A 124,134-nucleotide genomic window follows, 5' to 3' on the forward strand; every position below is an offset into this window, starting at 1 on the left:
TCCAATTAATTAAATGATTAAATCGCGGCAAATGTTGCTCGCATTATGAGCACAAAGAGCTTGTTTGGCCTATAAAAAGCCTGTACACTGGTTAAAGAACGGCAAGGTTATGCACAAAATACACTACAACAATTTCTAGGATAAGAAAAGGAAATGTAAATATAATAGTGAAAAAAAAAGAATATTTTTAATGTATTTTAAATGGTTTCAATTGATAAAATGAATTTCCAAGCAGTTTAATTTAATTATTTTATAAATATTATATAGGTATTTAATGGGATTTACTAGTTTCGTTGATTTTTTCCAGTGCAGGCGAGGCGTACTGCCCGTTGGTCAGTACATGTAATCCCTTCATCAGCATTTCCCACACAGTAGCCGGAAAACATTTGTACATCCAACCAGCCTTATCGCAGCTGGCACTCGTCGCCGGATTACACTCCTGACCATTCGAGGTTGATTCTCCGGCCAGAATGTTCCGCCCCAGCGGAAGTGGCTTCCGCCAGAAGTTGACGGGCCTCACATTGAAGGGCGCCCTGTATGGCTCATGGATTCTGGGCGTGTTTCCTTTCACCTACGACAGCTGGACGAGGAGATTGCATCGTTCCAAGTGGTTAATTGCGTATGGCCTTGTCCTGAATGCCGGATTTATTCTGCTGGTGGTCACAAATGACACGGAGAGTGAGACGCCGATGAAAATGGAGGTGTTCCATAGGAACGCGCTGGCCGAGCAGATTAACAGCATTCACGATATTCAGTTCCTCTCGATGGTTTCCATGATGCTGCTAAGAGGATTCTGGAAGAGTGGGCATATAGAAAAGATCCTTAATGAACTGCAGGATCTGCAATATCGCCACTTTCGCCATTATTCTTCGGAGGAATGCCGCAGTTTCGATAGGTTTGTCCTTTACAAAGGTGCCTCTGTGGTTTTGGAAATTATATCCATGCTGGTTTTGGAACTGGGAATGTCACCGATTTTAAGTAACCAGTTCTTCATTGGATTAACCAGTTTGTGCCTCATGATATTGGCTGTCCTTCTGGGAGCCTCTCATTTTCACCTGGCAGTGGTTTTCATCTACCGATATGTGTGGACTGTAAATAGGGAACTACTCAGACTGGTTAACCAACTGGCGAATGGAGAAACGGTGGAGTCTGAAAGGATAGACTATCTACTCAATTTGTACCATCATCTTTTGGAGCTCAGCAATCAGTTGGCCTCCATCTATGATTACCAAATGGTTCTGGTAATGGCCAGTTTTCAGATTGCCAACATTTTAGCCATCTATTTCTTCATTATCTACACTATCAGCCTGAATAATAAGCTGGATTTTAATGTACTGATATTTCTTCAAGCAGTGGTAATTAATATTTTTGATTTTTGGCTCAACATTGAAGTCTGTGATTTGGCGGAGAGAACAGGAAGGCAAACGTCCAGCATACTGAAGTTATTTGATGATATCGAACATCTTGATAAGAAAATAGAGAGAAGTGTAAGTTTAGTTTTCTTTTTAAAATATTAACATATATGTAAATATGTATATCCCATAGATTGCCGACTTTGCCTTATTCTGCAGCCATCGCAGGTTGAGATTCCACCATTGTGGTCTGTTCTACGTAAACTACGAGATGGGGTTTCGCATGGCCATCACCAGTTTCCTGTACCTGCTGTTCCTTCTTCAGTTTGATTTTTGGAACCTGTGAAGAAAGCATATTAAAAGCGCCCCTGGAAGTGTCCTCTAATTGGTTCGCACTTCTATGTGCCGTCTGGAGTCGAGGGTTCTCGAAAGGGGGAACCCCGGAGGACTACCAAGTGACAGCTCAAGAAGTTGGGGGGATTTTAAAAGGGGGATGCCAGAACAAGTGGGATGTGTCCCCGAGCTTACACGAAGACGTGTCTAAGTGAAAGCCTTGTTGACTTTTCAACTGGGGGAACGGAACATCAGGCCGCAGGACATCAGCAGGAAAAAAAAATGCAGCAATAAAGGGAGAAATGTGCCATGCAAAAGCCAAAAGGATTCGGAGAAATGGAGTAGCTGTGAAAAGCGGCGCAATTAAGGCCAACAAATGAACGGGTTTTTGTATTTTTTTGGCTGGCTAAGAATGCAGCTGGATTTTCCGGCGAACAATGGCTGCAGAGAAAACAGAGAAAAGCCGAAAGCAGCTTTGGTGCATTTTCTTTGTTCGCCCCTTGTGTGATTCACATGGTGTGCTCTGCTAATTTCCCTGACTGCGATTTTCCAGCTGTTTCCGCACTTTCCGTACTGACTGGCTGCTTGTTTTTCCTGATTTATTGTGCTCTGCGTTCGGCTTTTGTTGCCGGTTTCCATTGAAATAAATGCGTGTATTTTTTGTTTTAAGCAGCAGGGGTTAATCTTTTAAATTAGAGCACTTCCTAAAAATCCTATTAACTTTCCATGCTAGCTTTAAGTTTATAAAATTTCATAAAAACACACAAAAAGCTTAGGTAACCTTATCTACACTATCTACAAAACCTATCTAAAATGATAAAAAAACCAATAGCAAAAGTAAACATCTGCATATTGAATTTATAACTTCTTAGTAAAAATTTAAATTAGACCAGAGAAATTCACGATTTAAATTAAAAGTACTTAAATCAAGTTAGAAAGCATTCAATTCAATGATCGTCATATTTACTTTAAATATTTTATGTTATAAAAAGAAATTATATCTCTTATTAAAATCATCTTTAAAATAAATAAAATTGTTAAATTAAAAATTGAATGTACTGTGCTTTTTTTTTATCAGTGTAGAGTAAAATTAAGTCCCTCTGTAAAGCTTCTATTACAGAGCTGAGTGCTGGGATGAAATCCTGTTAAAAAATCAACACTTGAGGCTGCGGATAATCTGACCCTTAGCCACTTATTGTCAGGGGCCAACCGCTGTCAAGGCCAGGCCAAGACCATCCACCCACCACTTTCTCCCACTCTAATCCCTGGAATCACCGCCATTAGCCTCGATTAGAAGTCAGGAAGAGGAAGACAATGCCTGGGGGGAGGGTACATCCACAGGATCGACAGGAGCAGGGCAGGAGCTATAAAAACAACTACAAAGGACACGTCGCTCACAGCAAAAGTGCGTAAATTGATTTTTATTATCCTGAGTCCTTGGCCCCTACTTTCCCCCTTGGCCACTTACTCGATTCCCATATCCATTCAACTTGGCTCAGCAAAAAGTTTCGGGCCACATTTCCTCTCTTTCGCATTGGCCAATATATTTGATTTATTGGCTTTATCCGGAATGCGCGCAAATTGTTCATTGCTTTGTTTACACCATAAAAATCCTGATGGACACATTAGTTCGCCAAAATGTTCCATCGCCTGCCTCGTAAATTTCGTCGATAATTTCCGCTCTTATTCTGTTTTTGTCTGGCGGAATATTTATATGTTCAGCCATTATTTTATGAGAGCATAAAAATCACTAGGGGTAAGGAACATATATTTTATTGCGCACCTACATTAAATTGTGTGTAATAGCTTTCAAATTATCCAAATGACTGAGTATCAGTCGTAAAATTATTGTATACCTTTGGGCATATTACAAAAAAGCATGCTTTTAAAAGGGACTCCGCATCTTTTACTAAACCAGATAAAAATTGCCTCCAACCTTTCACACTTTTCTGCCATCAAGTTTACCTCAATTTATAACTTGTTCAGTAAATTAATTAAAATTTGCCGCCAGGCTTTCCACAAAATTGAGCTGACTGACCATTTATTGTAATTAGGGAAGGGCGAAACTTTTTTTTTTCATTTCTCTGAGGTAAAGGACGTTCAATGGCCCAAAAGGATTGCCGAAGGCTGAAAATGAAAGGTCAAAGTTTATCAGCAGATTTTTAATTTAAATTTATATGTTTTCCAGCAGCCGCAAATTGGGGAATGTATTTGATAGAGTGTGGAGGGAGTTAACCGAAGGGGACTTTGAACTTCAAGGGAAGCAGTTAATGAAGGGCCAACCCTCAGCCCTTTTCCTAATTACGATAAATACCCGCCAATTGTTCCATTGATTCGAGTCGGCTGCCTTAATTAGTTTGCCAATGCGTTATAATTTTGGCCTCCAGCCCTCAATTTATTTAAGCCGATCGATGGGGAGCAGCTCTCCCCGAAACTTTGGCTCAGAGAAGTTTGCGAAATTAAATAATTGCCAATTTGCTGCAAGTTGCCGGCAGTTTAAACAACAATTCAGCGACGAGCAAAGCCGATTTGTGTCTCCAGCTAAAATGAAACTAGCGGAAGGAGGAAAATGCGATGGAAGGAAGCCGAGAAAAGCCGGGCAATTAGTGGAAAGTCTGACTAAATATTGTAGCTATAGAACATTTTGTTTGGCAAAACTTTAATTAGAAGAGAGAGAACGAAGTCCGGAATGATAATGGAAACAGCAGAAGAAGCTGACAGAAAGACGAATGGGAACTTTGAATTATTTTGAAATTCCAATTATTTAGCCCTATAGCTATAATAAATACTTAGCTAAGAAACTGAGTAATTTACAAGGAATTTATAAGGTTCTTTTTTGTATTTGGACAAATGTTTCCATTTCCGATTCTTTGTGTTATTCCAGTACATAAAAACCAATACCATAAACAATGTGATATCATAATGGAGACAAAAATAAGGGCGAGATAACCGAACTTATCACTATAAAGGAAATCCATTTTGAGCCTATTTCTGCTGACAGGGCGAATCATCATAAAACGGAAATATTTTTATGAATTTTTCTGCCTCCGTGAAAATGGTGAAAATTTGCTTCACTCAGCACTGGCAAAGGCGATAACCAGATGCTGTCGTTTTAATAAAAATATATTGAAAGCTGGCACAAATCGAGATGAGCGAATCGAATTATACGTAAACGTTGACGAGTCGCCCCAATGGCAAGCATGTTGACCTAATGCTGACTTCACTGCTGGAATTTTATTGTGTAAACAAAGGATCCCAAGGATCCGGGGGCCGCCACGTGGCCCAAACAATTGGCGGATGTCCTGGGCCAGGGCAATAAATCAAATGCTTGTGTACACTCGAGTTTATATTTGTTTGGCCAACGTGCAGATGAGCAGGAAATTTGCCAGAAGCTCGAGGATGCCGTGCTGAAGGAGGGGAGTCCCCGGCACAGGATAATAAAAATCAATTTGCGCGATTGTGTCGAGTGTGGCTGCTGTGGGCCCTGTTATCGCTGCTGGCTTTGTGCTCTCGATAATCGAAGATAATGGGGCTCTCCCTCGGCGCGGACGAAAAAGGACCGGAGGCCTGTATCTGCTCCTGACAGCCAAGGATGCCGAGGATGCCAAGGACGAAGGCCCCAGTGTGTGGGCATCCTTTGTCTGACTTTTTCCCCAGCCCCACATTGTCGGCCTAATTGTTGCCTGTCAGTTGTAGTTTTCTGGCCTAAATGTTGCCGATATGTGAACAAACGAATAATAGATAAAATGTGTGGCAGTACAGGCATAAATCAAGTTCAGATGCTTGCCAAGATAAATTTAATAAACCATGTAAGTCAGAAGTCATTGCAATGATATCCTAGCTTTAATGGCACTAAACATTTTATAAAAATGTAATTTACAATAATCCAACGAAATTGCATTTTTTTAAGTGTTTCAATCGCTTTTAAATTTAACTATAGGTGTCTAAAAGTATGCCGTAAATACGGAATATAAATAGTCTTTTCTTTGGTTTTGCAATCACTTTTTAATTTATTTTCAGGTGTCTAAAAGTATGCAGTAATTAAAGTATGTTCTTCCTTTTGTAAGAATACATTTTATTTCTGAGCCTAAAATATAGTGTTGCATACTTTTAGATACCTAAATGGCATTTAAGTGATTTCAAACTCCAGTGTTTTGTGTGGCACCCCCGAATAGCCTTTATTATTCTACCTAAAAATGTGTGTGAACAAAAGTTACCAGTCTCCCAAACTGCTCATGAAGGCAAGCTCCATTGTTTGTAGAGAATAGTAAAAGGGGAATCCCTGCATTTTAGCCAGCTGCAAAGGACAAAACCCGTTCATTTGCTGGCCTTAATTGCACTTCTTTTTACATCCACTCCATTCTCCAGACGCTATTCACTTGTGTGTGTTTCTGTGGGCTTTACTTTTGCCTTTTTGCATAGCCTCGTTTAAGACAGAGAGAATGGCAAAGGAGTTTGGGTTTTATTGCTGCAGCTTATACCCTGCGGCCCTGTTCCGATTTTCCTCACATTTCCCAACTGCAAGTCATTCACTTAGTTCGCTCGACATCAACAGTTTGTAGGGAAAGTGATTCAGCCTTTATTGCCATAATGTCACCTGCTTAATAGTGCATCTCATGTCTGTCTGGAAAACTAAGTGACAGCTTTAAAGGGAAATTCAGACTAATTGAAAGCCTGGGGAATCACAAGTTCATAAAGTCAAATTGCACCAGGAAAAGCAAGTACAAAACGCTTGTGACAATCACTTGAAAGCCCATCTCCCGATTTATGTGAAATAATCCACAGTGAAGGAATTTCAGTCCCCGATGGCTGCAGTATTAGGAAAATGCTGAGATCTGCAAGATAATTAAACAAATTAATAGTAAAAGGGTATACTAGATTCGTCGGAAAGTATGTAACAGGCAGAAAGAAGCGTTTCCAACCCCATAAAGTATATATATTCTTGATCAGGATCACTTGCCGAGTCGATCTAGCCATGTCCGTCTGTCTGTCTGTCTGACCGTCCGGATGAACGCTGAGATCTCGGAAACTATAAAAGCTAGACTATTGGGATTTGGCATTCCAGAGCTTCTTACGCAGCGCAAATTTGTTTCAGCAGCGTGCCACGCCCACTCTAACGCCCAAAAACCGGATGGCGCCAAGCAACAGCGGAGAGGGCGAGAATACGACGTTTAGTTTTAAGACTGGAAAGAAGGAGGGACACGAACCGAAGGAGAAGCGATGTAAGCCTCCGCAACCAGCTGACGAGGTCAAAAACTCCAGCGAAAGACAAACAATAAAGTTTTCTGACTTATCCCAATCGGAAATCTGACATTTTCTTGGGTCACGGGCTGTTACGCAACATAAATTTGTTGATACGAACCTTAAATATCTCTGCGCTAGTCTCGTCGTTTAAGTAGCAAGTAGAACGGTCAAAAACAGTTTTGAAACTGTTATGGGAGTTATTTTTATCTGAAAGGTTGTCAAAATTAATAATTAACGAGAATATTTTTCTGTTTTTACTCCATGAAATTTTAAGTTATACATAAACTTAAAAAAAATAGGCATCGCCATATCTATGCTTCTGTCGAATGGATTTATTTATTTTATTTTTTTATAAATCGTATATAAATGGTATAATATCGTGATAAAAATGTGTAATCGTGTTGAGACCATAAAGAAAATCTCAATACTTTTCACAAAGAATCACTCATATATTCTTGATCAGGATCACTCACCCCATAAATGGGGAAATGTGTGTCGTGGGGGTTTTTTAGCGAAGGCGATCTTCATATCCAATTTAAGCAGGAAGTAGAACGGTCAAAAACAGTTTTGAAACTGTTATGGGAGTTATTTTTATCTGAAAGGTAAATCTTACACATTTAATGGCCCCCGCGTTCGTGTATGGTGTTAAATTGATAGTCGAGGTACTCGACTATAGCGTTCTTCCTTGTTTTTAAGTTATGTTGTAACGAACTGGAACCCATAAGTACAGGCTTAACTATTCAATTAGATATGCCAAAGAGCGTTTTGAAATATTGGCAAATAATGAAGAACTTAACACCATACACGAACGCGGGGCCATTAAATTTGTAAGATTTAATGGCATATGGCATAATGGCAGATGCGGCTATAGAAATTACTATATAAGCGGAAACTGAAGCTCACTTACTCAGTCTCTTGAGCAATACTGACGAGAACACAAAACACATTTTACAATGCTACTTAACCGACTTTCCTGTCCAAAGATCCTGTTTTTCATCGTCTGGATGTGTCTGGCATTGAACATGAAGACCGCCGAGGCCAAAAGATGCAAAGCAGGGGGATACTGTCCATAACTATTTCGTTAAAACTTAACCGATTTCGTTGCTTTTTTTTGCCAAATCCGCTTTATCTCTATATCTGAAGTGGTATAATGCTAAATTAGTATCATAAAATCGAGTTAGTACCTTAAATAACAATAAAAATGGTTATATAAAAAAAAAAATACCGTTATCTCTGCGAAAAATAATAATTTATTTTCAGGATCAGAGTCAGTTGTATACTTACATTTGTGAACGGGTGCCCTGAAGTCAACTTTATCGTTGGGAGCCTTTTCTGGCGTTCTAAGGGACTCTAACCATGCAAAAATGCATGGCTCATAGGACGATACAAAGCTTGAGTGGCCAGTGAAGCGAAAGAATCCCATAATAGGATAATGAGAATTCTCAGATCTACTCAGCACTGATCTAAGTTTTGGGTAGAAAGGTCTTTGGCAAAGATATTTACCCAGTAGCCTTCCGAAAGGCCATGTCACATGCTAAGTACAAGTTTTTATACCCGTTACTCGTAAAAGGGTGTACTAGATTCGTCGGAAAGTATGTAACAGGCAGAAGGAAGCGATTCCGACCCCATAAAGTATATATATTCTTGATCAGGATCACTAGCCGAGACGATCTAGCCATGTCGGTCTGTCCGTCTGTCTGTCCGGATGAACGCTGAGATCTCGGAAACTATGAGAGCTAGGCTATTGAGATTTGGCGTGCAGATTCCTGAGCTTCTTACGCAGCGCTAGTTTATTTCAGCAGAGTGCCACGCCCACTCTAACGCCCACTAGCCGCCCAAAACTGTGGCTCCTGCAGTTTTGATGCTAGAATAAAAATTTTAACTGAAATGTAATGTTCTCATCAATACCTATCGATTGACCCAAACGTAGCAAACTTTTTTGGATCAATCGATAGGTATTGACGAGACCAATACATTTCAGTTAAAATTTTTATTCTACCATCAAAACTGTGGAAGCCACAGTTTTGTGCGGTTTGTGGGCGTTAGAGTGGGCGTGGCACTCTGCTGAAAAAAACTTGCGCTGCGCAGGAACCTTAGGAATCTGCATGCATAATCCCAGTATTGTAGCTTGTATAGTTTCCGAGATCTCAGCGTTCATACGGACAGACGGACAGACAGACAGACGGACAGACGGACATGGCTAGATCGACTCGGCTAGTGATCCTGATCAAGAATATATATACTTTATGGGGTCGAAAACACTTCCTTCTGTCTGTTACATACTTTCCGACGAATATAGTATACCCTTTTACTCCACGAGTAACTGGTATAAAAACTTGTACTTAGCATGTGACATGGCCTTTCGGAAGGCTACTGGGTAAATATCTTTGCCAAAGACCTTTCTACCCAAAACTTAGATCAGTGCTGAGTAGATCTGAGAATTGTCATTATCCTATTATGGGATTCTTTCGCCTCACTGGCCACTCAAGCTTTGTATCGTCCTATGAGCCATGCATTTTTGCATGGTTAGAGTTCCTTAGAACGCCAGAAAAGGTTCCCAACGATAAAGTCGACTTCAGGGCACCCATTCACAAATGTAAGTATACAACTGACCCTGATCCTGAAAATAAATTATTATTTTTCGCAGAGATAAAGGTATTTTTTTTTTTATATAACCATTTTTATTGTTATTTAAGGTACTAACTCGATTTTATGATACTAATTTAGCATTATACCACTTCAGATATAGACATAAAGCGGATTTGGCAAAAAAAATCAGCGAAATCGGTTAAGTTTTAACGAAATAGTTATCGACAGCTTCCCCCTATTTTGCATTTTAAGGCCTCGGCGGTCTTCATGTTCAATGCCAGACAAATCCAGACGATGAAAAACAGGATCTTTGGACAGGAAAGTCGGTTAAGTAGCATTGTAAAATGGGTTCTGTGTTCTCGTCAGTATTGCTCAAGAGACTGAGTAACTGAGCTTCAGTTTCCGTTTATATAGTAGTTTCTATAGCCGCATCTAGTATTCTATAACACGAAGTGTATTATACCAATAAATCTTACACATTTAATGGCCCCGCGTTCGTGTATGGTGTTAAATTGATAGTCGAGGTACTCGACTATAGCGTTCTTCCTTGTTTTTATGTTATGTTGTAACGAACTGGAACCCAAAAGTACAGGCTTAACTATTCAATTATATATGCCAAAGAGCGTTTTGAAATATTGGAAAATTAAAAAGAACTTAACACCATACACGAACGCGGGGCCATTAAATTTGTAAGATTTAATGGTATAATACACTTCGTGTTACTGAATACCAGATGCGGCTATAGAAATTACTATATAAGCGGAAACTGAAGCTCAGTTACTCAGTCTCTTGAGCAATACTGACGAGAACACAAAACACATTTTACAATGCTACTTAACCGACTTTCCTGTCCAAAGATCCTGTTTTTCATCGTCTGGATTTGTCTGGCATTGAACATGAAGACCGCCGAGGCCTTAAAATGCAAAATAGGGGGAAGCTGTCGATAACTATTTCGTTAAAACTTAACCGATTTCGCTGATTTTTTTTGCCAAATCCGCTTTATGTCTATATCTGAAGTGGTATAATGCTAAATTAGTATCATAAAATCGAGTTAGTACCTTAAATAACAATAAAAATGGTTATATAAAAAAAAAAAATACCTTTATCTCTGCGAAAAATAATAATTTATTTTCAGGATCAGGGTCAGTTGTATACTTACATTTGTGAATGGGTGCCCTGAAGTCGACTTTATCGTTGGGAACCTTTTCTGGCGTTCTAAGGAACTCTAACCATGCAAAAATGCATGGCTCATAGGACGATACAAAGCTTGAGTGGCCTGTGAGGCGAAAGAATCCCATAATAGGATAATGACAATTCTCAGATCTACTCAGCACTGATCTAAGTTTTGGGTAGAAAGGTCTTTGGCAAAGATATTTACCCAGTAGCCTTCCGAAAGGCCATGTCACATGCTAAGTACAAGTTGTTATACCGGTTACTCGTAGAGTAAAAGGGTATACTAGATTCGTCGGAAAGTATGTAACAGGCAGAAGGAAGCGTTTCCGACCCCATAAAGTATATATATTCTTGATCAGGATCACTAGCCGAGTCGATCTAGCCATGTCCGTCTGTCCGTCTGTCCGTATGAACGCTGAGATCTCGGAAACTATACAAGCTACAATACTGGGATTATGCATGCAGATTCCAAAGATTCCTGCGCAGCGCAAGTTTTTTTCAGCAGAGTGCCACGCCCACTCTAACGCCCACAAACCGCCCAAAACTGTGGCTTCCACAGTTTTGATGGTAGAATAAAAATCTATCCTATGAGCCATGCATTTTTGCATGGTTAGAGTCCCTTAGAACGCCAGAAAAGGCTCCCAACGATAAAGTCGACTTCAGGGCACCCATTCACAAATGTTAGTATACAACTGACCGTGATCCTGAAAATAAATTATTATTTTTCGCAGAGATAGAGTTTTTTTTTTTTTAAATAACCATTTTTATTGTTATTTAAGGTACTAACTCGATTTTATGATACTAATTTAGCATTATACCACTTCAGATATAGAGATAAAGCGGATTTGGCAAAAAAAAAGCATCGAAATCGGTTAAGTTTTAACGAAATAGTTATCAACAGTATGATAAGAATTTAGAGCATTTTGTGGGTTTTCTAGCGACGGCGGTCTTCATATCCAATGCCAGACACATCCAGACGATGAAAAACAGGAGCTTTGGACAGGAAAGTCGGTTAAGTAGCATTGTAAAATGGGTTCTGTGTTCTCGTCAGTATTGCTCAAGAGACTGAGTAACTGAGCTTCAGTTTCCGTTTATATAGTAGTTTCTATAGCCGCATCTAGTATTCTATAACACGAAGTGTATTATACCAATAAATCTTACACATTTAATGGCCCCGCGTTCGTGTATGGTGTTAAATTGATAGTCGAGGTACTCGACTATAGCGTTCTTCCTTGTTTTTATGTTATGTTGTAACGAACTGGAACCCAAAAGTACAGGCTTAACTATTCAATTATATATGCCAAAGAGCGTTTTGAAATATTGGAAAATTAAAAAGAACTTAACACCATACACGAACGCGGGGCCATTAAATTTGTAAGATTTAATGGTATAATACACTTCGTGTTACTGAATACCAGATGCGGCTATAGAAATTACTATATAAGCGGAAACTGAAGCTCAGTTACTCAGTCTCTTGAGCAATACTGACGAGAACACAAAACACATTTTACAATGCTACTTAACCGACTTTCCTGTCCAAAGATCCTGTTTTTCATCGTCTGGATTTGTCTGGCATTGAACATGAAGACCGCCGAGGCCTTAAAATGCAAAATAGGGGGAAGCTGTCGATAACTATTTCGTTAAAACTTAACCGATTTCGCTGATTTTTTTTGCCAAATCCGCTTTATGTCTATATCTGAAGTGGTATAATGCTAAATTAGTATCATAAAATCGAGTTAGTACCTTAAATAACAATAAAAATGGTTATATAAAAAAAAAAATACCTTTATCTCTGCGAAAAATAATAATTTATTTTCAGGATCAGGGTCAGTTGTATACTTACATTTGTGAATGGGTGCCCTGAAGTCGACTTTATCGTTGGGAACCTTTTCTGGCGTTCTAAGGAACTCTAACCATGCAAAAATGCATGGCTCATAGGACGATACAAAGCTTGAGTGGCCAGTGAGGCGAAAGAATCCCATAATAGGATAATGAGAATTCTCAGATCTACTCAGCACTGATCTAAGTTTTGGGTAGAAAGGTCTTTGGCAAAGATATTTACCCAGTAGCCTTCCGAAAGGCCATGTCACATGCTAAGTACAAGTTGTTATACCGGTTACTCGTAGAGTAAAAGGGTATACTAGATTCGTCGGAAAGTATGTAACAGGCAGAAGGAAGCGTTTCCGACCCCATAAAGTATATATATTCTTGATCAGGATCACTAGCCGAGTCGATCTAGCCATGTCCGTCTGTCCGTCTGTCCGTATGAACGCTGAGATCTCGGAAACTATACAAGCTACAATACTGGGATTATGCATGCAGATTCCAAAGATTCCTGCGCAGCGCAAGTTTTTTTCAGCAGAGTGCCACGCCCACTCTAACGCCCACAAACCGCCCAAAACTGTGGCTTCCACAGTTTTGATGGTAGAATAAAAATCTATCCTATGAGCCATGCATTTTTGCATGGTTAGAGTCCCTTAGAACTCCAGAAAAGGCTCCCAACGATAAAGTCGACTTCAGGGCACCCATTCACAAATGTTAGTATACAACTGACCGTGATCCTGAAAATAAATTATTATTTTTCGCAGAGATAGAGTTTTTTTTTTTTTAAATAACCATTTTTATTGTTATTTAAGGTACTAACTCGATTTTATGATACTAATTTAGCATTATACCACTTCAGATATAGAGATAAAGCGGATTTGGCAAAAAAAAAGCATCGAAATCGGTTAAGTTTTAACGAAATAGTTATCAACAGTATGATAAGAATTTAGAGCATTTTGTGGGTTTTCTAGCGACGGCGGTCTTCATATCCAATGCCAGACACATCCAGACGATGAAAAACAGGAGCTTTGGACAGGAAAGTCGGTTAAGTAGCATTGTAAAATGGGTTCTGTGTTCTCGTCAGTATTGCTCAAGAGACTGAGTAACTGAGCTTCAGTTTCCGTTTATATAGTAGTTTCTATAGCCGCATCTAGTATTCTATAACACGAAGTGTATTATACCAATAAATCTTACACATTTAATGGCCCCGCGTTCGTGTATGGTGTTAAATTGATAGTCGAGGTACTCGACTATAGCGTTCTTCCTTGTTTTTATGTTATGTTGTAACGAACTGGAACCCAAAAGTACAGGCTTAACTATTCAATTATATATGCCAAAGAGCGTTTTGAAATATTGGAAAATTAAAAAGAACTTAACACCATACACGAACGCGGGGCCATTAAATTTGTAAGATTTAATGGTATAATACACTTCGTGTTACTGAATACCAGATGCGGCTATAGAAATTACTATATAAGCGGAAACTGAAGCTCAGTTACTCAGTCTCTTGAGCAATACTGACGAGAACACAAAACACATTTTACAATGCTACTTAACCGACTTTCCTGTCCAAAGATCCTGTTTTTCATCGTCTGGATTTGTCTGGCATTGAACATGAAGACCGCCGAGGCCTTAAAATGCAAAATAGGGGGAAGCTGTCGATAACTATTTCGTTAAAACTTAACCGATTTCGCTGATTTTTTTTGCCAAATCCGCTTTATGTCTATATCTGAAGTCGTATAATGCTAAATTAGTATCATAAAATCGAGTTAGTACCTTAAATAACAATAAAAATGGTTATGTAAAAAAAAAACCCCTATCTCTGCGAAAAATAATAATTTATTTTCAGGATCAGGGTCAGTTGTATACTTACATTTGTGAATGGGTGCCCTGAAGTCGACTTTATCGTTGGGAACCTTTTCTGGCGTTCTAAGGAACTCTAACCATGCAAAAATGCATGGCTCATAGGACGATACAAAGCTTGAGTGGCCAGTGAGGCGAAAGAATCCCATAATAGGATAATGAGAATTCTCAGATCTACTCAGCACTGATCTAAGTTTTGGGTAGAAAGGTCTTTGGCAAAGATATTTACCCAGTAGCCTTCCGAAAGGCCATGTCACATGCTAAGTAAAAGTTGTTATACCGGTTACTCGTAGAGTAAAAGGGTATACTAGATTCGTCGGAAAGTATGTAACAGGCAGAAGGAAGCGTTTTCGACCCCATAAAGTATACATACTCTTGATCAGGATCACTAGCCATGTCCGTCTGTCCGTCTGTCTGTCTGTCCGGATGAACGCTGAGATCTCAGAAACTATAAGAGCTAGGCTATTGAGATTTGGCGTGCAGATTCCTGAGCTTCTTACGCAGCGCAAGTTTTTTTCAGCAGAGTGCCACACCCACTCTAACGCCCACTAGCCGCCCAAAACTGTGGCTCCTACAGTTTTGATGCTAGAATAAAAATTTTAACTGAAATGTATTGTTCTCATCAATACCTATCGATAGACCTAAAAAAGTTTGCCACGCCCACTTTAACGCCCACAAATCGCACAAACGTGGTCGGAAAGTTGGTGGGAAAATAATATGAAAGAAATTATAGCTTCGGTGTTTTCTGACATATATACTATTGGGAATACCATTTTTTGTATTTTTAAATTTAATAAATATAACTGCAAGGGTATACAAGCTTCGGCTTGCCGAAGTTAACTTCCTTTCTTGTTTTCTAGTTGAAAACAAGGAAGAACGCTATAGTGGAGTACCTCGACTATCAGATACCCGTTACTCAGCTAATGGGACCAAAGGGAAATGGAGATATGCAAGCAGCAAAGCGAGAAAGCGGAAGACAGATTTAAGTTTTATGGACGCTAGAGTGGGCGTAGCAAACTTTTTTGACTCAATCGATAGGTATTGACGAGACCAATACATTTCAGTTAACATTTTGTATCTAGCATAAAAATTGTGCGCGCCACAGGTTTGGGAGGTTTGTGGGCGTTAGAGTGGGCGTGGCAAACTTTATTTTTGGTCAATCGATAGGTATTGACGAGAACAATACATTTCAGTTAAAATTTTTATTCCAGCATCAAAACTGTAGGAGCCACAGTTTTGGGCGGTTTGTGGGCGTTAGAGTGGGCGTGTCACTCTGCTGAAACAAACTTGCGCTGCGCAGGAATCTCAGGAATCCGCATGCCTAATCCCAGTATTGTAGCTTGTATAGTTTCCGAGATCTCAGCGTTCATACGGACAGACGGACGGACGGACAGACGGACAGACGGACATGGCTAGATCGACTCGACTAGTGATCCTGATCAAGATTATATATGGGGTCGGAAACGCTTCTTTCTGCCTGTTACATACTTTCCGACGAATCTAGTACACCCTTTTACTCTACGTGTAACGGGTATAAACAGTCCTACGACTACTAGGAAACCCTTCTGGATTACATAACTATCGAATGTGGGACTCTCCACGGCAGCAGAGCAAAAGTACAAAAGTACCCTCCAGATTCCTGCTCCTCCAGAAGGTTCGCAAATGCATCGTATATATGGTCATCACTCCGAGTATTCCCAATAGCAGCACACAATTTCTCTGGAAGACCACGTTTTCCTGGCTCTATCCGTTCAGTAAAAATCCGTAAAGGATAAACCACTTCGAGCGATGCAATCTCCTCTGCTTCCGTTCATACTTATGGTAAATGGAAATAATCCAAGCAGCCAGGAGCTGTACAAAATGGAAATTAGGATAATGTATACCAACTTTTGTCTGAAACCACTACGAGCTCGGAACATCGCTAAACGACTGACCAACCAATAACACCAATCACCCTCAAATAATTGAAATCGATTAATGTTAACGTCATTAATGTAGAGAAAGGCTTCCATTGCTTCCGTAAATTTATTTATTGATTATTAATAGTTTATACTTCGATTGATACACTTCATTGATACAGATTATATACTTAAGTTGACACATTAATTATTACTGAGACACACGCGACCTTCCTCTGCTGATGCTCAATCTCTACTCTCTTGCGCATTTTTCACGCTTTTTAACACTACCGAAAAATGTTACGGAACAGAACAACTGATCTGTTATTAATACAGCGGTCCGTTGACTCAACAAGATTTTTTCACCAAAAATTTTAATATTTACCCTATTTAATCATTTGGTTATTTTCTAAGCTAAAACGTTTTCCTTACAAGTTCATATAATCAAACTGAACTAAATATAGCAAATATAAAATACTGTTTATGATCATGCGGAAACCCATTTTGTAGTTTACAGAAAAAAGTCCACACAGTTTAAACTGAAACTTGCGATGACTGCACAGCCATGCGAACTCATTCACCTGTTGGAAATAGTATTAATTATATATAACAATACATTTCAATATAAGTACTCACACTTCTTTCTAGCTGATCATCCTTATAATCAAGATCACTAAAAAGTTGCAGAAGGTTTGAGGTTTTTTGACCAGCTTTTTCTGTGAGATTACATATGGTAATAGTCAACCAGAAGTCCCAACTATTTATGAGCAAAGATTGCGGAAATGCTATCAAAAAGAACGAGTATTTACGCATACTTATTCCATACACTATTAAGAAATAGATGACCACAATATTGCCAGCTAACCAAGATGTTAGAATTAGGATCATATGGAGTTCGTAGGCAGCTATCAATTTCTTATTTAGCTCCAAAAGACGATTGTACAAGAAGAGAAGCCCTTTAATCCTAGATGATGTTGCAGTGGGATTGAGTTTCATTCGGTTCACTTGTTCCTTAAGTTGTTCGTTAATCATCCAAACGTAACGATAGATTAACAAGATTCCGACATAATAGTGCATGATGTTTAAATTGAGGGAAACTTGGAAAACACAGCTCAGGAGAACCAACCAAAAATGGGGTTCGTTTCCAGGCATTCCGTAGTTGATCGTCAAGAAACATATAAGCTGACCCATTATAGTAAAACATTTTTGAATCACAAAACAATTAAATGTTTGACAGCTGGTTTTATTTAGCTCCTTAAATTCTTTATGCTCCAGGTCTAACAGTTCTTTGAAAATTCTCTGCACTTTCTTGCTTTTCCAAAAATTCATAAAATGTATAAGAACAGCTGAAAAAGTGCTCATCAATGCAATTACAATGTTTATGCTCTCCAGCACAGGATTTCGCTCGAAGGCTTCTAGTTTTTTTCTCTGCTGATGTTGAGTTCCAATAATTACCAGGAGAAACATAAGGAAATAATTGATGATCAAGCCATAGCAAATAAGCCATCTAGAGCGTCTTAGTTGAAATCTTCCGGAGTCAAAAGTGAAGGGAAATAAGCCAAGTAGCCAGGATCCATATAAAACTGTCTTAAGGATGAGACTTGCCAAATAAGGGCGAAATTCGCGCCGTGAACCAAACATTTCCGAACACGAAAGGGAAATGAATTAGTTAAATGGAAGAAATAGCTGGAAAAAGTGTGGGAGAGTCACTAAACGATGTACTGATGGCTGTCAAAGCTAACAATCTATATAATTGCTATTAGCTTTATTAATACAGCGATGAAGTATCGATTTGGGGCGAGCAAGCAATGTCAGAATTGAAGTCAACTTACAATACACATTTGAATTTCTTGAAATCCAGAAAGATAAAATTGTTTTAATTTATAAAAAGCTTTTACAAGTTCATATAATCAAACTGAACTAAATAAATCAAATATAGAAAATTGGTTGTGATCATTTGAAAACCCATCTCATAATTTATCGACAAAAATCCGCACAGCTGAAATCGGAATTTTCGGTGACTTCCCAGCCAGGCGAATTCATTTAACTGCAGAAAAAATACTTGTTTATTTATTTATGGAGCAATACTCTAAATACATACATTTCTTTCTAGTTCGACATCTTTTTGCTTAAGATCAGTAAAACGTTTTAGGACAGTTGAGGTGTTTCTACCAGCTTCCTCCGTGAGTTCGCATACAACTATGTTCAACCAAAAATCCCAAATATTTATTAGCACACAGTACGAGAGAACCATAAAAGTACTATCCATGCTGGTTCCAAACACAATAAGGAAATATATGATCACAATATTTCCTGCTAAACCAACTGTTAGCGTCATAGTCATCTGTAACTCGTAGGTCGCTACTAGTTTCTTACTTAGCATCAAAAGCCGTTGGTACAACGAGAGAAGTTCGCGAATTCTTGAGGAGTTTGTCAAGGGATTTTTATTAAGTTGGTCGGCTAGTTCTTCGAGTTGACCATTGATTGTCCAAACATAGCGATAGATAAAAAGGACTATAGTATAATATTGTATGCTGATAAGACTCATGCCCAACTGTATCAAACAAGTGATGATTATTTGGATTGTGTATGGTCTATTTCCAGGCAATCCGTAATTCAATATAAACAGGGATACTAATTGCCCCATCAAAGTTATAGACTTTTGTATTACATAACGGTTAAATTTTGGGCAGTTACTTTTCGTCAGACCATCAAAGTCCTGGTACTCAAGAGTTAAAAGTTCATTGGCAATCTCCTGAACTTTTTTTGCTTCCCCAAAAATTCATAAAATACATCACGACGGTTGAGAAGATGTCCATTATTCCAGTACACTCGTATATCATGTTTAGGACAGGACTTTGTTCAAGGACTTCCAGGGACTTTCTCTGACTTTCGTAGAAAACCATCACGCTCAGGAGAAAACAATTCACTGCTATGCCATAGAATAGCAGCCATCGAGACCGCTTTAACTGAAATTTTCGTGAAAGTAAAGTGAAGGGTAAAAGTCCAAATAGTACGGATCCATATAGAACTGCCTTCAAGATTAACCAAGCCAAACGGCGAAAAAATTCGCGACGTAAACCCGACATTTCAAACTCCGAGTGAAAAGCAAAATGGTGAAATCAATTGAGCAAATGTAAACAAACGCATACAAACTAATTAGTCACTAAATGAAGTGCTGATAGACAATGTAGTCAACCATCTATATAAACCTTTTTAGAGTAATTAATACGCTGATGAAATATCGATTTAAAACCAAACAATAATGTCGGAAATATCCTTACAAATTACAAATGGGGTACCAATAATTTGTAAGGGTGAATAAGTAGGATTGCTGTGCCAACAATCAAATTAATAACCCTAACAAGGAAATGAAAACGACATTTTAAATAAGGTATATTTAATATCCGTTAAAAGAAAATATTCATAGCTTTGTTCAAAATTAGGTCCTGTCAATCTCTTCAATCAATCTGATTTGAATTTTAAATTCATGTAATCGAATTGCACCAAGAAATGTACATATAAAATGTTGGTGATAATCATGTGGAAGCCCATCTCGTAGTTAATGTCGAATAAACCAAGGTGGCGAATTCTCAGCCTACGGTGACTGCAGAAAAATGTGAACTCAGCTATCTGAGGGAAAATAAAAGATTAGAATATTATTCTGAAAGATATACCCACTTACTCTTTTTTCTAGTTCCTTGTCCATACCTTCAATGTCGTTGAATAACTTCAAGATCATGGAGGTTTTTTGTCCCGTACTCTCGGCCAAATCACAAGAGGCGATGCCCAGCCAAAGATCCCAAAAGTTGATGATGAGGGCTTGAGGAAAAAGCAGAATCATCACTACCAGCGAGAATCTTTTGATGTTGATCCAACAAATGACCAGGACATGTCCCACAATAATGTTGGCCGACAACAGGGTGGCCATAAAAAATGTAACCTGGATGTCGTAAATGGCGGCCAGGCGGGAGTTTATATCCAAAAGGCGACCATAAAGCCAAAGGAGCTTTTGGATTCGCTCAGGATCCACTATTTCACCTCTCTTCAGTTTACTGGCCATATCCAAGAGTTGTCCATTGATAATCCATACAAATCGATAAATATATATCACTGCCAGGTGAAAGTGCATTATCACCATTAAAACCTCCAGCTGAACAATGTAGATGCACACTGCCTCATGAAAAACCACTTTGCTATCCGGTATTCCAAAGTAAATCACCAAAGAGGAACCAATCTCCATGATTACCACCAGACCCTTTTCGATCACATACCTATCGAATTGACGACATTCTCCGAGGATGAGCTTACTAAAGTGACGGTCCTCTAGCATCAGGAGTTCATTCAGAGCAGCAAGTAATTCCTTTGAATTCCAGAAGGTTTGCCAATGAGTTATTATTGTGGTTATTAAGCTTATAACCTCCACGAGTTCCTCGACCTCTTTTACCAAGGGATTCCGCTCAAAGACTTCCACTTTAACGGAATTGTGATCATCAGTAGATGGCAGCAAGGCCAAAACCATCAGACTTATGTTTAAAACCAAACCATAAGCCAAAAGCCACTTGGAACGATGCAGTTTCCTTTTCCTCAAGTCAAATGTGAATGGAAATAGTCCGAGGACCCAGGATACGTACAACGTTGCTTTCAGGGTGAAATGGGCCAACCTCTGGCGAATGCGATGGACGCGTTTCGGTTGTAACATTATTGAAGTTCAACTGGGAGTAGTTTGTGAAACGGAAATTACCCACCGGAGCCAAAGGAACATTGGGTGGCGAAGGGTTGATAGGAAAATGATGGTCAACCAGATAAGCAAATTAATTATTCGAAACTATTGGTCAAGGGATTGGACTTTGCCTTTTTAGGCGTGAGCAGTAGGACACATTAATTAGAATTAATACGATAAATCTGTAGATTTACTAGAGCATTTTCAGACATTTAGAATTTAATTAAATTAAATTAAGCTATGACTAAATGAATTATTGCTGGCGAAAATGGATAACTGGCTAATCGTCAACGATGAATACCTGTTTGACATTTTGCTAACCGGACATCCTCTTTTTACTGTTCCTTATTGGCTGCAACAAACTTTCGAATGGTTAAACTTGTTTTCCCAATCCGCCTGCAGTTTCTGACACTGTTGCAAAGTTAACGCTTTTCCAACTACCTTTTACTTTGGCAGTTATGTTAGCTAGAAAACTTTTAGCAGCTGTCACCTGAACTTCCATTATTTTCCCTTTTCATTACTGGTGTTTTTTGGCACCTTTTAAAAACTTTTTCAGGCAGAATGCAAGTGACAATAGCCTCTGGCCATTTTATAAGAAGATCAGAGTGCTTAATTCGAGTAATCCGAGAAGATGAATAAAGTCAAAAATTAATCTCTGCGCAATCATATTTCAATTAATTTGAAAGCACATTTCCATCGAAATAACTTGTACATTTTTAAGCAGATTTATTCCATTATCAAACCGCATTTTCATAACAATTGAGAGCAGCTGAGCAGCCTTACTGGGTTGTCCTTTGTGGGTCCTTTGGGGACCTTCGCTACACAGCTTGCAATTAGAATTAGTTAGGCATTTCTCGACACAACTCTAGTTTGAATTTTTAATTGCTGACCACAGCAAACAGTCGGGTAGTAAATAGAGGGCAACAATGCCGAGGGACGAGGATCCTTTCAGGTGTTTGGACATCCTGCAGCTCATCCAATTTGCATGGCTAAACGAGTCTGCTTTGTTTTCGTAAGGGAGAGCGACTTTAACCATTTGCAGTTCGAGCTTAATTAAACACAAAATGGTCCGCAATTGTGGAATGTCGTTTCCCTTGAATGAACTCCTCATCCTTTCGGATGGCTGTGAGAAACCGCAGAACGATTGCAGTAGGATAGGAGGCAAGGACATCATTGTGGTGAAAGCTTACTGCAGAACCCCATCTGAATTCTAGGACAGCTACTTGCTTACCCGTCTATTCTTCAGCGCTGATTAAACGCGGAATTAAAGCATCAAAGGCACGATTCTGTTCCCTTTCTTGGCTCAACTCATGACCTTCCCACTTTCCCGGAAATGTGCGTGATTTCATTAAAAATAAGGCGCCAGGGAACAACACCTCCAAAGGCGAAAACGGAAAAGTTATCCGACGTTGCGCATACGCCACGTGAGCCGCCTTCGAGGTTGTCGCCTGCAATTAGGCAACGCCACTCGCATTTTTAGCCAACTGGCATAATTAGAGGCCTAAAGGATTCCCTTTGCCAAGTTCAAACGGAGCTTAAATATATCCTGCCAAAAGGGGCTTTCTAAAGTAAACAGGAAGGGGCAGTTGAAGAATAAACCAGAATGAGTTAATTAGACAAATTACATTAGAAGTGGTTGAGAGAGGATAAAAAGTGGACGTGACGGGGTAGAATCCCTGTTTTAACACGATTCTTTCTTCTTTCTTTACCATCCAATTTTCCATTTTTGGTTTTGGTAAGACATTAGCTAAGTGATTCGGAGCTTATAATGCGCCATGACCCTGGATCTTTTACATTTATTTGTAATGCCTTAAAACGAAGGAAAACGTTATGAAAATGTCGTTCCTTTAACCTTTTCTTGGGATTATTGGAAATGTTTTCTCCCATTGCTGTCGTGTCTTGTTTGGCCATTATCCTGACTGCCTTTCGTGTCTGCTGATATCCTTGGCCATGTTGTTGTTATCCTTATTTCTCTGATGGGGCAAAGTTTAATGTTTCACTTGGAAAAGGATTCGCGTTGCCTGCGGGAAAACTTTGCTCGCAAGTCGTTAAAATCAAATGGATATTGTCCCGAAGGGGAGAAGGGAATAAAAATCTCAGTTCCGAGAGTTAGGTATGCAAACTAAGGGCTCCCTCCACCCTCTCTCAATTCTCCATAACCCCCAGTTAACTTCTCATGATTTCAAGGCGATCAAATCTCATTTCGAATGCAATCGGTGCACCAATTTAGCACATCAAAGGAAAACAAACAGCCACGCCCTCTCGGACACGCCCACATTGCAAATGAAGTGCAAAAATGGTGGAAAATATTTGCACTACAAAGTAGCAGGAGAAAAACAAACGAATTGCGGAAAAATATTTTCACAGTTGCAAATGTTCGCAGTGCGATAAGATGTAAACGCAGAAAAAGAGTTTAAAATCCGGAAAAAATGCTGGGTAAATATTTATTAAATATTTTCGCAGAGTCTGCAAATCAAATCAAATTGCTGAGGGAAAATGCCGTGATTTGCGGGAAAAAACGGAGGGCGAACTTTTGCAGTTGTTTACTCGTCAAAGGACTGGAGGGGAATCCCGCCATGTGTTTACCTTTATTTTGCTTATCTAATAAAGTGCAATCTTTGGGCAGACAATGCAATTTGCCATCGTATTTGTGACCTTCGATAAACCCCTCTTAGCTTGTTTGGAAAACTGCTGGAAAAACTTGCCGTCCACCTTGGATAGCTCTCACAAAGGAGCAAAGTGGTGGAAGAGCGGGGAAATTAGCTTTGCAGTGAAATAAATTGCAAATTTCAAGACGGAAATTGAAAATTTATTGGCACACAAAAAGTTGCTGCTTGGGGTTTCTTCTTCAACATACATTATATTTCTTAAGTTCTTCCGAGGGATCCTTTGGAGACAGGGAAAAAGAGAGCAGCGATTGATGATCCTGGCTGTCAGGAAACAAAGTGACAACATTTTGCATCGCAATCGGAGGAAGAAACTTATCCTACTGTTCCCTTTCCTATGAGGGACATTAAAAATTAGTTTTTTCCGTTTACTTGGGGCTGAAATTTCACAATGTTTTCCTTTTCCCTTCGCTCGTTTTTCATGCTTTCTTTGCAGCGCCACAAAGTATCCAACACATGCAGCTGAAGTTTCGCGGAAAGTTTTCTTTTCCCTTCTTTCTCCTCCTCCCTCCATCTTTCGTAATAAGTTACGCTTAGCATTTTCCGTTTTCCCTTCCCGCAAAGTGCATTTTTCACCTTTTATCATTATTTCTTGGCTCATTTTCCGAGCTTTTCCCCAGGAGAAGTTTCCCGACTCCAGTCGAGGGGATGATGATTGCTTTGGTCTATGCAAAGTGTCTCAATTTGGGTTCATGTATCCATTAGATACTCCCTACACTCGTGTATTCCTCAGATGCGCATAGCGTATTTTGCAGATAATAAAAATTGGCAAACGGCGCAGAATTTATGCGCTGTGAAAAGTCGTAAATTTTCAATGTGCCCGTGATAAAAATCGGCAATGAAAATGCAGCGTCGAAATATAAAACTTCAGCCGGTTGTTGTTTTTCGGGAAAAAGTTTAACGTTTGTGTGAACTCTGTGGAAGAGTTCAGATGTCGACGAAATTGGAGAGGTCAATAAATAGATTATAAATATTTATGGCAATATATATTTGATCCATTTGGTTGACACTAACTCTCTCGCTCATCATGATTAAATGATTTAAGCCATATATAAAATATTTTATTGGATGCGTGAGGTAAAACTAAATTCTCTAGGGCCATTCTCTACATCCATTTTCTTTCGTAAACTTTCTTTAATTTCCGGAGCAATAAATTTCAAAGAAAATTCATTCTACTCTTCGTGGATATTGCTTAAGATAAACAGAAATCGAAGCTTCATCCCCTCTTTTCGACAATAATTTAAAGACAATTAAAAGGCGACAGGAAGGGGACCAAAAATGCGTAAAAGTTAAGGAGAAAGACAGCGATGGAAAAAAGACAGAGTGAGCTGGAGCATAAAATCAACTACGAAAAAGATAAATAAATTAAAAGAAAATAAAATAAAATAGGGGAGGCTGGGAAGTGGGAGGCGTTGAAATCGATGCGAAGGTCATTCCGGGTCAGCGATAAAAATTTCAGCGAAGTTTTCCCCAAGAGAGGAAGGGAAATCGGAATTAATTGCGGAGAAATTTAATTTTACGACGGAGAATTTCATCGTTTTCCTCGCGGGACTCTTAAATCGGAATAAAATTGGGAAAATGGGAACGCCATGAAACTGGAAATGAATTGTAGATGATTTTTATTGGGCATCGAGCTTAGAGCCATGAAAATGTGCTTCTCAGCTCTGCCGAATTTTGTTTTTCAACAAAGGGTGTAAAAACTGCAACAAAGGAGCAAAGTACCCACAATTTCCCTGATTTTCCCTGCATAAAAATTAACAATGAAAATGTTTGCATGTTTAACTGCGCCGTAAATTATTTGGGAGTGTGTTTTTTGTTAAAAGTGGAGCTCTGATTTTGTTCCGCCTACTTTCATTGTTTCAGTGGAGGATGGGCAGCAGGGGTCAAAGGGTGTTACGTGTGTGCTCTGAAAATATTTAAACAATTAAGTTCTGTTTTTTGCTGTCCTTCGGCGGAAATTCGTGTGGGCATGTTTTTCATTTGCAAGTGCCACCCGTAAACACAGGAACAGAGTAAAAATAATAATTTTATGTGTGTTTTTAAAGCGTGCAGGAAATTAGCCATTATGTTTTTAGTAAATGAGGGATATATTTGAAGGAAGGAAAAACATGGAAAATAAATAATAAGTCCCTGATAAAAAGCCATGAGTCTTAATATTATAAATATATATAGCAACTTTTGACTTATTCTTTGAAAAACTGAAAAGAGATTCTCCTCTCTCATATAGAATCCCTCGGTAACTTTTCAAGCCCTTGTGGATGATTTTCAAACTGGCATTTTCATCTCCATTTTCCATGCACCGTTGGGCCTTCCAGCTCGCAGCTTTCCTCCATTCAGAAGTCCTAATGTCCCTATCTACTCAGCTATAGCAATGTGTGTCGTGTGTTCCAGTGTGAGTATGTGCTGACATCAAGTTCATAAAAATATCTGCCATAATTGCAGCTAAGTCAGCAAATGTTGACTGCTGTCCTGTCACCCGTCTCTTTCACCCCTCTATTCCCGTCTCTTTCTCATCCCAGTTGTGGTCCTTTTCTTGTTTTCTTGCTCTTGTCTAGCCGCATTTTCCTTTCTGTTGCGTTTCCCTTTGGCTAAATATGAAATGAAAGGATTCAGGAAGGCACAGGATGTGAAGTAGGAAAGGGATATATGTGATATAAGGAAGGAGCAGGGAGAGATCCTGAAAGCAAGCACTTAGTTTTATGCTCGCACATTCAGAGTTGCTCAATGTGGCGAGAATGAAAATGAGGCTGTGGAAAACTAACCATGTAGGGAAATCCTTTCAAATAGGAACAGGAACTTTAATAGATACTTCTTGGACTGGAAGTTTCTAAATGGTATTCGATCGCCAAGGAATCCATAATCTATTCAAGTAATCCCGTTTCGACCTACTTTCAATTAGGTGGCAACCAGTTGCCCAGATATGCAAATCCAAATGGGAGGCAATAAAAGTCACTCGCCAGTTGTAAACAACACAAATGCAAGCAGCTAGTGTCCTTAGTCCTTCCCCATTTGTAATCCCCTTTCATCGTCCACATCTTGTGTTTTTTACTTTCTTTAAGCCAACTGAAGGAAGAGTTGACAGAGAAAAACATGAACTTTCCGCTCTGCATTTTTCCCTATTTTCTGTGGGTTTTTATTAAGCGTCATCAAAGTGGGCGGAGCGAGAACTGTGGGCGTGGCTGATTGCAGTTACCACTGAAGAAGGGAAAAAGTCCGAGGAAAAAGGATTTAAATATCTTCCCAGCTGCATTTCCCTTCCTTTAACTTTGTTGCATTTCCTTTTCGACAAGCAAAACTTTCTTTGTTTTTGGAACAAATTGCGGCAGTTTTCCATGTTCTTTCATTCGGTATGCTTGCCATTTGCCCTTTTCCCTCCGTTTTCCTCTGCCTCATTTGGCAGATTTCAAAATGATTTTCCTGGGAAAAGTTTTCACTTTAAGCACATATACTTGATAGTCCCTTGAAAAAAATGATATTGATAATTGACAGGTTAATTCCAGACTTTCTGTTTATCGGCTTCAATGGAGCGCAACATTTGATTATTCAGAATTCCCCGTTAACTTTGTTTACATTTTCCAGCGAATTTCATCGCATTCTGCTTTGCGATTGATTGGCATAAAAGCTTTTGGAATGTGTTCCATTTGATTGGCTCATTAGAAATTAATTGTTTTTATTTCGCATTTTATGAACCATATCCATTCGGTCATAGTTTTTACAGCATTTGATCCTATCCTTTTGATATTTAACGTTGAAAGTGATAAAATATTTGTATTTTCAATTAAAGTTTGCCATTATTCACTGAACGGATGATGTCCTTTGCACTTCCATCCTCCTATTTCCGTTTACTACTCATCCAACTCCCACTTCCTGGCTTTCGTTGTCCCTTATCTGAGCATCCGCTTTGGGTTAGTTTCCCATTCCATTTCAGTTCCATTTCCACATATCCCCAACTAGAGTGTTTATCATTAGTTCACATGACTTGCCGTCCCGAATTTCTACCAGAAACTCCATTCCGGGTTCCCTTCATTTGCGTAGTCATGCAAAATTAATTAGGAACCTCTTCGCACATTAGCAAGTGAAAACTGAGACTGAGAAGGGAGTTTAACACCGCAGTCTGATTTCAAAGAAAACTGAGAACGGATTACTATTACTCATACATCACCGCCTATATTTAATATGGTTTGTGAAGAAATCCATCTGCAGGTGGGCCTCAAATTTTCATATGCTCTTAACTTTAATTTGTTTAGTTTCATCTTTTTTAATCCTTTAACTTGAAGTCTTCTCTTAGTGGAGTTCAAAAAAATCATTTAGATCGGAAATTGAAGTGTAATTTAAAGTGACACTATTTATGAGGGGTTGGAGCACTTCTTGATTTGTTGAGGTCACCAAAGGTAAAAATTAATCCAAAAGGAACGATTTTAAGAAATTTCCTAGAGTATCAAAGGGTGAAGTCAAACGAAAGTGCAATTCACAATGAAAATGGAGCAGAGTTATTAACTCTTTTCCACCTTTTTCATTTTCTTACACGTAACTGCCCCAGCAGTTGTCCTTTGAAAAGTTTTCAACTTGCGCTGAAATTGCATTTAATTAACATTCAGCCACAATTTATGAAGGGAAAGTCCTTGCCAAAGGGATAATTTCATTGCAACAGTTGGTCCTCTGGGGTTTTCCTCATTTTACACTCTTTCCCTTTTATGCTTTCACCCTGAGTAAATCGAAACTTTTATTTCTTCATTACGGCAGTTCAGATCGATTCAGGAATATTCTTCCTGTTTTCCTTCACGGATGACATTTCACTTTACATTTCCTCACTCTTCTCCACTTAAATTTCCTTCATTTCTGGTGACGTGTTTTCGGTTTATTTTGTTTTCCTCTTTTAATTGAACGGAGAGGAGATTTTAACGAATTTATCGATGGCAGGATGGCATCTCCCAGGATCCTTTCGGCAAAGAGGGCATGGTCGGTTGCCTTGTAACATATTTTATGCATGCCTCAATGGGCGTTCACTGAACAATGTGGGAAGGAATCGGGATAAACGGCAGATGTCTCTATCGTAGTTCCTGGGTTGTTGAGCATGAGTATCTCGCTTTAAAAAGGGAGAGGGAAAGAGTAGAGATACGTATGCAAATGATGACTCCTTCGAGTTGGTTGCCCTTTTCCCAGTTCCCCATTGTTGTCTCCATGTTCGGAGGATATTAACCACCTGGAACATAAACAGCGGTAGCAAGTGCATCTCCCTCACCTTCAGAGACTCCCTTCATCTTCATCCATCCATAAATCATGCAACACCTTCGACTTCGACCCACTTCCGAGTGTTCAACTGTCGCCCAATCGAGAATGGAAACAGAGAACGTGACTCAGGTGCAACTTGACTTCCCCCTAACCTCCGGTTAACCTCTCTGCTCCCCGACGAGTGAGATATTCGTGTTCTTCGCAGCATTAGCATCTCAAACAAGGCGAAACATTCAAATTGATGTGACCCCAGGATGAGGAGGAAGCCAAGGGGCAAGGAGGTGTTCATCTCCATTTAAGCGAAGTGTAGAACCTCGACTAGCGATGCATTGGGGTCAGGAAAGCTCTCTATAACGTGGGAAAAATCTTATTTGCCTGGCAAAACAGCGCCTCAAAGTGGGCGGAATACCACAAGAATTTTCCACTTTATTCAAGTGTTTCCATTTGCATTTCTGTGCCAAAAGGAATGCCACACTGGGAAACAAAGTAAGGAAATGTTTTGGAGGAGGGAATAAGACGTTCTGTGGCGAAGTGCTCTTGTTACAATGATTCATGCTGTTTCCATTCGAGTTTCTTCATGTGTAAGTTCAAGGTCAGCAAGTAACCTTGACCGTTTTAAAAGTGAAGGAACCCATTTCTCTAATCTGTGTCCGAACACTCGGGCTGTGAACTCATTAAGAATTCTGAAAGCGGAACTGAAAGCATTTCCCCAGTCGGAAAAAAAAGACAAGTGGGACAGACAAGTGTGGACGACGCTGCGTATGAGTAATGGAATTTAAAGCTGGGTAAGGGTAAAAAAACATTTAGGAGGGAATACTGAAACATGTTGGTCAACATTAAATCTTAGTAAGGATTTAGAGATATTGTAATGGTAATGGCCATTAGACACTCTCTTAAATTTCGACAGAACTACTGGATTTACTTGAAAAAGCCATGGCAACCTATGGCATATTTGTATATTAAATTATAAAATGTTAAGTTGTCGGGCCTTAGTTCTTCAGATTGTCATAACTTTTTGTAATAAATCCAATCAGTTAGATGAAATTCAAACAAATGTTAAGCTACATTTAAAAGTAAAGCCATTATTCGATTAAGTTTTCCCCAGCTTAAATTCCTACAGGTTTCATTGAGCTCACCTAATCAATTAAAGGTATACTTTAACTAACCTGATCAAGTCTCACTGGCAATCTCCTTTAGCTATCTCAGATTCCGTCTCCATTTGGTTGCCTTTCATCGGATGCCTGAAAATGCAAGAAAACACTTGAAAAATGCTTTGTTTGCTGCCTCATCGGAACTTTAGAGAGTAACGTGGAAAAATGTTCTCCAATCAACTGAACTCAGCTGCACGGCCACGCCCCTCCGCCCATATACCCAACCCCCCTTCCACCTTTATTGGATCCAAAATGCGGGCAATAATGAAAGTGCTGACAATGTGAGCCGAACCGAAGCCCTAAATTGCAACTGCACCTTGTTTTTCCCCCCGTGTTCCCCGATTTAAGCCCCTCTTTCGCCGTCCATGGCAGCCGCAACTCGTTGCTGAGGGACGAAGCCAGGAGCAGGACCACAGCCAGAATCAGGAGCAGAGGGAGGGCCAGGGATCCCAGCTGATGTCTGCGTGAGCGGAATTTTAAACGGGTGCCAGGAACAGAACAGGCAGCATCATCTATCACAAAAGGGGTTCCGATAATCAGGGGTTAGGAGGAGAAAAAATAACAGAACTGCACTTTGACCTGCATCCGCTCATTAATGTTTGGCTATGTCCGCAGAATTCAGTGCAGTTTCCACCCACGCCAAACCAAACAAATAAATTTGTGGGCGTGGCATGTCAGGAGGACTGGATGGAAATGCGCAACCATCACAAATTGCCAGTGAAAACTTTGTGCCAAGGCCTTCATACCAATTAAGTGTTTGTCGTTAGGGCCAAGTTCGTAATTGGTTTAAAGTGTGTGAAGTGTGGAAAGGGCTGGCATACTGTGACCCCTTTTCAAGTTGAATGCCTGCGGTTTTGTGGGGGGAACCCCCAAAAAAGTGTCACCAACAAACACCAACAGATGGGTGAAATAGGCAACCAGAAAGCAATTGACCCAGAAATCCATCTGCCACCCATTCTCTGCATCTTTTCCCCTTTTCAACCCCAAATCGAAGTGAAAACAGAACGAGAAATCAATAAAAAGGGAGAAGTGAAGGGAGAACCAAAGGACGAAGGATGCTGCCTGTTTTCCTCATCAACAAATGTTGCCAGACATTGGCAACATGAAGCCAGGAAAATGCTCTCTTTCTTCGGGATTATCCTTCAAAGAATTCTCTCTAAAAGCTCTCGCTCTCTTCTCCCGTTTTCCGCACTCTGTTGCCATAATTTAGAGACCAACATCCGTTTGAGGGCCTCATTTTGGGGGAGGTCAGTAGTCCTTAGTCCTTAGTCCTTACTCCGCAGACAGTCCTCCGTCTTGGTCGAAATTCTTATTATTCATGTCAACGACTCGCACATTTCAAATGGGAGGAGGGTTTCGAGGATATGGGCTTGTCATCCACCCGAATTTAAATTTATTTGGCTTGGAGGTTGGCAAACTTCCTGGAATTTGTTTGCCTTGCGAGAGCAGCAAACAAACAAATTTAAATATCAATTAGAAATGTTTATCTGGGAATAAGAATGAGGATGAGCCAAGCAGATCCTGCCATCAATCAATGTTCGAATCGCCATTAAATATATATGAAGGAGATGCTCGAGTACCATCCTGATTCATGATTGCAGATCCCTCTTCTGAAAAAAGAGATTCCCTTTAAAGTCTGATGAAGATGGAAGATTGAAGAGTTTTGTCTGAGCTTGGGGAAACTTTTAATTGATTTGTGCGGCAGGGAAACTTTTCCCTCTCTTTTTTTTCATCTGTAGGTCGAACAACACTGCTCAACATTTCTGTTAATTTGTTTATCACAAAAAAACAGAGACAAAGGAAAGTAAGATAAATCAACAGATAAGCGGAGGAAAAACTGCACCATTTTCAAATTTATTTCTCCGGGAAATTCGCTTGGCAAACACAGGAAAAACCACGAGGAAAACTGCGCAACAAACAAACCTTTGCGGCTTAGAAATCCACAGAGCAAACGGAATATTCGATTGAAATATCTGAGCAGCCAAAGGGGATAGAAAGAATTTAGCATTAGTTTGTCTAACAACATTTAGATTTATTGGCAAACTTTTCACTGCAAGGTTTATACAATACAAACTATTTCGTTGGGTTTACTTTTGTTTGTCTGGGCTCAAACTTTGCTAACTTTTTAATTGTTTTTCAAGTTCTTCAGTCATGTAAATTAATTTGGTAATTGTGTTTAATATTTTTGCCCATCGTTTTCCTTTACAAAAAGTTTGGGCTTGCCACAAAAAATTAGTAACTTTTAGTTTAATTGTTAGCCAAAGTTTTCCATCCTTCACAGAGTTGTAAGTGAGTAAATATTTTCATTTGTCGGCATAATATTTACAGCATCATGTAATGAAAGAGGAAAGCATTTCTCCAGACAGTGTTATTTATTTATAGTAAAAAATACTTATTTATGGTTTCTCTTTTTCTCGAGTGGCAGTAGAAAATTAACTGGCACTGAAGAATATGTGCGAATATGTTTACTTTTAGAATTGTTTGATCATTTTCCCTGAATTTATTTCCTTTTCTTTTTATTCTTCCCTAAGCAGCTTAGATCCCAGTTCAGTTTTCTTTTGATTCTGGGTCACTTGTCAAGATTTGTATCGCTTTTTCTTATTTTCCAGGCCAGACAAAAAAGAAAAGGACTTGGAGACAAGGAAATATTGCAGCTAAGCAGAGAGAAAGTACAAAAAAGTTCGCGATAAATGAAAACAAAGTCGCCGGTGAATTTTCCCCACCTTCATTCCGTTTTGTTTTTACTTTTTTAAATGGGCTTTCCTCCCCTCCGATTTGAGGTCGTGTCACAGTTTTTCCTGGCAACAGATTTGTGAAATTCCCAAAAAAAACAAGAAAGGGAAAACCTTCCACTTCTGTTTAATTATGAAATGCAAGCAGAGTGAACGAGTGAAAATGCGGGAGGGGGCAGCAGTTTTCCATTGTTTGCATTGGCGAGACTTTTCCCCTCTATTAACAGCTTCCGGTTTGGCCACAATTCTGCCGGGGAAAACTTTCGTCGGTCCTGCAGTGATTTCCCGTTGCTTTGACATATTGAAGAATGGAAAGGGGGCGGGAGAATGGGTGGAAAGGGGGCGGGGCACCTGTCAATCCCTTGACTTTATGTCTCGCGTTTTTCCGAGAGAAAGGAGAAAGCGAAAAGCGGAGACGTAGGACCCATTTAAGGCCTCAGTCAGTGGAGCACCCATCGTAATTGCTTTTGTTTGCTAAGCGTTTGGCTTACAGCGGTGGAAGTGAGACAAGGGAACTAAGCTGGCGAAAAAGAGACAGGGAGATGGGGCGGAAAGAGACAGGGATACCAGGGTGAAAAAGAGGGGATATTCCCCTGTTCCCTTTGACTTATTTTCAGTAACCAAATAATTTGAAACCACCAAAAAAGCCACTGAAAAGGAAGCACAAAAATTTCCGCCGAGAGGAAAGTAACACACATTAAAACACACACACATATTAACACCAAAAGAAAGAGACGGAGGGAAGGAGACAGAAAGAGAGGGGGAGATGCCACAAAAAAGTTGTATTAAATTATGGGTATATGGCGAAATAAATTTGAAAGAATGAAAATTTAAATAATGCGAGGCACAAATTATGCTGAAAGTGTGTGTTTACAGTGAAAGAATAAAAAATAAAATGTTTTATTTTTTTGTAATGTAAATTCCATCTTCTAACTTTACCTTGACCATAAAAAAATAACTAAATGGTATATTAGGGTTCTTTTATGATAGATCAATTGAATTACATATTTTTTACCACAATATTGTTTTACGAGTGCATTATAATTTAATGTGGAAGGTATTCAAAATATGCTGCTCACTTCAGCAGAAATTGTTGCCATTTACACGATACTTGAGCAGCCAGAGAAGCCCTCTCTTTCACTCCCCTGTTTTTCATCTCCCATCTCTCTCCAATTCTCTGTGGGTAATTTCTCATCTCTATGAATGTGAGCGAAAACGGAGAATGTTGAATGTCTCTGTGGGCCAACTTTGCTCATCAGTCCGCGTAATTTCGCGGTGCAAGTTTCAAATTGTCAGAGGTCCAGGAATTATGTGGCTCACTTCCACTTCCTCTAGATATCCTCCTTAACTTGAGGAATCCCCAAATATGGAAGAGGAACTGCCTCCGGCCGAAACAATCTGCTCAGGTGGAAAGGGGAGGGGGAACTTATGGGATAAGTTATCATACTCTGGCTTCTTTTGATTCCCCAATTAGTTTTTCCTTTGGTTTCACTCCCTTTTACTGTAGTTGGGAGGAAAGTTTTCAAATGAACTTAAGTGAATTCACGGAGGGCTTTCAAGGGTGGAAGTGGGATAATGACCAAAGGTCAGGTGTATAACCAACTTTATAGTGAGAGGATATGGCAGTTTCATGCATAGTTAAGTCGATTAAATTTGAGAGAACCCTCCAAAGGGGGTATGGTATGCCAGAAAGCTATAACCCCACTTCACCTTTAATCCGCACTTGTGGAAAATCTCTCATTCATATAAAATTATGCTAGTTTACAGGTTTCCAACATTCATAATCTACTTAACATCTTATTGGTATTTGCATTTGAATGCTTCCATATCCCATATTAATTTCATGTTTACTCGCATAACCGAATACCCCATGTTCCACCTCCTTTGACCCACTTTGCTTGGCCAAGTTTTCCTTCGACTCCTTCTCCTGATAACCCCGTAAATATTGTAAATTATTTTGGCCAAAAGCCAGCAAACTGGATTTGGAATTCAGAAACGAATTAAATTGGCAAGCTCGATGGTTCCCCGTCCCTATCTCCCTTTTCTAAAGGACATTCTCAGCATTTTGCCTTCTTTTAATTTCGTTGAAATGTCGCGTTCATCTCAATTCTGCTCTCCTTTCCCTCGGGGAAGAATGGCCCGTAATAAAGTCGCCTCAGTCTGTAGAAAGGCCTTTGAAAGAGGGAGGAGGCCTAGAGGGGGCGTGGTCCTGGCATTTCTCATCCTCCATGAAAAATTTGTAGTTTCTCCGTGGTCTGGGTTTCGCTTCTTTTATCTGTTTTTTCGCATTTCGCCCCAAAATGGTTTACGGCTACGTGAGAAGAGAATTTCGGAAAAGCCAACATGTGTGTCTCTGTCTCCTTCCCTCTGCTGTCTCCATCTCTGTCTCACCCTTAGCATATTGACAGTGGGATTGGGAAATACGCATGCAAAATACGAAAGCGACACAAAATATTCACTTGGCGAATTGACTTGAGAACATTTTCCCTCCTTCCATCCCTTCTTTTATCCCACTCACGATTTCCCCGCTTGTGTTTGTTGACGTTTTCCCGACTCCTTTGTTTTCCCAGCGAAAGATTGGGGGAAATCGAGAGGAAGGAAAATATACGGCATTGGGTCACGTGCGAATTCATCGATGAAGATGATGATGATTGAGGGGATGATGTATACGGCGGGCATCCTTGGAATTCCTATGAATTCGTGGACTGCCCCAAGACAATAATTCAAGACTTGAAAGGAAAACCAATGAATAAGTTGAACTATTCATAGGGATGCAATTTAAATCCGTTTTACAAGGAAATATGTTTTAAGATTTCCTTACCAAATCAAAAAAAAGGAATTAAAGAGACACTTTCATATCAGATTCTTATTATCTTCATCTGTTCAAGTCGGTTATCCTACAAATTCGAAATCGATTGATAAACAAACACAAACCCCAGGCAAATTGAAAAAGCGGCTGAGAGAATTGTGACGGAATATTGTCTGAATCGCATTGGCAAAGCTTCGAAAAAACAAAGCTGAAAAGTTGCCAAACATGCCAAAATGAAATTCAAGCCGAGTCGAGGAAATCGATCAAAATAAATTGAAAGACCTGGGGCATCAAATTTGCTTCGCTTTCATTTATTTTCATCAATAACCATTTCTCACACGAATCACTATTATCTAAAATGTAACTATGAAATTTAAGCTGTCATTTCTATTGTACAATCTGACAGTTTCAATTGTCATTGCCCAATGCCACGCCCCCATCCGCATCATCGCCCACATTGTGTGCCCGTATAATTTGTTGATTAAATAGCTCAGTCGCGGATATCGGGGTAATATATCATCAGGGAAAACAGGGAAGTTCGGTGGAAGAGTGGTAGCTGCAGCAGTTCTAAATTATTTACCGATGACCGCAAATGAAATGTTTCTATTCCCAGAGACCCCGCCTTCTTTCCCTGTCCATCTGCATTATTTCTGTTGGTTTTTGGTATTCCGAATTAATTTGAAAATTGTTTTCCATTTGGTAACATACCGTGTGTACTTGTACTCCCCTCTCATTACATCCTGACTTCAACATTGCTGCTCTATTTGCGTTTTGGCTTTTGTCTAAATGTGTCTAAATGGGCACTAATTTATTTTTGGAAGTTTACAAATTGTACAACATGAAAGCTTGCAGGCCCATTAATATTAGTTTATTTTCTAATTCTAGTTCAGTAATTTTTTTAAATTTTAGTTATATATGATAACCCTTGAACCCTATGAATAGTGAATAGTAAACAACAATGCAGACTTTGAATAATTTAAGTCTGCCTAAGAAGATTTCCTGACATTTAGCCACCTATTTTCACCTTAACTCAGCCTTCCTTGGCATTTAATTTTCGTCTGCTTCCGTTCCATTTAACTTCTGTGCTCTTCCCAATTACAAATTCATAGACACAAAAGTTGATTGCTCCACAGACAGAGTTTCCCACCTTTCACACCTGTCCTGCCTTTCTGACTGCCCATGAATAATTCGAGGTTGTCCGCTGACAAATTGTGTGGCTCGTTAAATTTTGGCCACAAAATTCGCGGCGAATTATGCAAATTTCAATAAGACGGACAAAGCGATTCTGAAGATTTGCGAATTATTCCCGAGGTCGAAGTTTCGTAAAGCCGTTTCTGCTTTTTCATATTTGAGAAAAAGAGATTACAGGCGAAGACAGACATTAATTCTGCTTAAATTGTATCCTTGGCTTCCTGTTATCCTCCACTTGGCCCACATAAATAATTTTTAATGATGTGAAAATGGGTTCGCAGGCACTTTTCCTATAATTAATGTTAACTTCTTGCTGGGAAACGCAGGGAGAAAGGGATGATGAAAAGCTAGAAGGAAACCGCAAAGAAAATTAAAGTGGAAAGGCCAGTGAAAGGTGAGGAGCGACATGTGTTTGGAACCTTTTCCGGAAATGAAAAAAGCTTCAGAGGAAATTCCTCCTTCCTCTTCCTCTTACCTTTTAGAATTTTTGTTTTCCCACCTGTTTTTATTTTCCGATTCCCTGACACCAATTCAATCAGAGTTGTCACTGCAATACATCCTGCCTTCCTATAAAATCGCACTTCCTTTCTGGTTCTTAAATTTCTTTGACATTTTCCCATTTTCTTTGGCTCTGCTACTTTTATTTAGAAATAATTTCCGCTGCACTTTCCACAAAGAAAGCAACTAAGTAGAAAGTGATTGTAGGAGAGGTAATAGGAGCAAGGAAAGTAGAAACTGCAAAGAATAAGTGCATTCATTTGTAACCAGAACTCAGGAGAAAATGGTGAGAAGTTTCCTTTGTTCGCGAAGAGAATTTAATGCAATGAAAGGGCAATTTCCTCGGAATGAATTCGTCCTCGGACCTTGAACTTCGGTTGAACCCCTCCCTGAATTAACAACTCTCCGAAGTGCGATAATTTCCCAACGAACCCAAACGGGATCAAGTCGGAGTCTCTACAGATCCACAACCTCATCCTCATCCTGTTTCCATTAAGCATCCCCCGAAGAGCAAAAGACCGCAATGCAGTTCGTGTCCGAGTTCCGTTTTTATGGCAGCTGGAAAAGGCGGAAAAGTGGGTGGAAAAACAGGGAGTGGTCAAGGAGGGGTAGGGAAAATGGGGGGTGGGAAAGCGGAGGTGATGGCACCTGCACATAGGTAAATTTGTCCAGCAGCGAACTAAATTCCAAACGGAAGTGACACTCTAATTGAGAGCAACGAGCCAACTGGGAGGTGTTTTTGGGTGGTGAAAGGAGTGGAGAAAGCGGGCTCCAAAGGGGGAGAAAGTGGAGAGATTGGAGTGGGTGGAGGAGGATATGTCCACTTGATGCGGGCACTGGGAGTAGCACTAAAAAGAGTAAACTCGTTAATTGCTAAGTGCAAAACCATAAAACGTCTGCAAAGAGAAAAAAGGAGAGGAACTCTAAAGCGGGAAAAGGAAAATGGTTTGGGGGAAACTGTTTGGTTTTTGGATAAGGCCAACAATATAACTAGGGAGGGAAAGTGGGAGGTAGAATAATTTATAATGCGGGATTGTAAAAAAGAAAGCGAAAATGTCTGCGAACAGTAAAATAGGAACTAAAGGGCATGTAAATGTCTGAAAGGTATGTAAAGTCTCGGAATAAATATTTAATGATTATACCAAAGAAGAAATATCTAACTTTATATTTGGCAACATATACTAATTCAATAATATTAATGTGATTTTATTCCAGGATAGCACACATAATCCCATCGATGGATATCCCTTTCCAACTGACTTCCTCTGATTTGCATAGCCCACAATCTCAGTAAATATCAAGGAAATGCCTTCCATCTTTTCCGACGCCAAAGGATGTTCAATGTTCGACAAATCTGTATCCGCATTTTCCCTGGCCTGTCGTCGGTTAAAGGTGAATTTTTCACCGAACCTAAAACAAGATGGAAATGCGTTGCATATTTATGAATAATTCAGCAGGGGAACTCTTCCTCCGGCTTTTCCCATTTGTTTTGCACAAATTGTCAGAATGTTGCCTGGATGACATTGGCACCACGTGTAAACCACCAGATCCTCATCCTCTACATGTTACAAAGTTTGTCCAAAATTGGCCATTGGAATTTATTCAAGAGGATGCGTTTGTGGTTGGAGGAAGGAAAAGAAAACTGGAGAAAGTATCATCATGCAAATCACCCACTCACATCTTCTTGGTTTTCTCTTTCGAATTTCCCGCCTTAGAGCTTTCCCAGTGGTCAGCTCGCAGCTGGAAAAACTTCGCGCGGCGACAGCTGAAAAAATGAGTTCCATTTCATAATTATCGTGGGAGGTTGCCAAGGTCCTTGGGGAAATTGAAAGCGAGAATCGGAGGTCCTTTCGCACAACTCAGCTGTGACATTTTTATTAAATTTCCGCCACTCTCCTCCTCTCAGCAGGACATGAGTTTGTATAAGCTTTAATTAAAGAAGTAATCATGGGGAGTTGGTCCCTAGTAATATATCAAAATCTCCTTCTGCTCCGATTGAAGAGGGTGGGGAATTGATTAATGAATGCGGAATAGAAGCCAAGAGGTTGCTTAAATATTACCATAGGGAAAATAAGGGAAAGTGAAAATTAGAAAGCAGGGAAGTTCAGCAACCTCAGTTTATCTGGCAGATTCCAAACATTTATTAAAATATTTATTAAATTACTTCCCCTGACCCTCTTATTTTTATCAGCACACATCCCAAAAAGAAATTCGCGATTTCCCCGTTTTTATGATTTGTCTCTCGGAAGTTTATGACTCATCTTGTGAGTTCACGGCTGCTCTCGACTTTATTTACAATTTATGGCAGAAAGTAAACCAAAATCCTGTCTCAAGGATGCCAGAATGGGGAAAACCCATAATAAGAGATTAAAGGGGGAAAAGGAAATACTTCCGCAGTCCAGATCATTTTGTGGGTTGAACTTTGGATGAATTTTCAATGAGTTCATCAGCAAAGTGCAATCAGTTTGGAAATATTTTTCAATCCCCAGAAAGTGAAGGAAAAACGAGCCAAAGTGAAACAACAAAATGGCAATTAACCAAACAGAACCACAAAAACAAGGCCAAAAGAAAGCACAGAGAAATGGCAAGAGAAAAAGAAATTAATTAACAATTGAAGCTATGAAAATGCAATAAAAATGGATGAAAGACAGATTGCAGATGCGTTTTTCTTCTCCGCATCTAGTGGCAATGAAAGAAATAAAACAAAAGTCGCAATAAACATCCAACAGCAATCAAAGAGCACTTTATTGGGGACCAGAATGCTTTCCTACCAACTCGACTGGAAGACATTGGGGATAGGAAATGTTAAAAAAGGATAATACTGCTTAATTTATGATTTTTTAATAGCAGCCACTAGCTTGTGGGCGGGGCTAATGGGGCGTGGCAGATCTCGTTGTCCGTTCATGACGCAATTACGAAATCTGGGAAATTTAATTGCTGCTGCAGTGGAAAGGAGGCGAGAGGTCCTTGAAGTCAAAGGCAGGAGGAGATTGGAGATGGGGGATTGGTGGCAACTGCGGCTGTTTACCAGTTGATTATCGTCCTTGTCGGCTGTCTCCGCTGTTTGTCCTCTTCTGCTCCTGTTTGTGACGTCGACGGTTCGTGGTTGTCTTGCTCGGATGTCCTGTGTTGTCCTCTCTTCTCGTGGATACTGCAGATTGGAAAGCATCCATTGTTCGTCAGTTTCTCTTTGGCACTTTGCTTTATTTTATTCTTTAGTAAGGAAGAAAAACCTACATGATAATTTAAGTGACGTTAAAATAGCTAAACAGTTTGTAACTTCTTTATTCGTTATCCTTAATTATTGCAATTGCTAGTTAAGAAATCAGTTCTTATTACCATTATAAAATGTAGCCTAGGAAGTCTTTTAAACAGTAGATTATTAACTGTAAGCATTCTCTTCATAGCCCCTAAATATCTACCTAAATCCCTCACATTTTCACCTTTCATCTGATCCCAATTCGAATGCATAGCAAACCCGCATGACATCTCATATATGGTATCCTCATTTGAAGGCCTTCATCCTTTTGCCTCTGATGTTTGCCAATTTGGTCAGAATTGTGCAGCTGACCAAATGAAAATCCCCGAGCTACGCTTTCCCCGATTTAACCCCCTGGTAATTCCCACAGCCGTGATTTGCAAACACATTAAATATGCCAGTGAGTGTGGAAAGAGGATACCAACTCCCCATAAATTCTAGAACCCATTTCCCCCCTTTAATCCTCATTTGTTTGGTGGGCAGTCAGGGATTAAGAATTCCCCAGGACGAAGGATTAAAAGGGTGGCGATGGAGCACTTCCATTCATAACTGTTTTAATATTTGCATTTTTGCAGAGAGTGTTGGAATGCTCGGAGCCAAGTTCCATATCGAAGTGAATTTGGGATATCAATAATTTATTCATATGTGAGAGTGCAGGGGAAATGGGAGATAGTGGAACCCCACTGCGCTGCCTTTTCATTAACAACACACCACTGAGGAGGGACAACAACTGGGCACGCCCCCAATTTGTGCAGTAGGCGCAATATCCTTCCGGTTTCGAGGTTGGCCAATTGAACCGGAAGTGCAATTCCGGGGGGAAAGGGGAAAGCCATTGGAGAGGGGAAAATTGCGGTTGAGCAGCGATTAAAGCGCCTGAAATGCAATCGGGTGTTAATCCCACGCTCATAATGGGAGATAATTAATTGGAGGAGTGGGTCAATTAAGGAGATGTATCCACAGTTCGATGTACACCCCTCAACCCACAGTTAATACTTGCCTTGGCCTACAATGAAAATATAAAGCAAACTTTATTCGCTCCTCGAATAGTTTCCATCCCATTTCCCTTTACCATTCGCTCTCGAGGATCTGAAACCTCCAAGCAGGTCAAGTGAAATGCGCTCCATAAACTTTTCTCCTTTCCCACTTTCCCACTTTTTTTCTCTTCACACACAACACATCAAACAGGGAACACACAAAGGAGCTCCAAGTCAAGAGAAAGTGGAACTTGCGACCTGATTTCTGGGTTTCTTCTTGTTGGACACGTTCCGATGCAGATGTATGTGTCTACGGATTTATGCCACACCCCTAGGCCTTCTAAAATTTATGCAGAATATGCCAGCATTATTGCTATGAAATTTTTGGATAAATGTTGCCAATTAAGGGAAAGCTTGACAGGAAACGGATTTCCCAGGAAACACAGAAAGTGGAAAGAGGGGCAGAGGAGGTCTCACATATCGATTCTGATTCGGATTCGGACTCGGACTGTGGACGATGTTGGTCTGCCATGGGGATTTGGCCTTAAATGCTCCTCATTTATTTTAACACCCAGAGAGAGTCGAAAGCCCAAAGCTCAAATGTAATATGAGTACAGTGAGAAAAATACCATGTACTATCTTTCATCTCTGAAGGGAATACGATTACCAAAAAAATATATAATAGTCTTCTTTACATAAAATAATTTATTTGAAATACTTTAAAATATATGCATTTTCTTTCTGTGTATAGGAGGTGTTCCGCTGGATATTTGTCCTTCTCTGAGCCACCGCCTGCGGCGTAAATATCTGATTAGGCTTCAGCCCACAAAGCTCCTTCCCATTTTCCCTAGCAATTTTTCCTTTTCTAGGGAACCAAACAAAGGCCACAAGGAAAATGGTGAAAATAATCTTGGGCAACATCTGGAGAAAAAGCAAGGGAAAACAGGAGACGACTGCTCCCTTTACGATTGAGGACAAGGTTAAGCATTCGGCAGTAAAATGGCAACTTATTGTTTGGAATTGCCAGGAATACAAGGGAAAGGTAGCTACAGCTTTATTCTTGAGGTTTTCCTTTGCAAAAATTTAGTCGGGAGAGGGGGCAAACTGCTGTTTTCAGGAAATATTGAAAACGTTTGACCAATCACATAGATTATTCTGGCTATAACCTGGACAATTAGTTGCCTTATTGATATTTGTGGCTTGCCGTTGGGTCAGCAGAGTCTTCTCCAATTTGTCCTTTTAGTATTGCTCCTTTCAAAAGGAACCACTTGACCTGGTCCTGTTTTCAGCATCCTCATGAACTGCTGCGGTTGATGTGGTTATCCTGGCACTCGACTCCCATTTTGGACACTCCACTTCAGTTGTGCTCCCTGTAATTGTCCTTGTCTGCGTCAGTTATCCTTTGTCCTGGTTTGTTGCTTCTTTGTGTGGTTTTCTAATAACTGATGGACATAATTTGCTCATTTCATGGAAGCATTTTCTACATGTGGTTGTTATATCGAAGAGAATAATTAAATTTGGTTAGCTGGAGCAGATAATTACAAGATCTTGTGACTGCAAATTTATATTAACCTTAGCTGGGCAATATTAATTGAGTTATTGAGGAATTATTAGGCTTTCATTCGCCAAAATTATTAGCAATTGATTTCAATAGTAAGTAAATAAGCTGAGCTTGTGTTGAATAGCTAAAATTACAAATGAGTTCAGCAGAGCAATCAGGCGGGGCTTATTAAGAAATTCATTCGGACTTGGGTTTATTTTCTCAAAATCCGATATGTTTCTGCTTGCATGGTTTAAATCATTTAAATCGCATTATTCGCAATCTGTTTGAACAGGCTGAAGAGCAGCTGAAATCCTTCCAAACGAATGCACAAAATGTATCCTCTTGTGCCCAACAAAGCATCCGTTTGGCAAATTTATATCTATAAATTTTTTTGTTTGCTGATCCCATTCCTCCCCATTCAACCATAAATAACATAATTCACATAAATATATATTTATATACATATACTTTTTGGGAAATTTCAACAATTGAAGCTTTGAATGCATTTTATGTTCTAGTTGGCAGTTTCCATTTTCATTTTCCGCCTTCCAATTCGATTATCCCTGAATTTGCTTTTTTTTCACCCGGATGTTTGTCTACCTTCTGACGTGCGTTAAATTCTACGGTTTTCCTGCTCCGCTGGCGAAACATTTAAATTTGAATTCATTGAGGTGCAATAAATAAACTCGGCACATAAATCATTTTAGCAGCAACTTAAGCATGGTAAATGGAATTTATCCGGCTATCTTATGTTTCTCAGTTTCACACGCAAAATGAAAATAAGGCAACGAATATAAATGGCATGTTGAAGCTCTGAATACACTACTGTTTTCAGAGTTGTTTAAAACATTTAATTTAAGTAATATTTTTAATTATTGTGTCTATTCAATCGGATAAACAAAATAAAGCTTAAGCAATATATCACTAAAATATTTTGTAAATAAACATTTTTTAAAATTATTTTAAGTCTTTAAACGCTCTTAAATTTGGTAAATAATTTTATAGCTAGGGTTTCTTATAAAGCTTTTTATAAAAGAAACCAACGGACTAATTGACTGACAAGCCAGATGCTGCTGCTGTGTTTCAAATTTGATGGTCCTCCATAAAACATATTTAACTTCCTCTCGGCCGACGGCAAAGGATTCGAAGGATGTCCCGAAACGAGTGTATATAAATTTCGTTTGGCTAAGGACGCCTTGGGGAGAGATTCAAGACGATTGCCGAGACGGTTTAGAGACCAAGACTAATTGGCTAAAAACAATAAAACTGAACTCCTTTAAAACGGAGCCAACATTTCCGTCTCTTTCTACCAAAAACCTTTCTGTCTCCGTTTCTCCTAAAGTTTTTCACCAAATGTTTGCCAGTCCATTTAAAAATCCGTGCTGCGTTTGCTGCTCTATGTGCCCAGGGGATTTTCCCCGAACAGGACAAGGCAAATATTGAAACTATAAAGCGTTCGCTTTTTGCTCTCTCTTCCTTTCTTTATCGCACCCCTCTATCTGTCTCTTTCCCCAGCTGTACATATATGTGTGTGCTTGGTAAATCTGCCATAATCCTAAAAAAGTTTTTGCTGGTGAGTGGGTTAAAAGTAAGAGCAAACTGCCAGTACGAGAGTACATGGTACATAAGCGGCTTATGCCATTAGTTCGGAATCGCAGTGGTCCACCTGCAAACCATCCTATGTATAGTATATATCCCTCAAAAGTTCCCCCGCAGGTGCTACATTGGCATCTGCCAACTCATGCGGCAAACTTTTAAAGACTCGCCACCGTCGGCAGAGGCCACTAATTGGTAGAAGTTCGACGTGCAAAATCAAAAGTTATAACTCACAGATAATTGGTGGGGTATGATGCTGCCAGGACCAGAAGATATTGAGGGCAGTTTTCAGTTTACGATGGGCGAAGAAAAATCAACTCGGGATTAGTTTGGATGGAGTGGAAAGATCTGGGGGTCCTTTTTGGCCTCTAAAGTTTGCATAAGGTTTGAAAGTTTTCTTATAAGCATTTAACAATATTTGTCGATATGGTAACGTACTTTTATTTCTAAAGCAAAGCCTTAACAATGTAAATAGTTAGTGCTTCTAGTAAAAAAAAAATTTTAATATTTACTTTAAACTTTTTACGTCAATAAAAAAAAGAATATCATATTACACTTTGTAAATGAACTATAATTGTTAAATTTAATATTTTCGCGAAAAATATTTCAATTAAATATGAATACTTTGGACTTACCATGTTTTATTAAACCCATTTCATACCAAAAAAAATAGCTAATGAAATTTATCACACGTTTATTCATGTTTTTTCTTCGTTAAAATAAATTGAAAAACCTATATTGCACAGTGGCAAAATGGTTCCAGTAAGGGATTCTCAATGCAGTCGTTGTTCTTGTTGCCATCATCGCCAACTCGAACCACTTCCCCCACGAGGAAAAGTTTTTTGCCCTGCCTGCGGGTTATTCCCTCGAAATAGGCCTTTCCCGGCTTGGTCTTCAATCGCACCACGATGTCCCTGTCCTCATATTTTCGCTTCTCCCAATAGGGACCTTGCTCGGGATACGAGTTCTTGTGTCCCTTCTCGATGTAGTATTCATTATCCCTCTGGGGAGCAGCGAAATAAGCACTTTCAATAGAATCCAATTCCAGTGGAATACAAACGGGATACTCCGCCATCAACTGGTTGACATAATCAATGATTATGCTAGCCGCTTTTTTCACAACTCGATTATTCTCGGGAATGGAAACTTGATTGTGACACAGACAGAATTCACTGGGTATATGCGAAGTGTTGCAGGTCCTCCAGGGTGGAATGGGAAGAAAAAGGCTGACGGCCCTTGGGGTTTCCGAACCCTTGAGTTTCCACAATTCCTCAGTCCTCTGGGCAATGGGCTTGTCATTCAGAGAGTTCAGATCCAAGATATGTTTCAAGGTCGCGTGAAGATCATAGGTGGTTATCAGACTGTGGGCATTGCCAGCTAGGTTCCTAATGGCCGTGGGGTACTTCTTCCTCATCCAATCGGGATAAAGAACAGACAAAAAGGGCTGGCAGTCTTCAATCATTCCCTGAAAGCTTCTGCGAAAGCGACCCCATCGCAAGCCATGATCCGACATAAACAATATGATAGTATTATTTGTAATACCGGCGTCATCGAGGCTCCTCAGCAATCGCTCAAATCTTCCATCCGCAAGACGGGGAGAATTGAAGAACTCATGAAAGCCATTGGCCCACCAGTAGAATGAGAAGAAGGGATAGCGCTGTTTGTGGGGCAGCAGTCGGTCGTTCATCTCCAAAAGGACATCCATGAAGGTCCTTTCTCCAACGCAGTGGGTGTCTGCTACCGAACTGGACTGCCTTAGGATATACATATCCACCATGAACTCGTGCAAATTGTTATCCGTGGTGGGACGCTTGAAGCCTGGCTTGCCAAAATAAAACATCGAATATATTGCCATATCCTCGGCAAAACTGGTATTATAGCCGGCCTTCTTGTACTCCTTCCAAATCAGTGGTAAATTATCCATATAATTCTGTCGCAGCCAAAACTCCTGCGACTCTGAGGCACTGAGACCCGTGAGTAGAGCTATCAAATTGGGATAGGTATTGGTGCCGATCTTGTTGAAGCCCCAAAACTCCACATGCGACATATTCTGGTGCATATATCGCACAGTCTTCGGCATTTGGCGAAGCAAATTGAGGTGCGATACGGAATCCAGGCCCAAGATCATCACGGAAATGGGTAGTGTCTCCTTACTTGAATACTTCTCTTCATCCCAGTACTTTAAAGTCGGTGGAGCTTTCTTAAGCAACTTATCGGGTGGCGGTTGAATGAAGAAATGAGCATCCTCATACAATGATTTGTTTGTAAAAGTATTAATGCACCTGACTCGCAAATGCCTCACACCTTTGGGGACTTTCAGGGCATATGGAAACTCCAGGGGGAACTGAGTTCGGTGTGAAAGCCTGGCCTTCCATCGTGACACTACGTCCATATGGAACCAAAAGCATTTTATCTGCCAGTCGTGAGTTAGATCGTTTTCCTCCAGAATCTTATCGATGTCGCGGATCAACTTCAGGTACCACTCCCCGTTGGCCACCTCTGTTCGAAACCAAGTCTGATATGGGCACTCCAGGTAGAATCGCTTGTCCTTCCACTCCCAATCGGTGTATTTGGCGATTGTCGGGTTCATCACATCCATGGCTATAATGCGACATCCGTCTGTGTTCACGAAGAATGCATTGTGTATCTTTCCGCCTGCCTCGTATATCTGTGTGTCCATAAACAGGACCGTGTAGAGGATGAGGGCCGTCAGGATCACACCCAGGCCCAATTTGCGAAAATTCCTTTCGCCCATGATAATATCAAAAATAGATCTCAAAATGGGGAGAAAGAATATTCAATTTTAGAAAATAAAATGAATTAGACAAAAAAGTCAAGGCTAACAACGATTCGAAATACGTTTTTTCAATAATTCCACATATTATTACGTATATACGTCCACTGGGCGTTATTGCATGTACGCAATATAATCGAATCTTGTTTTATCCTCTTGCATATTGATCATAGAGGTTTTCTTCAAACAAAACTAGTGAAGTTGCCCTGAAAAATCTTTCTATTCTTATGTTTAAAATAAAAGTTTATTTTTTATGAGATCTGACTTTTGGCAAAGTTGCGAAGTGAACTTCCCATGAGGGGCCGCAATATTTGCCGTCAAATAAATTCCCAACTCTCGCATCCACATCCACATCCACATCCACATCCAGCTGGTGGCTAACCAGGTGCCAACAGCCGTTTCGTTTGGTTCCACTGCAGTTGCTAAAGTCAGAAAAGAAATGCGACAGCTGCAAGTCATCAACTCGACAGCGCCAAGAGAATTCGCAACAAAGTGCCAAAAGAGCTTTTGCGTGGAAAAGTGGGGGAAAAATACAGGGGTTCTGCACTTCTGTCTCATATTTTTGTCATTTTCCCCGGCGCCATTTTGTTGGCTAGCAATTTAATTTCATATTTTATGCAGTCAAAATCCGCGCTGAGCATGCGACAAAAAAGGTTTTGGTCTTCTTGGTCCTTTGGTCCTGTTCCTAAATTTTGATATTGCTCCTTGCCAAACTGCTGCAGTCCCAAGGGATTATGGGAATGGGACTGGCGAAGGGTTAAGGTTCAGGGAGCTGACTTTCATGGGGTCATAATGGAGTCGGACCTGATGGCGTCATACCAAACTTTTTTGGCCCTTCTGATCCCAAATGAATTAAAAGCCACCCTGACAATCTTTCTTTTTAAATTATAAGTCCAATTTCAATCTCCTGAAGTCAAAAATATTATTAATATATTAGAAACCAATTCAAGCTTGCTTTTCATTTAAAAACTACGTAAAGAGCGATAAGGCAGTTTACCTTATGGATTTTTTTCGCTTTAATTAACACAAATGGTGACACAAAGCCCTGATAACATCAAAATAAATCATTAAGTTCACGAGTCTGATTCATCATTATTTTTTGATTTCATTTAATGTTTTCTTTTAATTTCTTATCTCCTGAATTTGTTAAAAAAAAAATGGAACATTGCGATAAGCAAATAAATTCGGAATAGTTTTAAATGGAATTAAAAATATGAAAAAAACCATAACACAAAATATACTAATAGAATTAAAAACTCTTTGTATACTCTTAAACTCATTAATAAAATGTAATACAATTGGGATGGTGCATGTACGAAAGCATACAGCAACAAGAGCCGATCCATCTTAAATAGAGTTTAATCTATTCCGGCTTTTTGGAGTTCAGCAATTTCCATGTGGGCACCTCGACGTATGGTGTAAAGTCATAGGTGATGATCTTGGGGGCCAAAAATCCGCCATATCCATCTCGGCTTTTGTAGTAAACTCCGATTCCGGAGAGCGGAACCATTGGTTCAGAAACCACTTCCTGAATGTCTATATAGGGCACAGTGGTCTGGGCAGCGTCCTGGTCAAAGCCAGTGTTGGTAAATTCGATATACTGGTTGTCACTCGGGTAAGGTATCGAGGGGACAGACGATCGCGTGGTCACTTGGGCGTCCTTTAGGGATATCTTCTCCCTAAAATACGTAAGAACAGAACTCAGGTAATACATTTATTTTATGTTACATATTATAAAAACTGACCTTGGTTCATCGTTGCTCCCGGACAGCCAAAAGCTCGTTGTCTCCGGCTCGATGAGCTTTCCTTTTTCAAAATCGACTCTTCTGAATCGGGCCTCCAGTTGAAGATGATTTCCGACCACTTGGAACCGTAGCCCGGTAACCACAGAGTTGTTTTTTGCCTCCACATTGCCAAGATTTATGGATCTCTTCTCGAAGGTCAACATGTGGAAGTCAACGTTTTGCTTCACATCCTCATCGGATATGGTGTACGTATCCACGGGTTTCCACTGAAGAGTGGCCTCATTAATGACTCCCAGGGGCAGGAGCTCGCCCTCCTGAATCTGCAGGTGAAAAATGCGATTGCTCTTAACAAATCGAAGGCCCGTCACGACTCTGAAAGGTATAGATGGTTTCGATTGTTATTAGTAGTGTGTCTTTCTTGGACTAGGTGAAATACCTGTTGTTGTCCACATCAGCGATCACAGGTCGTAGGTTAAAGAACCGATCTGACTGGGTGGTTTGATCATCGCATAGGCAAACACAGTAGCTGCATTCTTGGAAAATCCACCGATTCCAACTTTTGACACGGTTTAGCCACGTGTAACACGATCCTTTCTGCCCATGAACAAGTCCACTTTCATACTGGATGAACTCGTACCGTCTGTTCGAGTCCTTATCCGCCTGGCAAATCTGCATATCTGATTCCACATAGCGACAGTCGTACACTCCCCCGGCGCATTTTGGCTGCTCAGAACAGAACTTGTTGTCGAAGCACCCCTCACTTCTGGAGGATGAGTAGTAGCCACAGTCACGACGGCAGGTTCCGTCGCTGTTCAGGTCCACCTCGTTCTCCACGTAACCCTGCAGCAGGCGGGTGACCTCCTCGTAGGTGACCCCGGCCTTGTGTTGCCTTGGGTCGCACCGCCAAACGGAGCGATCTGCTTGGCTCATCAAGTCCTTGATCCTTGGAAGAGTTCCAGGTGTCCTTCGCTGGTAAGCTTCCCGAGATGCTTTCTCCTCCTCGATGGATCCACCCTTTCCGAACTTCCTGAGCAACATCCAGGACCACTCTACCAAGGCGTGGGCCTTCAGTTCGAGTAGAATGTAGTCCACATAAAACGTGTAAAGAAATTGCTGAGGAGACTGTGGCGTTTTGCAAGTAAAGAGCTGTAACTGCTAATACGGTTTTTTTCGGAATAAAAATGTTTTTTATTTTAGGGGAAAGTATTTGATTACCTGGTTTCCCCTGGCCAGTTGGCCCATCAGGTCATCTTTTCCGAAGAGCTTCAGGTTAATCATTTCCATAGCATGGAGATTCTCGTCTTCTTTGTTAGAAACCTGGACCTCAGCCATATTTATTTGTGTTATATTCTCAAACCTATCCATCTCGAACTTTTTTAAATATGGGTAATGACGTGATATCCTTTGTATAGTTGTATAGATATCTATCATATCTCTTACGCATGGAATACTTTCATTTACATAGTCATTTGAACCTATGGCGAAGGCAGCGACATGTCTGTGCTGAGGTTTATTGGAAATGACTGAGGTGTACCAAATTTTAAAGAAAAACTCACTTACCTGGACAACATTTAGGTGCTCCAATCTATCGATTTGCTTAAAAGTTTCTGACAAATGCAACATTTCTTTGTCATCCATAAAATTATAATTTTTGTTGGCTTCTGTTTGATTTAGAAATGCCAATAGCATGGACAAATACAAAATATTTCCACATTTCATTTTTTTTTTGTACGGTATAAATTGGGCAACGTTGAATGATTTGGAGGCAAATAATAAATAACAATTTTTTTGTGGTGACTCCCCAATAAATTGATAACAACTCAAGCTTTTCGACCGATCCGATCCGTTGTTTTGAATTTAATGAGCAGCTTCCAGTTGTACGACTGCTCTTTGTATCAGTTGAGATTCTTATCTGACCAATTCGGCTTTTTCCCATTAATGTGCGAATTTGTTTCATTTGCTTATGTAATGGAACACGACAGAATAAAATACCGATTCTAAAAATTTCAAATCATGTTATCTAGTACCTACCCAACTGAGTGCCAGTGATGCCTTATTATAAGTTGTTACCTAGCTAACAATAACCATAACAAAATTTGAAGTCGACAATCAAAGGAAATAAAGCCACCACACTCCATCGAAATAAAAAAGGTACCAGAATTTGATATTGTATTTTAAAAAGAAAAGACAATGCTGTGGATATGAAACTATTCCGGGCTCTTGAAGTTCAGAGACTCCCACGAGGGCACCTGGACGTATGGTGTAAAATCATAGGTGATAATCTTGGGTGCCAGATATCCACCATAGCCATCACTGCCCTTGAAGTAAACTCCAATTCCAGAGAGTGGGACCACTGGTTCAGAAACCACTTCCTGGATGTCGATATAGGGCACAGTGGTCTGGGCAGCATCCTGGTCAAAGCCAGTGTTGGTAAATTCGATATACTGGTTGTCACTCGGGTAAGGTATTGAAGAGTCAGAGGATCGCGTGGGCACTTGGGCGTCCTTTAGGGATATCTTCTTCCTAAGATAAGTTAGGAAAATAAGACAGGTAATACATTTATTTGTTAGTTACATATTGTAAAAACTGACCTTGGTTCATCGTTGTTCCCGGATAGCCAAAAGCTCGTTGTATTCGGCTCGATGAGCTTTCCGTTTTCAAAATCGACTCTGCTGAATTGGGCCTCCAGTTGAAGATGGGTTCCGATCACTTGGAACCGCAGCCCGGTAACCACAGAGTTGTTATTCGCTTCCACTTTGCCAAGATTTATGGATCTCTTCTCAAAGGACAACATGTGAAAGTCTACGTTTTGCTTCACATCCTCATCGGATATGGTGTAGGTATCCACCGGTTTCCACTGAAGAGTGGACTCATTAATGACTCCAAGGGGCAGGAGCTCGCCCTCCTGAATCTGCAGGTGAAAAATGCGATTGCTCTTAACAAATCGAAGTCCCGTCACGATTCTGTAAGATATGGTTTCGGATATTTGTTGTAGGAAAATTGACAGAGTACAAACCTGTTCTTCTCCACATCAGCTATCACACGTCGTAGGTTAAAGAACCGATCCGACTTGGGGCTTTGATCATCACACAGGCAGACACAATAGCTGCATTCCTGAAAAATCCACCGATTCCAACTTTTGACACGGTTTAGCCACGTGTAACACGATCCTTTCTGCCCATGAACAAGTCCACTTTCATACTGGATGAACTCGTACCGTCTGTTCGAGTCCTTATCCGCCTGGCAAATCTGCATATCTGATTCCACATAGCGACAGTCGTACACTCCCCCGGCGCATTTTGGCTGCTCAGAACAGAACTTGTTGTCGAAGCACCCCTCACTTCTGGAGGATGAGTAGTAGCCACAGTCACGACGGCAGGTTCCGTCGCTGTTCAGGTCCACCTCGTTCTCCACGTAACCCTGCAGCAGGCGGGTGACCTCCTCGTAGGTGACCCCGGCCTTGTGTTGCCTTGGGTCGCACCGCCAAACGGAGCGATCTGCTTGGCTCATCAAGTCCTTGATCTTTGGAAGAGTTCCGGGTGTCCTTCGCTGGTAAGCTTCCCGAGTAGCTTTCTCCTCCTCGATGGATCCTCCTTTTCCGAACTTTCTGAGCAACATCCAGGACCACTCTACCAAGGCGTGGGCCTTCAGTTCTAGTAGAATGTAGTCCACATATAGCGTGTAAAGAAACTGCTGTGGGGACTGAGGCGTTTCGCAAGTAGAGATGTACCACAGCTAATAGGGTTTTATTCGTAATAGGAAGTGTTTTTTATTTCAAGGGAAATTATTTAGTTACCTGGTTACCCCTTGCCAGGTAGCCGATCAAATTATCCTTGAAGAGTTTGAGGTAAATATTTTCTATTAATTGAAGATACTGATTGCGCCCAGTCGAAAGCTGTGCCTCAGCCAAATTTATTTGTGTATCATTTTCAAATTTCATGGTCTCGTACCGTCTCATATCCTCGTATAGTTCTGAAATCCAACCCTCTTCATGGTAGAAATCTGTAAGATAGCCGGAACGTAAAGCAAAGGCAGGTCCATATCTATGCTGATGAGTATTAAGTATTAATGCCGCAAACAGAATTCAAAGAAAGTGGTCTCACCTGAACTACATTCAGATTGTTCAATCTATCAATTTGCTTATAGATTTTTCCCAAATGCAACATTTCTTCTTCGTTCATAAAATTAAAATTTTGTTTGCCTTCTGTGGGTTTCTGAAAGGTCAATAACATGACCAAAATCGAAAAAAAACCCTCGTTTCATGGCTGCTTTTTCTTTTAGGAATCGAGAACGAAGATAGTCAATCTCTGAATTTTTGTGTTTCACCCAACAGTATGATTTTATAATCAAGCTTTTCGACCGATCCAATTTGATGTTTTGAATTGAATGAACGGCATCCGACTGTATGGCTGCTCTATATTTCAATTTAAATTCCTATGTGACCAAATCGGCTGCTGCCTAATAATGTGCCAAATTATTCTCATTTATAAACGTATTGGACCTTATGCCTTATCAGCTACTCCATTATCAAGCTCAATTTTACTGAAAGAGCAAGAAACAGCTGCTTATAAATGATAGCACTACACCGAAACAAAAATCTAGAATTATTTAATATAGATTTTTAACCTGAAAAGATTTGCAGTCAGAATTGCGTAACAAAACCATATCTTTAAATTTAATTGCGAGCCAGAGGGTGAAAAACAGTTGCTTGTTTGTTGTTGTTTGAGTACTGAAAAATGTTGGTCAAAATGTAAGGTCGAACATCTGTTCTTGGCTTTTGCCCTTTTATAAGTGAATTATAAGCTAAACGAAATGCGAGTGGAATTCAGTTGAGATTCAGATGGACTGACTGACTGGGCCAAACTTTGAGCTGAAACTAATTTATCTGCAGATAGCCAGGGGGGAAATTTTCAAATTTCCATTATTTAACTCGGCCAGAGGCAAGAAATGTTAATAAACTTTCAGTTTATTTTGTGGCAGAGACTTGAAAAACTTATTGCCTCCTGATAAAGCACTCTATTAAGTTGCGAATAAAGGCACCAAAAGTGCGACTGGTTAATGTTTCGACTCCTTTTCGATTTATTTAAATTAAGTACCCCAACAGGTCCCTAATGAGCACCACTGCGTATGAGCAATATTTGTCTAAATTATGCTCCTTATTTTTGGCACTTTCTCGCCCAAATTGCTTGCAGTCAATTTGTTCAAACGCTTGGCTGCTTCTCGGCCATCACGATAATGTTGATGATGATGGATTTATGTCTGCCATTTGTTTTAGCTTGCCGTAATTTTTTGTTTAAGCCATCTCCCATTTTTTTTCTACCGTTTTGACTTTGGCATTTGTTGGCTGTTGTGCGTCGGCTGTCATCGCCAGTAAAGCGAAAAGTGAAGAGTGAAATGTGAGATGGCTGCGAAAAAATGCCATAAATCAATTTTCACAATTCACAAATTGCCCCGGTACCAAAAAATTCGACAGGCCTTGCCAGCTGAGAATGTTTTTTCCCCAAGATTAATTGAAAGAACAGCTGCAAGGAAGTTGGCTGGGTAAAAGCTGCTTTAAGGTGGAATCAAAAAAAGCTGGCAGGAAATTGAAGTAAATTGCTAAGTTAAGTGCGGGATAAGCTGTAATCGTAAAACATCTTCAGATCTCAAAGGTTAAAGGTCAGTGTATCAGGTGAAGGAATGAAATAATGTTTACCATTAACAAGAGATAAATAATTAAAAAAATTATTAAATACTAAATAAGATATTATTAATGAATAACTATTGTATTGTTAAATAAATATGTTTTGATTTTATTTAATTTCATTCTCAAATTTATATATTTGTGTAAAAAATAAACTTAATAATGACTCGAACTACAGGAAAAAATATTTCCCCATTCTAAAATTGTTAAAAATTATGAATCTTAGATATAAGAAAATAATATCGACTCATAATTAGAATAAAAAATCTGTTCAAATTGGGAGTATGAAAATAAATGAACTGTTCTTAAAATCCCTCATCATGATATTGACGATCTCTCTTGACATTTTATATATATATTTGACATACTCATAATTAAAACCGAAGCTGCGTAAAAATGCCACCAGTTAGGCACTAATGCGGCTTTAAATATGGCTAAAAATAGGGACCGCTTTCAGGGCCAAAAACAACAGCAATCAGGACAGAGTGAGTCGAACTGAGCAGCGCCGCCAAGAACATAAAAAGCCAAATTAGCCATGTTTCACATCAAAGTGCGCATTAAATCCGAGACGATAATCACACACATGCCGCACGCACACACACACATGGGCACATAGGGAAGACGTCGTCCTTTTGGCTCTTGGTATGCGTAAGGACATACAAAAAACATAATTAACCGCGACCTGACGACAACAACAACATCAGAACAACGTAAAAGCGTCGAGGACGACGTCGGCGACCTACAAAAAGCCGTCAGCCTAAGGGATCCAGAACAGACACTGAGAAAAATATATCAAATATAAATTTTAAAATCTATTTAAATTAAATTTGCAATAAATTGGGTAACTTTGTATATAAAAACCGTACTTTAGTCATTTCTGGGAGCTAAAGTTTAACACACGATTATGATAACAACTGTTTCTTAAAAAAATAAAGTAACTCAATATGTTTAAAAAATAAATATCAATCAAAAAGTCATAAAATACATTTTAAAATATTTTTATATTCATTTATATATTGAAGTAAATAATATACTTTTCACATATAAAATAACTATTATTAACATAATTTAAATACACTTTTTTATTTTGCTTATCATATATTTTAAAAAGTCTTTTTAAGTGGCAAGGTTTTTAAATAACTAAAAATATTTTTGTAAATTTCGGTATAAGAAATAAGTTTGAAAAGGAACACAATCTTTTATTAGCAATCATACAACTGTTTCTAAATTCCTAAAAGAAAATAAAAATTCAAATTATTCCCATAAAAAAAGCTTCCATCTCAGTAAGCCTCTGAAAAATCCAGTTGCTGTATTTTTATTGCCAATTCCATTGATCCACTTATTCATAACTTTCCATGTATGGCAAATACATTTAAAATACAATTTTCTTTTGAAATTTTTTAGAATATAAAAACAATCAAGATAATTTTTGCAAGTGTAATCCCTTGCGCACTTGGCCAGCGTTTTCCGCCCTTTTCCCATTTCCCCCGTGGCATCAGGTTAATGTGACGAGCACAGCTGCTGCCTCTCGGTGTCGCTGGGGGCGATGCCGGCGGAGCTCGAGCCGACATTTTTGCAAATTACACACTTTTGAATATAAAGTACTCGCATAACGCACCCGAGACAGCCAGTCTGTGGCCACTTTTAATGGGCCGAGCCAGAGAGTTTTGCCTGAAATTTATTTGCCAACTACCGAACCGAACCCGAGGCTTCTGGGTCTCTCATAGTCTAGACATCGCCGGCAAAATGCCTTTGGGTCAACTCTTTAGATCGCAAATTGCATGTCCCCACTCCTCTAGTTCTGAATTGCAATTAAGCTTGATATATGAGACAAAACTGGTTCAGCTTTCGCTTCGTTTCGTTTCGCTTTGTTTCGTGTCATTCTGGGGAACATGGATTTATGAATTCCAAAAAAGCCATTGGGCATTGGTATATGAGAGATGTGAGATGGCCTCCAATGCTGGCCCAGTCCAATGCCATTTGTAAATCAAATTTTGGCCAGGCAAAAACATCAAAATGTTTCCATACCCCTCGAAAAAAAAAGAAGAAATTATTGCCAAAATGGTTGCATGACATTTGACTTGTCGCAATGCTCGTTGCCAAATTTAAGCCTCTTTCTACGGAAAATACGAGAAAATCTGGAAAATGTTGTTGCACACAGGGATTGGTGTGGAAATATGTATGGCACATACAAATTGAGTTTACGTGAGTGATATGTGGGAATTGCAAATGGTAACATATAGAAGGTATTTTTGAAAATATATTTGTTTTGAGGGTTTTCCAAATTTTATTAAGGTTATTTTCATGTTAGCTTATTAAATTAAATAATAAAATAACAGTACAAAAATCATATGTTAACAAATTTATTTATTTAATCTATTAATATATTATTTATAAATTAATTAAAATTAATTTTATTTTATTTATGTTTCCCTTAGCCTTTTCTTGACTGAATTGTAAATTTTAAATTACAAAACTCAAACTATTCTTAAGTAATTAATTTTTTAAAACTCACCTAGCCTCTGAAAATTATAGTTACAATTTCTTTACTGGCAGTTTTATTCACTCACTTATCCATAATTGTCCATGAATGCCAAATCACTCCCGAATGCAATCAAATTAAATTAAGCCAAGTGCAGTTTAATCCTTTTACAAACACATTAAAATGTAGCCAGCAGCTGTTGAGCCACTGCCATTGTTCCCAGGAACAATAAAAAAAATAAAATAGAAGGGATTGGGAAGTGGAAAAGAAGAGATGGCAAAAGAATTAAAAAGAAAGCGAAGCATTTAATGATAATTACAGCGACCATTAGCAATTGTCTGGCGGCAATAATAACAAAGTGAACATAAAAACCAGACTGCGAAATGAGGTGGAGGAAAGGAATCTCAAACGCAGGGTCTAGATGGGCGGGAAAAATCTTTGGGTGGAATGAGTTGGAAAATCAAGGGACCAAAGCGTGACGCGCTTTTCAATTACCACGGCGCACCCGGCTCAATCTAATGAATTGTTAAATTATGTAATGAAGCGTGTACTTTAGATAAATGAAAACTAATTAAATTAACTCCCGCAAGCAGCGATTGGCAGAGAGCAAAGTCAACTTTTCGGCCAGAAAGAAGGAGCATCCTTTCCTTTTTCTGGCCAGAATGCAATTGAAGCGAATTTAATTTGTGCTGTTTGCAAACATTTTAGTTCCGAAATTGGAAAACTAATTGTTTGCCACACTCGCACAAGCATTTTGCCTGGGTAAATACCAAAAACCCAGATTCCGAGTAGTGTTTTCTGGCAATTAGGCACGTTCCATGACATAAGCTCTTGTGGTTAATTGCCTTTCACCTCGAACACATCTCTTATGGGCACCCCCCCTCCCCATCTTTTTTTACCCTACCACCTGTTTTGGTCTATTCTGCATTTAATGAGTCATTCGATTCGATTTCGAATGGGTCACGTAAAACATTAAAATGAATGAATGACAGTGGCGGTGGTGGGAGGGGGTCTCAAGACCCCGAGAAAACAGAGGGGTTCAAGCATCGTTTGCACATGACAACCAGATGGTAATAAATTTAGAGTTTGGCAAAAATTATGGAGGCAGCCATAAATGGCAAAGTCAAGGGGGCGTGGCTAAATGAAATTGGACAATGCACAAGTAATGAGAAAACGACATAAAAACGAAGCCATAAAGGGGTTCCAGTAATATGTTTAATTAAGGACTACAAATAAGGACTAAAATGCAGAGGAAATGATTAAGTACCCATTCAGTTATTATTTTCCAAAAGAGCCATTATTAATACCCCCATTTAAAAGTTGAATGAATAATTACCACAATTTTTATGCAGCGGTAAAGGGATTATTAATAATAGTCATCGAAACAGCATACTACTTATGTAACATTATACACATGACCAATTATATGATGATATGATGATATGTTAAGGGTTATTGATTAATTTATTTAATTTACTTTGGCCTGTATTAAATATAAAATCAAAGAAAAAGGTAATCGTTACATAATTTATGCCAATATTTTTTTTTTAGGACACTGGAATCTTCGACTGGCTCTCCGTTCTTCCCCATTTCATCCTTTTAGGGACACTTCCCTCCACTTGTTATTATAGGTCCCCTGTTGTTGTTAACTTTTCAGACCTTTTGTCACCTTTGCGCTTGATCAAATTCAACACTTCAAATAACACTTTGCTAAATGTTGTTCTTTGTACTTGGAAGTGAGTGTGTTGTCCTTTTGCACATTTGACTGAATTTGAAGTGTGTGCTTAACAATTTTTGGACAACTTTTTTAAATTCCTGAAGCACGTCGAATGCCAAAACTTTGGCGCTGGCAAAAAGTAATTTTGATTTTATTAGCTGTGTAGCACCTGACGGCATTCCCTGTCCTTTTTTTCGCCCTCTTTGTCACTTCTTGGCTTTCAGCTTTCAGCTTTTCAATTCAATTTCAGTCAATTGCGTGTTTGGCGCAAAGTTTTTCCCACACACACACACACACCAATACAATGGGAAAGCCGAATCACCCGAAGCCCTGAAAATTCGGCGACAACTTGACAAAGTCAACAGCTTGATGGGCAAAAAGTGCCAAGTATAAAAAAAGAAAGGAAAAACACGACAAACAATTTGTTGTTATCGACATTTGCCGTTGTCGATATTTTCCTGTCAAAGCGGTCGGTGAAAAAACTAGAAGACAAGCGGGGAAAACTTTCCGACTTTCCAAATGCCAAGGGCTCGGTCAAATGGCTAAAAGAAAGGCGGGGAAATTAATTAAATCTCAGCCAATGGGAAATATAAAAAAAAGGAAAGTATTTGTTAGGTAACTATAAACCTTTTGAGAAGCAAAGGGTTGGCTTCTTAACAAACGTAATATATATATTTATTTAATTGCTTATAAAAGGGGGCTACAAGTCATATTTCGAAAGTTTGAAAAAACAATTTTGATTATTAAACAAAACGTTTTATTGTGCATCTGGTTGTAGCTTTTAATTGCCTATCAGGAGCTCAAAATACAAGTAATTTTCCCAAAATAACAAGTTTATATAACTAGGTACATTGACTATACCCCTCTTTTAGTTTGGAAGTAAAAGAAAGAAATATAATTTTATTGCCAAACTAAAAGAAAGGTACATTCAAAGCCCATTCAACTCAATTATTTGGCTCCGTTTGGCAAACATTTTCCGACTCTTGATCGATTTCCAGATCCTCACTGGTATTCTCCATGTCACCATCAATCAGATATCCCACGATATTAAACTCGGCATTGAGACTCTGTTCCCAACGTTTGATTACATCATTGGGGCAAACGCCCATAGAACGACAGGCAATATTAAGGACCTTATTGGCATTGCAACCAGCTAGGAAAAAGTAGGGACCATGGCAGCTAAACTTTTCACGACCCGGACTCAGATCATAGATCAGTCCATTTAAGGCGGTATAAATAGGCTGATCTGGGTTCAGGCCATCGAAAGCAGTTAGTTCCATTGAGGTGAGCAGCACCACCTCATTTCCCTTGGGCAAAAGCTCACTATCATCTATGGGCTCCGAGTCCTCAACTTCCTTTGATTCTACGAATTTTTCGGAATCTCTCTTGATTTTGTCATACATTTGCGACAACTTTGTGGTGGCTAAGTAGCCCAGCAAAAAGGATATTACCGCCTGACCCAGAGGACTTCTCAGCAGTCTAGAGACTGTCTCCAAATTGGGACTTAGTTCTAATAAAAATGAAGGTTAATCTATTAGATTAAATATTTTTATTAATAATTTTACTTACTTGCTGCATATATTTCACCCAGTAGCTGCATTTTTGACTTTTACTCCGTTTTTTTTTAACTATACATTAAATCTGTTTATGTAGTTTTCGTGCTCAGCATTTCATTAATTTTGAAAATTTCTGTCAAAATGAATTTGAGTGCAAACTCCCCGGCCATTTGATCATACTCAATTAAGCCGAGTTAAGAACAATTTACCGCAGTGCGGAGCAAATAAAAATGTTAAGCCACCTGCTGCCAAGCTCATTTACATCATTCATATAAATTACATGCACCAAAAAAAATATGGAAAATTATACTATGTGTGTTAATTTAACAAAGAAGATTGTGATGTACTGTTATGAGGAAGATACTAGTTACATTACTAAGTAAATGGAATTTTAAATTTTAGCTCATTAATAACAAATTAATAGTTTTGAACAGTAATTTTACTTAGCTAACCTTAAAAAAAAAACAAATTTGATTGATTTTTGACTTCGAGACCTAGTTTTTCTTTTTGTTAGCTGTTTCGTTCAGTGTAATACATTTATATAGGGTTTGTGTCTGCGCCATTTGCTATTAACATTAATGCCAAATGCTGTCGTAAAAAATGGCGCATATAAACATTTTCGTGTGTGTGTCGCCAGTCTGCTGTCAGTTGCTGTTTTTATCAAATTGGTTGTACTTGGACTTTAATATGACTTAATAAGCTCATTACAATTTTTGCGCTACGAGTATGTGAGTGTGTGTGTGCCGCCAACAAAGTGTAATTTTGTGCCAGGAGAGTGCTCTGGGATAAATACATACAGACGCATATGTAAATACAAGTACAACTGCAGGGCAACTGGCAGGACGAAGAAGTCCTGCGCAGATTTTGGTCGGATTTAAGCGATACCCTGGGATTGCTCAATTGCCCGGAAAACTGAAATTGGTTTGTTGTGGCTCTTTCGTTTAACTGAGCTTTTATTATGGCTGTTAGTATGAGTGATTGTAGTTATTTCATATTTATATTGTGAGTTTAGTGTGGTTATTATATCCTTGAAAGCTCGACATTTTATTTGTAACTTAGTAATAACAATGATAATTAAAATAATAATAATAAAAATATAAGTATTTATAAAAACTACTTCATAATAACATTTAATAAAACATCATAGAACTTCAAATATATGTCAAAGCCTTAAAAGCACGATATTTTTTTTGTAACTTAATAATAATAATAATAATTCAAATAAGAATAATACAAATGTAAGTATTTATAATACCTACTTAATAATAACATTTAATAAAAAATCATAGAACTTAAAATATATTTCAATATATTTTTAATGATATGCTATAGTACATTTCTCAAAAAACTATTTTTTATCTTTTTTTCTTGTTGCATTTAGATTATTTCTATTGGATTTTTTGCAACTCTACATGTATTACATAAAATTTTCTTCCTTTATAGAGTGCTATAACACCCTTTCGATACCCTGGCGATAACCGTAGCTGGAATCAAGAGAAAACTGGAAAGCGTAGCGCCGTTTCGTTTCCGCCTTATGCTCGCATTAAAATTTGCATAACGTTGATTTTGTTGCGAGCACATTACGCATACGCCGCGTGTGACGTTGGTTCAAATTGCTTTGGGCACTCGGTTTGCGGCTGGCTGCTTCCTTTGCCTGTTTGGTTCTTGTTGTTATTTTGCCCTCCTTCCGCTCCTTTTTTTTCGCTTATTTTAATTTAATAAATTAAAACATATTTCGCATGCTGTTCAAGTATAATTACATTTCCTTCAGACCGCTCAGCGCTTCCGCTCAGCCAGGCCCACTTTTAATTAAAAATAAAAATCACACAGAAATACAGAAAAAGAGCAGGAATCTCTTTAAAGTTCCTGTGGCTGCCGCTGCCATTTCTGCTGGTTATTAATAAACTTTTCAATTGCCCACCAACTGCGAGGGCAGCTGTGTCGTATTAACTTTGTCTGCCAGTCAGCCACACCCCCTTTTCCACACCACTGTCTCTTGTTTGGCTTATTAGTCCCGCTCTGCTGAAATTTGCTTTGGCAAATGTCGGAAATCCGAATGCCCCCCAAAAAAAAAGAAGAAAAATCACAAAATTTTGAACCACAAAGTGCCAAAGCTCATAAGCCCACAAACAGCATAAAAAGGCTGCGGCACCGGGAGAAGTTCAAAGTATGCGGATGCTGCTTATTATTCGAGTTAATTAAAGCAAATTTCAAAAGGATTAAATTGCCAGCAGATTTGCTTAGTTTACTTTCCTGCAGGCCTTCGAAAGGGGCTAGGGTTTTCAGCTAATGGGATGAACTTGGAAAAAGGAAAACATATTAAAAGGTTTAAGCATTGACAACTTAAGAAGGGGTTGCCTTAAAGAATTTATAGAAACGAGCTTTGTTCTTGCATTTATTATTGTTATTACAAGAGAAAATAATATTTAAAATATTTATTTCATTACTTTGTGTACTTTTAGAAATACCCATTATAAAACTTTAGCCTTTGTATTTTGCTTTTGATAAAGTAGAAGCTTGCTTAAATTCCCTTTCATAAAAAAAACTCTAGCTAACCACTGGGACCTAAACGTATGTACTCTGCTATTTGCCCAAAAAGTTCTCTAAAAATAAACCGAGCTCCTAAATTGTTTTCTTTTCGTATTGCCCCACTCTTGCCACATTTATGCAAAGCCAAAACGAGTACAAACATTCCCCTAAAATATTATCAAACATTACCAGAGAGAAGTCTGACTCCATTTTGCAAAAGTCCCAACCAATCCCCTTGGTGTCCAATGATTTATTCATTGAACTGAAGAGGCAGGGAAAAAGCTGAAAAAAAAACTGAAAAACTCCCACATAGTTTTTGGCCTCGATGCCGCCCTCACACTTGGCACTTTGGTTTTTCGCCTGATGCTGAAATATTTTGCTGCACTAACCATAAATAAAAAAGTACAGAAAAAGTGCAGTAAAAGTACAGAAAAATAGAGGGAAAGGCAAAAATAAAAATCCACAAAACCAGGCCCAAACAATGGGGGCGCACACAAACAAATTGAGCAAGAATAACAACGGATGAAAAAATATTTTCATGCGACAATTGCAAAAGTGTCAAGGTGCAGGCGGCGCCAGCCACAAAAAAAAAAGCCACTGAAAAATAGATAGAAAGGGCCAGCAAAACTGGGGCAATAAAGCGCGGTGCCAATCTTTTATAACCCCTCAACCGACGCCCACATAAAAAAAATCGAAAGTTGCCCAACTTTGTGGGCCAAATTCACTGAATGAGAGGACATTTTTTATGCCTGGCATATTTTTAATGCATTTTGTGCGGTGTGTTTGGCTTCTGATAGGAAAATATCAGATGTATGCCGGCATTTAGCAGACAAAGTTGCCCGGGGAACGACTGTCAGTCAGTGGGTTTTAAGTGAGATTTTAAACGGGGGCACAAAGATAAATATAATGGAAATATAATAAATAAACCTTTTATTGATTAACCCAATCTGCAAGAGATATATAAATATTTAGCCAAGCTATATATCATTAAAAAATGTATATATTAAACATATTTAAAGAGTATAACAAATTTTAAGATAAAACATATCATTCAAATTTATAAAAATCATTTTAAATATTTTTCTACCTTCAGAACTTTTATCAAATATTTTTCTCTCTGCAGACTGACAGTTGCTGCCAAACTTTTGGCAGATTTCACTGCTCACTCAGGCAGCCACAAAATAAATCACAAAACTCCATCATGGAGTTCTGGCATTGCATTAAATCAATATCCCCCCCCGTCAATCTCTTTGTTAGTCTGTCTAAATGCCGGCGAAAAGTTTTCTTGCATAATTGCGCAAGAAGCGATGGAGAAAAATTAATGAACCTCCCTGGGAAAATTTGTGGGTTGGAGGATGGAAAACCCAAAATCCAAGGCATAAATATCATGCACGCCTGCGAAATTCCCATCTTAGTTTCGAATTGATGAGAACCAAAGTTGTGCGTGCGAGCTGGATGATTTTCCGTAATCATTTTCCGCAATCATTTTCCCCCCACAACCCACGACCACTTGGAAAAGTTGCTCATTAAGGTGCCGATGAGAATTTGCGTAAAATTCCCCAAACGATGCCAGATTATTAATAACTGTGTGTCAGTGTGTGGGTGCGTGTAAATATTTGCGCTTTTCTCATTAAAGTTTCACGCATATATCACGCATACGCCGCATTGTGAACAATTAGTTGCAATTTATACGCCCTTACACAACAGCCGAGCACTCGGCTTAATGATACTTAATGTGTAAATCATTATAATAAATTACATGCACAAGCGATGATAAAAATAATCCAGAGCCAAGAAAAATACAAATAAACCCAACCAATCCGCATAATGTAAGCGCCGACATGCCCTCTTTTATATTTGTATATACACATATATATGGTATTATTATATACGTAAAGCGCAGTGCAAACAGTGCCAAGTCGGGATTTCAGAGTGGGTCCTTATGAACGCATTAGACATAAAGGCCATAGACATTAGTGCGCATAATGAAAAGCAGTTCGCAGCCAAGAGTGCGTCACACGATAATGATGATAATAATGGGAATGCCAAAGCAACCGCAACATCAAACAGACAGAAAAGCCGGCAAAAAAAAACATATAAAAATAAAAAAAAAAACATATGTAGAGACAAAACGCTCCACAAGTTATGAAAGCTTTGACTCCTAACCATCCTCAAATTATCAGCTGTTTCCCCAGCTGTCATCGCATCCAATGTTTTGGGTAATTTTCAGATAAAACCTTTGGGTTCGGAGACAAAATTTCCTTACAAATAAAACCCAAAACATTTCTCTCGGATGCTGAGTGCGCATGTTTCAGAAAATCTCGTTCTCGAAAGTGAAATACTCACTCTCACAGATTTTATAGCAAAGCTCCAGGACGTTTATCTGAACATGGCCAGCATCCTTTCGACCAGTAGCGGAGTAACTTTGAAGCGTTACGGTTGGTCGCGATTTGGAATCGGAATATCGTAAAGGACCTCAAAAGTTCCCCGGTCGAAGTGTGTTTACATTGTTTGCAAGCTAAAGTGAGTTTACAGCCGACTTAGCCAATCATCATGATTCTGCTCAAGTGCTCCAAACGATTTTCGGCTTAAAATTAATTGGTCAAGTGCTGGCAAAAATAGGGAAATAATCTTGGCCATCACATAGCTGAAAACCAACTTAACTACAAAAAATTTACACGTTTTTCAATAGGGAATGTCTCCATAATAAATATTAAACCCCTTTGGGTATTTATACACCTCGATAACGCATAAAATATTTATGGAAAATACAATTCAGTTGCTGAAATGCTTAAGAGCCTTTTCAATTCATTAGTTATTCCATTTAAATGTCAAAATATTTGCGCAAGCCATTTAAAGGCAATATAAACTTTAAAAATAAAAGTTAAGGGAAGCGTTCAATGTGAGATTATTCTCTTCTCTTCCATTTATTTTTGTTTAAATTTATGAAGCATTAGGTCGGATATAAAAGTAAGCTGTAATTTCATTTTATTTTGAGTAACAGAACTGCTTGCATTGAAAACTCTAAAGATTTGAGTCAACATTTTACTAAAAATATTCGTTGATTCAGAGAGGTTGATATTTCTTTCAGTGATGCCCTTATTTTTGGTTTAGAAAAACTTTGGGGAATTATCAGCTAAATGCACAAGCTGGCACACAAAAATGGCCACAGTTTGGGTAGTTGTCCCCCGCAAAGATAACATTCCATAGAAGTCACCCACAAAATTCTTTACAGTACAAACAAACTAAAATTCATGAAAAACAAACAAAAAGCGACAAAGTGAAATTAACAAAAAAAATAAACACAAAAACGGAAACGTGCAAACAGAGGGCCACGAGCCAAGGCCGAAGTAAAAACGGTGAACCCAAACAAATAATTGGAAATTAAAACTAACTCGAAAAGCAGAGCCAACGGATCGTATCGGCGGTCGAGGGAGTTTTGGCCGAACTTTGTACGTGATTTTGCTTTCAAGAACTACATTGAATAATATTTACCGGCAGATGTGCAAGGTCCTCCGCCGACTGAGTCTAGTATTTTCCCTATCCCCCTTTTTCTGGCTTTCAGCACTTGAACTTTACTTAGCTTCTTGGGGGTTCCCCTTTCTCCTGCGGATTTTCCCCGCTTTTTCTAGTCCTCTTTTTTCCCAGCTTAGCCTAGCGCTTCAAGTGGCGCACAAGAGCTTCGATTTTCCAACTGAAGGTATGGCACTGGATGGGATGTATGTGGGTGCGGTAACTGATGTTGTCACCCACGAGGAGAGGCCCTAAGCGCTTCACTTTACATAGCAAAAACTAGAAGATTGAAGAGATTATGCCCATACCCCTAGGACCCGAAAGCCTTCGGGCCAGCCTCTTTGCTTACACTAGAAAAATGTAATCAAGGATCTAGACGTAATTTGTTCTTATTATAACACTTTGAGATAATTATTTAGTTTATATTTCTTTTTTTAAATGCACTTGGGTACCTTTTTTACTTACCATATTTTACTAACACTGCTTTCTGTGTTTTTAATTTAAATTTACTTGTTTTCTTTAAACAAATCTTGTTTAGGAATAATACCAGAAGGTCTAAGAATTATTTTAAAATAGAAGGGGTTATAATATCATCTTAAATTGTCTTATTTTCAATTACTCAAAAATGTTTTTTACTTGATTAAAAATATTAATCCCGTTTTTTTTTTATTATTTCTAAATTAAGATATATTTATGGATAAATATTATATATTTTAGTTATTGTTTTTTACGGATAGTATGATTAAAAGTAGTCTTCAATCTTTTTACTTTCTTTCCAAGTTTAGGTTTATTAATGGATAACTTTTGTAAACAAATCAATATATTATTTTCCAATATTAAAAAGAGATGATATATTTTTCTTTGAGTGATCTTTTCGTACTCGCACCTTCTTTTCTCTGTGATTTGTATGCGTTCGCCGCCTTCAACATTGCCCCAGCTAATGTTGGCTTTGGCTTTGCCCTCGGGAAGGGGGCGTTGGGTGGCATGGGTGGCTAAGGGGGCGTGGCAGAAGGCTACGGGTGCGAAAGTTAACTCCGCCATCACCCCCATTTTGCCCCGCACTAAAAACCTCGCCACGTCGCCCTCCCTTTCGCTTTGAGCAAGACGCCGTGTTTGTGGCATAAAAATAAAGATAAATGCGAGTTCTTTACAACGCAGTGCCGAACACTTTGAGTTGGTCGCCACGAAACCCCTGAAATTCCCCCTCTGACTACGCCCCTTTTGCCATCCTGAAACCAAGCACTGTGGCTAGGACGTGGAAAAGTTAACTAAAGTTTGGAAAATTATAAAAAAAATATAACTCTAAATGTTAAGTTCTTGTGGGAAATTACATGGTCTGGTAATAACGTGGAAGCCTTAATACTAAAAAGTTTCAGATTTTCTGAAGACCGATAAGTTTTATATAAATAGTGTTTTCAGTGAGAATTCATAAAAATGGTCCCTCAACTGGTAAAGATTATTAAAAGCAGAACATAATAAGCATATTTAATTTAAAGAATACTCGTATGATTACTGAAAGGAATAATATTGGCTTACTTACACTTTTATTTCAAATACATCTTGTTTATGGTTTATTCCTCTCCGTATGTAAAATTCTGTTTATTTCAGTATTTAAATTTTGAAATATATTTCCGGCAATTCTAATTTAGAAAACAACATTTTCCCGTACATTTCGGTTTTCAAAATGTCCTTTTTCAAAAGCAGCTCAACAACTTCCACTCAACTTGTCGGCAAATGAGGCAACATGTCAATTAGGCAAACTGGATTTCCAACATCCTGGCCACCACTGTGCAAGGACACACCTTGTTTTAAGGTCCTTGTTTTTGGGCTGATGATAAGGGGGGGTTTTTTCGGTTGGCTCTGTGGCTGCTATCAAAAAAGCGTCACCGGCAGCCCAAAAACTTGTGGATGGAGTTGGTCTAGGAGAACAGGGGAGTGGAGTGGTTTTTGCGGTTGCGAGTTTTAGATTTCTTCTTCATTTATGTGTGTTTGTGTCTATGTGTGTTACCCCAAAAATGCGACCAAAGGAAGGCTCCAAAAAAAAAGCACACACATTTCTAAAAATAAGGAGGGGTGATGGGGGGTTAAACGAAGGAGGAAAGTTGCTTTGCATAGAGCGAAAAATGTTTTTCGCTATGTTTATCTGCAGCGGGCCCATCTCCATGGCCTTTTCCCCGCTCTGTTGATATTAGCGCTTGTTTATGGGCCCCAGTGTATATGTATTTTTATACCCAGTATTTGCAGAGTTGGGGATATAGAGGGTTAAGGGAAAAATGTAACCAGCACTGAAGAAATGTATTTTCTTATACAGTTCAAGAGTTAGGAATACTATGGGTTTCAAAAAAATATAAGAACTGAAGAAATTATTGTTTCCAAGCATCACATATATTTGTAAGACAGTTACTTTCCTTAAAAAAAATTAAATGCCTTAATATTTAATTTAATTTACTTTACTTCCCATAATATTTCCCTTGCCCAAAAAAGTATGCTATATTTTTTGCAGCCTACTTACAGCCAGGTAAAAAACGTTCGGTTCACTCTACGAATTTTCTTTTTGTGTGTGTGTGTGTGTGCCACGCTTCGTCGCATTTTAAATTAAGCTTCATTTTTATTTCTATTTACATTTTGCCCTCTCTCAACGCTTTTTATTTTTTGCTCCTCTTCTTCGGCTGCTGCAACTGTTTGCCCAAGAAGAAGAAAAATCAGCAGCAGCGGAAAAGTTTTCCCAGACATAGAGGGCCACGCCCCCTGCCCCCATAGCCCATAGCCCACATTTTTTATTTGTTTTTCATTTTCACTTTTATTATTCCAGCATTTCTACAATATTTTTGTTGATGCCCTGTTGTTGTTGTTTTTATTTATTTTTTGGGCTGCGCCAAGTGAAATGTTTGATTTATTTTTTATTTGCCATTGAACGTGTTTATTTATGTGTTTCGGCCCACGTTTTTGCTACTTCGCTCTTTTACAGGCTTACTTCTTTCCAGTTTTTATTTTATTTCCCTTCTCGTATGCCTTTCCTTGTAAGCTTCAGTAAATTGGGAAATTTTTTAAGTGTTTTTTATTTTATTCCGTAAGCCGGCATAAGATTTGTTTCATTTTGGGAATTAGCTTTGTGAGCATGATTTATGACAGGAAACAGTCGGAGAAGCTTGAGCGTTGATCTCATTCCGGATTACAGAAATGAGTTTTTCTATTTGAATATACAATTTTCGTGAAAGGGAATGCCGGGGATTTGAACAAGCTTTGCCAAAAAGAATTTTACATTTTATGACTAACTTTATTTTTACCAAAACTCGGAATCTTTAAATGAAATCACTTTATTAAAACAATTTTAAATGTCACTATACCCTTTTTTGTCAAAAATGGCGAGTCTTAAATGCAATTGCTTTGTAAAACCAATATATTATTGCAATAATATTTGAACTATGAAGCATAGAAACATCAGTATTAGTAAATCCATTTGCTAAGAAAAATAAATATTTGAATTGAAAATGTTTTGTTATTTAAACACACACATTTTAGCATGCCCTAAGCAGATCTAATTGTGTATTAACACAGATAGTATTACAATAAGAAAAAAAACTAGGTTCATATTACAAAATATTTTTGTATCAATATTTTTAAGTACATAATTTTATATTTTTTTTTCAAACAACTTTATTAAATGAAGCGAAAGGTTGAACCCCAATTCTAATTGATGGAAATGCCCTCAAAAAAATACAGTCAAATAAAAATGGCCGTTTGATGTCTGGTCAGCAAAAAAAAAGAAGGCAATTGCGAAGCATAAATTCATTCCTCAAAGGAAATATGAAAATTCCCGCAGTTATCCCGTCTTACGACTTTTTTTCCAGCTTTCTGTGTGTGAGTGCTTTCAATTCAACCGCAAAAAAGTGATGAAAAATCTGGGAATCACAGCCTCTGGCTGGAGAGGCGAAAAGTTGGGGTCAGTTATCGAAACCTGCTACAGACTTTACTTTAAGGGGACTTTAAAAAATACGAGGGGTCCGAGCAGCCGGAACTAAGCGGATTTTGGTTTGTTTTTGCTGGCTGCTTTCAGTCAAACAAAGAAATGTACTTAAGTTGTTTGTGCCGGAAAAGTCCCTGATGTTCTCCACCCCCAGAAAACGTTTCCCCGCTTAACACACAGAATTAACATCCGTTTGAATGCTGGATATAAGTTTGCCATCTACCTGACAGACCGCAGAGCATAAATATACTTTTCAATATGGCCTCAGCCGCAGCATCAAATTGGATGAGTTTTAATTAATTTCGTCATTACAATAATTAATTGAATGCCTGCCGGGGGGCGCTCAAGGACATGCCGAAATGTGGGTGGTGTTGGGCGTGGGCGGTATGCGCAGCTGCAACAAATTGCAATATATTTTACAGCTACTTAGTCGGGCATTACACATGCACCGCAGGAGGCAACTTTTCGACGCCACTGTGTGCGACTAGGTTTGATTTATTGCCAGCCATCGGCGCTCGTAAATAAGCACAACGGAACCCAGAACGGAATTACACACAGTCCTTGAGGTTGGGTGTAAAACAAACTAATGATTTTCAATGGCACACACTATACGTAACATTTTATTTAATATTTACTATACTTTGCCAATACATTTTATTTAAATATGAACTTGTTTTGCCTTTGTACAGTATTATTTCGGATTTATTTGTCCGGAAGTAAATCAACATACTGTATTATATGTTGTTTAAAAACTTAAAGGGCCTTCGTTTTCTTGTATGTTTAATCTTATTTATTTATTGCCTTTTATATTTGTAGTACTCGTATGATATCTAAAGACAGCAATATTAGAGATATTAGGTAAATATTATCATCTTTACTCTTTTAAAGATTTAAATTAATGCAAAATTGCTTAGAATTTATCCAAATGAAATGGATTTTCCCCACTCAAGTGAGCCACCCAATCAGCATTCACTCGGGCCAATTTAGTTTAAGCAGCCTTTAGACTTCAGTTGCCTTACGGCCAAAGCCACATTCAAACAGAATATCTAAGATGGCTCATCTCGTTTGGACTGGTCATATGAACCATTTCGCACAGCGTGCACAAAACTGGTTTAATCTGGGAAAATGTGCCTATAAATAGCTCAAGCAAGCTCCCCCATATCCTTCTTCAGGATTATGGCTTTTCCTGATAAATCTGTCGCACATAAAGTACCACAACGAACGACTGTTGAACTAGATTCAACATTCATGCCCATCCACACATGAAGCTGCACTGGGAGAAAGTCCTTTAAAACCAATTAAATTTGTTAAATATTTAATGTCAAATTAGGTACATACAAAAAAAGGAATGTGGTAAAAAAATGTTAAGAAATTAACTGATGATAAACATTCAATTTCCATTATATATACTTTAAAAACTGTCTTTATAATTTTAAGAATCCACACAGAACCCAAACTTTTAGGGCTACAAAGACCATATTTTTGCCCAACACTGTACCATAGTAAAGGTTGTAGCTTAGAGCTAGATTCGACAATGGATCTCAGATTTTTTAAAAGGTTTTTTTTAGTTTCTCCTTTATATGGATACTTTCTCTCAGTGCATTCGGGTAATTCATGAGGCGACTCTACGTCTTCAGTTGCGTTGACAAACTGCAGAGATAAGACTGCGAAAGGCAGGACGAAGACCCAGTACAGAGCCAGTCATGAATGTATGTCCAGCTCGAGTTCCACTCAAGTTGGCTCAATGGATGTCTCGACCAGTCCACTGGGCGCAATCAAGTGTGAGTTGTCAGCTGCCAGAGGCAGTGGGCAGCAGTGGGTTAAGAAGCGACGATCCGCAAATCAATCGAGCTCCCCTTTAAATTCCCAACTGATTTTGGGCTTCAGTGCCCCTTGAAATGCTTTGTCAATTATGTAATCCCAGTCTCCTTTTATCGGGGCCATCAAATTCAATTGCATGTATAAGTTATTTTACTTTGTCGCTTATTCAATTTGCCCAATGAATTATGAATTGTCCGACCCGCATAATGAAAACCATTCGATTAGCTGACAAAAGCATTCGTTCTGAATTTAGCAAATATTTCCAAAGTGTTGAGTGCACAAATTTGTTGCATACTTTCGCACAACTCATTGAGCGAAAAATCTTTTTCGAGGGCCAGAAATTCGCAGAACAAGTGTATTTACCAGTTTATTGTTGGAAATATGTGCGTGAGTGCGAGTGGAATTTACGCAAATAATGTGAGGCTGTATGGATTTTTAATTAATATGTTGCCAGCCATTATAAATTCTATTTGTACCATCAGATTTTCAAATAAGCAAACAAATATTGTAAGCGAAACTCGCTGGAAAAATAAATACGATTAAATGCAAATATTTGCTTATGTACGCCAGAAAAGCCAAACAACGAAAAGTCAGTCGGCTATGGATTTGTAAATAAAATATCACCATGTTTTCTTTTTACAAATTGATGACTGTGGTTGCGAAAAAAAAAATGAAAAACTCAAAATGCATTGCACTAATAAAATGTATTTTTCTATTTACAGATTTGCAGTCGCTATGAGTGGATATTTATAAAAATAGGAGAAGCCAACTGAAATCAAAATAAAAATTTCTGAAGCGTGTTAAAAAAATCCCCAAAGGGAAATTCAAAGCCAGAAAAATGTGGAAAATCTGCATTTTTACATTGGTAATTGCGGTTGGGGCTGCAACAACTAGTGAAACCATAACAAATGACTTGACGGCAAAAGGCAACCGAACGCTGTTGAAAATCACCACCGAAGAGTCGAGGGAAATTTCAGCTGTGGGCGGGTCAACCTCAACGGCCACGCCCACCACGACGGCCACAACCAGCACAACAACAACGCGGGCAACAACAGTTGCCGAGGAAAATGTGGAAACACCAACAACTGTGAGGCTAATGACAACCACCCAAAGGATGGCCGAAACCGATTTGGTGGAAATTGGCAGCATCAAGGATGCACTGCATCGCATTAAATTGATCGAAAGGCCAGTGGATGGAACAACCACCACAGAGCAACCAGAGGCCATGGATCAGGATGACCAGGAGGAACAGCAGGAGCAGCAGGAGGAGGAGGATGTGACCCCCACAATTTCTCCACTGCAAATTCAAATGCAGGCCGCTGCTTCATATCAAGTAGCCGAAACGTTGGCCGACTTGAATGAGGAGGAGCGGGCCAGATACGATGCCATGTTGGCCCAACAGCCCACGGCCAGTAAGCTGAATATAGTCGATCTGTATCCCTTGAAAATCGAGGATATACAGCCCATCATACAGATCGACAACGATGAGTTGATCAAGCAGAGAACCATATTCACACAGCCCGAAAATGCTGAGGAATACAAACAGAATTTGATGCCCAATGAAGTGGAAATGATGGTGGACAAAGAGGTGGATGAGGTGAGGGATAAGGTTAAGATAAATCGGGAAAAATTCGAGAGTTATACAACAATGAAACCCACAACGAGTAAACCTAATCAGGGAATCACAGCTGATTTCACAGGCAAACTGCTGGCCGATCAAGATGATCTCATCACCGAAATCGAGAGCAAATTCCAGCTGCATGAGACCACCACTGTAAAACCCAGAAGTACGACCATCCAGCATCCTGGCATGACTTTCATTGATCGCCGGGTGAAGAAGAGCTTTGAGTTTCCCATGCAACATCGTGCCAGCGATGTGATGGCCATGCCGCACATTGACTTTGCCAACACCAAGTTCCAGACAGATGCCGATGCACCCAATCCACCGGCCTCACATCCCGAATTCTCCACCACAAAGTTCTACAACAGCAAGGAGCTGTACAACGAAATGCTGCTGCACAATAAGCGCAAGTTAATGAAGGCAACCAGTGCCGAAGGCAGTCCGATAAAGTCAGCGGAGGATACAACTCGGGCCAACATAAACTTGGACGTGACGCCAGAAGGGAAAAGTTTGGGGCCAACAACCATGACGACTACAACAACAGCTAGAGCCGCAAGTACAGCAACTTCTACTGACTCAACTACCACAAGAACATCACCAACAACAACAACAACAAAGACTACTACTGACAGCCCAGCAACAACTTCAACAACAACAGTCGCTGGAAAATATCAAAAGGAGCTTAAGCGTGCCAAATTATTGCTCAAGGCCTTGACACCGCCAAAGTCGAGTGACAAGCGGCCAGTTGGCGGGGAATCCCCATCCACATACCCATCCCCTGAATCGCCATCGATGATCCTGGCCACCACCACAACGATGGCCACTCTGCTGGCCACGGCCAGGACTCGTCCTTCGCCGGCTAATCCCACTAAGGCCGCCGCAAAGCCAATTGCCAGGCCGCGCATCCTGAGTCGCCTGCAGGAGAAAATCAATTCGCTCGAATGCGAGATCCCCAACGTGCCGCAGGACTCGCATCTGTGGCGCGGCAACGAGACCCACGAACTGCTGCTGCCCATTGTGGTGAGTCCGAGTCCACTTGGAAAACTATCCTCAAGATACTTCCCTTAATTCATAAAAATAAACCATTTCAGTCGCTTAATATTTGGCTAAGTTATGCAGGTTATTTCAGAATCCGTCTAGTTTAATTTCATATTTTTTTAAGTAATATCAAAATAAAATATAAATATTTTAAATATGACTTCACTGACTAGTAATACATTTTTTTATCAGGTTGGAACCAATCGTTCTTAAATAAAACAAATAATTTTACAAGTTTTTTCTAATAATATAATATTATTTTTTTTATATTCCAAGAAATTATTAAAACAAACAACTAAAATGTTAACTTTTAAATCTGAAGAGTAGAGATCAATTTTAAATTAAAAATTTATGTATTTCAGTTGTTAAATGTTTGGTTAAGATTGTAAGCTGAAGAAGAATTCTGAAGAAGTACCATTTTTAAAAACATAAAAGTTAAGATCCTGATCTTCAGATTGTTTAATAAAAATGGTATCTCTAGAATCCTACAAAAAAAAACACAGTTTTCTGTTCAGTCCTTAAATTATTGACCTTACTTTAACCAAGTTTTACCAACAACATTTTTTCTTGGTGCAGTGCATTTAAGGCTTTATCAAAACAATTGAGACCTTATTAAGTTCTTATCATTAGACAGACAATAGGACACACAGGAAGCGGAAGAAAAGACAGCTAAACAGTTGAATGGAATGGGGACACACGGCGTATGCGTGTTATTCGAGTAAGCGGGTTAAGCAATTAGCTGGTGGTTAAGAGAAAGGGCAGAGGAAAAGTAATAGGGAAAGGGAAAGGAGAAGGGGGTGGTGAAAGTGTGCGACATACTAACGGACTCCATTTACATAATACGCCTGCTGACGGCTAATTAGTATGGAGAAAGCTTAGTTTTCGGGTTCTACGAACCTACGGATTAGCCAAACGGAAACGAGAATTCCTAATGAAGCTGCTGAAGTTGTTCGAAAAGATTGATTAGGGATTGGGTTCGCAGGGCAACCCAAGCCCACGAAAAGCAACCCAAAACATTCTTTAACTTGGCCAACGACAACCGACAACCGACATTCGATATCCAATTTCCCTTCCAACAACAGAAACTTGTTAAAACTGTTTGCTCGGCTAATTGAAAACCTTTTAGAGCTGAGACAATTCGGCAACCGAAGGAAATCAATGGCGGCCGGGGCCACATAAATAAATAACAAGCACATTTCGAGTTAACATAGACGGGAACAGTTGAGTGGACAAGAAAAGGACATCGGCATATCAACCAAAAAAAGGAAGGATTTTCCGAAACGAACCCTGCAAATTTAATCCCCCGATAAGTTGGCCAACAAAGGGAAATTATTGATCGCCATTTTATTTGGCCATTTCCTGAGCAGCATGTGTGTGTGATGGAAATAGAAGGATGACCCTAAACGAGTTGACCGGAAACATGAAGGTTTTACCCTAGTCCTTATGCAAAAAAGGACGAAACCCAAGGATGAGCTTACAGTCCGGTTCGGTTGCTTAGGTTTTACTTAAGACAGGTGAAATACAAGGTCTTAAATAAAAAACACTTTCCATTTCTATAAAAGATTTATTCAAAGGATGCATATTTTCTATTTAACAGAAAAAATGGTTATGAACTATAATTGCAATAATAGTTTGTGGCTTAAATCCCATTCGACAGCCACAAAAAAATCGTATTAGTTAGATCAAAATTATAAAAAGAGTCAAAGGAATATATAAACGATTAATTAATATTTGCGGCTATTTAATTGCTCTTTATTAATTGATGGCCACAAATTACTTAAAAAAGATGATTATTAATGTTAATTTATTCCATTTCAAAAGGGAGTGCATTATTTTAAAAGGTAGCCATTAAAATGATTTGCTAAATTTGAAACGCACTGTCTTTTCAGCCGAGAAAAGGGTTATCCATTTCTTTATTAAATCGCATTTGTTGTTAAATCAGGAATAAACTAGACAAGGGACTCGATTCGGAGCTCATCTGGCAAATTCTGTTTGGGTCTGCTTTTCAGTTTGGAGTCAGTTTTCCGTTCAGCTCACATCCCTTTCATGTCCTGTTTATATTGACGTAAATCAAGCCATTTGCCTGGCCAAATCACAGCTGTTGCCCCTTTGGCAAATATTTAAATTCATTTCGTAGAAAATGTTCACCCCTTTTCATCGGCATCTGGAGTTATGTGAGTATGTTTTTTGAGGGGGGCCAAAAACCTTTGACTAACTGACTGTACACCGAATGTTTAATTAACATTTGGTCGAGGCTGTCTATTGAAACTGTTTTCTGTGTGTTTTCAACCGAAATACCATTAAATTTGATGGCCATTTGAAGGCTGTTTTGGTCGAGTTTCCTTTCTTTTGTTGGTGAGAAAAATTCGGCAGCCAAAGAAGCCGACGAAATTGATTTCCTGTTTACTTTTTGGTCAGCAAATGGCCAATGGCAGCTCGGCCATGAATTTAATTAAGAAGCACTGCAGCATTATGCAAACTCTGGGCCACCTGAAAAGAAAATGGGTATACATATACATTAGGCATTGGCATAATGTGTACCTTGCATAAAATTAATGCCGACTTCCTTGGGCACCTCGAGGTCCTTTTTCCGAGGGACCAGGTACGGAGAAAAAGAAAACAATTAAAGAAAACAGGTTTTGCATAAAAGGTTGAAGCATTTCTTCAATGTTCTGTGTTTTTATTTTCTTTTTTTTTCGGTGGAGGTCAGTGAAAACATTTCTCAACTGAATTTGTTTACTCTGCCGTTTGTTGTTTCGGGACTCGTTTTGATGGAATTTTTCGTCCTTTTTCCTCAGTTTCTTTAGTTCTTATTTAGATACTTTTTAAGTCATTTAAGCCTAAATGAAAGTTTTTTTAATTTTTGCTGAAGGCACTTAAAATGAATTAAAATATTTAAGTGGATGGTTTCAGATTCCAAAGCATTATTATACAACTTTAAAAGCCTCTAATTGCTATGTGTTGTTTTAATAGTAAAGCTTTATTTTAAAATAAGGCAATACGGCCCAAGTTTTGAATTATTCCAAGCGTGAACTTGCCTAGTTCACAAAAACCCCCCCTGTTTTGTACAATTACATAAATTTTCAAATATTTGTGGTTTTAATTTCAACAAATTGTATGTTTGCAAAGAAACTCGGAAAACATATACAACGAATAAAAATGGAAATTTATGCCATTACCTACTGCGGTGTTCATAAAAAAAAGAAACGACCACAAAGCACGCATGAAATTCTATGTGACCCAAAAACTTGACCATTTCCCCACTGGGGCAACATTCCCCTTGTACATGTAAATATGCAGCTTTTTTTTTTTGCGAACTGACCAACATACAATGTGAATTTTTATGTGCGTAGAGACGTAGATACAGGCCATTAAAATGCCATAAATTTTGAGCTCCTACAAATCCCCACCGAACAGTCCAAAAAGTGGCATAAAAAAGCGGCGGGCAAACTAAACCGCTTCAAATTGCGCAAAAATATGCTAAAATTGTTGGACATAAGAGTGGATCACATAAAAAAGGGCAGGGACAACCGCAAATTTGAGCCTGGGTTGTGGATTATTTTTTTTGTTATTTGTATACCGATTTTGACATGGCCAACTGGCGGCTCATGTCTGTGGCTTAACCCAAATTAATAAAAATTTGCCAACATCAAGTGGGTCTGAACATATGTTAGGAACTTTGCTAATATCCACCCCAAATGAACCTTTTAGCTGGAAGTTTATTATATTCGGGCTACTACTTATGTAAATTTATTTCTACGGCACAAAACTAAACTGGCTTAAAAGGGGCAGCATCCGTTGGACCGTAGGCCATGTTTTAAAAGTGAAATTAAAAAACTTGCTAAATAATTCAGTTATATTCGGCTGTCAAACCACAAAACCTTTTAGACCTCTCTCACTATCAGTTGAATAAACCATTTCCATCCTTAAATTTGTTTTTTCCTTAGACCACGGAACACTGTAAGCCGGATGAACACTGTATACCGAATGTCCTGACATGGAGAGGTGAGGCGGAAATCCAGTCCGGCGACATTTTAATTGTGGAAATCAATGATGCCATGTTGAATCCATCGCATGAGCCGAATAACACGAGCAGGTAAGTGGCAAACAACTTTCCATTAATTTGTTAATTGGAATTGCAGTGGAAATACATAAAAAACATTTCAAATGCATTTCTAGTGCTCTAGGTTAAAAAAATGGCACATACAAATGGGTTTACAGCTGTGCATACCAAACTTTTAGTTTAAAACAGTTGAGAGTGACATGTTTTTAAATACAAAAAAAAACTTTTTTTCATATCCATGATTTATTACCGAGCTAAATTAGGTTTATAGATACACTGCGCAATACCCAAGGGTTAAAATTTATTGATAATAACTTATAAATAGTTATAATTTTCCACTTAATTCAAAAAGAGTCTTTAATCTTTTGATAGCTTTAGCTTTAAAGACATAAATAGATTTTTATAAAAAATGTCAGATAATCATGACTCCCATAATATTATAACAAATCATTTGATGTTAACAAAAAACAACAGTATCAATTTACTGTGGATAAGGTATCCAATTACATAATCCCTATTTTTTGCCATCATTACTTGTTGGAAACGTTGCTGGCAAAATGAAGTTAACCTGACTGCTGGCAGTGATGTATGTAGTAGATCAAAGCTAGTGACTTGGGGTCCCGGGAAAAACTGTCATTATGTGCCATCAGCAACATCATCAACAACAGCAGCAACAGCAGCAGCAGCAACATCAACACTTCCAGCAGCAACTGCTGTCTCATCATTGAGCTCATCATGGGCAGACCCTTTCACCAGACACCTGAGCTCACTAGAAAAAAGGGGGAATCCCCTAAACTCACCATGGAAAAAACATAAAATCACTCCTTTTATTTTTTTACACCTAGTTGGCGTGTTGGCTGAGCTATTTTTCCCCTTTTTTTTGTTTTTATTTTCAGTTAAGCGCTTTAATGCGCACTGAAACGTGTTTGTTCGGGGGGCTTATTATATAATAACGTCCATTAGGGACCTTTATTGATTTTTCTTCGGCACGTCTGCTCGAGGAACGAAGATAGGGGGAATAGTTACTGGTCCCAGACACGTTTCGCCATTATCATGCCCTTTTTACAGTTTATTAAATTGTCTCCTCGTACTCCACAGTCGTAGTCCAACTCTCTTTACTGACCTTCTCCTTTATTTCTGTTTTTAAATTTGTACTTCGGTTTTGTTTATTTTATAATATCAGACAAAAATCCCCCCATGAACTGTGCATGTAAATGCGTTGTCAGACAGTTTCCAAAGCACGGGAAAAAAATTAAGTAAATTAATATCCTTGGTTAATAAATTGTAGTATACATATTTATATTTAAATATAGTTATTGCAAAGCCTTTTTAATTAATAGCTTTGGGTCCTTATTAATGCTTGAATACAAAGGCTTTAAATTTCTTTTAAAAAATAATGCCCTTTTTGTATACCAACTGTAAGCAAATTTGATTTTAATAATATTGAAATGCAAATTTCATTAGCAGAACTATTTAATATATATTAATATAGCAGGTCTTGCATTTTTTAAATTTAATAAAATGAAAATGCCAGTTTAATAGTCAGAACTATTTAATACATGTTTAAATAGCAGGTCTTGCATTTTTTAGATATTTTAAAGTCTATAATTTTGTTTCTTGGGTCCTTTGCTCGACATTTCTCCCTTCTAATTGTCTTGAATTTTTATGGTAATTTTTTTCCGTGTGCAGTCCTAGTTGTTGACCATTAGTCATTGGCCAGGACGTACACACACCACAGCTGGCTGACCCTTTTTGCCATAGCAATTATCACGTTTCTCTCGGTTTTTGCTATCATTTTTACCCCGCCTGCTGCACACATTTTTTGGTCTTTTTAATTTAGCTCGGTGGCTGGTTCTTATCTTATCGCTTGATAGATGCTGCCGCCACCCATCACAAAGTTTTTCAACCCAAAAAAGAAGCGCAAGAAAAATTAAAATTCATTTGTCGAACTTTTTTGGGGCAGACATCAAACGCGACCGCGTTGGAAATTTTCCGCTTTTCTTTCTATATATATAAATATTTTTTTCTTTATTCAGCCCGCGGGCGCTGGCAACTCGAAATGCCTGGCATAAGTTCCGATTTCGTAACTTTCCTGGAGGCCAAAATAAGACCGCAAACAATCGAGTTAGTTGAGGAGTGAAAGTGATGCGAAGTATAGCGCACAATTGAGCGCAGGGCCCGCAGAGAAAAGTTCCCGCCAACTATGAAAATGAGATGTCAAAAAAGTTTTTATTATCGATTTAATATGTGTGCATGTGTGCGGATAGGGTCCCAGCCAAGTTAACAAATGCAATAGCAACAAATAATGATGCCACGTTGAAGCCAAGGAAAAGCGAGTTGCGAGTGGGTAGCAAATAGATTGGCAAAGCTGGAGGTAGTGAAAACTTTCTGGGCTCGCAGTTTTCTAACAAGTTTTCCCTTTTTATTTTTCCTGACTCGACTACGTGTTGTTGAAAAATTGCAAACTTGGATCCTATATATGAGGTGTCGTCCTCTGTTTGTGTCTGTGTTTTTGTGTCTGGGGGAAGAAAAGAGCAGTCTTCAGAGAAGGAATACAAAGTCAACAAGATGGCTTCAAATGAACAAAAGTGGGAATGTGACTCGCCCTCTATCTTTTTCTTAAAAATTACCATACAAATGTTTAACACTTTAAGAGCCTTTTAGAGTTTATATTGAAATATTAAAAATATATTGCACGTATATAAATTTCGCTGTCAAGCAATTTGTTATTAATATCGCTTATTCAAAAAGACCATTAATAAGATATAACTATAAATATGCAGCATCTAGATATGTTTAATAGAAAATAAATTGCTAGCAAGATAAATAGTTATAAAGTGAATTAATAGCGCTTATTTTGAAGTTAACATTTAAATTTAAAAATCCCCTTAATGCAGACAGACTTAAAGCTAGCTTATGAAAAATATATCCCTATATCTTAACTTCGGGCTTGCCAACTTAGACTCCATTAATACTTACTTATATACCAACAAAACCCAACCAAAAGTAACCGCAATAACCGCCTGGCAACAGTAAAATTAAGAGGAAATCCTCCGGCTGGAGAATCCTTAGAATATACCCTTTTTCCGAGACTGCCGCCCAGCCTCGACTAATTTCATTTCCGTTTTTGTGCTATTTAATTTCCGCTAGAGCTAGGCAAGCGAGAGAGCAACTGCTTATAAATAAATTTCAATTAATTAAGCGTACATATACAGGCAAAATACATGGAATAGGGACTTAGCCGAGTTCCCTCGACTGACGTCTTCGGTCATATTTATAACTTAAACAAGCTAACATGAGCCATTTAACTTGGCTGCCACCACCCAACTGCCTGCTCTCATTGTCTATCTGTGTATCTATATTTCCCCGCCGCTTCATTCTCTCACCTGGATTGTGGGCCCAATAAACGTCAACGAACGAACAGCGCGGTACATGCCACACAGGTGTATCAGGTAACTCGTTCCGGCCACGAACACTGCGATGTTACCGAGGGCGTCCTGTTGGATATCACGCCGCTGGTGGTCGATGGCAGGAAGCTGGTTACCCTGTACGATAAGGACCTCACCGAGGGAGTTAACCTGCTAATTGGTGAGTAGACGCTTACTACTTGCGGGCGGTACTAAATTTGTGGCTGCAAATTCGGTTAGCTTGGGTCGTTGAAGAACAGTCTTAATTAGATCATTGTGCTTTGAATTTATAAGAACGTTAAGGAGAAGTTATGTTGAAAAATATAGTATAAGTTTAGTAAAGCTTACTTAAATAAAAGTAAACAGTATATTACTTTTGAAAATCATTTTGAGTTTACTAGGAATTTGTTTAACAAGTACATTTTGTAGCCGTTTCATTTTGTGTTTCCTAGAATTTTGTTTAACAAGTAAATTTTTTAGCCATTTTAAGTGGATTTGTGGAGGTTTTCTCATTTAAACAAAAATGTTTTTGATGTTTTTAATGTTTGGTATAATGTTTTATATGAAACACTCTTTATAATTTAGTATAGTATAAGTTTAGTAAAGTTTACTTAAATAAAAGTAAATAGTATATTATTTTGGAAAACATTTTAAGTTTCCTAGAAATTTTTTTAACAAGTACATTTGTAGCCGTTTTTTAGTGGATTTGTGGAGGTTTCCTCATTAAAACATAAATGTTTTTGATGTTTTTAATGTTTGGTATAAAGTTTTACATGAAACGCTCTTTATAATTTTAAGAATCAAAGCAGACCCTAAACTTCTTAAGGTTCAGCACCATATTATAACTACAGTAAAGGTTTTCGATATGAACCGAACTCTTATCTAGTACATATATGAAAGGCAAGTCTTTATCTTAAGATAAACCCCTAAGTCAGGATTTAAAATTTAGTTAGGGTATTCCATCTTCATCGAAACAATATCAATTCCATCTCTTGTCAGAGGAAGCCGCCTTGGGGGATCATTTTTTTCCCCTGTTTGGGGTTCCCTTTCGGCCTATTAAATATATTTTTTGTTTTCATCCTTTACCCGGAACCTTCGTGTAGCCTTAATTAATATGAAACCCCTTTTTCATTTTTTTTCCATTTTTCTTGTGCCCTCCAGTGGTGTCCGAGTTGTGGGGAGCGCAGTGTGTTCGCCTGAAGGTGACCACGAAAACCGACAATTGCGGCGAGAACGCCGATTGTTCCGGCAAAGGAGTGTGCTACTCGAATTCCGGAATGGAGGAGTACGAGTGCCAGTGCTGCAGCGGCTTCGCAGGACCCCATTGCGAGGAGATAGACGCCTGCAATCCGAGTCCTTGCACCAACAATGGCATCTGCGTGGATCTGTCGCAGGGTCACGAGGGCAACTCGTACCAGTGCCTGTGTCCATACGGTAGGTCATTAGCTTAGAGCCTCATTAGTGGGCCCTTCTTGTGTGATTATGCCATTAATATCCATTCATTCCACTTTGTCTTCGCAGGATATGCGGGCAAGAACTGTCAATACGAGTCGGATCCCTGCAATCCCGCCGAGTGCATGAACGGCGGCAGCTGTGTGGGCAACTCCACGCACTTTCGGTGAGTCGAAGGCAAACAAAGGAGAAAGTACAGAAATGGCTGAAAGATGAGGGGCTTAGGTGCACATAGAAAAATGTACAGGGGATCTAGCTATTTTTAGAAGACCAAAATCCCAAAAATATTCAGTTGTTCATTAGGAAAATAAATAAAAGTTGGCAAAATAGTGGCAAAACATTTGTATATGTATTCATGCAGATACTTAAATTTCTCAAATATTTTAAATTAAAATAAGATTTCAAGTACAAAATCACAAAACATTAACCAAAATATATTTTCAAAAATATTTTTAATACATTCAATATCCATTAGTATTTCTCTAAATCTTTAGGGTTGCGAAATCACTTTTAAATGTCATTTAAGATGTCTAAAAGTATGCAACAAAATATATTAAATGTAGAAGTAGAAAGGATTCCTTCAGAAACATGACTATTCACTATTCACTGCATACTTTTAAACACTTGAAATAACATTTAAAAGTGATTTCAAAACCCTTATGTTTTTTGTGGCAATCCCCATTATTTAATTATATTGTCAACTGAAGATATCTGTATTCCTAGGGATACCATCTAAAATGTAGTCATCATATTTAGTTAGAGTGTTTGCCGAGTACATATTTTCAGTTGGAGGAGCACCAGCAGCAGCTTTCATTCAATTATCCTGGCCATTGTTTTGCGGTTCTGTCTAGCCGTCGCCGTCTGTGTTTGCTCATAAATGTTGACTTTTGTCGCATGTTCAAAAATTCCCCAGTTTTGCCATTTCTCTCCAGTTTCAGTATTGTTTGTGTTCATTTTTTTTTTTTTGTTCTTTGTGACTCCCCATCGTATTAACCACCCCTCTTTTCCAACACCCCTGCAGTTGCGACTGTGCACCCGGGTTCACAGGACCTCTTTGCCAGCACAGCCTGAACGAGTGCGAGTCCTCGCCGTGTGTTCACGGCATTTGCGTCGACCAGGAGGACGGGTTCCGCTGCTTCTGCCAGCCAGGTGAGTAAATGCGTCCAACAAGGTTCCACCCAGATAAACGCAAATTGCCATCATTCCTTTGTTGATTCACTGGCGAAATCGCTCCCATAATGCCAATATTTTGTGAGTTATCATCGTGGAAATTTCACACAACGTTTGTTGGCTTTAGCCGAATCCATTATATATTGGGGGCTTGTTTTGCTGCAGAAAGGGTAATTGAAAGTAGATTGTGCTATAGGGTTACAAATTTGGATGCTCAATTTTACATTATTTGTGTTATAGCAATATAACAAGCCATGTCCTCTTAAAAACTTAAATTTATGTATAATATTATAGCAGCAATCACCAAAAATGTACAGTAAATTTTGCTTAAAGAATCCCACAATATTAGTAATGTATCTTATACATTTGTAAATTTCTTTTTTCTGGATCCCAGCCTGACTGCCCAAAAATACACGTACTTTAAGGCAATCAAATTTCGCTTTTGCAATCGAATCGAAATCAGCGCAAATCAAAAAATCTACATCGTAGCTCATAAATTATTTCATTGGCACAAACACAATTTGCATAAATCGCACTCAATCACAATGAAAGTAAATGTATAAAAAAAATCGGTGAGACAGGGACGAGGGCAATTCCGGGAAAGTCGAGACAGCGGTGTCTCAGTCTGTCGCCCAGTCAAAGCATTTCCCATTTCCCATTGAAATTTCCATTTCATTTACTTTGCACATTTACATTACCCGCAACCTTTTGAACCCTTCCCCCGATTCATTTTTTTTCATTTTTTGTCTCCTCTTGGATTCCTGTCTCGCAGGATTCGCCGGCGAGCTGTGCAACTTCGAGTATAATGAATGCGAATCGAATCCGTGTCAGAATGGCGGCGAGTGCATCGATCACATCGGCAGCTATGAGTGTCGCTGCACGAAGGGATACAGCGGCAACCGTTGCCAAATTAAGGTGAGTGAACAATGCCAAATAAATATAAGAAAGGAGTCGCTCTTTGGTCAGGTCGAAGTAGGAAATACCCTATAAAATAGGCGAAATAATGGGTTAAAACTTTAAAGGGGGACGTCAAATGAAACATATGCTTCAAATTGTATAACCCCTGCAAAGGATATTTAGACATCGATAGTTTTGCCTTCCGATAGTTATTATAATCGATATTATCGATTCTGTAACACTTTTCACTTCTTAAGCACCAAAAACATGCAATATTATTGTATTCATTATATTTTTTTAACAAAATCATAATGCTAAACTCATAATTACCAGAATGTAATCATTTATTCTTCACAATTCAAAAAATCCCAGTTAAAAATAATGTTTGTGTGAGATACTATCGATGGTAAGTCTATCGATAGTTTTGCCAAGTAAATTAATTAACAAATCACTTATAAAGTAGACTATCCAACAGCTAAATCCAAGCATTTAAAAATAAATGAAAGAACTTATAGCTATTCCAATGCCTAAGAAACATTTCCATATAAATGCTCTAGAACTGAACACTTAAAACGTTCAAGAATCAACTAAAGAAGTGTGAAAACATGACTTATATATCTCCAATGGAAACGAAGCCCCAAGAGTGCCCATTAGTTGATTCCAGCTCCCCGGGATAATCAATATTTTGTTTTGAAAACAAATCCCGCGACAATTCCCCGATGAGAAAGTGGAAGGACTCCGCAGCCAGCCAGAAGGCAGTTGTCTGTGGGACTTGAATGGATATTGATTTAATTTGCCCAGACTCTCGCGCTCACACACACAAAGGCATAGGAAATGGGATTGGATGTGTGTGTGTGAGTGTGTGTGGGAGCAGTGTATCCTTCAGATACGAATTCTGGGCAAATACATTTTTGAATACGTAATGAAGTTGCAGATCCGCTCCGTTCTGTTTCGTTTTGTTTCGTTTCTATTCCAACTCTGCTGCCACAATATGCTTTGATTTGTGCCCGCTTTTCTGTTGTGTGTGTTTTCTAGGTCGATTTCTGCGCCAACAAGCCTTGCCCCGAAGGACATCGCTGTATTGATCATGGAAATGATTTCAGCTGCGAATGCCCAGGAGGTCGCAACGGACCCGATTGTAATCAAATGCCACGAACGGTAAGTCATGATTTATGCAGTTTTGCTTTGGTTTTGGCCATACGAAAATGGTAGAAATGGGTGGTTCCTTTTTGGCAGTCCTAGTCCTGCAAAAATTCCAACATATTCCAGCCACAAATTGTTCGCAGTAGCATAATTCTAGCCAATTTTCCCTGCACAATTGCATACACACAATTGTTTTGTGCGGCTGCTGTGCATTTTTAAACTGATTTACGACTTCAACTTCGTCGGCCTCTAATGAATAGTCTCTGCATTGAAATTGATATTCCATGTAGAAGTTTTCCGGTTGTTTGGACATGCAAATCAATTTCCATTCAAGCCAACTTGCTTCATAAATTGAGTTAGCCACGCCGGGGGGGGGGGGGGGGGAGGAATTTAATAAACGCTCAATGGACTTGATAATTTGCGGTGCTAAAATAAAACTTAACAAAATGTACATAAATTAAGCGTCAAGGCGCCATAATTAAAGCTTTGTGAAAATGATGGACACGCTGACTAACCGCGACTGCTCCAAGGACCCAAGGATCCGCAGAACACTGTCATTATAGAGGGGGGGAGGGGGGTTGGGTAAGGGGGCGGTGGCATAGAGGGGCGTGGCAGGGGCAGACCACGGCTCGAAATTGCGGCTGCCAGTGGCTCGTGGCTCCTGTTGGGGAAGGCAGCAAAATTAATTACATTCTACATGCCAGGCACACACACAGAAAGTGGAAGAATGGCGGAACGGCAGCCCCTCCATTCTAATTGTTAGTTGGGTGTGGTTAGATGATACCAGACTCCATAAGGGCAAAGATATAATACAAAAATTGTTGTTCTCAATTTGGGCATCATAAAAGTGTTTTGCCATAACAATGCATTGAAAATTGTGAAGGAATATCATTTTGTTTATCAGGGAATATTGTTTTCTTGATTTTGGAACTAGAAAAATATTAGGAGATCCCTAATTAGTAACCCTGTTTATATGCTATTAAAAACTGAGTTAACAAGTTTGGTGGAACAACCTTTATATGGTTGAAGAAAAAGAAATAAATGTTCAAATAAATAATAAGTAAATACATAATAAATATGGTATAAAATATTTAAAAATTGTATTGTATATTATAAAAAATGTAATGAAAGTTAAGAAGTAATTAAAAACATCTTGGAATGTAAATAATAAAATTTGAAGAGCTAGTTAAATAAATAATTTTGTTTGTGTCCTCCAAAATACACATATCAATTATGAAGAATTTTAAAAAATTAATATTAAAAGTCTAAGTCTCATTGTAAATTAGAATTTTGTTTATGTTTCTAGAAGTCTCCAAAGGAATTTAAATTTTTGTCTTCTAAATTGGGAATAATAAACAAAATGTGGTTAAATAATAGGGAAAGTTTTATACTTTTGTTCCTATTCATTTTAAGAATTCTGATGTTAATTAGCCAAAATACTTACATTTTTTTTAGTATATTTGGTTTTTGTGTTAATTTAAATAATTTTGGAGTGTACTTTCTATGGGGAGTTCCTCACGCACTCTACCACTCAATCCACCACCAATGCATTGATAACTTTCAGTACTTCCAGCAGTGCAACGTGAATCCCTGCACCCATGGCGGCACTTGTTGGTCCAGTGGCGATAGCTTCTACTGCGCCTGTCGTCCCGGATACACCGGAACCATGTGCGAAGGTGAGTTGGCCCGCAGCTCTGCGGATTTCCCTGAAAAGTCATTAGCTTGATTAGGGCCATCAGCGTGGCCAGAAGGAAATATGTTCCCCTTGGCGGCTATCTAACTTTTTTTTAACCCACACTCCTTTCTTTTCCGGCCTTTTTGCAGATGAGTTTGTGGTGGAGACGGTCGTTAGTTCCAGCGAATTTATTGTGGACGATGCGAACGCCAGAAATTTTAATGACAAAACTTTCGGTTCATCGGTTGTGCTTAAGAGTCCCATTGAATTGCATAATGCATATTTTGCGGCCGGAGTCCTGGCAGCCGCCATTTTCATCGTTGCCGTTGTGGTAAGTTTCCCCGTTTCCCGATCCTCATCCTCCTTCTGAATTCCCCGAAAATCCCGGACTACCCGTACAAGGTCCCAGTCCCCGAACGGTGGAAATTGTACTCTGCGGTTATGCAAAGTGCGCGGAATGCCATTGCATATTCATTTCGATGTCGGCAAAATTGTTCGAGCTGCAGCCGAGGCTTTAACCAAAAGTTCCCCAATCGCCTGCAACCCGATGCTTAAAGTAGATGCAAATTTATACAATTGGTGTCCGTTCACAATGTGTGCTCCTTCAAGTGTAGAGCCGAATCCATGCCAATTTATTGGTGGCCAAGAGCAATTCAGTATGGCTCCCTTGCTAAATTAATGCAAACTTATAAAGTCCTGTATTGGACAGGTTAATGTTGAAAGTTTAAGTTGGCTTATTTAGCGGCCAAAGTTTGGCCATTTCTTTGGGATAACTTGTGGGGGGTGCTAGAATAATTATTTTATATTTTTTAGAATATATAAATAAATCGAGGGACTTCATACGCTTTAGATTTTGTTTTTCGATAGCGAGTTCCTAAAGTAGAAATTCCATTTTATACCATCTTGTTCTGGACCTTAGCCAAGTACTTTTGAACGGATAACCTCTTTTTTTGGCAAACTACCACTCTGTGCTCTGTGCATTACCATTACGAAGCAATCCATAACCATTTACTTAACCCCTCGTGCCCATTTCTCTCCGTTGCAGGTCACCATTTGTCACTGCAAGGTCAATCAGACGTATCGGAAATTCTCGACACGTTCCACATCGTTTATACCCATATTGGGCTTCAGTCGCCGGCCGAAAATGCAGGGCAAACTCAACAAACATTGGCTGAGTGGCAAAGGGGCCACCGCGACGACTGCGACAAGCAGTGCCAATAATGTGGCGCCCCCGGGTGGACCGAGGGTCGGCTCCGTCGGTGGCACAGGAGGCGGAGCGCAGCCGGGTACTCGACATCTGCCGACGCAAGCCACGCTGGGTGGCCAGCTGCAGGAGCGACCTTTTCAGCGGCATCTGGCCATGAATCTCGAGAACGACATGTACTACACGGTGGACTTTAGCGAGAACTCACAGCACTCGCCGTTGATACAGTGAGACTTGGATAGCAGCGGCACAGGCGGTTGGCTAGTCAAATTCACCCCACACAAACAGGAGTGTGTGGGTTAAACGGCAGAAAACAATTGGGTTGGGTTCGTGGGATTGTGTAATTATCTTTGATGCTACTCGTTGAATATTCCAAATATTGAACAGTATTCGATAATAATAAACTAAAGACGTGTGTGTATTAACTTTATGATTATGATTCCGGGCTAATGCAAACACAAACACAAACATGTATGATTAATACATGTATCTTTTGGCATAAATAGGCTTAGCAAACTTGTTTATCAAGGTTTATTTTGGCTAAGCACACACAAGACCACACTGACACAAACGAGGGATAATGTTTAATTTTTAAATGTGACGTTGGAAGAGAGGGAGATCATCTAGAGTTATGTAAATGTTTAATATGCTGTCCTGACTGCCTAAGTTTATTGTATGAATTTTGCACATTTGTCCGAGAAGAAATAAACTCACGTTGGCCTCCTCATGTGGAATCGTTTTATGGCTGGAAGGAGCAGATATGGCAGACTATCTCGGCTAATTGTGACCATAAAATCTTCAGGAAATTTGTTATGCAAATGCACGGTCTGAATTTCAAGTTTATAGGTGGCTCATTTGCATATGGACATTTCAAGGAGATTAAATGATTTGCCTGGCCATGGGCGAAAAGGTTTCTCTGTAATTTTAATTAGTAAGAGTTGCCTTGGCATAATCAAAACTTTTCCACCCGAAACATCAAAGAGAGTTCATCTAATTATGTTTGCCAGTCTGAAAATATGGCACTATAATGAGCAACAGAAAATACAATTTGATAGCATTTAATATAGAACGTTTTCACCGCATTTTCATTTGCGAATGTTTGCAATTAGTTAAATAATAATATAGCGAAACAGAATTCTATTGTGTTTGCGTTTTCAGTTCCGATGAAATCAATTTTCTCATGAATGTGTCGCAAATATTGGAATTATATCAACTAATGTCAGGAAAATTCGTTTTAGTTCAGTTTAGTTTTAATTAATTTTGCCTTACCAATAAATTGTGAGGGAAATGGAGAGGGTGATTTAAATTGAATTCGGTCAGGGCAGATATCAGAGATTATTGCCGCTGCTGGCCCCGAATGTTTGACCGCAGTCGAAAGTTGTTAGTGAAAAATAATTAGCATAAATTAAAATTGTAGCCACAAAAGTTAATATGTTTTTTGTGCATAAATAATATTTATTTTGAAATTATTTCCATAAATGAGTGTGTGGTGTGTGTGTCCGGGTGCTGGCCACATTTAGCATATTGCTGTTGATATGTAAACATAAATGCTGATCGAAATGCAATAGAGGTCGGCACAAAGTAGAGCTCAATTGCGATTTAAATCAAATAAAAACCGAATGAAAACAAAAAACCATAAGGCAAATAAGTGAAATAAATTGAGACTTGATGCATTCATTTTTGCATCAATAATAGATTTTCGTGCAATTTGATATGCAGAGAAAAATGAGATTGTAATTAAAACGCTATATTAAGTAATTAATAACGATAAACTGAGGCAGACGAAAATGGAAAAAAAACATACAAATGAAAAACCAATAAAATTAAATTAATGAGAAGCCTTAGCCTAAGGAGAAAAATACAGACACAAAGAGAGCAAAGCAAATGAAAGTAATGTAATGAAAATGAAATTAAAACAATAGCAACTTAACCTATGGCAAAACACTTGGCGTTTTGGGCAATTACAATTTAGTTTTTAAGCCAATCAGCAAAATAAAGTGGAAAATCCAGCGAACCATGAAAGGCCTTAAATTCAATTTCGAAATGGGTAAACAATTATTCGTTTGTGTTTTCAACAACATTTTGGTTTATTCAGTTTTTCCTTTTTTTGCATAATTTATACAATAGACATATACATTTATATAACATAACACACACATGTACAACTAAACAATAGTTTTCGTTTATCAATTTTATTATTCTCTTCAATTCCCCTCGCATTTGGTTTATTAATATCACTCATACGCCACGTGTGGCAGGTCAGAGAATTGGGCTGGCAGTCCATCAAGTGGCATCGGATTTTTCATCATCCTGCTGCTGCGGCGGACTTTTCCCATTTCCATTTGCTTGCTGTTGTGGTTGTTGTTGTTGTTGTGGAGATTCCGCCTTCTCCTCCCCCAAATTCACAGTGGTCTTCGAGGCATGCAACTCCGTCTCCTCAGGAATGACCTTTCGACCCTCCTGATCCTAGGAAATCGAGAAAAAAAATAATAATAAGAAAAAAGGTAAATGATTAATTGTTTTGTAAAACAGATACTCTTATGCCATGCCCAATGCTAAATATATAGGGTAAGTACCACAAGAATGCCATGCTAAATACAGTAGAACTTTAAAGCAAATGTAAAGGTTTAAGTTCAGTAAAATGTATTAATAATGTTTATTATTTCTATTGATATTAAAATAAATCCAATAGATTTTTGTATTAAAGTTGTACTGTATTTTCTGCAATTGAAGTGAGTACACAACCACACACTTCCATCCACTCGTTTTATTATTCGCACACATGCAATTAGCAATTAAAAAGGTAAAATGCATGCAAAAACCAATTCCATAAAGAGCATAAAAATTAACCAACCGATTCCGAACTAAAAAAAAAAAAAAAGGAGCGAATAAAAACCATCCCGAATTGTGGCCGACATCGTGTTGTGTTGTGCAGTGTAAAGTGCTATTTACAATTTACTCACTCAACTTGCATTTAGTTTTTCCCTTTTACGCCCTCAATGGATTTTCATGCACTTCCGGGCAAGTATAATCAACATGCATGCGAATTTGAGTTTGAACATGAAATTTAAGTGGCCGATAAATTATATTTAATGGAGTTGTAGTTCGATGATTCCAAGTGGATTGTGCTTATATGGATACCCCACATAATGGACGTGTTTGCTGTTTGCGCTATGAATTATGCTTCCCATTTAGAAATCTCATGGAAAGCTAACTAATTATATGGGGTTATAAGGATCTATAGATTTGAGCCAGTTTTCGCCTTGGCATTAAGCCAATTAGAGCTTCAAAATCAAAATATATTAAAGATTACGGGAATCTATAGATTGGCTTTGGCATTAAGCCAATTTGAGCTTTAAAATCTAAATATATTAAAGACACTTTACAATGACGACTTTCAACTTGATTTCACCCCTTTAAGCTATTCCCTAATTATTCCCTAGAGCTCTCTTCAGCGGAATATGCCATTTTTATGGTCCTTGGCTCCCCCATTCGAATTTCAAATGATGTTTTCATTTTTCCCCCACTCAATTCTCGATTCCATAAGCATTCCGGCTGAGTTCGCTTCGCATATGCACGAATAAACGAATAAACTGCAGCAGTTGCAACGGAACTGTTTGGTGTTTTTCTCCCCTTTTTTTATTTTTTGTTGGTTTATTGTCGAAAGGCATTTCCGCGTCATCAAACTTTTTGGATAATTCGCCATGCATCGAACGTAGTTTGCTCGTTGTTTGGGTTTTTATTAAAAAAGTGTTTGGGGGGCTGACGAGTGGGATGGCCGGAAAATGCACCGGCCTTGCAGTTGAATGCACAAAAGTTTTCCAACAAACTCAGGCACACAAACAAGTGCACCTCCGTATAGAAATGCACATCTTAAGTGCCATGTGTGGTGAAGAGCGAGATGAAAACTCAAAGGAAACAGGGGGAAAATAAAAGAATGCACCGACAAAAAGTTTATGAAAACATCGAGGCGTACATTTTTTCAAAACAAAAAATTTTTACCCTTTTAATTATTGAAATTTGATGTCTTATTTCAAAATTTGTTCGTTGTTAATTTTAATCCTTTAGAAAATGTGTTAAAAGTCTTGGGTATTCGTGTTGAAGCAATACTTTTAAGATGGTTTTATAAATATTACAACTCTGATTTTTTATGCTAGTTTGTACTTAAACAATTCTTACAGAACTGAAAATATGCTTATAATAAGATAGTGGAATATTTTAGTATTAGACATTCTCTTTGAGTGTATCTAGCGAAAAAGGGACAAGAATTTCTATAATGCTCCTGTTCAGTTCATTTTGCGCTGCCTTTGTTTCCATTCCTTTGTTTGGTCTTTCAAGTTGGTCTTTCCATATATACATTTTTAAGCCCCCCTTTTTTCCGCCTTCAATCCCCGCCACTGTCCTTTGAAGACCCTTACAATGGGCATTACTTACGCGCAATTTCGCGCTCACTTTTTGTGCGTTATGCTGAAGAAGTTATTGGCCTCGACGGACAAGCTACGTATATGGCGCTCTATAAAGTCGTCTATGGCCAAAATCAACAATGACAAATGTTGCCAGCAGCATCGAATTACGTGGCATTCATTCTGCGATCATTCCCATAAATATTTCTATTTTTTTGGTGCCTTCCTTTCTCTCACACATCGATAAATCGCTTTCATGGAAAAAGAAATAAAAATAATGCTAGCACAAAAAGTGGAATAAAAGTCTCATATATGTGTGTTTGTTTGTGGAGGAAAATGGGAATTTTTCTAGCTACAAAGCAATAGGTGAAGAAGAAGAAGAGAAAGCAAACCGGAAATCGTCGAAGGAAGTGGAAACATACACACGTACGTATGTATGTGCAAAAAAAACACATACAAAGGACGTGAGTTGGCAATGCTAAAATATTGAGTATTCGATTGGGATTCTTCTCATATATGCTTCTCTTGTCAAGAACCGTGGTAAAAAAATTATGTAAATTTAAGATTTTTAATTAAAATATAGGTATTTCTTATGAAGACTTAATTATACAGAATTTTTAATAGATTTTTAATGAAATTTACGAGTATACTTATAGATTCTTGAATGAATCTCTGTCAATAGATTCAAAAAACAGTTCAGATTTTCCAAAATAAAAATTTATCTTTAATCGCAATTTTAATAGTATATATTTATCCTTTCGGCCTTGAAATACTATTATTAGTGTTATCTATTTAATCAAATTTTCTATATAATAGAATTTTAAATTTTTCCAAAACTATTTACCACGGTCTATTGAAAAGTTTGAAATCATTTGCTACATTTTAACAGACGATGCCTTTTTCTTTGCCTCGGCTTGTTTGTTTGTTCTATGGCATTGTTGTTCTTTTGCACTCCCCCACACCCAATCACCTGCCACCCCCTTAAAAAACACCACCCCCACCCTTGGGAAAAAACAAACATTGTTGCTTTTTTGCAACAGCTGCCATTGTTATTCCGTTTTGTCAACTTGTATTAAGTTCAACAACAAATCATTTGGCGTAAAACGTAAACAAAATCAGAGCGCATGAAAAAACCATAGAACAATAGAAAAAGGGACATTTTTCAAGCTGGCCCCATATCTAAAAATGGAAAACTTTAAAGTAGGGACCAGAGAAAAACAACAAACGACAAATGGGATGTGAGGTGAAAGGAGGAGCTCAAGCTCAAATTGCTCGACGAGTGTGCAAAATTAAACTAAACTCAGCTAAGCGTTCAGCAAGGAGAACTCAACTTTAGGGGGGGTTAAGGGGGTCGAAATGGTAGGTGCTTGGTTTTGTGGGTTATGCACATAAAAACAAGTGATGCCCAAAAGTCAAATGGCGCAAGTGCGGGCTTTAATTCAACGAAATAACTTAATGCCCGGATGGCTTGGCAAACTGCGACGCCAGAACCACCACGTTCTACAGCCAACCAGCTATTTTCCACCAACCACCCATCAAAAAAAGCAACCAACAAATGCTGTATACGCCATTGCATTTTCCAGCATCACTACAGAGAAAAAAAATTAAGGTAAGGCACCCTAAACATTTTAAAAAGTCCACAAATAAAATTAACTCTTACTTCGGGATGGTTTCAAATGATAAAATAATAAAGGCCACTTAAATTGTTAAATTATAAATAATATATTTTTAGTGCCACAATTTCTTGCAGTGCATTAGTGCAATATCTTGGCAAAGGATGCTGCTGCCTCAGTTGCTTTTGCTACTGCCGTGGCCTCTGTTTATTCGCATTCAGTGCTGCATGCTTTTGGGCGCTTGCATCCCAGGACAAGCGATGCCAGAAGGACCCAGGACATGCCATGCAGTCGCAGTTACATATGTTTGTGTGCCGAATTACCCTTTGTCGAGGGGTCACATCGATTGGCTACAAATATTTGGCCACACAATGTGTTAATAGAGGAGCTAAATTATGTTGATCCTTGAATTCTAACAGCTTAGTTAAAAAACCTTTTAAAAGGTCCTTGAACTGTTGTAGGCTAATTTAAGCCAATATTTAAATCGCAAAATATAGAAAAATATTTTTGATTAATTTTTAAACATTTAAACAATGACTTTCCTTAATGGTTGAGGTTATTTTTTAAACAAGAAAATTAAAACTTGAATTAAACAACATTTTATAATAACCAAATCAATGGTATTTTAAAGTAGCTAGCTTTTTAAATGATCTGATAAAAATCCATATTTATGATCGTCTCTATAATTTTTACATTTTCTAATTTTGAATTTTCCTCCAATTCATTAAAATATTTACTTAACAAAGGGTGACTCTGCATTCGATCTAGCATGCTTTATTTTATTTTGGCTATTTTTGGTTTTACAGTTCGTTTTTGTTTTTTGTTTTTTGTTGGATTCTTGTACATTACCATTAACATGGAGCTGGGTATTACGGATAAATCCACAGCGGGTATTGAAGTTAACAAACCACTTGGATACTTTTTCATGCGGCTGGGAAAAAATGTTGATTCCACGCCCTGTTTGTATGCGAATGGCATTTTTGGCTATAGCATATATTATCCACACGTATAGGAAAAGGGAGATGCACTCACACAGATACACACTCACACACACAACTTCTCACGCACACACAGAAATCGAATAGAAAGCTCTCAGCTTTCTCTGGTTTTGGCAAATTTATTTTGCACAAAGCGAAGTTTTGCTCCTGGCTCGGGATCCTACAGCCCAACTGGCCTGCAATTTGCAAGCGCTGGGCCTTACACAGAAAGAAAATGTGATCTTCAATGATGATCTATACGTTATTACTATATTACGAATAACTTGATTTTGGTCTTTTGGTATGTGAAAAAAAAAATATTCAATATAATTTGAACAATAACGCAAGTAAAAAAGTACCAATGCGATGGTTTTAAACATTTAAATAAAATCAATGTATATATATAATTGTTATATTAAATGTAATTATTTTTCTGTGTGTAATAACCAACAACTCCCCGCTGAGGCTGCTGCCCCCTTTTTTTAAAACTACTGTAGTGAACTCATGGTCTTCTAGGGTTTGGTTTGGTTTTGTTTTATTTCATTTCTTTGCTCGGTGATGTGTGGAGGCAAAACTGTCAGTTTGGTCTGTTTCGCATCGGAATGTTTTTGCAAAAAGCGAAAGAGCAAATGCCAGGGGAAAACTTTGTCTTGTTCATAAATTCATTAATTTGTTGTGTTTTTGCTCCCTACCATTTATTTTGCTGCAGCAGCATTTGATTTATTGAATTATGGTTGCCTAGTTGCCATAAAAGCTTCGCCTCAAAGCATTGAAAATTAATTACGAAATTAACTTTGACAAGCGGCTTTGAGAGTGCAGCTGGATGGTACTGAGATGGGGTGGTGGCAAGGGGATAATCGATTGCAGGACATATATCATGGGAAAGTTTTTAATTAAAGGATAGCTCGGATAAAACTGTTTGCAATTGCAACTTGAAGTTGCCAATACCAGGTGCAATAAATTAGTAAAAATGTCCAAGGACTTACCAAATAGGTGTCTGACAATAGGGTGGCTCGGAAAAATATAGTTTCAAATATTAACTTTCAAAAAGTATTGTATCTGAGCGGCAGTAGATCTTTAAAATGTTCTAGTATAAGCTCCCTTTTTAAAGTTCCATAAAATGCTCTCCTTTTGTAATTGAAAAGTCTATTGTTTCATAATCGCCTCTTAAAAGCTAAATTCCAATTTCATTTGCACCTTAAAAACCCCAAGCTGTGCTGGGGATTTGAACAGTTCTTTCCTGCTCGGAATTTAAATTGGCAAAAATGGTGGCCAGCGGCGAATATGCTTTTCGAAAACAAAAACCAATAAACCCGGCTCGAATTCGAGCTGCACGGCAACAGGAATAGAGGAGCATCAGAGAAACCGGAGAGAAATCGAATCCACTGGGGCGGCATCAAAAGAAACGACCGCCCGACAAAGGCAACCAAATGCCAAACACACAAAACAACCGCCTCTTGAATGCCCCATTCCCGTCCTTAAAAAAGTTCACTCAGAAAAATATCTAACCACAATCAGTTCCAATTAATTTAGGGGGCTTTTAAAACACGACCAAATTTTCTTTGATAATCCAGCATACGATTTGATTCGAACATATATATGTATGTTAAGATATACTTTCTTAAATAAACTTATGCATCAATGCAGTGAAGACTTTATAAAAATATTTTATATTCAATATAGGACGTTGGAAATATTGATTAAAACCAAATTTTATAATTTCAAAGCCATTTTAAATTGCAGATTATTTTTTCCGACTGCAGTCTCCTATTTTCCGAGTGCATGTTGAACGAATCGAAGCCGAGGCGGATGCAGTTGGCCCCGGCTTCCGGCTGTCAAGGCAAAAACCAGAGACAGGACACAGCCGGGCACAAAGGACACGCGGCGGCATGCTAAAAAGTTATTGTGGCAACAGATGTTGGGTATTTAAAAACCAAACATACGACCAAGGAGTGGGTAGACCCAAAGCAATTTTTTTGGTGGTGGAAGAAATATACAGAAATCAAAACAATTGGCAGCAATCAGCGAGACACTCAAACGCACACAACACGCACACTCACACTCATACAAAAAGGACGAAAAAGGGGGAGACTTAAATAGATATTTACTCACCTCCAGGACCACGCCCTCAAGGGCTGGCTGTGAAATGTTCTTCAGATTTGTGTGATTCAATTTGGGGGCACTGTCGGCCCGATTGCGACCCAATGATTGATTCGACGTCTTGTTATCGGCCTTGCTCAGCATTGAATTGTTCGAAGACTTGTGATTAATCTCCAGTGCCGAGCGCAGGATATCCACCTTGGAGGCACTACCGATGTTCCCGTGCCGGGGAACCCCCCTCAAGGACTCTACGTTGTAGCTGCTGCGACGCACCGACAGATGGTCATGGATATCGGCCTGCAGAAATGAAAATCAATTTAAAAAGCGCACCTCGCAGAATCATTAACAAAATAATCGAAGGATAAAGGTCCGACAGGTGGACACTTTGACAAGAGGGCAAGGTATCATTAACAAAATTTAGCCAGGGTAGTTATTCTTGAAAGCTACTTTTAAAATCCAAAAACTACTCTGCTTTAAACCACAATCTTGACTTTATCAGTAATTAGTTCATAGGTACTTTAAGTTATCAAATGTGGTTTTCTAACCTCACCACAAAGGATTCTTGATTAAGCCAAAACTTACCCGCGAGCCCCTCGGCAGCGATGACAGACTGCCAATCTGATTGTATTTAATCATCAAACTCAGCCGCTCCAAGGACATCGAAGTGCCCTGCTCCTTTGTGGCCGGTTCGGTGAGCTTCTCCGTTTCTCCGGCCTCCACTTGCTCAACCTCCTCCTCGGATTCCTCGGTAGTATGATCGAATTTGCGCAGCCAAATCAGATGGAGTAGCCCATAGGCAATGCCTCCCACCACTGCAAGAAGACCCATGTAACGAAAGGCATCTCGAGTGCCGAACTGACCAATGAGGAGTCCTCCAGTAAAACTACCACTGCCGCGTCCTGAAATTGAAGACACACCAAATGTGATTACATAAACGGAAAGTGCCTCATTAGGAAAGTACACGCGGAAAAATGGGATTCCATATTGGGCAACAAAATGTGTTATTGTAGAATAAAATATAATATAAAAGAAGAAATTATTTCGTAAAAATTTAAAAATCTTTATACATTTGCACATTGAAGATAAATTTCTTAGTTCTTGAACTGTTTATTGGGAAAATATTAGAAAGTTTCAAAAATTATAAAATATTTTACTAAGGTCAAAAAATTTTATAATTATTCGGGCCTTAATAATATCGATTTATGTTAGTTGTTATATTCCTAAACAAACACCACACTGATATATATATAGTTTGCAAACAGGAAACCCATGTTTTTGCAACATGTTTTCTTCATGTAAGTCGGGTACTTACCCAAACTGAAATGAGCCATGCCCAGAACACCAATCAGGGTGGCCAGCAAACTTTTCGGGGCCAGAATCGAGCAGTAGGTCGCCGCAGCCACCCACATAAGGTGACAGGATAACGACTCCATGGCCTCGAACGGAAAACACCACCAGGCATTCCTTTATCGAAGGAGAAGGGAATTGAATTTTGGAATTGCATTAGGCCGGCATGTGACCAGCATTATTCGCACTCACTCGATGAAGGAGTAGCCCACCAAACGACCGGCATGCGAGAAGAAAGCGATGATAATCAAATTAACGTGCCCAAAGATTCGTGTGATTTTCTCCGCTCCATACAGGAATGGTATACTGCTCACGGTGCCCACGGTGATGGTAATACCTGGTCATCAAAAGGCACATATATAGGTAACATTAAACCAGTTCTAATGTTTCCAAACTCACCCAGCAGATAGTTCGGAGCTCCCAGTTCCTTGAGGTACAGAAATAGGAAGCTCTCGATGAAACCCCAGAAATTGCCGAGCACAAATAGGAAGCAAATAAAGGCAATCACATGGGGCATTTTGAGCAGGTTCCATAGATCTCGGAACACATTATCAGCTGGCAGTTTCTCGCCAAGGGGCATCATCAGCACCGACATTGTGGATATTACCAACAACACATCGTACGTATAGAAGGCTGCCGAATAGTCCGTATAGCCCAGACCCCTCGAGGAGTAATCAATCATAATGCCCGTTATCGGAGAGAATATGGCCATGCCGATGCTGGAAAACAATCGCTCGCGTCCGAAATCGCCACCATACTTCTCAATCATTGTCAGGGCAATCGGATCCATGATGGTTACTCCGGCTGACAGCATTGTGGTGGCCAAGAATCTGGGGAGGAACATATATATTACAGCGTCGGCACAGATGTGGATATATAACCGAATTTAAATGGAGTTAAAGGTATTGCTTTTAGAGGGGAAAGGTATATAAAAACTGTTCAAAAAATCACTAGATAAAATATTGCTTTCAAATGTGCTACATTATATGTTATATGCTATTATATGTAATTACAAAAGGGCAGAGCCAATAAAAAATATCTAAAAAGTCGTCTTACAGTTGATGAACTTTTTTAGTTAAACGTTTTAAGAAATCTTATTAAAATGTAGAATATTTTAACACCCTCTAAAAAAGGGGTATTCAAACTCACCTCAGCAAGAAGTAAACCCAGAAAATGATCTCATCTGTCTCCTTATAGTCCGGTGGGCAGATTTCCGGGGCATTCATGGTAAAAGTACAGCGTTGCATCATGCATTTTACAGCTCCGGATCCCAAGTGCGTCATATTTGTGCGACGAACCAAGCCGCCACACCTCAAATCCAAATCGTCCATATCGGTGAGGTTGATTTTACCCCTAACCAGGTAGTCTTGACCAAATCTCTGCAGAATATCTGTGACCGTCTCGTTGGCATCCTGTTCGATCTCCATGCCCAGTTGTTCGGTGGGATCGGCGAGATCGGGATGCATTTGCAGCATGAAGTACGTGGCATCCTCACTATCAGAATGCACCCAACTACTCCAAGCCAACTTCTGCTGACTACTATCGGTCACTGTTGAGAAAAGTAAAACAATACTTAGTACTTCAGCTTCATAAAAAATAATTTCCCCTTCTTATTTGGTTATGAAGTTAAAAGCCAGAGGTCAAATGTTTTAGAGTTCCTAACTTGTTTAACGTTAACTTAATTCTCCAATGCGCATTTGCGCAACAGAGCTCTGTAATTGTAAGTCATTTTCCCTTTCCATTTGCCCCGCTATGTTAAAGTGAGTTTTTCACATAATCAGACAGGCAGTAAAATTGCTTTTGCACTTTTCCTGTACTTTTCTGCACCCCCGGGGAAACTGGAGCCTGATTCCGACTTCCAGTTGTGTCCTGTTGTACTCTGTTGTGTCCTGGGCCCTGATGTCCTGTGCCGGCCATGCATGACCAATTTCCAATTGTGCCAAGTGTCAAGCGTACTGCCCAGTGTAATGCCATCATGTTTAGTTAGTTATGCACTTTTGTCTGCTGCTGTAGTGCCCCCTTTTCGGGAATTTCTACATTGTGATTTCCAGCCAGGACATTACCAAAGTTTCAGACTCTTCTGAGTTTTGTTTAGGTGAAATGGGGCAGGGAGAAAGTTTTGCCAACATGTGATGTACTTTTCTCTTATGAGTAGAACATGATTTGGGTCTAGCACTTTTGGGATTTGGGGAATCACAGTATGAAATAGATACATTTTCAGATTGATTGATTATAAAAGGTATAATATTTGATCTAAGCTGTGTATATTATGCTATACAAGCTGTTGCTGGCATAATTTCCCTTTATTAATTTTGGTACTCAATACAAAAGTATGAAAGAAATGTGATTTATTTATTTATTTATCTTTAAAGCTTTAAATTCAATAAAAAGCTGAAACTGTAGAGGTAGCGATCCCACAATCTTCTTCTTGCCAAAACTAAACTGTTTACCCAAGATATTATCCCAAATGAAAGCACTCTCTTTTCCATCTCCATTGGAAATATTTTCATTTAACTCCCCTGTCTATTTTCCCATACCTAGTGACAAGCTGCCGCCCACTTTTAATAATGTGGAATAAAAACGCCTCTCTGTGAAGTTTTTTCCACAGAATTGGAAAAAAGTTTCCCCGTAAACTTTGGCTCTCCACAAAACGTCAGGCTTTAATGACAACCCCACATCCACCGCACTGGCACGCACTCAGACAGGTTGAATTATACTTATTTTTTGTAGTTTCATAGAGAGTCGGTTCGGTCTTTGGCTTTTATGGAGCAAGTTGTTCTTGGCATTTCTGTTCCTGCTCCTGCTCCCAGTTGGCAGCTCACAAAAGACGGAAAAACAAACTAATAAAAGTAAAACACACGGACAGAGACAGGAACACGGACACGGACAAGAATACGGACACGGATACGGATACGGACATCGACACGGACACGGATGGAGTATATGGATATCAAAAAATGGCTGGGGAGAGCATAGGAGAGCATTGCAAGTCGACAACAAGTAAACTGAGTGGAAGAACAAAGAACCAACTACATAGAAGCAACTTGCAATCCTACACTTGGATACAAAATTACATGGTACCTTTGTAAAAGGTTTTACAAAAGATCTAAAAAACAACATGGGTCATTCTTTTTCAAGCCAAACAGACGTAAAAATAAATATTTTTTTTAGTTTTGATTACTTGTTAAATAATTTTGAACGTGAATTTGAAAAAATATTGCCTAAGTTTGGTCTATCTATCTTACAACCTCACTAGAAAGCAATTAAGGAGATATATAATAGTTCATAGAATTCTTTAAAAACTTTAATTGAATTTTGGATTATTATACCTCCGTATTCTTATATAAATTTATTTTTTAATTGTTACGTGTTGATCAAATTTAAAAAAATCAACCGAAACTATAAAAGTTTAGATACCGAACCTTTAGATACTAAATTTAGTTTTAAATTGCTACAGAACCCTTACTAGAATGTTTGTATGTATATATATGTTTTTTATGATATCAATAGAATATTATATCAATAAGAAAGTTCTGACTATACATTTTGGCCAGTGCACATCCAACTGGCCATGATAATAACGCTGTGGTCAGTCGGTGGTTGAGCAAGGGGAGTCCACTGTGGACGGGTTCATCACGTCACTTACAATTCAATCCCTGCATGGACATGGCTGACAGTTCGGCTGACGATGACTGGCCGGGCTCCAGACCTCGACCCAGACCCACCTCCTTCAGCTGGGACATTGGCGGGAACATGGTCGATGACATATTAAGTACTTCTTGGTATCTGCTCCTCGTTTGCGTTGCGAATAATGCTGGCAATGATGACGCCGGCGATGTGGTGGTCGATGTGGTTGGGGCTGGCGATGAGCTCGATTCGGAGGAGGGTTCCATTGTGGTCGTCCTTGCTGTGGTTGCTGTTAGCTGGGGTCTCTGGCTGGTTGACGTGGTGCCCGGACGGACATCGTACGCCGGGTTATTCGTGTAAAGCTTTGGATTAACTTGCTCCTGCATCAAACAATAGTCGACGCACTGATGCACGGCCAATTCCAGCTCCGGTTCCTCCGGACATTCTCTACTCGGACACGGGGACCACCAGACCTGCGGAGAAAAATACGGGGTGAAAAGACAAAAGGAATGTATTGGAAATTAGAAATGGGTAAAGGATTTGTGCAAACAGCTGGAGAGCCAAAGGATGTTCAGCAGATGCTTAAAATATCCCTGAACATTTGCTTGGATTTCCTACATCGATTGTTTAAGCTGCTGGTAATCTTGCTTCCTTGGAAAAGCTCTAAAATGGTATTTGTGTATCCAATGAAATGTGTAAAAACAAAACAAAAAAACTAAATATCTTTGCTATTTACTTAAACACATTTTAATAATCTATATGGATGTTTCCCTTAAATCTATATAATGTGTATTTAAGTAGATAAATACAAAAGATGTTAGATTCACATGACAATCAATATTTTATTTTCGTTCTATATTATTTGTTCGAAATAATATTAATAAGTTACTCTAATCTTATATGTTTAATCTAGTCTCCTTAGACAAATAAAATTTCTTTAAAAATGCAAAATCGAAAAATCCTAAGTTGGCTGTAACTATTCCTTCACATCGTTCACCCTTCATTTAGCTCAGTTCTCAGTTATCAAGTTGTATAGGTAGGTCATACAATCACCCAAGGGAAAACCAAGGAAAATCTAGAATGTCTTCTCTGCCGACCAAATCCTGGAGCATTCAGTTCCGTGAACTGGTCACCTCGCCCTTTGCCATAATCGCGATGACCTGTGTCCTGGGTTATGTGGCCTATATGAAGACCAGACGTCAACATGGAACCTACGATGATGAAGACTACGAAAATGAGGGACACCGCAAGCTGCCAGCTCCATTGACGGGACTACGTCTCAATCGAAAGCAGTTGGCCAAATATAACTCGGAACGTCCGGACAAGACCTATTTGGTGGCCCTACTCGACGTGATCTATGATGTGTCCAGTGCAGCTCATGATTTTGGACCTGGTGGCAAATATGCCAAGCTTTCGGGAACCGAAGTTACTGGTTTCATAAAGAAACAAGCGTTTTTCGAAATGCGTGACTATGAAACGTATTTGACTGAATGGCAAATGATGTTGGAGGATTTCTTCTATCCTGCTGGCAAGCTAATCGATAGGCAAGTGTTTGTTGAGAGTAAGATTAAAATGAATACCACAAAGGAGGAAATTGAAGAGGAAAAAAAGGAAGAGGTGAAGGAACCGATACAGAAACCAGAAATGAAACCAGAGCTGATTCCAGAGCTTCCCGATTTGGATTTGGGTTCACCAGATGAGGCTATCAATTCTGATTGCGATTCCCTTCGCACTGCCTATGATTTTCCACCAGGACAAGATGATCGCGTTGATGATGTGGACGATGAGGACGAAGGAAGGAAGGTTGATGACGATGGAAACGATAATGATAAGGAGGAGTTCTCTGAAGCTGGCCAGGGGGATAATGATGGCGATGCCCCAACAGATGATGTTCCCAACCAGACCATCTGGAATGACACAGATGTAACGATGGTGGCCACTTCATAAGTCCCCTCACCTTCACGCATCACCCATTGAAATCCAGCCAAAAGTGGCACTTAACCCATAAGCCGCCCATATATGAACTTAAGCCCTCATCCATAATAACACAAACATAAATAAATATCTTTCGGATTTTACGTGTATCTGCATTTGCAGCATTTACACCGAGAAAAACACTTTTATACATAACTCAAAATTGTATATTGCTTGAGATTCAGTATCGAATTGTAATATATTGCTATTAAATAAATGGGTTAATGTATCAGCAATGTGTTGTTTTATCATTATTTATAATGTCAAGAGGAGAAGCATCCCCATTTTAACAGTGTACTGCCTGTGGCTGTGTGTGTTCCTGCATATATCCGTTACCAATTTTAATGCGAATTCAATAAGGCTCTTTCAAGGGTTGCAAGGGGCTGATTGGGCGGCAGTATCGAGCGCTCGCCTGCAATAATAAAATGGTAATTTCCGTTCACTGCCGTCGTCGGCGGTCGATGCCAAATAAATTTATGCCAAACGGCAAACCGAGCTCGGCTCTATAATGGCATAAAATAGTAAACCGCAAGCAACAGGACATGGCCAGTGGAACAGGAATACACGGGATATGCTACATGAGACTCCGGCTCCTGGACTCCAGGACTCGAAGGATTCGAAGGATGGCGACGTCCGGCGAACGTGCGGAATGAACACAAATGTAGCCATAAGATGCGTTTGCATGCCCTTATGCCAGCCACATACTCTTTAAAGGGGTATTACTAGCTTGGAGTTGGGATTTTAACAATGTAATGTTTCAATACTTTACCTTTTAAACTTGTTAAATGTCCCTAAATGATGGAATAATAAGGATAAGGATAAGATCGACAAAAAAGCCCAATATTAAACACTTCAAAATCTGAATGGGTTTAGCCTATAACAAAAACTCTGGTTCCCAACTTGTGCAATCTTCATTTTTATATATATTTAAGTAAATTAACAAAGAAAATGGGTTAGGATTGTATATTTTCTTGACTCAAATTTTCCTATAATATACATGCTTAGCTAGTCTTTTAGCCATTTTTCTTTAAGTTTGGTAGCAGTTCCAGGTCGTACTAAATCAGTATTTTTGACCAGTTTAATATCCAGAATAATTTTTTATTATGATCATTAATATTTTATTTATTCCCTGCCTATTAAACATATGTATATTTATTTATGAAGTAGGCAGAATTCGGCGAATTTTGTTGTTTTAATTCAGATTTATTTTTACAAAGAAATCAATTAGGTACCATAAATACGAGTTCCTTCCCCTTATCTCTTTCCATTATACTTTTCTCAGGGTATTTCGAATTCGCCGAGTCGCTGTCTTTTCTCCCCCTGTTTGCTGCAGCTATTTTAATGGTGTTATTGTATTTTATGGGCACATCATAAATACAAATTCAATATACGCCCGTGCCAAGTGGAGAGCGCTGGGAGGGATTGGCCGCCATTGAATGCGTGTGTGCGTATCTTTCAGATACATTCGTGAAATGAGGCGAGTGGTGGGGCGTCTTTTGGCCAAGGGCCAAGGATTCAGGACCCAGGACCCAGGATCTACCCCAAAATAGCAGTTCCATTGCGTTTCATTACGACTAACGGCAATGGCTGGAGTGCGATTGTGAGTGTGTGTGTGCGAAAGAAAGATTTTAATGTGTGTGAGAGTGTGCATTCGTGTTGGTGTTTTAGTGCGGCTTAAGTGCTGGCAAAACGACACTAAGATAAATGTACGTGATACACAGGCACGGACATGAAACACTCACACTAGCACTCGGAAAAATCAACAAGAAATTTCCCCAAAACTAATAGTAAACAAATATATTTTCCTATTAAAAATATTCGTAATATTTATACAAATAAAAAATAAAAATATATATTTAAAACAGCTCACAGTTTTTTTAATAAAAGCATATGTATATATTTTACGGATATAGCTTTATTTTCATAAAAGGAAGAGTCGTTATTTGTTATTTTGTAGAGTAGTGCTGAATATGTTTAAATTCTTAAAATGTATCCAAGCTTAAGCTCTCTCAATTTGTATATTCAAATTAAATTATTTTGGACACAGAATTCAATACTTTTTTCTATTGTCAGTTTGTAATCAAATTACTTCCAGCCTTGCCTCACAATATAAGAAGATATTTTTGTTAGTGCTTGTAAACCTGATGTGCACTCGGCTTAAGTGGATTTTTTGGCACCGTCTAGAACTAGAACTTCGAGAAGTGCCCCGAAAATGTCCCCCACTCTGGAAAACCTTGTATTTGCTTCTGGTGAGCTGTTTCTAATGCGTTCCATTCGCTTGCTGGCTGTCAGGCTGCGTTGCTGCTTCTGTCATTTTCTATTTTCCATTTACCATTTGAATTTGTTTAGCCTCGGCCCACTCTCAATCGTAAGGGCCCTTTGGCTTCGTTTTACCATAATATCCCAGTCATGCGGATGTCTCTCGGTCCCCTTTCCCTCGTTCCGCCTGCCAGTCCATAATTCGATTTATGTAAAACTCTTGTAGTCTTGTAGTCCTGCGACTGCTGCAATTTGCTGCCCGAACTCGAGAGCTGCTTGTGTCCAAATGCAATTGCCAAAAGGTGTGAGACTGTCAGCCGCTTCTCCTCGAACTCCATAAAGAACATGCAATCTCGAGAGGATTTTGTGGAGCTGAACTCCGGTCGAACACCTCGGGGAAAAGCTGTGCAGCTTCTGTGTGCCACGAAATCTCTCACTGGCACCCATAAAGCATGTACTCAAATTTGTTATGCCACATCTGACCGGCTTAAGGGACCCACAGGACCCAAAGGACACGCAATAACATCCAACCCCCCAAAGCTCGAGTCAGAGTCGTTTGCATTGATATGATCATAAGCATAAAGCGTACACACATATATATATCGATATCAATAAAAAGGAAACGCTGAGGGAAATCACAGAAATTCTGGTTCGACATATACAGACATATATATCCCTGTGTACCCTCTTTCGCCCCTTCCTTCAGATGGGATGACATTTATTTGCTTTATTTCGATGATTTTACATGACGCAAATTTATGCACAAATGCAGATAGAACCAGGAGCAGAGCGGATCCAAAGGCAGCAAAAAGGACAAAAAAATGGTATGGAATGAGGAAGGACGGATTCAGCTACTGCACTCACAGGGTGACAGAAAAATTTGTGCACTTGAAGAATACATATTAGATATTATTTTTAAATATTTACCACCAATTTAAATATGTTCTATTACATGTTTATTGATAAATTTCTATTAGTTCAATATCAGGAATATTTTTGGATTCAAAAAAGGTAATCATATTTAATTTGAGTTTAACTATAAATTTAATTTGTATTTCCCATACATTTTAAGTATGTACCTTCTTTTTAGTATAAGAAATCCAATATTAGATTTGAATATCGATTTTTAAAGATATAAAAATTGTTAGATGCAGACATTTCTTTGACATACTTTAAAAATAGATCATATTGCAACAGCAAGCAGACCAAAAATATAGCACACAAAGAACAAAGTAAAACCAATCTCAGAAATTTCCAAAACAATTTCTACATAACTATACTTGAGAGTTAATAATTGTTCCCTTTTGTGCTTGTATGTGCTCTTTTGTCGAGTGTCGAGACGCTTGAATAAAGGAATAACTGCCAAGTGTGGTACTCCATGCGTATACGTAATATTTGCCCGACTCCATCTGTGTGTGCCGCGTCGCATTGCGTATACGCTCCGTGGTGCGTTTGTGTGTGAGTCAGCATGTGGCATGCTGCTGGGAGCTCAGAAATCGGCAGGAAGTTGCCAAACGAAACGAAGCATCTCCCTGCTTTTTATTCGCAGCATCGCGCAACGCGGCAACGTGACACGCATTAGATACACACCCCCCCACACACACACAGATACTCTGCGCGCTGGTATGGGTGTTTTTGTGCGCAAAATGTGCTGGTGTGTGTGGTGGTGTGGGGGAGTGTGGGTGTGTGGGTGTGTTGCATGTGGCAACATTATGTTGCTGCTGCCTCGAATAAATGCCGGCTTTTATGTAGTTCTCGCCTGCCACATCCTTTGCTCCCTGGTCCTCTCCAAAATAGAGACATGCCGTGACTGAAGTGAGACCATTGTGAAAAGTGGAAGGAGCGCTTAAAAGCAGTTCCCAATGGCTAAGAGGATGCCGAAGATTTTTGGCAACTCGCACGCAACAATTGCCATTGAAAATTATCTGACGGGCTGCAATAAATTTACTGCCAGAAATGTGGAACACTTAAAGATTGCAAGAAATTCTTAACCTATTTATGGTAACAATATATTGCTTTAAATTCTGTTTCGGGCGGAAGGAATTTAGATTTGAGCGCACTTTTTTAAGCAAGTACTAATTTTAGTATTATATACTAGCTTTAATTTGTTAAAATAAATAAATAACTAAGTTCTGTATTTAAAATTAAATTATTTCACGCGAAAAATGAAATTTAAATGTATAATAATTTAATATTTATTATTCAATTGTCAAAAGATTATCAAACTTTTAACTTATTTGTACAAAATTACCTAATAAGGATGTGGTTTTCGATAGTAGATAAATACAAATTATAAACGATATAATTTATTGTCTATGTTAATTCAGGGAAATCCCACCAAATGTACTTCAAATATATGTGATTTAGGGCTTTGATAAATTATATTTAAAATTAAATGTAGTTACCACACTTAGACCACAGTAACAAACGTGAAAATTAATATTTTATGGCCCACACATAAATGGCAGGTAATTTGAAACATTTTAAGTGTACGATATTAATTACCAGCTAGTAACTGCACACACTACCCCTCACTCACATTACAGTCAAAGTCATCAAGAAAATGAAAATCGTATGGAATCGGAGGACGTTAAAGTGGGTGAGGAAAGTGCAGGGTAACCATAAAGTAAGCGCATTAAAACTGTACAAGAGCAACAGCTGTTTCCCCATGAGCAGCAGAATAATGCATCCGGGAACTTTTGCCGCGAGGGAAAACTGAGAGAATCGAGGTTGGAAAACCGCAGCCACATCATTTTTAGCTCTTAACTAAACAAGCGTCTAAAGATATTTACCCACGCACCTCAACCGCAGCCCCTAAGCAGATTACAGTATTCTCCAAACATTCAAACTGATTGAAACGAAGTCAGGGTGCTTTAATCGATTGAAGGTGGAACTTTTCATCGCCTGAGAGTATGGCACAGAAAAGAATTTTAGATAAGTAAATATGTGATATTAACATATTCTTATACAAAATAAATGTGTTTCAGATCTTTTGCTGTTCACAGATTATATAAAAATCAAATTAACATGTTTTCAAAAGGATTCTTCTTTATGAAATTTATTTTTTTAACTTTTATATTTATGGTATACCTACTTAATTTAATTTTTTCAGTGTCTGAACATCTTACCTCAATATCACCGCTGTCTGGATGTCTCAATACGAACGCCGATGGCACCACGCCCGGAATCTCCTGCTGCGGTATAAAGAGCAGCGAGTGATGGAAAATCGCATTCAGGAGCAGACTCATCACAACGACCGGTTTGTATTTGCCAAATTTGTCAACGAGGAAGCCTGCAGGGAGTGTAAGAAAAAAAACAACAAAAATGGAATCAATCTGGGGAAAATGTAAGCGAAATTGCAGCGAGATGTTTGGAAACTGCATCGTCGGTTGTGTGAATCCAAGAGTTCGCTGCTCAAAGTAAGTTGTCTACAATTTGGCTGGGGGCTTTGATTGGTTCCCAGCAGCTTAAATGCAGTTTAAGTTGGATTTGCCACACCAAGGAGACAAACTGGAAAAGCTGCCATATACCTAAATAGTGCGTCTTAAATTTAAGCAGCTGTTCAAAAATGTTTAAATTTGACTAAAAGCAATAAGTCACACTAAAGTCTAAAAAAAAAAGCGAAAATAAATAATAAATAAATTTTAGTAACATAAATGTACTTTACAAATATTGTTCTTAAATTGGCTATGGTAAATTGGAATGTTTAATAAAAATAATAAAAATACTAAACTTTTAAAATTCCGATGTTTTCATTTTGCTCGAATCAAGTTGAAATGGCGATATTTATATTGAATATCTCAACAAATAAACTATTAGTTCAGTCAGTTTATACTTATACTTATAAAAAAGTTGTTAAGTAAACTCAAATTTTATCTTTTCACCATTTTGTTCTAGTATTGAGAACAAGATATAAAAAGGTACTTACACAGTTTTTAAGAACGAATGCTCTCAGTTCAAGAACAACGTACCTGAATATTTCACTCTGTGTAGTACTGAGTTCTATTTAAACCAGTTCCCACCAGTTTCTGACCAACATATTTATTTAAAATACTACTCTTAAACTCCCTTGCGTTTATTTTTATAACCTTTAACTCTTTTCCATCTCTCAATTTTATTTCGCTCATATATCTTTAGCTCGTTTTCTTTTATCGCACCATAGCTTGAAGCTTTCAATGCCATTAACTGGGAGTATCTAGCATGATTATAACGCAAGTTGGATCATCGAAATTTTGATGTCGCAACTTTACGAGAGCGTTTTCACTTAGCTCACATTTTATATTTTTTTCCCCAGCTTTTATGTTCAACAATTTGACCAGCTTTATGCACTTTTCCCAACAGCCCCGCGTCCCTTTGTTTCAGCATGCACCTCCCTTCAACATTTATCTGCAGCGAGTGTCCACATAAAATGTTTAAAAACCTTCGCTGTCGCCAACATTCCATACCGCAAATGCATTTTTTAAAATGCAAAAGCAAATAATAAGAATGGATATAAAAAAAACGGTGGACAAAAGGAAGCGAATGCAACCACACGATGGGGGCACTTCACATACAGACAGTCAAAGGAGAACAACAAGAACTTTGTTTAATTGTCATTTAAACTGCAAGTGAATTAAATTATTCGCACTCGCTTGGAAAAGTGGCCTGGTCTAAAAAAGAAAATGTCATCCAATGAAAAAGATTGCAGCTATGGTGGTGATAAAAAACCAATCAAATGTCGGCAGTTTGGTTGAATAAATGTATATATTTACGAAACGAAGAGCTTTTAAAATCTTTGTATTTTTGGTAACGATTTAATTTTGTATTGGTTGCTTTTTAATGTAATTTAAAATACGAAAAATATTTGTATGTTCCCATTACTTAAGTATATTAAATCTTTGTATTTCACTTGATAATTTGATTTAATACAATTAAATAGTGTCAAACCCACAGATACGCTCCTTGGCACTTTTCGCTTGGCTTGATTTTCGGTTTTTGCTCTCGTCTTTATGCACGAGTAATCAAACAAGGCAAAACTTTTAATTAAAATCGACGCAGAATGCTAATTAAGATGCATTAAAACAATTAACCGCCCATCTACTCACCTGTTATGGGCGGGCTAAGAAAAGTGGTGAAGGGCAGGGCCAGGTAGATAATTGCAATCTCCTCCACCGTGAGTCCAATCGACTGCATGTGGATCGTCAGGTAGGGCAAAAGCGATGAGGTGGCTGCAATGACAAAAGGAGTACAGATTATTGTGCGAATTATTGGCAATCGAGAAGGAGAACTTAATTATCAGCAGGAAATGTGAAGAAAGGGGAAATTGCTTAAAGGAAACGATGGAATTTCGTTGGGGTTAATAAAGCCCGTCAAAGGTAATTAAAAATTGTGAGTTAATGAGGGGAAAAAAGAAACAGAAGAGTTTGATTTGCCACAAAAGGTTATCAAACTGATGGATGGCTGACCAATGTAACCAGTTAAATATTTTACCATACTACCCACTTTTAAAATATGGTAGGCTTTTCATTTCAGTTTAATTGAATTATCATGGTTATTCAATTGATTGACATAGAGCAAACACAAGAGAGTATTGATATGAGTCAACAAAAAATATTTTTAATATATTTATAAATATGAAAACTAATTAAAGGGTTTATAAATTCGTTTGGTTAATAAAAAATCAGGTCAAGGCCAAAATATATTTTTCCTAAAAATTCCTAAGTCAATCGTGGCACTAAAATTGATAATATTTAACCTTTAAAAATGTCCCAGAAATGACACCACGAAAAAGGGCCACAGATAATCGCCCTGCATTTTAATAATTTATGAACATTAACGCAACGAGCACGCGTCACGTGGCTGCAGTCAAAAGAGGTGGAAAAACGGGGAAAATCGTGGGAGGAAAATAATGGCAACAAATTGGGCGAAACAGGGAAGCAGTCACATTCCCAATTTTCCCCAGCCACCATTTCATTCCACAGCCTTGACCAATTTAAATGCAAACACACCAAGGATCCCCAGCACGTAGAAATGTGTGTGTTCAAGGGGGAAAAGTGCGTGTCCTGAATGAAATTCGTTTGTTAAAGTGCAGTTAACACTCGGCCTCGGAAAATGGCGGCTTGAATTCGTTTTTTACAGCTCCTGCATCGCCTCAGATAATTAACAATAATACGCCGTGTGTGTGTCTGTTTGTATTTGCTCAATGCAATAACAATTAATTGCTCGTATGGCCGCTGCCGTTTCTTCCCTTTCGCTCGGCGGAAACGGAAACGCAAGCATGTCAGGGTTGTTTGGCTTGGCGGCCATTCATGTTCATTCGCGTTCTCGAACACAGAAAGAAAAGCCCATAAAATAAAATCAACTATGAAGAACACAGAGCGCTGAAAATGATTTCATTAGTTTGAAAAAAATATTATAGCATTATTTATTATTATTCGAATATTTATTCGAACTACTATTTTTTAATGGTTCGGAAAACCTAAAACATTTTTTCAAAATATTTTGTTTCCTTCTTTACCGCATAATTATAATTTCCGCATATCCAAAGCCATGAGAAATGTAATATTAAAGCAAAAATAATTTTAATATCTTGTTGATTTTTGTCTGCCCATCTGGCAGTGTAAAGTTTTTTCTCGGTTCCATTCGGTTGGGATCTGTTCCTGCCACGCTGTCATTCGTAATTAATGTCCTTTTGCCCATTTCAATTCCCCTTTTTTGGCCCCAAACCCCAACTTTAATAATTATTATTCCGTTTTTCGCTTGTCGCACATATTTTCAACTATGCACAAAGTTTTGGGTAACATGTTCAGGCACATCTATGCAATTCGCAACTACTATATTGCACTTTATTTGTGAATATTTGAGGGGACAGGTGGTAGAGATCCACAACTGACACTGACAAATGGAAAATTTGCAGCCAGAAATATTAATTGCACTTCATTTTTTCATTTCGGGGTTTCATCGACCGGTGAATAGTGAATTGACATTTAGGGCAATGGTTATGCTGGGTAATTTCATTTCGGAAATTAAAGTTGATTGACATGAAAGGGAACTTAAGAAAAAAATGTATTGTGGGTATATCTGTCAGACGTCACGAAAATGAGAAAGCCAGCTCAAAAGATTAAAAAACAAAGAAGACATAACAAAAGCCACATTTCAAATTGATTGAAATGAAATCAATATATTTAAGTGGGGGTAATTAAATCACTAAAGGATTCTTATGCAAACAAAAGGCATATTTTCATAACTAATTACATTTTAAAAAATTTGCATTCATATGCAATAATGAATTTCCGTTAATTTTTCTGACTTTTACTCTTTTTATTTTCAAGGCATACCTATTTTTTGTGAAAATTTACAAAACACCTAATGGCATTATTAATTGTAAAGGTCAAAGGATTAAATAGATAAAAAATAGAAATTCAAAAGTTAGTCCTTTACTAAACTTTCAACTTAATTTTTGTATATATATAGGAATATCCATCGGCTTTTTAAATCATTAAATCATTTTTTCTTATTTGTTCAGCTATTTACCATTTTAATTATTACAATTGATATTTAATTAATACGCGTTTCAACATAATTGAACTGCAAAGAGCAACAGAAAAATACAATATCACTTTGAAAAATGATGAAAAACGGACAAAGAAAAAAATAAATTTTAAAACAATCAACGTGTCACAGAAAAATAAAAAGGAGAAGCCACAATCATTTTAATGACGTGCCCTGAAATTCCTTTGTCTAGCCAATGAAAGGTATTAAATAACATTTTATATGGCCGCACATACATGTTCTAAGCCAATTAAATTATTTTGTGAACTTTGCACTGCCCAAAAACCGAGACGAAAATAAAAGAAATGCCGAAAAAGAATCCTCGGCTCAACTTTAGCCAAATAAAAAACGCATTAATACTCATTTTAGTGACAATGTGAGTTTAATGGCAAAAGACAAAGGGAGGTGGTGAGTGGGTGGGTGGGTAGTAAAATGTTTTTGCCATTGACCGCCAGAAAAAAAGCATTCAGAAAATGGCGCACGGTCAGAAAACGGAGGCGGCTACAAATATATATATATACACTCGTCCAAGGCGAATCAAAGTAAACCTTTCTCAAGCTTAAATCTCATAAGCTAGATTTATTTACAAAAGACGCACAAACACACACACACACAGGCATTATGAATGCCTAATTGCCACACGCTGGGAAAATCTGCTCAATGTGCATCAGACTCTAACTGAATTTATACAAATGTGTTACATCTTTTCCCCAGCCTAATTGATAACTTCCGACCAGCCCAGTCCCCTACATTCCGGAGAAGGGGATTCGTGGAGTGTGATAATGAATTCAGATTCACTGCCAGAGAATCACTCGGTCCACCGGACTTTGCTCAACATTTTTCCAGCTGCATTGCCTATAAATAATATTATATATTAATATTATATAATTATATAATATATTATATAATATTTCTGAGATATGGAAAAGGGAAACTGTACTTCCGTTTGGTAAATATTTAAGGTTTGTTTAGGACTTTTTGGTACATAAAAAACCAATTTTAATAATTTATTAAAAAGAATTTAGTGCAGTTTTCCTTGAAGTACTTCTATATTCCTTTCTTATAATATTTAAAATAAAGGTCCACTAAATAATTAATAAAAAAAGGTAAATTCAGTTTCCTTTAAAATCGAAATACTAAGGTATTTCCATTCCTTTCAATGTATTTAAAAAATAAAAAGATCTATAAATAATCAACTATTAACATTTAACATGAAATAATTTGGTGACACAGTGTGTTTATTTTCTCTGAATTCAGCTAATTTCTTTTAAAATCAACGTGTCGTATGCGTGATATCTGTAAAAACCAAGGCAAAAGCCAAGTGTAAATGCAGACACATTACGTTTTTCCTTATTGATACAAGCGATTTCTAATTGGTTTTTAATGATATATTTTTAACACATTACTCACCGCCATACATCACGAAAAGAGTTATCTTCAGCATTATCAGGTTGGGATTGATGCCGTGTCGCTGGCAGAATTCTCCGAATCGCGATAGCTCCACCTTTTCCGTAATCGCCGGATCCGTGGCCATTTCCTCGCTGACCATTTTCCCCATTTTCCCGTCTAACACTCGGCTATTTGCATAGACTCGTCGACAGTTTTGAAGTTCGTTTCAATGAAAAGCGGCCAGAGGGGACGGGGAAAATTGCCACCGATCTAAGTTTCTCGGTCACACACAGATACGCACACAGACTAACACATTGCGAGGCACTCAAAATTAAATCCCTAGTTTATTTTGCTTTTTACGATTTCTCTCGCTGGCTTTTTCTTGTGATTTTGATTAAATTCAATTGAAATTTGTGATCATCAAGGCAGACCAAGCCAGTTGTTGTTGCTATACATATATATTTATATATATATTACACACTAAATCACAGTGCACAATTTGCTTGAGTTTTTGTTTTTCACAACTTCTAATCCATGATCTTTGTTATTTTCTACTGACTTTTCCGTTTATCTCGCACACTTTTCAAGGTTTCCACTATTGCTCCACTTTGGGATTTTCCCCTCAATTTGTTTATCCCAAAAAATTCACTGCGCGTTTTCCTTTCCACTTTCTATATTTTCCGTTTTAGTTTAGCCGCTTGAACTTTCCCAGTCGCCGTTCGCTTTGTGACTGAGCTGCAGGAAAATGAAAATCTCTTATCAACCTCTCCAGATCTCCAGATTTCGTATATCCCCCAGATCTCTGAGCACACTGATCATCATAATGATGATTCTGATTCTAACTTAAATTGGTTCGCTACTCAGTGTGTGTTGGTGACAGATCTTGAGCTCTTCTTGTTGGTGTTTTGTTGATGCGACAAGATCGCCGAGAGATAATGTCTCCCGTGTTTCTTGAATGGAGATAAAAAGCCCACGGAACCTGAGCGACGTCTGACGTGCGACAATGTCGCGATCTCCGCAAGAGTGACTGACAGTCCGGTGGTCGCGGAGGTCCGGGGATCTGGAATCTAGCGAAAAGCTCACTTGGTAGGCCAAGGTTCACCCACCGGGGTGGTCGGGGCCTCAGATACACCCCCTGTGATATGAGCACGATGGGGATTAAAGGCAATACAAATACAGACAGAGAGAGGGCAAACCAAAAGCAACAGTAAAAAAATATATTTAAACGATTCTTTTTTTTTAAGCCACAAATCTATTTTTGGACCTGGATGCAGTTAGATTTAATCTATAAAATCTATTCTATATGTATATTATAAGGGTTAAAAAGGTTATTCCTCGAAATTCGACTTTTTTTAACTGAATAATTTTATTATCATGATTAGAAGTCGGATTATAAGTGAAATCATTTTATTGAGACCCAATTTAAAGCCATACATGAATGGTAACGAATATTTTATTCAAAACTAAGATTACATTAGGCTTATACCTAAGTATAATTTTATAAAAACATTTTTTAACCGATCAAAAGTACCTGGAAATTGGACTTTTAGAGAACGATTTCACATAAGATCCGACATCTTTAGTTATGAAGATCCGACTTTCATACTTTATATCACAATTTATTAAGTATCAGCCGTATTCAAATGCAGTGAAAGAATCCCCCCTCCACTCGAAAATTTCAGCCCTTGGACTTTTAAAGGGTTTTGAACTGGAAAATTGCGTTAGGATCGCAAAAGTTTTATGCATTTCCTCAGCAAAGGTTTCTTTAAATTTCTTCAACGTTGCAAACCGAAGCAAAAACCGAACTCAACTGACCGAAACTGAACATATATTTCGATAAGACCTGCACATGGATTGAAAAAGAAAAAACACATTAACTGATAGGGAAATTACATGTACATACCAATTGATTGATTGGGATCAAGGCACGTGTTTGGGCGCCAAATTAGCAGATATGTATGGCAACTAGCGAATTTTCACCCCGACATTTCTTCGCGTGTCTGGAATTATTTACGCCCCACTGACCCCGCCTAACCCCCAAATAAAAGAGGTATTAAACTTTATATGTAGAGCTTAACTGATTAGCGGCGCTTCCTGAAGGGAGTTCATAACTTTGTTTTGTTAGTTGTCAGATAAGATAATGTGATTCCATCTCGTGTGTCATGTGAGTGCAAAGTAAAATATTTAAACTGCCTCGGCACTATGTAGAAAACTACAAATATACATCTAATTTGGGTAACCGAAAGTGTTGTCAATCAGTTGTTTGCTGTCCCAGTCACTTTGTCCTTCTGCCAGTTTATTATATTTTGAAATCTTCTTAGTAGAGCGACCAAAAGATGTCAACGATAGAGATATTATCAGATAATTCTATATATATAGCACGCATCTATCTGAGATGGATGTGAGGGATATCTGGGACAAACACAAACATGTTGTAAAACAAAATACGTAAGCAAAGTTGTCCCAGACTCTGGTACTCGTTTTTGGTTTATCAGCAGTGAGTTCAGGGAGCTTCAACCAGAAGCTAAAAAACGAAACCGTAAAATGTATCGCTAAAAGTGCAGTTGGAAAAGATTTTAGCCCATATCGGTATAAGATAATTACAGCCGGGGGACTACAATAATATAAAACGATCTCAGACTTTGCTTCATTTAGTTTCTTTTTAATTTTAAAATTTTAAGATACCCATTTTTTATGAAGATTAACAAAAATGTAATATAAAATTGTCCCTTTTTTAGGATCTTTTCCCCAAAATTTGTACCTAATTAAATTTATGGTATACTACATGTGCAGTATTAATAATTTCCATTGACTATATTTATTGATGGGGCTTATGGGGTCTTAAAGTAAACTGCCATCATCTGACTGACAAATGAAATAGCTCAGGCTTTCACATTTATTATCATACATAAGTCCGTCCAAGATGTCCACGCAGTGCTGACTGCCATTGGAATTGTTGGGCTGTCCAGCTCTCCATTTGAAGAAAGTAGCCAGCTTACCGGTGGCTGAAGATTTGAACTCCCCCTCGGTTTCCAGATCATTAAGATCCAACCAATAGATGCGATCCCTCGGGAGTTTCGCCTTGAGGGCCTTCAACTCCTCTTCATTTCGAATAACTGCCAGTTGAGCGCCCATTTGTTGACAGGAGTTTGCAGCAGCTGACCAATTCTTTCGAGTTTCTCCCTCGATGTAGAAGAACCTTGAACCTATCAGTTCGAAATTGGGTGGCACGATTTTCCTATCGAATTTTTCCAGTCTCTTCAACAGATCCCCCTGCTGACTTTCCAGCCTGTGCAGTTTGGCCTTTAAATCCTGCGGCCAGGTGTCCTCTAGGCCTTTTTGCCTCAAGTGTTTCAACGCAGTCAGCAGACCTTCAATCCTGTCCAGCCTTTCTTCCGTTTTCTTTATCAAGATATCATTGGCTGCCCATGCATCTTGGTGCTGACGAATGTGATTCAACATGGGCGCCAGTGAGGTCATGCAGAAGTTCCCACATTGATTTATCGGGTCTTCCAGTAGGCAAACAGATTGTAATCCACTCAGAGAACCGATTGAATTACAAGCCACAAGTGAAAATAGCAGCGCAAACTTGAGCATTCTGAATTTGTTTAAGAAATGAGCCCAAAGAGTTCTAGCTTGCACTTATATACAGAGAATTAAAAATAGTGCGAGGTGCTTAATTCACTACATTGTGCTTGCATTTGATTGAATGCATTTTGTTAATTCTGTGTTAATTCATTCAGTCAACATCAAACTTGGGACTATTTTTAGTATCAAAATTCCAAATACCCAGTAATCTTATAAAATCTTCGTCTAATTGACAGATAGTTGATTGTTGCATGGCATTGTTAATCATCCATGAGGTCCTGGTCCAGGTCAACACAGTCCTGGAGGTCAATGTAATTATCGGGTTGTTCGCCATGCCTCCTCAAAAATTTTGCTGGGTAGCCAGAGGCAGATATAAAACTTTCCTCATACATCCGATCGTTAAGGCCCAGCCAGTATTTATTTCTCGCCCTGATCATCGCTTTCACGGCATTAAACTCTTGTAGGCTTTTGAAGGCTGCTAAGTGACCCCCCTTTTCCTCGCATGCGTTTTCAGCGGCATCCCACTTTTTTGTTTTACCATTATTTACATAAAAATAACTAGAACCGATTTTCTGGAATCCACGCGGCACTATCTTGGTGGCGATATCATTTGTTTTCACATGGTTTCCAACCTCCTACTAACATCTTGAATTTGATCCAAAAGTGGCTTCTGAACGTCATCACAGAGTGACCTATTCCCTTCAGGCCTGTCCTGAATATCCTTTTGGATACCCAACTTTTCGTTTATGGTGGCAGATTGGGTGTCGATCTGTAGTCGAAACTTGGAACATTGATCCATTAACGGATGCAGTGCTGTGGAGCGGAATGATCCGCACTGATGTGGCGCATCCTTCAGAACACAAATGGACTCGATATTTTCCTTTTCTTTTTTTTCGAGCTTAAACATTTCATTAAAGTAGGGCCAAAGAAAGCGAATGCTGCCGATGAACTGATTCGGTTTGAATTCCCAGACCAGCGAACAACGTCTTACAAATGTTCTACCGAAAATATATTAATCAGACACTCGGGGGATTTAAAGGCCAATGACTGCTCTTGAAAGCAAGATAGACTAGACAATATTGCGAGAGTACAAACAGTACAAAACGTAACCAGTTTATTAGTCCTCTTATCAAGCAAATACCCATTGATTGATAAATTGTGTCGAAATACACACAAAATACATATAATAAAAGTATAAGTACACTATAGAAGAAAGTAATAGTATTAAATGGACTCGATATTTTCCTTTTCTTTTTTTTCGAGCTTAAACATTTCATTAAAGTAGGGCCAAAGAAAGCGAATGCTGCCGATGAACTGATTCGGTTTGAATTCCCAGACCAGCGAACAACGTCTTACAAATGTTCTACCGAAAATATATTAATCAGACACTCGGGGGATTTAAAGGCCAATGACTGCTCTTGAAAGCAAGATAGACTAGACAATATTGCGAGAGTACAAACAGTACAAAACGTAACCAGTTTATTAGTCCTCTTATCAAGCAAATACCCATTGATTGATAAATTGTGTCGAAATACACACAAAATACATATAATAAAAGTATAAGTACACTATAGAAGAAAGTAATAGTATTAAAACAAAAATTAATCACATCAAAAAAAATATTAAGATCTAAAGTACAAATAATAAAATTCGATCTTAAACATATTTTGAAAGTTAACGACAGAAAGTGAATCTTTCTTATAAACTGATTCGGAACATATTCCCTGACCGTAGAATTACGCTTTATATATGTTTTCCCTAAAACAAATATGAAAAAAAATATATATTATTCAGATGATCAGATAATTTAAGGGCCAATGACTGATTTTAAAAGCGAAAGTATTTTTTTTAAAGGGGACTACAACCGTACAAAACATTGTCCCATTATCAAGCAAATAAGCAACAATTAATAATTTAAAATCTAACGCAAAAATGATTTTTTTTTATTTGTTGCAAAGTACACAAGTAGTAAATGTATTAAAGCATAAGTACTTTAGGTATCTATAATTTCTTTTAAGCGGCAAATCACTTAAAGATTCAAGAAAAATAAATCACATAGATCTGAAGAACAAGAAAATAAGAATGGGCTTCATAGGCAGTTGTAGAATCTGAATGTTAAAATTTGACCCTCAAAAATATTTTTTATGAAAAGGTTCAGTTATTAAATTTTGTTTTTGATTAGCCGAGGTCATGAAGGTGTGTGAATTCGCTAGGAGTTGACAGCGACAGTTAGCGAATGCACCTTCCTGTCATAGCGAATACACGACCGTGGATTAACAGTTGACGATATCGATAGTTTTGCTGTTTCTCCAACCCTAACTCGTTGGCGCTATTTTCAAAAGGTACTTATCTTCCAGAATCTTAACGGGATCGATCCCTTAAAATATAAATGTTAAGTGTTCTTCCGCCGTCAGAAAATAATAATTATCGCAATAGTGCCGCCAGTACTCTATTTTCGTTTTTGAAAATGAAGTATATTCCGCCAAATATTCCGACCCCTAATAATCCCAGAAAGACTGGTCCCGTTTTGTGTATTTTCAAAGCAATGACCAACCTCCAGCTTGTCCTTCTTGGCTAGACCTGGCAACTGTTGCACAAAAACAAACATTAATTATGTTCAGAAGACGCCATTAAAAGCCGCATCCACATCCCAAAATTGGACATTTTTTCTTAAAAATGGATTTAATCAAGGATCCGCATGCGAGGAATAATAAATATAATACTCTCTGGTAAAAACTTTAGTGGCGGTACTGCAGGCCCACAATAGTCCGTTTTAAATTTTCACTTTGCTTGCGTGAATGTAAATCTCATCCTTGATCAATTTCCAAGAAATTTTTAAAAAAAATTGATATAATAGAGAATAATGATATAATAGTAAAAATATGGATGTTGGCTCTTTTCTGATCTAAAATAGATTGCCAGTTTGGATAGTCACCTATTGATGTTTTTATTTTGTCGGCTCTGCAATATAGTGTAACCTCCAAAAAAATATATGAGAACTACTTATACAATTTTATTACAAATTAGCTTACCTTAATACATGTATTGTAAAATTGTCGCCAGAACTATACGTTCGTTTATGAAATAAGGTATATCATATCCCGCCAAAACATTTGAGTGGAAATTTATAGAGCGCAGGAACTGTAGCGAGAATTTGAATATAGTCCATGGATATTTTTGGTATATTTAAGTGGTATTTC

At 38.5% G+C, this 124,134-nt stretch overlaps 10 protein-coding genes and 1 pseudogene across 14 annotated transcripts; 3 read left to right on the forward strand and 8 right to left on the reverse strand.

The window, feature by feature from the left end:
* The first annotated feature begins 293 nt into the window (after positions 1-293).
* On the forward strand, positions 294-1,698 carry Gr22e (Gustatory receptor 22e). The gene is made up of 2 exons (XM_017079645.3): positions 294-1,487; positions 1,546-1,698. Exons 1-2 carry the CDS (start codon positions 471-473, stop codon positions 1,696-1,698), a joined length of 1,170 nt encoding a protein of 389 aa, XP_016935134.2. The 5' UTR covers positions 294-470.
* Positions 1,699-6,317: 4,619 nt separating this feature from the next.
* On the reverse strand, positions 6,318-16,297 carry LOC108010458 (putative gustatory receptor 22d; annotated as a pseudogene).
* A 182-nt stretch (positions 16,298-16,479) lies between these two features.
* Gr22b (Gustatory receptor 22b) lies at positions 16,480-17,917 on the reverse strand. The gene is made up of 2 exons (XM_017079520.3): positions 16,913-17,917; positions 16,480-16,857 (listed from the first exon to the last, which is right to left on the reverse strand). Exons 1-2 carry the CDS (start codon positions 17,915-17,917, stop codon positions 16,705-16,707), a joined length of 1,158 nt encoding a protein of 385 aa, XP_016935009.2. The 3' UTR covers positions 16,480-16,704.
* A 1,771-nt stretch (positions 17,918-19,688) lies between these two features.
* Positions 19,689-20,978, reverse strand: Gr22a (Gustatory receptor 22a). The gene is made up of 2 exons (XM_017079310.3): positions 19,958-20,978; positions 19,689-19,905 (listed from the first exon to the last, which is right to left on the reverse strand). The coding sequence occupies exons 1-2, from the start codon at positions 20,976-20,978 to the stop codon at positions 19,742-19,744; spliced, it is 1,185 nt and encodes a 394-aa protein (XP_016934799.2). The 3' UTR covers positions 19,689-19,741.
* A 24,342-nt stretch (positions 20,979-45,320) lies between these two features.
* LOC108009182 (uncharacterized) lies at positions 45,321-47,482 on the reverse strand. Its single transcript, XM_017073331.4, has one exon. The coding sequence runs from the start codon at positions 47,403-47,405 to the stop codon at positions 45,384-45,386; it is 2,022 nt and encodes a 673-aa protein (XP_016928820.2). The 5' UTR covers positions 47,406-47,482; the 3' UTR covers positions 45,321-45,383.
* Positions 47,483-48,730: 1,248 nt separating this feature from the next.
* LOC108010650 (uncharacterized) lies at positions 48,731-53,596 on the reverse strand. Its single transcript, XM_070996730.1, has 10 exons — positions 53,293-53,596; positions 52,986-53,237; positions 52,206-52,924; positions 51,781-52,152; positions 51,398-51,712; positions 50,750-51,044; positions 50,405-50,692; positions 49,626-50,344; positions 49,190-49,561; positions 48,731-49,123 (listed from the first exon to the last, which is right to left on the reverse strand). Exons 1-10 carry the CDS (start codon positions 53,419-53,421, stop codon positions 48,808-48,810), a joined length of 3,777 nt encoding a protein of 1,258 aa, XP_070852831.1. The 5' UTR covers positions 53,422-53,596; the 3' UTR covers positions 48,731-48,807.
* Positions 53,597-59,805: 6,209 nt separating this feature from the next.
* On the reverse strand, positions 59,806-60,796 carry c-cup (calcutta cup). Its single transcript, XM_017077367.4, has 2 exons — positions 60,641-60,796; positions 59,806-60,581 (listed from the first exon to the last, which is right to left on the reverse strand). The coding sequence occupies exons 1-2, from the start codon at positions 60,669-60,671 to the stop codon at positions 60,016-60,018; spliced, it is 597 nt and encodes a 198-aa protein (XP_016932856.2). The 5' UTR covers positions 60,672-60,796; the 3' UTR covers positions 59,806-60,015.
* A 4,774-nt stretch (positions 60,797-65,570) lies between these two features.
* Positions 65,571-92,141, forward strand: wry (delta and Notch-like EGF repeat containing weary). 4 transcript variants are annotated; one of them, XM_036820000.3, is made up of 13 exons: positions 65,576-65,679; positions 66,392-66,608; positions 73,180-75,098; positions 79,064-79,212; positions 82,604-82,767; positions 83,748-84,020; positions 84,108-84,204; positions 85,060-85,187; positions 85,981-86,123; positions 87,141-87,263; positions 88,813-88,924; positions 89,073-89,254; positions 89,969-92,141. In XM_036820000.3, exons 3-13 carry the CDS (start codon positions 73,296-73,298, stop codon positions 90,356-90,358), a joined length of 3,564 nt encoding a protein of 1,187 aa, XP_036675895.2. In that variant the 5' UTR covers positions 65,576-65,679; positions 66,392-66,608; positions 73,180-73,295; the 3' UTR covers positions 90,359-92,141. The 4 variants fall into 4 exon arrangements, with proteins under 4 accessions (XP_016944910.2, XP_016944912.2, XP_016944913.2 ...); XM_017089421.4 differs by lacking the exon at positions 66,392-66,608 and having other exon boundaries at positions 65,571-65,679; XM_017089423.4 differs by lacking the exon at positions 66,392-66,608 and having other exon boundaries at positions 65,571-65,679; positions 88,822-88,924.
* Positions 92,142-92,189: 48 nt separating this feature from the next.
* LOC108021204 (uncharacterized) lies at positions 92,190-118,086 on the reverse strand. Of its 2 annotated transcripts, XM_017089799.4 has the most exons (12): positions 117,368-118,086; positions 113,512-113,634; positions 111,556-111,719; positions 104,214-104,667; positions 101,717-102,116; positions 100,967-101,397; positions 100,760-100,904; positions 100,533-100,684; positions 99,803-100,119; positions 99,233-99,517; positions 96,993-97,100; positions 92,190-92,593 (listed from the first exon to the last, which is right to left on the reverse strand). In XM_017089799.4, exons 1-12 carry the CDS (start codon positions 117,513-117,515, stop codon positions 92,411-92,413), a joined length of 2,910 nt encoding a protein of 969 aa, XP_016945288.2. In that variant the 5' UTR covers positions 117,516-118,086; the 3' UTR covers positions 92,190-92,410. The 2 variants fall into 2 exon arrangements, with proteins under 2 accessions (XP_016945288.2, XP_016945289.2); XM_017089800.4 differs by lacking the exon at positions 96,993-97,100 and having other exon boundaries at positions 117,368-118,081.
* On the forward strand, positions 105,166-106,404 carry LOC108021205 (uncharacterized). The gene has a single exon (XM_017089801.4). It carries the CDS (start codon positions 105,275-105,277, stop codon positions 106,139-106,141), a length of 867 nt encoding a protein of 288 aa, XP_016945290.2. The 5' UTR covers positions 105,166-105,274; the 3' UTR covers positions 106,142-106,404.
* Positions 118,087-120,148: 2,062 nt separating the features above from the next.
* On the reverse strand, positions 120,149-120,978 carry LOC108010859 (CD209 antigen-like protein E). The gene has a single exon (XM_017075838.4). The coding sequence runs from the start codon at positions 120,941-120,943 to the stop codon at positions 120,188-120,190; it is 756 nt and encodes a 251-aa protein (XP_016931327.2). The 5' UTR covers positions 120,944-120,978; the 3' UTR covers positions 120,149-120,187.
* Positions 120,979-124,134: the final 3,156 nt, after the last annotated feature.

This window comes from Drosophila suzukii, chromosome 2L (assembly GCF_043229965.1).
Source record: "Drosophila suzukii chromosome 2L, CBGP_Dsuzu_IsoJpt1.0, whole genome shotgun sequence".
NCBI lineage: Eukaryota > Metazoa > Arthropoda > Insecta > Diptera > Drosophilidae > Drosophila > Drosophila suzukii.

Coding starts and splice junctions, on each gene's coding strand:
- Gr22e (XM_017079645.3), top strand. CDS start 471: ATGTTCCGCCCCAGCGGAAGTGGCTTCCGCCAGAAGTTGACGGGCCTC. Junction 1,488..1,545: donor ATAAGAAAATAGAGAGAAGT/GTAAGTTTAGTT, acceptor TATATCCCATAG/ATTGCCGACTTTGCCTTATT.
- Gr22b (XM_017079520.3), bottom strand. CDS start 17,917: ATGTTTGGTTCACGGCGCGAATTTCGCCCTTATTTGGCAAGTCTCATC. Junction 16,858..16,912: donor ATGATCAGCTAGAAAGAAGT/GTGAGTACTTAT, acceptor TATTTCCAACAG/GTGAATGAGTTCGCATGGCT.
- Gr22a (XM_017079310.3), bottom strand. CDS start 20,978: ATGTTACAACCGAAACGCGTCCATCGCATTCGCCAGAGGTTGGCCCAT. Junction 19,906..19,957: donor GGAACTAGAAAAAAGAGTAA/GTGGGTATATCT, acceptor TCCCTCAGATAG/CTGAGTTCACATTTTTCTGC.
- LOC108009182 (XM_017073331.4), bottom strand. CDS start 47,405: ATGGGCGAAAGGAATTTTCGCAAATTGGGCCTGGGTGTGATCCTGACG.
- LOC108010650 (XM_070996730.1), bottom strand. CDS start 53,421: ATGTTATTGACCTTTCAGAAACCCACAGAAGGCAAACAAAATTTTAAT. Junction 51,045..51,397: donor AACTTCAAGAGCCCGGAATA/GTTTCATATCCA, acceptor TGCTCATTAAAT/TCAAAACAACGGATCGGATC. Junction 49,562..49,625: donor GCTGATGTGGACAACAACAG/GTATTTCACCTA, acceptor TATACCTTTCAG/AGTCGTGACGGGCCTTCGAT.
- c-cup (XM_017077367.4), bottom strand. CDS start 60,671: ATGCAGCTACTGGGTGAAATATATGCAGCAA. Junction 60,582..60,640: donor GGGTGAAATATATGCAGCAA/GTAAGTAAAATT, acceptor CATTTTTATTAG/AACTAAGTCCCAATTTGGAG.
- wry (XM_017089421.4), top strand. CDS start 73,296: ATGTGGAAAATCTGCATTTTTACATTGGTAATTGCGGTTGGGGCTGCA. Junction 84,021..84,107: donor CCAGTGCCTGTGTCCATACG/GTAGGTCATTAG, acceptor TTGTCTTCGCAG/GATATGCGGGCAAGAACTGT. Junction 86,124..87,140: donor GCAACCGTTGCCAAATTAAG/GTGAGTGAACAA, acceptor TGTGTTTTCTAG/GTCGATTTCTGCGCCAACAA.
- LOC108021205 (XM_017089801.4), top strand. CDS start 105,275: ATGTCTTCTCTGCCGACCAAATCCTGGAGCATTCAGTTCCGTGAACTG.
- LOC108021204 (XM_017089799.4), bottom strand. CDS start 117,515: ATGGGGAAAATGGTCAGCGAGGAAATGGCCACGGATCCGGCGATTACG. Junction 100,905..100,966: donor AGCTCCGAACTATCTGCTGG/GTGAGTTTGGAA, acceptor TTTGATGACCAG/GTATTACCATCACCGTGGGC. Junction 92,594..96,992: donor TACCCAGCTCCATGTTAATG/GTAATGTACAAG, acceptor TCGATTTCCTAG/GATCAGGAGGGTCGAAAGGT.
- LOC108010859 (XM_017075838.4), bottom strand. CDS start 120,943: ATGCTCAAGTTTGCGCTGCTATTTTCACTTGTGGCTTGTAATTCAATC.